General features: G+C 41.8%; 4 protein-coding genes and 1 long non-coding RNA gene across 6 annotated transcripts; 1 reads left to right on the top strand and 4 right to left on the bottom strand.

The window, feature by feature from the left end:
• Positions 1 to 939: 939 nt before the first annotated feature.
• Positions 940 to 38,157, bottom strand: LOC124264001. Of its 2 annotated transcripts, none has more exons than XM_046698723.1 (7): positions 37,231 to 38,157; positions 9,906 to 10,020; positions 9,262 to 9,370; positions 8,571 to 8,772; positions 6,856 to 6,944; positions 4,085 to 4,324; positions 940 to 2,859 (listed from the first exon to the last, which is right to left on the bottom strand). In XM_046698723.1, exons 1-7 carry the CDS (start codon positions 38,033 to 38,035, stop codon positions 970 to 972), a joined length of 3,450 nt encoding a protein of 1,149 aa, XP_046554679.1. In that variant the 5' UTR covers positions 38,036 to 38,157; the 3' UTR covers positions 940 to 969. The 2 variants fall into 2 exon arrangements, with proteins under 2 accessions (XP_046554679.1, XP_046554680.1); XM_046698724.1 differs by having other exon boundaries at positions 4,094 to 4,324.
• On the bottom strand, positions 21,137 to 27,276 carry LOC124264002 (signaling mucin MSB2-like). Its single transcript, XM_046698725.1, has 2 exons — positions 26,788 to 27,276; positions 21,137 to 24,129 (listed from the first exon to the last, which is right to left on the bottom strand). The coding sequence occupies exons 1-2, from the start codon at positions 27,250 to 27,252 to the stop codon at positions 21,988 to 21,990; spliced, it is 2,607 nt and encodes an 868-aa protein (XP_046554681.1). The 5' UTR covers positions 27,253 to 27,276; the 3' UTR covers positions 21,137 to 21,987.
• Positions 38,158 to 68,101: 29,944 nt separating the features above from the next.
• On the bottom strand, positions 68,102 to 68,709 carry LOC124264012. Its single transcript, XR_006895021.1, has 2 exons — positions 68,601 to 68,709; positions 68,102 to 68,566 (listed from the first exon to the last, which is right to left on the bottom strand). It is a non-coding gene; the product is annotated as an uncharacterized LOC124264012 (long non-coding RNA).
• A 17,706-nt stretch (positions 68,710 to 86,415) lies between these two features.
• LOC124264010 (cell wall protein DAN4-like) lies at positions 86,416 to 109,612 on the bottom strand. Its single transcript, XM_046698733.1, has 5 exons — positions 109,297 to 109,612; positions 96,144 to 96,387; positions 94,404 to 95,247; positions 87,909 to 88,048; positions 86,416 to 86,718 (listed from the first exon to the last, which is right to left on the bottom strand). Exons 2-5 carry the CDS (start codon positions 96,375 to 96,377, stop codon positions 86,575 to 86,577), a joined length of 1,362 nt encoding a protein of 453 aa, XP_046554689.1. The 5' UTR covers positions 96,378 to 96,387; positions 109,297 to 109,612; the 3' UTR covers positions 86,416 to 86,574.
• Positions 109,613 to 129,273: 19,661 nt separating this feature from the next.
• Positions 129,274 to 136,626, top strand: LOC124264000 (putative fungistatic metabolite). Its single transcript, XM_046698722.1, has 4 exons — positions 129,274 to 129,590; positions 130,293 to 130,371; positions 132,535 to 132,674; positions 135,650 to 136,626. Exons 1-4 carry the CDS (start codon positions 129,378 to 129,380, stop codon positions 135,791 to 135,793), a joined length of 576 nt encoding a protein of 191 aa, XP_046554678.1. The 5' UTR covers positions 129,274 to 129,377; the 3' UTR covers positions 135,794 to 136,626.
• The last annotated feature ends 421 nt before the right edge of the window (positions 136,627 to 137,047 follow it).

Genomic DNA, 137,047 nt, shown 5'->3' with positions numbered 1-137,047 from the left:
ATATCCTGGACTCTGACCAGTACAACGTTAGAATGTCCGGTAATTTCAAAAGCTGTCCCCTATCGTGTCCGGCAAATTTTAAAATCAATTTTCTAATTACCTCTGTCAATTTTATTTCTCCTCAAAATTGATTACGTGTATATAATGACATTGAGGTGTTGTCAAATAAAATAGCAGTTTTGGAAACCCCAGGCTAAAAATAGCGGCACTGACGACATTGCGATACCCTCTACATTTCTGATTGGTTGTTAGGGTGCAAGGTCTTGGCGCGACACGAGAAGCGGGATCAGTTGACCGGGTAAAATTTACAAATGACCAGTATTTGAAATGCTAGCCGGTCACAATATCCCCCAAAAATGCCAGCGGAAACACTGGTGTCAAACATGTTGTAACACTGTCTGACACAATGCTATACTTTCCAACACAAAGCAACAATGTATAAAACAAAATGCAACCCTGTCCAACATGATCAATCACTTTCTCCAACACAAGTGAACACTGTCCAACACAAGTGAACACTGTCCAACACAATGAATCACTGCCTCCAAACCAATGCATCAATTTGTCCAACACCATGTAACACTGTCTAAGAGAATGCATCATTGTTTCCAACACATCTATGTTTAAAGCACTCATTCATCACATATACAAACCTATTTCCTTGCATGCCAGAGTGTCCTAACATTTGGTTCCATCTGGAATTAAGATCTAGCTACAACAAAGAACAACTCTATACCTGGTAGCTAGAAGATTGTTACAAAAATGTCAATTTCGTTTAAGATAATTCATAGATCCTCCATGCCAAGATCCACGCAACTACCTCCTTCAATGTAAAGAACGTTCCTTGATCTCCACACTACACTTGTCACGTTACATTGACTGGGTTATCCAGCCGACTACCTGTCTTTTCCTCACTCTCCTTAATAAATACCGCTTTTTATTTCGAACCAGGATGTTTTCTTTCTTTTCTCAGTCTTCTTCCCCATCAGCGTTTTGTTCGCTTCCATCAAAGTTTAGCTTACTGGCATCCACGTTTAACCTTGGCCGCTCAGGTGGGTAACTATCAATTGGCTTGGAAAGGTGCTCAAGTATTTTGGAAACCGATGATTTGCGTGGTTCTGTAGAGGAACCTGTGGAATTGGGCGCGATGCTAAGAGGACGGGAACTAAACTGCGGCAATTTCGGGACCCGCTCTGGAGCAGTCGTTACAGTCTCACTGGAGTGTGTCGTCGGGGTGACGGTCACTGTAGCGTGAGCCAATGCCTTTGTTGCTGAATCTACATGCGGTGAATTGAGAACTCGTTGACGCAACTTTGCAGCTATGGCTGAATTAGCTATTGATTTCACTTGATTTGTGTCTGCAGCAGGAGCTCCAGGCTGTGATTTAGGATGACTTTCTGGTCTGGATTTTGGAATGGATGTTGACTTTGGCTTTGAATTGAGAAGTTTTTCCGTCACAGGATGATAAGGTTGTTCCTTAGTTGAAGAAATGGCATCAGATATAGAGGAGGTAACTTTTGTGTCTCCGTTGCCCGACTTCTTGGTTGTAGAGGTCGTTGCACTTCCATCGGTCTGACTTTTAGTTTTCTTAACTATTTTTTCAGATGTATTTTTTTCAGACACAGTCTGTGAGTCCGGCATGGGCAGTTCAGCAAGTCTCATCGCTGGGGAAGGCGGAAGTGTCTTCAGAACTGACTCTGGCTGGTTAAGTTTATGAACAGGTCCAGCACTAAATGGCCGAAACACAAGCCCGAACTCGGGGTGCTCCACGACCATCCCAGTGCTGATGATCCGTTCGGGTTGCTGTGGTAGCTTTTCAATAACTTGGGACACTTTTCCCACAATCTGTGTTGATGGCGCCACGTGATCTGATGTTGTCGATGGTGGGGATGGCGTGACATTCTGACGAGATATCTGATGTGAGGTCACAGCTGGCTGTGCTATTCTGGCTGAATGAGATGTCACATTTGAGTGAGATGTCACAATGCCAACTGCATGAGAAAAAACAGGAAGGTGAGAAGTCACCGTTGTGTGAGACGTTGCTGATGGGTGACACACTACAGGCAACGGAGAAGTGACCGACAAACGAGAAGCCACAGCTGGATGAGATACAACTGATGGATGGGACGTCACGGATGGATGAGACGTCACAGATGGATGAGACGTCACAGATGGATGAGACGTCACAGATGGATGAGACGTCACAGTCTGGTGAGAAGATGCAGGCGATTGACAAAACAAACTTCCTGGGCTTGATGTCACAGTCTGATCCACTGACGAAACTTTTGTCAAGGACACTGTTGAATTGGAGCGCGACACAATCACATCAGAACCAGCTTTTGAAACAGAACCACTTCCTCTTTTCTCCGGTCCTGATGAGGATATCATCTGCTGCTTTGCAGCTATTATTCTCTGCATCATATTTTGTACAAGTTGTGGAGGAAATTTGGAAATATCTACCATATTTAACTCACTGGATCTCAAACTGGGTGTTCTCTCAACAGGCTGAGCAGAATTATTGCTGTTCCCTTTCTCCTGTTCTTTCCTCTTCACATCATCAGCAGTCACAGAATTAACCTTGGGTGACCTTGACACTGTCCTTGACATTTCTGATGACCTCTTTTCCATCACCACTGACTTGTCCATGATGCTGTTGCTAACGGTTACGGGAGGCACAGTTTCCGAAGACTTCCCAGCACTCGTCTGTGTAAGGCTCACCTCGTTGTCAGCTACGGATGACGAAGATCGGGGAAATGTTTGGGCAGTTTGTGTGGTGCCCTTCTGTGTTGTTGCAGGATTACGAAGTGGAACTGAGTGTTTCCATACCCCTACACCTGGGTCTGGGACGTACACGCTGACCTGTAACAACACAATGCAATATTCATGAATCACAATGAATTTATACTGCAGAGGCCCAGATAAGCTGCGTATCCAGGTAAAATATGCATAGAAAATTTCCAATTACGCATTGAAAAATAATTGTTGCGTACCAATTAAGCATTTAAACTGTTAGATACGCAAAGAGTTAAAACAAATGCGTACAGAATATACTTATAAAAATCACTTGCGTAATGAAAAAGACATCGATTGCTATCAAGTTGTACTGTTAGTATAGGACTAGTGTTGTACTGTCAGTATAGGATGACTGATTTTTATGAAATCATTTCCCTTATATTTAAGTTGGTTTTGATTAGGTATGACATAAGGCAGAACATACCTGCTTAGTAAACTTACTCAATGACACAATACTTAGGTGTGTAAAATGACTGAAATACGCACATATTTGAAAACAGTGGGTAATGGAAAATGAAATACCCACTCATCATTCATAATACCCACTCCAATAAAATACAGTGGGTACAGTACCCACATTAGCTAAATCTTATCTGGAGCTCTGATACTTTTTCATCACAGCTTGTCACCTTAAAGGCACAATGTCACACATTTTCGACAATATTTTGGTCTATATTATATATACATGTATTAGGGCATATGCACTCACTTTTGCTTCCTATTGATGCAATAAAAGACTTATTACCCCTTACGACTTGTCTAAAATTGATAACTTCGAGGCAAACAGCTTCCAAACAGAGAACACTTGCCATATATGGAATGTAAACAATTGCTCCGTACATCGAAAACTGTCGCACACGGTGTTGTCGGTGTTTGCGGAACTGGTCTCAATCACAAGTTGTGCGTAGGATATTCGTCAAGAGCGCTCCAAGGGACATAACTCTAAGGGATTCGCTTAAAATAATGTTCGGCTGGTAGAGGGTGCGAGAGTCGATTTAATGCAACGTTGCATTAATTCATTCGAACTTTTAATTTAATTTTGTAATCTAAATACGTAAAATATTTTGAAAATAAATTATATGGTAGCTTCCCTGAAGGCTGATAGTTAGTATTATTGAGAGAAATTCATTATTTATTTTTAGAGAAGTGTGGTGTGATATAGTGTCTTGAACACTGGCTTATGATAGTCTTAGAGCTTAGATTGCTTTCAGCAACAGGGATCTGGTTTCTACCTGGTGAGGACATTCACAATGCAAAGCGAGCTTCAAATGGAGTGATGTTGCACACAAACCTGACATACCTCCGACGCTGGAGATGACGTTCCACTTCCTTCTTCATCATTCCACTCTGACGCCCGACTCAACATCTTCGTGATCTGATTGAAGTTGCGGGCTTGAGCTGCCATGATGGCCGTGCTGCCGGCGTAGTTCAACACATCAGGGTTACCTCCCCTCTTTAGGAGCAACTCCACCATGTCTATTTCATTATTCTCTGCCGCGTGGAACATGGGTGTACGTCCACTTTTGCCATCCTAGGATCAAGCAATAAGTCATATTAAACATATATTAGATTTGGGATTATGTTATTATAGTTAAACGCAATGTGCTGATGTCATTATAGTAAAACGCAACATGTGTTGATGACATTATAGTAAAAAACACCAAGTGGTGTTATGTCATCATAGTAAAAAGCAACATGTGATGATGTCATTATAGTAAAACACGTGTTGATGTCATTATAGTAAAACACAACGTGTTGTGATGTCATTATAGTAAAACGCAACATGTGATGATGTCATTATAGTAAAACGCAACATGTGATGATGTCATTATAATAAAACGCAACATGTGCTGATGTCATTATAGTAATAAATATGTGCTGATGTTTGTTATAGTAATAAAAAAAAGTAAAAAAAGAATTGGGATTCCATTTTCTCAGTAAAGTTTTCCCTGTTTGTTTGTTGTATAATGTCGCACTCAGCAATATTCCAGCTATATAGCGCCGGTCTGTAATAGTCAGTGAGCATCGATCTGCACAATTGGGAAACGATGATGTGTCAACCAAGTCAGCAAGCTTGATCCTGTGAGTCGCATCTTATGACTAGCATGGGTTGCTGAAGACCAATTCTAACGTGGATCTTCATGATGCTTGAATGAAGTAATATATCTCGTCAAACCCATGGCAACACGCTTATGACCTTTAATGTTTTGTTCATAACACACACGCACGCACGCACGCGACGCGCACGCGACGCACGCCACTCCACCCACGCGACGCACGCACGCACTCCACCCACCCACCCACCCACCCACACCCACACCCACACCCACACCCACACCCCCCACCCACACCCCCCTCACACCCACACCCCCACACACCCACACCCACACACACACACACACACACACACACACACACAACACACACACACACACACACACACACACACACACACACACCACGATCCGCCAATGAAATGTTTGGTTAAATGTTGTTTCTGTTATGGAATACTGATTTAAATAAACACACTAAAGAGCACTTCCCCAACTTGCTCAAAATACAAAAACTGTCTGAAAGTAAAATGGCTAACTACATACAATCACAGATTAAAGCTATTTGGGATTCAAGTTAATGGATGAGAAATAATTATTCTAGTCAATCAGGTTTACTAACATGCATATACAAAGGGAGAAAACTCTTTCACTGCTGCCGGGTGAAGGGTCCTGCTTTAAACTTAAAGAAGTGATACCTGGATTCAAGTTACCTACTATGGCATCGCTTAACACCAGAGACAGATATTGGGTTTAGACAAACGACAGATGTACAAGGGAGAGAACTCCTTCACTGCACCGACAGTGTACTAAGGGAGACAACCCCTCCTGCTCTGTCATGTTAGTTATTCACAGATAAGACATAGGTCAACTATACATGGTCTGAATGAAAACAAAACTTGGAGTTCATCTATGAATTACATATACAGTCTCTGTCAGTGAAAACTTGGGTAATAATCTTTCAGTATTATACGATTACCAGTCCATCCTTATCCAATCAATATCAAACCATATCCAGGATATATGTGGCACTGCTCCAAGGTCCACATCCAGCCCAAAGTCTGCAGCAACTTGCAGTACAAATTTCCACATTGGAATTATTTTACAATATTGTGCAATGTAAAGGCACTGATTTGATTATCTCCCTTGTTTCAAACAATTCGCTCGATTACGTTGGTTGGTTTGTTGTTTAACACCGCACTCAGCAATATTCCAGCTATATGGCGGCGGTCTGTAAATAATCGAGTCTGGACCAGACAATCTAGTCATCAACAGCATGAGCATCGATCATTTGGGATACGATGACATGTGTCAACCATGTCATCGAGTCTGACCACACGATTCCGTTAATCATCTCTTATGACAAGCATGGGTTACTGAAGATCAATTCTAACCCAAATCTCACACTGTTAGGTTTTATACTCCCTTTACCGATATTCCATCAATATCATGGAAGGGGACACCAGAAATGAGCTTCACACATTGTATCCATGTGGGGAATCGAACCCAGATCATAATGAATGGATGCTTCAGCCACTAAGATATCCCACCTCCCTTCAAAGCATGGGGAATAACATATGTGATTACTAACAGAAAACAAATGTATAAAGTCAGTTCTAAATGGAGATAATAACTAACAGGCAATGTTGTTGCATCAAGGCATCACATCACAAAGGGTGATTAAGGGAAGTCGCGGTTTGCTACGTTGCGACTTGCTCAGGGATCCAGATAATTTTTTCAACATGAGGAGTTCCTTATTTGTTCAATATAGGAGTACTGGAAAACCTTAAGTGTACATTTAGAGTACTAAAAGGATATTAATGGACTATCAGTAATCTTGTGTTTCGTTTCATGTGGTGCGTATCGGCTACTGTTTTCTAAATTATTTCCTACCGTATCGTGCATACTTTTTATCCGTACATACGCCGATACGGCCCTTATCTGGAGCCCTGTTGCTGTTGTAAGACTCGAGTTTAAAAAGCAAATAACAAATTGCTGGCAGTATATTTACCATCATATTGATGTCAGCGCCGTGGTCCAGGATAAATGTCAACAGGTTCTTGTTTTTAAGCTCCACTGCAGTGTGCAGGGGAGTTAACCCTGTAAAGAGAAGGCCAAAGCTGTCTTATCTAAAATATTGAACAAGGCAGGCCAATGAAAAGTAACACTCTTACTCACGAGAGTAAGAAGTCTAGTAATCATAGGGATGGAGTGCGGTGAAATTTATGTCATATTGGCAATTCAAAAGAAGAGGGTTGCTAAAAACGATCACAAGCATACAGTATACATGGGTTGGGGTGGTAGTGAAAATTGGGTGAGGTGAGGTGAAATTGGGTTTAACGTCGTGCTTGAGAATATTTCGCTCATATGACAACGTGCATGCGTGTGTATGTGTATGTGCAGCTGCTTGTACTAGCCCAGACTGAAGCTGGTTTTATAGTGCTAGCCCACTGAGATACCATGCCGCAGTGAAGCATGAATACCCCACTCAGACACATTATACTGACTCCGAGCCGACCAGTCCTTGTTGTACCCATTAATGCCGAGCTCAAGGCAGAGACCAACAAGTACCATATTTTAACGTTTTTTGGTATGACGCGGTCAGGGATCGAACCGGCGACCTTCCGCTCTCCGGGCGGACACTCTAACCACTACACCACGGAGACGGCCAGTGAAACTTGGGAATGTATTCTGCGTGGGTTGGTTGGAGTAAGGGTTGGTGTCATGAACAAGAGTTTGATAAAAATGGGTGTATGGGTAAGGGGAAGTCTGGACAATATGATACAGTCCAAGGTGCATGTTAACTGTCAGGATATAGAAGTTGAGTTGAATTGTTAGGAAAGCGTTATGGTACCTGTATGGTTAGTTGACAGATCTAAATTTCGAACAGTAATTAGGAATATGACATTTCAAATGCTTAGTTCCACACAGTCACATCTACAGGTAGCAGGGCTGCGCTCAATATAACCGGTTTACCGGTATTTACCGGTCCAGACATAAAAACGATACATATTGCGATACACTGATCGAAAACTGGTATTTTGACTTGTATTCGGAAAACGTCGTAACACTCGGAAATCTTCGGATATTTCCTTGTTTTATTTATTTTTGTGCCAAATATTATTCACATTTTTATTCTATCATGATTAAAATTTGTTATTAATGCTTAATCAAGCATAGTGATTTTGTTGTGTTTTTGCTCCATAAATCAAGCAGTAACTCGATTATATGTAGTTTTTTGTTTAAAAATACTTCATGCAATATATTGCAATACATGCTTTTGCATCGCAATATATCGCAATATGAATATTCTCTGCAATACCCACCCCTAACAGGTAGCATCATTTTTAACTGAATGCGTTCTCCATTTTACCATGACCAAACAGAATGTTCCATCTTCTTAAAAAATACATTAATTAAGGCAGCATGACCTGAGTTTGGAAATCAGACTGACAAGTATTGGGTAGCTGATATAAAAACACATCCCAAATCTGTTTCATCTTGTAAACAGTAAAACCCAGTGTCTTGGGTGTACAGTACAGCTGATGTGGTAGCAACATCTGTGATGTCATTTGATTTTGATGCCATGGTTACCGATCACATCACAATGGTTGCAAAGCAAACCAAGCAATATCTCCTGGGAAAGCCAGTTTAATGTTATCGATTGTTTCACACCAAGACAGCAATAAGCCAGTTATACCCCACGTGTGAATTATTGTAACCAACCTTCAAAGTTCCTGGTATTGAAGTCCGCCTTCTCCTTGGTACCACTGACCAGCAGTTGCAGACACTCGGGCAGCTGGTGTTTGACCGCCAGGTGTAAGGATGTGCAGCCGGTCTTGTCTACAAAGTTGACGTCTGCTCCTGCTTCCAGCAGAGCTCTGACTCCCCCCAGAAAGTTCAGCTTAACTGCCAGATGGAGAGGGGTCTGTGGGGAGAAGAGTGAGCGTTATCATCTGAGCTCACTTTTTGTAATCATGTTTAGCTGTTGGGTAGGTATTTACTCACATGTTATCAATTATCGATAGTTTTCTTCGGGTCCAGAGTTAATTTGCATCTGTTCTGATCATAATTTTATTCTGTGCATTTTATTTAGGTATGCTGTCGCTTCATCTTAGGCTGTAAACAAATTTATGTGACTTAGGGGAGGGATTAGCACTGCTTTGATCACTATTGCAGTAATGAGGAGTGAGTGAGTAAGTTGGGTTTTATACCGCTGTTAGCAATATTCCAGCAATATCACGCAGGGGACACCGAAATGAGCTTCACACAATGTGCCCACATGGGGAATCGAACCCGGTCTTCAGCTTCATGAGCCAACGCCTTTAACCACTAGGCTACCCCAATCACCTCCACCAAACTTAATGAACTTAACAAAAGCAGCTCTCACATCCATCAGTAACCAGCTATAGTCTACCTGTTTGTCTTTATTGAAGCGGTCCACACTCTTCCTGGCGATCTTCATGAGCTGGATAAACTTCTGCACCAGAGGGATGTGCTCATGCACCACAGCCAGATGCAGCGGACTGCAACGGAGAAGGATGTATTACAAGGTGCAATATGCAGGGATACTCTTGGGTCTATTTATTTGAAATTTATGTGAAATTTACGCTGGTCCTGTGGTCCCAGGCTTATAAAATTCATCAGGACCACTAAATGATAAAATTTGCTGTGGTCCTGGTGGCCAGTGAATTTTGTATTGGTAGTTAAGTAAATCTATGAATGTTATTTTGGACCAGTGAAGTACAGACAGGACCACTAATTATTGTGCACTCACTGGTCCTGTAGTCAAGTGGGAAATTTTGAAAGGTTTCTTTCCCTGATGTAACATGGGATCAGCTACACAAAGCTCATCCATTGGCCTGGCTTGGATCTAGCCCATTTTTCATATCTGGCTTTGATAAATAAAACCCCAATTTAAGTCAACAAGGTAAAACAACTTCTTTTCGTAAAAATCCTCAATATCTGCTTCTAGTGATTGTGAATAAGGAATTGAGTCATGAACTGATGATGTTCAATTCACCGAATACGTGAGCGATTCGTATAAGCCCTAGTACTCACACATCCCCATCCTCGTCAGCCGTCAATGCCGCCTGAATCTCCTGGAACAGCCGGAAGTGCTGACTTGGGTCAATCTGGACACTGGGGGTCTGTGAGGGTGTGCTTGGACCTTGCTCTGCAACACACAGTGGAAACATTTATCACTGAACAAACATCCAACAAATACACAAAGCACATCGTAATTACATCGGCAACTACCTGTTGTGTATAAAAAAGGATTAGAATTCTGGGGGTATCGTTTTAGAAACACCATAGCCGTCACTTTATTTCTTACTCTGTAGCACGCAGGGTAACTATTATACACTATCTACTAATGATCCTACGACAACTACACAAGGTAGTAGGTACTGAAGCTCACCTCCATTACATCGGCAACTACCTGTTGTGTATAAAATAAGATTAGAATTCTGGGGGTATTGTTTTAGAAACACCATAGCAGTCACTGTATTTCTTACTCTGTAGCACACAGGGTAACTATTATACACTATCTATGAATGATCCTACGACAACTACACAAGGTAGTAGGTACTGAAGCTCACCTCCATTAAATTCGCAACTACCTGTTGTGTATGAAATAAGATTAGAATTCTGGGAGCATTGTTTTAAAGACACCATACCAGTGTGCGAAATAACCCCTGGCCCGCTAGCCCATGGTTTGTAAAAATCCAGTCGGGCCAATAAACCTCCACAATCACTAGCCCGACTAGCTAGTGAATTTTAATGGGGTCATATCGTAAATATATCACTCTCTCAAACTTGTCAAGTTTGAATACACTTTTCAATCATGTCCTGATTTTTAGATAATGACCTGAAAAAAATGTTCATCATGTTAGCAGTTTAATGATGAAACCTGTGTCTATATTCAAATTTTGGGCCAGTGAAATAGCTTCTGGGCTAGTAACTTTCAGGCATAGCTAGCCCGTCTGGCTAGCAAAATTTGGAAACTATTTCGCACACTGCACCATACCCAGGATTGTATTTCTTACACACAGAGCAACTATTACAGACTATCACTGAACGAACCTACAACAAATACAGCAAGTACTGTAGCTCACCTTTACCACATTGGCAACTAAGTGCAAAATATTTATATATAAAATTATGGGAGCATTGTTTTAGAGACACTATAGTCGAAGATGTATTCTGAGATAAAAACTAATAATGGGTGAACAATAGATGTGTCATGACAGAAGCCCACTTTCAGTCAGATGGACTAAAAATCATAACCTGACCTTGCCAGTTTAGTGAGTTTGAGATTGAATTTAGTTTTACGCCACACTCAGCAATATTACAGCAATGTGGGGGTGGTCTGTAAATAATTGAGTCTGGACCAAACAATCCAGTGATCATCAGCATGAGCATCGATCTACGCAATTAGGATACAATTACATGTGTCAACCAAGTCAGCGAGCATGACCACCCGATCCCGTTAATCGCCTCTTACCACAAGCATGGGTTGCTCAATTCTAACCCGGATCTTCATGGATGATTAATCTAACCAAACCAACAGCTGGAGTGGAAGGTATTATTGGATGTTCACATGATTCTGTCTGGCCGTATCCAGGATGATGCGTACACGATTATCGTGTACACAATGGGTAACACCAGCATTTCCATTCGGTTCAGTACTGGCTCACAGAACCAGCAGCATAATAAAATGTGGCATTCAATAGCATTTAACTATCATGTGATTAACATCACCCAGTGGTTAAACTCAGAGAAATTATTGTGGACTCATTTCTCGCATCTGAGATAATATTTCTGGCACAAAGTAGAGTTCTTTACAACACAAACAAATAAAGTGTAAGTTAAAGTACACACATATCATTTCACAGTGTTGATACTTAAACTGGACAGAATGCAAACTGTCCAAATTGTGCACACAGATTTTTGAAATATATTTAGTAATATGCAGAGATGCCAACCCTAATTTAGCCCAGTTAGTATTTTGGCCAAAAACTGATGCAAAGATTAGTACTTATGGGCCAAATTTAGTATTAACTTTCCGAAAGGATTTTCATATTTAATTAATAAACATATAGATATTCTAAGAACTTGTTATTAACATTGTACTCACCTAAATCAGAAGTAAGTATCCACTTATAGCTTGATACTGAATAAAATGTGGTTGAAATTTATTGCGTATGGGACGTATGCTATTTTATAGTTAAATTCAATGTGTTGTTTTTTAAAATTCGTATATTTTCACTGCTATCATGAGTCGTTTGTGTTATTTTTCAAATATCGTGATGATAACATCGCATGGGTGGGCATCTCTGCATATGTATGGTTTCTCTATCATTAGAATGGGGCACTTGAATCTTGTAAGGTGATTGGACAGCAGGTTCTAGTGGTCCAACTTTTAAACATGGTTCAAAGTGAGTGAGTTTAGTTTAACGCGGCACTCAGGAATATTCCAGCTATATGGCAGCGGTCTGTAAATAATCGAGTCTGGACCAGACAATCCAGTGATCAACAGAATGAGCATCGATCTGCGCAATTGGGAACCGATGACATGTGTCAACCTAGTCAGCAAGCCTGACCACCCTGGTTCAAAGTGAAGCTATGGTCGAGACTGAGACCAGGGTACTATAAATTGAGTGGAGGTTATCAATAATATTTGATTGAGTTATGTTAGGCATGATTATTACGTTCACCTTTATGGAAGGCCACCTGATAACAAGAGTGAGCGAGTATGGTTTTATGGAAGGCCACCTGATAACAAGAGTGAGCGAGTATGGTTTTATGGAAGGCCACCTGATAACAAGAGTGAGCGAGTATGGTTTTATGGAAGGCCACCTGATAACAAGAGTGAGCGAGTATGGTTTTATGGAAGGCCACCTGATAACAAGAGTGAGCGAGTATGGTTTCATGGAAGGCCACCTGATAACAAGAGTGAGCGAGTATGGTTTCATGGAAGGCCACCTGATAACAAGAGTGAGCGAGTATGGTTTTATGGAAGGCCACCTGATAACAAGAGTGAGAGCGAGTATGGTTTTATGGAAGGCCACCTGATAAAAGAAGCGAGTATGGTTTCATGGAAGGCCACCTGATAAACAAGAGTGGCGAAGTATGGTTTATGGAAGGCCACCTGATAACAAGAGTGAGCTTTTTATGAGTATGGTTTTATGGAAGGCCACCTGATAACAAGAGTGAGCGAGTATGGTTTTATGGAAGGCCACCTGATAACAAGAGTGAGCGAGTATGGTTTTATGGAAGGCCACCTGATAACAAGAGTGAGCGAAAAGGTATGGTTTCATGGAAGGCCACCTGATAACAAGAAGCGAGTATGGTTTCATGGAAGGCCACCTGATAACAAGAGTGAGCGAAAGTATGGTTTCATGGAAGGCCACCTGATAACAAGAGTGAGCGTATGGTTTCATGGTTTCATGGTGATAACAAGAGTGAGCATGGAAGGCCACCTGATAACAAGAGGAGCAAGAGTGAGCGAAGTGGTTTCATGGAAGGCCACCTGATAACAAGAGTGAGCGAGTATGGTTTCATGGAAGGCCACCTGATAACAAGAGTGAGCGTATGGTTTTAAAGTATGGTTTCATGGAAGGCCACCTGATAACAAGAGTGGTTGGTTTCATGGAAGGCCACCTGGAAGGCCACCTGATAACAAGAGTTTCATGGAAGGCCACCTGATAACAAGAGTGGCGAGTATGGTTTTATGGAAGGCCACCTGATAACACCTGATAACAAGAGTGAGCGAGTATGTATGGAAGGCCACCTTAAACAAGAGTGGAATGGAAGCCACCTGATAACAAGAGTGAGCGAGTATGGTTTCATGGAAGGCCACCTGATAACAAGAGTGAGCTTAGTATGGTTTCATGGAAGGCCACCTGATAACAAGAGTGAGCGATGGAAGGCCACCTGATAACAAGAGTGAGCGTGAGCGAGTATGGTTTCATGGAAGGCCACCTGATAACAAGAGTGAGCGAAGTATGGTTTTATGGAAGGCCACCTGATAACAAGAGTGAGCGAGCATGGTTTCAGTATGGTTTCATGGAAGGCCACCTGATAACAAGAGTGAGCGAGGAAGGCCACCTGATAACAAGAGTGAGCCGCAGTATGGTTTCATGGAAGGCCACCTGATAACAAGAGTGAGCGAAAGTATGGTTTCATGGAAGGCCACCTGATAACAAGAGTGAGCGAGCAGAGCTTGGTTTCATGGAAGGCCACCTGATAACAAGAGTGAGCGAGTGAGCAGTATGGTTTCATGGAAGGCCACCTGATAACAAGAGTGAGCGAGTATGGTTTCATGGAAGGCCACCTGATAACAAGAGTGAGCGAGTATGGTTTCATGGAAGGCCACCTGATAACAAGAGTGAGCGAGTATGGTTTCATGGAAGGCCACCTGATAACAAGAGTGAGCGAGTATGGTTTCATGGAAGGGCACCTGATAACAAGAGTGAGCGAGTATGGTTTCATGGAAGGGCACCTGATAGCAAGAGTGAGCGAGTATGGTTTTACGCCGCTTTTAGCAATACCCCAGCAGGAGACCCTAGAAATAGGCTTCAAACATTGTACCCATGTGGGAGAATCAATCCCGGTTCTTTGGTGTGATGGTGAGCACTTTAACCACTAGGCTACCTTGTGGCCAAACCACGTACTTACAAACAGGGATATTATAGCACATATCACAGTGTACAGCACCAAACTAAGGCTGGTTGCTGATTGGTTTCTATTGTGTCACATTTAGAGACCCTGATGAATCCAGTCTTGTTACAGTTGTAGAGACTGACAGGTCTAAGTGTGTCTAGAGCCGATTCTAATCCCGTGAAACAACAAGCAGGTTTGCCTCCCTCCTACTTTACCAGGGTTTGTACAGATTATCATTCATTAAATGTAAGTCCGTTTTAAGGGCTTTTCAAAGCCCAATCACAGAGGTTTAGATGCGTAAATTACACAAATATATATGTGAAAACTAAATCCCTATTAAGTCTATTGCGTACAAGTACGCTATATTTTTTGTAAATACTCAATAAATGTGATCTCACATGTGTACACACAAAAATGTCAAATCTTTAGCTTGCGTACTGGTGCACAGATAAAATAACTGAAGTATATTGAGAGATTCTATTTCAGCACATAAACTTGACAACTTGCAGTCTTTCTTAACGTTTCTCAAATTACAGATCAAATATATATAACAAAGATGTTAACTAACACATAAACAGGGCTCCAGATAAGGGCTGTATTGGCGTATGTACGGATAAAAAATATGCACGATATGGTAGGAAATAATTTAGAAAACGTAGCAGATACGCACCACAGCAATGGTGTACGAATCATTTACAGACGTATTTATCTGAAAAAGTATTGTTTTATTGTTTATTGACCTGTTTACACAAGAGTAGTAATGTTGTGGTGCATATACCACACAAACACAAGGTTACTGATATGCCACTAAATTCCATTTTCCAGTACTCCTATATTGAAAAAATAAGGAGTACGTACTCCTGATGTTGAAAAATTATCTGGAGCCCTGCATAAACCTTATTATATTTTTACAATTAATGGAAAATGGCAAAATACCCAATTGAGTTTAAGTGAGGTGGGTACAATTTATGGGGTTACTCAAAGGAAAATTAGGATACCCAATTGAGATGAACACAAGCGAGTACATAACTCAATGACCAAATAAGTTATCTGTAGCTCTGCAATCAACAACTTTAAGGAACTATTGAAACACACATAACTAGCACTGGCTCTCACTATAGATCATAGAGATAATTATCAAGAATGATGACATTTCCAGCACACTTGACAACAACATTAGAACCTATGTCGAAACGTCGCCTATACAGACTACAGAAGTTGTATATATGATGAGTCATTCCACAATTTGTGCATATTTCATGTTGGCAAAAATTGTAAATTTTGTTTTATTGTTTTACTTTGAAATGTTGTTGATTACGTTCATAGTATTCTGAATATACAAAACATAAATCATGCAAGCTTAACGACGTTTCATTTTTCATTATATATCCCTTTAATTAGAAATTTTAAACCCTGTTTATGATAAGGAAAACTTATCAATGATGAAAAATCCATTTTTTTCCAGTTTCATTTTAGTTTCAGCAGTGTTTTTTCATCAATCAGTCATCATCTATCCATTCCTGATGTGTATAAAACTTTCATACATTGGCTAGCTGGTTTGTTGATTAACGCCGCACTCAGCAATATTCCAGCTATATGGCAATGGTCTGTAAATAATCGAGTCTGGACCTGGCAATCCAGTGATCAACAACATGAGCACCGTTTTACACAATTAAGATACGATGAAATGTGTCAACCACGTCAGCGAGCATACGTTACTGAAGACCAATTCTAACCCAGATTCATACAGTGGCACATTCTAGCACTTAGAGCATGAATGGTCGGTAGCACAGCACAAATATCTATTATGTTTTACAGACTAAAATACATTATGCAGCAAAGAGGTTCTGGGTGATCCTGGTACATTGGTGATTATGATTTATCTATTTATTATTCAATACCAGCTTTCCACACCTGTGAAAGACGTAACCGCCACCTGTAAAGTTTCACGACAAGGTACGGGATTGCATATATCACCATGGGGCAGATGTAGAGCGAGTGAGTTTAATTTTACGCAGCTCTTTGCAATATTCCAGCAACTTCGGGGGGTGGGGTGGGGTGGGGGTGAGGGTGTGGCACCAGAAATGGGCTTCACACTTTGTACCCATGTGGGGAATCGAACCGGCGTCTTTGGCATGACGAGCAAATGCTTTAACCACTAGGCTACCCCACCACCAATGTAATTTAGAATTTTTCCCTGATATTGTAATCGATAATACCGTGTTTTCTGAATCAAAGGCTTTTTCTGTGCATTTCTCTTTTTCAGTGTTCATTCGTTTCCTGTTTATTTATGACAAAGACAATTCATCACAGTGAATACTTACAAAGTAAGTATTTTATGTTACAAACATTGTTTTGTGGTGTGCTTTTCAGTATGTTCTATGAAGTTATTTTCAACTATGGCTTTGGAACACAGGGTTAATGACAACACAAAATAGACATATTGTACGCAGAGAGGAATAAATTGCCTCAGAGACATAAATAATATTCATTGTACCAAATTCTTACCAAGAAATAAATTTTACTGTACTCTACATAATTATCAACCTATACAGTGCAGAGTACATTTCATAACCTTACAGGACCCTCCTTTTTCATGAAACAACCTTGAAATTAGGTAATGGGGTTTTATGAGGGTTTCGTTGTTGAGGTTTCTGATGACAGGTTAAGTTTGAGAACATCTTCACTACAATTAACAGTAATTAACCTTTCATTGAGTGAGTTTTAGCAATATTCCAGCAATGTCACCAGAAATGGGCTTCACACATTGTACTCATGTGAGGAATCAAACCCAGGTCTTTGGTGTGACGAGCAAATGCTTTAACCAGAGTTTAATACAGAGTTTTAAACCATGTCACATCACACTGTGTCCATCAAACTGCCATCTTAATGATCTTGAAAAATGAGAAAAAAAAACACAAAAAGTTTTATTGCTAAGTTTAATAATGCTGATGAAGATCTCCGGCGTATTAGTTAGGAGTAGATGTAGCGAAGTCATGAGAAACAGAAAATAATCTTAGCAACAGGATTATTCTGGTAAACCAATGCAGACATTTATGAGATCACAAGTTTATATTAAATAATTAATATTGAATTGAAACCAGAAATTACATGAACCTACATTTTCAGGGAATAACATGAGTGTCCTGACTCAAAACAAACATACAAACATCTGTAATTGTACAAACAACCAAAGCGAAGCAGTTTTAAAAACTCAATCAAATAAACAATCAAATAAATACTGAACATCTGGCAATACAAAATAAATTAAAGACTCAATATATACAAGATGCAGTCAAAGCGGACTCAGGGCTGAATATCTGCCTGAGGATAGTTCTAGAATTTTTTTTTTTTTAAATTGGGGCGGTGGGGTAGCCTAGTGGTTAAAAGTGGCGTAAAACCATACTCACTCACTCAGTCTAGATAACTCTCGGAATTTGATACTCATGTCAGTTCTGCTCTTACCAGTAAGTGAATCTATATATACGGACTTAGCTGATTAGGAGAGGCAACTGGGGCCTGTATTTCAAATGTTAGGTCTACCTGAATAACAGGTTTTCACACAAATTACTAGTGCTGACATTGAAATCGATAGCTGGTGTTCAGTAACCGATCAATAATCGATTGTAATTGTGAAGTACACCACAAAACTCGTTCTGGTAATAACAGGACACAACCGTAACACTGTGCAAATGAAACAGACACTGTTGATGATGTTGATGATGATGATGATGATGATGATGATGATGATGATGATGATGATGATGATGATGATGATGATGATGATGATGATGATGATGATGATTCAGGACTACAATCCTTTGATTATTATTTGTCTTCAGCACAATTTAGTTGTTTCAAGCTAGCAAAGTAGCCTGAATTTCAAGGACAGTGATGATTGTGATGATGATGATGATGGTGTGATTAATCTACAATCTTTTGAAAATTACATGTCTTCGGCATAATTTAGATGTCTCAAGCTATCAAATTAAGCAGTGATGATGATGATGATGATGATGATGATGATGATGATTCAGTGTGTTAGGAATTCAATCTGAATATTTTCTTTCAAATAGATTCAATCATGCAGAGCTGAGACAGAAAAGTTCAAACAAACTAACATGCATGTAATTCAGGTGATAAACAAACAAATGGAAATTTCACCATAAATATAAATATATATTAAATATATAGATAATCAGGGAAAACAGACATTTATGAACATTCAAAAATAAATACATAAATAAATAAATAAATAAATAAATATATCTCAAAACTGTGTAGAATTTTTTTCAGAACAATACCTGGGGTAGGGGTTTCAAAAAAACTAAATAAATTAAAACCCCAGCCATTTAGATGAAACCATATGGTGAAGTATCATCACTCATATATACCACCTAACCATGTAGGAAGTACACGATTATATTCATGTCAGGAAGTAAACATACAAAGGATTTCCTCTCTTCATTATAAATCCAATATAGCAACATTTTCATCATATACTTGCCATATTATTCTCAACCATTACACAACACTGTATCAGGGGTGGAAATAACTTTAAAATTGCTAGTGTACTCCGGTACAGTGGCACATGTAAAATCACTTGCCCTAATAATTTTTCCACTAAACCGGCCGTTTTCTTGTTGATTTTTAAAATAAATAACATTATTAACATTGGAAAGTCAACTGGACACCGGTACAGCGTGATATACAAATTTGCTTGCCCGACAGAAAAAAACACTGGACTCGGACGTCGGGCAATGGGTTATTTCCACCCCTGTGTATCAGTCTGATGACAGGTTAATTTTGAGATCATCTTCAGTACAATTAACAGTAATTAACCTTTCATTGAGTGAGTTTTAGCAATATTCCAGCAATGTCACCAGAAATGGGCTTCACACATTGTACTCATGTGAGGAATCAAACCCAGGTCTTCGGCGTGACGAGCAAATGCTTTAACCAATAGGCTACCCCACAACTCAATTAACCTTTCAGACCACCAGACAAAAAGAAATTAAATGTACTTCTCTATTTCACTGTCATTTAAATATTATGTTATTGGTTATAGTGTGAGGAATTTCTTCCTAAATATTTCACTTTTATATTTTCAATTTAAAATGCAAGGTTAAAAACCAATGGAATTCTGAGTCTTTTAAATTTCTTTCTGTCAGTAATACAAAGGATTTAAGAAATTAACCCATCTGAGTCACAACTCACCAATAGGCCATAAATACCGAATTTAAGAGGGGCAGTCCGATAGCCTAGTGGTTAATGCGTTCGCTCGTCACGCTGAAGGCCCGGGTTCGCTTCCCTACATGGGTACAATTTTTTCTGAAGCCCATTTCTGGTGTCCCCTGCCATGATATTGCAGGAATATTGCTAAAAGCAGCGTAAAACCATACTCACTCTAATTTAACATTTCCAAATCTCCGTACAATTAGATTTTCAGGGAGACTAGTCACACTTTGTTTTTTTTATCTATTTTTAGTTAATGTGCCTAGATTTTATTTCCAAGTCCTGAATGTTCTACATTCTATGCAGTCACTATTCTGAGGAATTCAAATACACAATAAATATTATATAAGGATGTCTATCACATTTTCAGTCATTTTCAGGGATTTATCTCTGATTTTGAACTCAATATCTGAGATTGGTAAACTGGCAAGCACCATACACTTTGTTGTGTCCAACATGTCCAAAATCTGGACATTTTTAAATATTTATTTTTTAAATAAATTACATTATCTATGAACAGTATTCCAATTATATGTGGGATGAGATTCTGTAATTATGCAGGTCTCAGACTTTACCATTTGGATGATAAGTATGGGTTTGGGTAAGGCAGTGACAAATGCAGAAACGTAATTGAGTGGACCAGAAATTCAATCTGAAGTTTTTCTTTTCATCAGATTCACTTGACTATCAGAGGGTGACAGACTTTGACCAACCAATCGTGACACACTTTGACCATGATTTGGTGGCACAGTTTGACCAACCGATGGCGACTCACTTTGACCATGATTTGGTGGCACATTTTGACCAACCGATGGTGACTCGCTTTGACTACCATATCGCGACACAGTTTGACCAACCGATGGCGACTCCACTTTGACCAGCATATGGTGACACAGTTTGACCAACCGATGGCGACTCGCTTTGACCAACATATGGTGACACAGTTTGACCAATTGACTGCAACACACTTTGACCAACATATGGCAGCAGAGTTTGACCAATCGCTGGTGACACACTCTGAGCAAGTGATGGCAACACTGTTTGTCCGACAGATGGTGACACTCTCTGGGCAACAGATGACAGCGCATCAGTCAGAAGGTGACTAGTTATGGATCCACACTCAACTCCTGCACTCTGCAGTGGCCTCATGTCACATCTACCATGAACAACATCACTCAGCTCAATACCTTGTCTACATCCATCACTTCCATCAACAGGCAACACAAACGCTTCATAGCCCGATCTAAGTTGACGGTTTTGACCTTCGTCTATCACTCCCTCCATGGAAAATGATTCTTTTAAGCTAACAATCCCTTTGCTATGATCCCCAGGGAGTCCAAGGGTGTTATGATCCCCTGGGATACCGGTGTCTTATGATCCCCAGGGAATCCAGGTGTGCCATGATCAGCAGGGAGTCCAAGGGTGTTATGATCCCCATCGAGTCCAGGGATGTTATGATCCCCTGGGATACCCGGTGTCTTATGATCCCCAGGGAATCCAGGTGTGCCATGATCCCCAGGGAGTCCAAGGGTGTTATGATCCCCAGGGAGTCCAGGAGCATGTTCCAGTATCCACTGCAGTAGAAGATCCGGCTCATCCATGCTCTGGGTCAGCTCTGTGTAACTCATTTGGGTAAACACATCACTTTCTGGCCTGGTTCGCTGTTCTGCTAATGTCATCTCAGGAAGAATATGACTTTGAGGAGAGCAATAATTTTTAGGGACATCATGCTCTGCTGAGCTCTTCTTAGGAAGGACATTTGGTAATGCAGGATGGTCAACTGCAGAGATGCTTTGTGCAAGAACATCACTTTCTGCTGACCTGCTCTGACGTTGGTTATTTGGAGCTAAGTTCCTTGAAGTGAGGACATCACATTCTGCAGACCTGCCCTGGCTTTGGCAGCTTGGAACAAAGTTCCTTGAAGTGAGGACATCACATTCTGCATACCTGCCCTGGCTTTGGCAGCTTGGAACAAAGTTCCTTGAAGTGAGGACATCACATTCTGCAGACCTGCCCTGGCTTTGGCAGCTTGGAACAAAGTTCCTTGAAGTGAGAACATCACATTCTGCAGACCTGCCCTGGCTTTGGCAGCTTGGAACAAAGTTCCTTGAAGTGAGGACATCACATTCTGCAGACCTGCCCTGGCTTTGGCAGCTTGGAACTAAGTCCTTTAAAGTAATGAGATCCTGTTCTGAGGGGATTCTTCGACCTATCGCAGGTGTCTGCTGGCTGTTGGCATCATCTAAGGTTGAAATCCCTGAGACTCCAAGACCAAATTCTCTGGTCGGATGAAATGGGAAATACATTTCTTCAGTGCCAAACACAGGGAGTTTGTATGTCTCCTGAGATGATGCCTGGGAATGGCTATATGAAGGAAAATGTGCTTGTTTTGGACAAATATTTGCTTTAGGGGAAGTTTATGAGTGTTTAGAGTAGCTATAGAGTCTGATATTTGACCTTGTCTGTGGCAGTGTGACATTGGACTGGGCTGGGGTGAGTTTGAAATTTGCCCCTTTCTGGAGGATTTGAATATTTGACCTTGTCTAGGAGATTTTGACACCTGACCAGGTCTGGGATTGTTGGACATTTGACGCTGTCCGTAAAAGTGTAACAAGGATTGATCTGACATATGAGCAGGTCTCGATGCAAGTGACATCAAACCTGGTCTGGGTTGATTAAACATAGAAATATATGCATGATCGGAACTAACATTAGATGGCACAGTCAATGTGTGGAATGTCTGGACCTGATGGTGAGTGAATGGGGTGGCGAATGCAGAAGGGGATTCGAAGGGGGGCAGATAAGAACTGAGGGGAAAATTCCAGTGATCCATCCCATAAGATGGTGCTTGACCCTCATGGGTCTTTGGACTCTCAGACCTTGAGATGACATCTATCCCAGTCTGAGTCGGATATGAGCCCAAACTAGATTGGGAAGATGTTGAGGGTGGTGTGCTTGAGTTGTTGAACACAGCTGACTTACTGAGAGTCTGGCCTACGCTGGGGATAGTCTGACCATCTTCCTCTTGCAGTGAATAGACTTCGGGTCCTGGAGCTGATGTAAAGGCTTGAGGTATGGTGGCATTGGGTAGTCTGTGAGACATGGCTCTTGTGTGAGGCATTTGTGGTATAAGGACACCGGGTCCTGGAGCTGATGTAAAGGCTTGAGGCATGGTGGCATTGGGTAGTCTGTGAGACATGGCTCCTGTTTGAGGTATTTGTGGTATAAGGGCAGTTTGTGTTTGAGTTGGATCCACCCAACCCTGAGTCTCTGTAGAGGTTGCTCTCATAACAGGGCCGGTGGGAATCAATTCCTTAGATGCGTTTTTGTCTTGAGAAGGAAGAATCATTGTTGACATGCCCATCGTGTGCGGAGTGGGTGGATCGAGTCTCTGACATGAGGATGAGGACAAGGAGGAACTGTCAACCAGTTGCATCAACTCTCTGGATCTCATTTCACCTTGAAGAGGAAGTGCAGCTGTGGACATGTCGGTCATATCTGACTGGATACTGGCTACCCATCTCTGAGTCATTGATGAAGAAGCGGTCAATGTTGGACTGGAGGCTAATAATACCATGGATTCTGCCTCAGATGGAAATGTCAGAGTGGGTACGTGTGATCTGACATTAGCATCCCTTCCCAGACCTGGCACTGCTGTCATGAGAGGACTTGAAAATCCTACATTTGTGGATTCTACTGGATTACGAACTGTGGATTCACATGTCTCAAGTTGTCCAAAATGTGTTGAAAGTCCCTGGGATGTTTTCGTTCCTTGTGATCTACTCCGTGTCAGATTCGGATTGGCTGTAGTCTGAATCATTGAGGAGGGTATTGGTGAATTCTGGACAAGAAACCCATGTGTTTCTTGGTGATAAAAGGATGATGAGGAACCTGATGAATCAACGCTTGAGCAGGAAACCCGCTGATGCATCTGTGTGCCTCTTGTATCTCTGTAACTGGGACTGACTGAGAAAGATGGAGCTGACAAGCTTGGGTGTCCAAAGGAACTTGAAGTAGCTGACATTGAGTCCAGAGTCTGCAGATCCACTCTCTGTAAATCAGATGGTAAGTTCTGAGAATGGCCAGTGAAGGTTTCCAGAAATTCTGGCAAGACCTCAGATGTCCTTGGTGTGTACTGGTTCCAGCCTGAAATGACCTCGGGTGAAATCACCGGCAGAGTTTCATCAGTCTGAGATGAACTGAAACTTGACCATGACGCCTCAGTATCGGCGACAGTGGGCGCACATGCTCTCTTTGCTGCAGAGCAGTCTGAGGTAGAGGGATCCTGGAAAGTCCTCTTCTTCTGGGTGATGTTGCAGGTCAGGCATGTCTGGCAGAATCGGGTTATTATCTGCTTTGTCACCATACACCAACGGTCCTTCACCTGAAACAAAATACATTCAGATTGCATCATCGAACATATATCTTCTATGAGTGAGTGAGTGAGTGAGTGAGTGAGTGAGTGAGTGAGTGAGTGAGTGAGTGAGTGAGTGAGTGAGTGAGTGAGTGAGTGAGTGAGTGAGTGAGTGAGTGAGTGAGTGAGTGTAGTTTTATGCTGCACTCAGCAATATTCCAGCTATATGGCAGCAGTCTGTAAATAATTAAGTCTGGACCAGACAATCCAGTGATCATCAGCATGAGCATCGATCTGTGCAATTGGGAACCGATGACATGTGTCACTGTCAACCAAGTCAGCGGGCCTGACCACCCGATCCTGTTAGTCGCCTCTTAAGAAAAGCATTGGTTACTGAAGATTAATTCTAACCCGGGGTTATATCTTCTGTGACACATGTGAACCCTTTAACTACTACATCTCCCCTCAATGGAACCTATAGCATCAGAAATATCATAAACATCAGGGTGTATAATAAGTCCCCTTCTAAATGATATTTTTTCTTTTTCTTTTGTTGTTGTTGTTGTTTCATGCTGCACTGTTTACAAGTTTCCAGCTACATGACGGCGGTCTGTAAATAATTGAGTATGGACCAGACAATCCAGTGACTGACATCATGAGCATCATGCTATATTAATCATAAATGAATTACTATACATCATCAGGCTTGCAAATATATCTCTAACAACCTTATTGTAAATATGGATAAATTCAAAGTTGTAATTATTTTTTAAAATGTGTTCTAACATTATCCAGAAAAGAAAAATGAAACCTGAAGGGTGAGTGAGTGAGTTTAGTTTTACGCTGCACTCAGCAACATTCCAGCTATATGGCGGCGGTCTGTAAGAAACCTGAAGAAGCTGTTTCACTTTATACATACTTAACTGTGTGTTTTACAAGAATATTACCTTGGTCAAGCTAAAAAATTTGTAGGCATATTGAAATCTCTAATCAAATTCTTATTAGTCTTATCAAACTCTAGTTTTGTATTATATTACATGAAATATTTGCTAAAACATATTTTGAATTTATTTGCATGTAAATGTTCCTCTCTGTAACACCAAGCACAGAGGAACACAAGGGCAGATGACGAGTGAAGGCTCCCCTGTCCATCCAGTCATTAAAGGCACATAAAATACTGACTGACTGACTGAGTTTGGTTTTACGCCGCTTTTAGCAATATTCCAGCAACATCACAGCGGGGTACACCAGAAATGGGCTTCACACATTGTATATAAAATACTGGGTCAAGTTATAGGATATGTCATCAACAAGATACCCCCGAAATATTACAATATGTACCCTTACGGCAAGCATGGCAAAAACATGGGGCATCCAAAGTTAGATATTAATATAATAAGGGCATTTGTAATGCGCTGAATTCCACACCACAGAAGGGCACACTCAAAGCACTACAATCTGATTATCATTACCCTGTGTAACCCAAGCTGTCTGTGAGGTGCTAGAAGGTTAATAGTCACATGACTAATCCCACCGGGTACCCATTTTCTGCAGGGTGAACAGAGAGAAGTTTGAACAAACAGGACATGGGTGTATTTAGTCACAGCAATATGTATACTGCTTTAGCCAATTAAAGGCGTATAAAGGAAATACCAATCCCACACTTGCATAGTTTCCAGATTAACAAATCACTTCACAATATTGCAAACTACTAAACGGAATAATGTTATCTTTTAATTGTACATTTAAGGAAATTTAAACTAACTTGTTCTCTGTTTCCTTAAGTAGTTAGGATAGTACTTTATATGGATCAGGTACATCATTCGGTTTAAAAACACACTCTACATACTATGAGAATCATTTTTGTATATCCTTGAAAGATAAAAATGATAAAACACTGGCGGATCCAGAGGGGATTGCAGGGGTGCGCACCCCTCCTTTTGTCCTGAAAGTTTATTATATGACCATTGAAACTCTCATGAAAACACGTGAAAATGAACTGTGCACACCCCTGCTGTATCCGCCCCTGCTAAAATCATTCTTGTTAAAGTGCAATAATATATTTTAACTTTAAGCAGCTGTTTGAAATTAACACAGTTCAGCTGGCATATAAACATGATAAATAGTCCATGCCTTTAACAAAGTTTTAGAAAGAGGTTAAAGGCGTAATTTATGTTTATTTGGAATTAAACTATTTCAGTGGAGTGCATATTCTCATACAATTTTGGGTGTGGTCTCGTCCTGGATTCAAACCCACAAACCAGGTTATTATCTTTATAGCACAATTTTTAATATATTTATGAACATGAAATGCTCTTTCCACTAAAGTACTATTTGGGATGGAGTTGCATCAATAATTAAAACCTAAGCTAAAATTAATCATAATCTACCGGTAAATATGTTTGTGAAAAAATATATACTGCTTTCCTGAAAGTAGTTTTGGGGAGATCGTGCATCAGCCAGGATTCACAAACCCACACTCAATTAATTTTTTTTCTTTTCTTATTCTTGAAAAAATATACGACCGATGGATCCGTAAAACAAGAAATAAAATTGGTCTGGCCTAAAATGAAACGTTTCTTTACAGTTTAGTATCTTTTTAAGTAGAGCTACAGCCAGGATTCAAACCCACACTCAAGTAAACATCATTATTATTAATACAATGTACAAATATGTAATGTGACTTACCAGCCTCCATGTCCCCTCTTTACTATGCTTGGCCTCCTGGTGACATTTGAAAATCTCGTCAAAATAGTTTTCTTTGATGAGAACTGGCAGCTCCTTCGTCTCCTTCTTGGGCCTCTTCCTCCCATTATCGAGATCTTCTTCCTCTTGTTCACTTTCCGTTCTTCTTCTTTGTCTATTTCTTCGCTGGATCTCTTGCTTTCTTCGTTTTTCTATCAATTTGTCCGGATTCGACAAAAGAACTTTGACACCATCTAATCCAGACTTAACTGAAAATCCCTTAGCCCAGTCTTTAAAATGGGCATCACCTGTCGGACAGCGCTCATATTTTCGAGATTCAACAGCTTGAATAGTTTTATCGTACAATTCCTTGTCAATATACCTCTTTTCTTGATGGTTTTTGCCTGCTTTAGATTTATCAATTTCTAAGAGCTGATAAAATTTATCTCTTGGGTCAGGAGGTTCCATGGCTGTCGCAATGTATGCTTGACCATGGCTTTCTGTGTGAAGGATACACATGTTTTCTAGTTTCATTTGCAGTGGGGAATTGTTTCTAATTTAAAACTAGGAATCATAACAGCCAGAATTCATATTTGGGAATTCATTCGTCTATTTATATAAAAGGAGAGAGTCACCTGGTGATTCAGTATCACAGGCTTGTATTGCGTAATCAATAACGCTGACCTACATTCCCACTGCAATGAACGACTCGTACATTTCAGTGGAACCAGTCATCCGCATAGCCCACTCTTCTAAAGAGGACGCTGTTCTTACTTCCACTTTGTAACACGTGAATTTATTTCTGTAATTTGTTTACTAAATACCTCGTCAACCTACACGCTTAGAAAACACAGCTCAGTGTATCTCATGTCGGGATTCCCCTTGTGGGCTATGCAGCCAGCTTCCTGTTTCAAGTCAGTTGGGCCCAACCGACTGGTCAGCGCGGGTCTATAGATTAACACATCAAGGTGTCACGAGATGACTGTTTACAGCTGTTTTCATGTGTTACTATAGAAACTGAAACGCTATCATACACACTGATATATATTATTAAAAAGATGATTATTGAATATGCTTGTATGAAACACGATTTAATAAATTCAGGAAGTAATGGGACTGAAACTGCCCGTGACTTATCAAATATGACCTAAACATTCTTGAGAAGTGAGTTAGAATATTGTCAGAGAATGTGAGATCAGAACATGTATGGGACATCCATCAGCTGACCTTCCAAGATTTATTCACAAATATTAATACAGCTTTGACACGTCTCTTTATAGACAGTCATCACTCTATTTTGTGCTTTCAAACAGCAAAATTAGAAACTCATATTTGTTGGATTGTTTGGGATATAGGAGTGAATGAGTTTGTTTTACATCAGTTTTATCAGTATTCAAGCAATGGCAGAACTAGGCTTAACATACACTGTTCCCCAGAGGGGAATCAAACCTGGACCCTCAGTATAACAAGCAAATGCCTTCATCTTGGGAGATATATTGTACTTTTTTACAAAAAATATTCTGATCATCAACATGTAAAATATTAACCAGATTTATCTCATAAATTCTTCATAAGTATGGTTATATCAGCAAGGTTTTATGTACATTTCGAGTTGTTTACAAGACCGCCTGACAAAAAGAAATACTTAGAAAAAATATATAGACTTTTGACAATTTGAGGAAAGGGGAAGGGAGAGGCAATGCTTTGAAATGAGTAAAAGCATGAGACTTTATCACTGCTGTTCTTAAGAAATGGTGAATAAAAATTACTAATATCTGTACTGAAATCAAGAAAATATTCTTTATCTTTCGTTTGGCAACATTCCATTAAACTGTCAACTATGAGCATATTTTTCATTCACTTGTAGTTGAACATTCTGGAAGCTGAATTTTCATGTTGTTGTGTTTTTTTAAGAAATGGGGAATAAAATATATAAATATCTGTATTCAAATCAAGAAACAATTCATAATCTCTCACTATCAAGACATTCAATTAAGCTGTATTTGCATGAAACTCTGTATTCAATTCAAGAAACAGTTCTTATCTTTCGGTGTCTAAACATTCCATTCACCTGTGAACTATGCGCATATTTTTCATTCTTTTGTAGCTGAACATTATGGAAGCTGGGATGTCTTTATGTTCGTGAAAACTGGTGAATATATTTGCATGAAAATCTGTTTTCAAATCAAGAAACAATTCATACTTAAGCTGTTAACTTTGAGCTTATTTTTCATTCATTTGTAGCTGAACATTCTGGAAGATGAATTTTCATGTTATTTTCTAAGGAAATGGCAAATACATAAATATTAAAAATCCTGTAGTCTAATCAAGACACAATCCATTATTTTTCTGTATTGTGTGTCAATTGTTCAATTATGGTGTGAACTAGGAGGGTTTTTCATTTCACCCATGCAATTACAATAAAATATGTAAGGCTTACATGATAATCTGATAATCTTAAGATTCCAAGTTGCAGATTCTTACAGGTTTATGATGAGATATATATTATTGATTTTCTGGAAATCTTTCATGTTTAAATTCAATCAATGAAGTCATAAACATTCTCACGTCAACAGTGGCCATGAGGAAATTCATTCTGACTCATTAATATAAAACGTACATGCTTGTTCCTTGAGTGCTGAATGACTGTGTGAGAAAGCTGGGCAGATTAACAAGGGGCATACGTCGGATTGTACAGTCAATGGGTGAGTGAATTTAGTTTTACGCCGCACTCTGTAAATAATCGGTGATCAACAGCACGAGCATTGATCTACACAATTGGGATACGATGACATGTGTCAACCCAGTCAGCGAGCCTGACCACCCGATCCCATTAGTCACCCCTTACGACAAGAATGGGTCACTGAAGACCAATTGTAACCCGGATCTTCACGGGTCACAGTCAGTGAAACTCATATGAAACACAGGACTGGTGTTGGGAATCGGAAACGAAATCCACTATCGATTATCGGAGGACTTGTGGTGAACGATTATCGATTATAATCGACTGACTGACTGAGTTTGGTTTTACGCCGCTTTTAGCAATATTCCAGCAACATCACGGCGGGGGACACCAGAAATGGGCTTCACACATTGTGCCCATGTGGGGATTCGAACCCGGGTCTTCGGCGTGACGAGCCAACGCTTTAACCATTAGGCTACCCCACCGCCCCGATTATAATCGAAATATATATACATTTTTAATGTAATGACCAATTTTAGGGTTTTCCACAGGTTTTTCTCTACATGATGTTTTTTTATAATTAATACTATCATGCAATAAAATGCACGCATGCAAGAAAGACACTGGAATTGTAATTAAATAATAAAAGTGGTTAAAATTTTACAGTGTGCATAGCTTTATGCTGTTGAGCGCATGTTTGTTCGTGAATATTCATCAAATTTAATGGTTAGTTTACTTCATTCAAGTGTTTTATACTAAAACAACAAAATTCCGATTAATTGAAAACATGTAGTTTTACAATCGATAATTATTTTTAATCCTTCTTTCGATTGATTTTCAATTATTTTCGATCATCGGAACACCATTACACAGCCTGACCTAACCTCATCTCAATCAAACAGCAGATTTCTGTCAGTTTTCAATATTTAAACTTCTTTTAGAATGGTACATAGAAATATGTTTGCAAGATAAATTTATTGAAGCAATAGGTTTACATTGATACAAAATATATCAAAACAGATAAAAATCAGTAGTTCATTTGACTTGAGATTAATTTTCATTAAATGTTTAAAAAAATGCAGCTTTTTGTTTTATAGTGGGGTTCAAGGGATTTATTGTCCTGTCATTAAAACAATAGATTTCCTGTTTTTTTCGTTGCCTGGTTAGAGGGATTTTTTCATTGATACAAAACATATTAAAGTGATATAAACAGCTGTTCGTTGGAATTAGGCTTAGCTTGAGCTGTGTCATCTGACTTTCAATGACTTTATAAAACATATATCTTTAAATTTTTGCTTCATTGAGGGGATGAGGGAATTTATTGTCATGCCATTGAAACCATGGGATTCCTGTATTTGGTTTTTTTCTGGTTAGAGGGATTTTTTCTCCCCCAATGTGTTTTCCATCTAGCAGGATGTATGGTATTTTCTCAAGATCAAGTGAACCAATCAGAGCCGGACAATCTGACATGGGGGAGGATATTGGAGGATGTTACACAAATGACTGAAATAATTACCTGTGTTGAAAATTGTAATTTATGTGAATATGCTTCAAGGAAATTGTAAAGATGTGTGGAATTGTAGTGAAAAGGTGAGTGAAAGGGTGAGTGGTTGATCGAATGGTTGAGTGGTTGACCCACTGTGTGTGTCAGTGAAAGAGTGGTTGAGTGGTTGAGTGATTGATTGATTGATTGAGTGAGTGAGTGAGTGGTTGAGAGATTGAGTGGTTGACCCACTGTGTCAGTGAAAGAGTGGTTGAGTGGTTGAGTGTGTGTGTGTGAGTGTGTGAGTGAGTGAGTGAGTGAGTGAGTGAGTGAGTGGAGTGAGTGAGTGAGTGAGTGAGTGAGTGAGTGAGTGAGTGAGTGAGTGAGTGAGTGAGTGAGTGAGTGAGTGTGAGTGAGTGAGTGGGTGAGTGAATGAGCGAATGAGCGAGTGAGTGTATATTTCTTCAGTCAGAAATAATCTATAAACAATCTAGACCAGGAAATGAAACTGGAACTTTGATAACAATCTCCTAAATTAGAAAGTCCAAATCGCACAGTCTGACCACTCATTCTCTATTAAAGCAAAGTTTGAATAACTTTTTGTAGTGTACTATGGAGAACTCCTTCAGACATGTCACCGCCCCATTTCAACATGGATAACTGATTCATTGTCTTTTGTTTAACGCCATGCAAAGCGATATTCCAGCAGTATGACATGTATCTACGAATAATCAAGACCGAACCAGACAGCTGATCACGTAACAGATATCATGAACATCAAAATATGAGCATGACATACAGCAACCCACTTAGGAAGTATGAGTGAGTGAGTGAGTGAGTGATTAGTGATTGAGTGAGTTTAGTTTTATGCTGCACTCAGCAATATTCCAGCTATATGGCGGTGGTCTGTTAATAATCAAGTCCGGACCAGACAATCCAGTGATCGACAGCATGTACATCGATCTACGCAATTGGGAACCGATGACATGTGTCAACCCAGTCACTGAGCCTGACCACATGATCCCGTTAGTTGCCTCTTACGACAAGCATGGGTTACAGAAGATCAATATTCTAACCCGGATCTTCACGAGTCTTAGGAAGTGTGACCACCAAATAAAAACAGTCACCTCTCATAAAACACATAGATTCCTTGAGATTAATTTTAACCCAGATATTGAATAGAAAAAACCCATCCATTCAAACTCTGCAAATGTTGTTTCACAAATGCTAGATACGTGTAATATGAAACTGTAAATTCCACACCTTCCCTTTGATCGAGACTTAAAGATCTCTTTATATTTCTGAATCCCAAACTTAAGTTTGTAAACACCCGGAAACACTGTTTACTAGTGTACATTAAAATGTTCATATGTAACATTTTCCTTGCGCTTTTTGTCAAACTTAGTTGAGTGAAATATTTACTACTGGTTACATACAATAGAAATTGGCCCAAGAAATATTTTGCTAAAAATATATTATAAAGAGTATGCTAGCTCTTCTTGCTTTTAAAGGTGGCACCATTAAAAAAATTCTGAGCAGTTTGTGTACCATCCTTGAAGCATGATGCTCAATCAGCATTACAGGTCTTGTTAAATTTAGGTTGCAATATGAGTGCGTGAGTGAGTTTAGTTTTATGCCACACTTAGCAATATTCCAGCTATATGGCGGCGGTCTGTAAATAATAGAGTCTGGACCATACAATCCGGTGATCAACAGCATGAGCACCGATCTGCAGAATTAGGAACCGATGACATGTGTCAAGCATGCCTGACCACCCGATCCCGTTAGTCATCTCTTACGAGGTTTCAGTGTGATTGGAACAGTATTAGAATGAGTGAGTTTAGTTTTACACAGCTTTAAGCAATATTCCAGCAATATCACAGCGAAGGACACCAGAAATGGGCTTCACACATTGTACCCATGTGGGGAACCGAACCAGAGTCTTCGGCGTGATAAGCGAACGCTTTAACCACTTGGCCACCCCCCACTGCCCCAAATAGTGTTAGATGCAGCAATAAACCCAACTCACTCATTCACTCTTCACATTTTGAGTAACTGTTTGTTCATATGCAATTCAAAGAGGCATTTCATATTTTTCTGTCAGGTAATTCAATACATTATATCGTTCATGATTCCAATTTATTGCAGAGCTCCAGATAAGATTTAGCTCACGTGGGTACTGTACCCACTGTATTTTTGGGGAGTGGGTATTATGAATTTTGAGTGGGTATTTCATTTTCCGTTACCTACCGCTTTCAAATATGTGCGTATTTCACATATTTCACGTATTTCAGTCATTTTACTCACCTAAGTATATGTCATTGAGTAAGTTTACTAAGCAGGTATGTTCTGCCTTATGTCATACCTAATCAAACCAACTTAAATATAATGGAAATGATTTCATAAAAAATCAGTCATCCTATACTGACAGTACAACACTAGTCCTATACTAACAGTACAACTTGATAGCAATCGATGTCTTTTCCATTACGCAAGCGATTTTTATAAATATATTCCGTACGCATTTGTTTTAAACTTTTTGCGTATCTAACATTTTAAATGCGTAATTGGTACGCAACAATTATTTTTCAATGCGTAATTGGAATTTTTTTATGCGTATTTTACCAGGATACGCAGCTTATCTGGGCCTCTGTTATTGGGTATTTGAAATTAATGAATAGACATTTAAATAAAAATTATTCTGTGCAAGTTTCTCTTTCAGATGGTATTTGGCTGCATCTCTTCATCATGTTCATGTTACATAACCTCACAGTTAACAGGTAAGATTTCTGAATTACACAGAGCACGACAAGGCAATTTAAGCCTGGCTTAAAAGATCGATCATCAGAAATGTTATCAACTGGTAAATTTATTAATGCTTATTGATATAAAAATTGTGTCATCAATAATATACACTGTTGTGAGGACATATAGCAGGGGTTTACGCAACGCAAAAATGTGCGTCCAATGCACACAAATGTATAGAATGGACCCAGGAAAGTACATATACAATGTCCCCTGGGATGAAGTTCTTGTAATTAAAGTGATCATTGAACCTTGCGGTACAGTCTGCTAATCGTTTCATTACTTTACAGGAGCCTCGTATTTCACGTACTGACCCTTGAAATTATTAAAGGTCACATGCAACGTAAAACACAACTTTGCAGATTCTGATACCTTTCGGTATGGACAGACCGAAACAAATCGTCAAAAATGCAAATTCAACTTATAAAGTTGAAAAATAACGCGATGAAAAAAAACGCGGGAAATCGGAGTTCAAACGTTTCACTAATTTTCCCCAGACTTTTCTGGGGAAAACGGGTTTCAACAGCTGGGCTGCGCTCATAGCACGTGCGCAAGTAAATAGGTTCGCGCAGCTTGGAAGCGGTTGTCGGGTGAATACTTGGTGAAGGCTTTGGTGTGAGCTATTTTTCTAATGTTTTGTTGATATCTCACAGGCGAGAGCTTTTTATATGTTATGACAGTAAATTAACTGTTTATATAATTTCATTTGTCTATTTCACCACACGTTCTTCTTACCGAGACACTTTCTCAGTTCGATACTTAAAAGCAATGTCATTATTTAGCGTTGACAGAATTTCTACCTGTGATATAGATATGTCGTTGTCACAGACAAAACTCAATGTCTAGTTTTATTGACACCTGTGTGTCTGCCTGCCTGTCTGCTAATGACAATATTCAATACACAGCTGCTATCACTGACCACATGCAATTTGAACTTAACACCAATCAGGCTATACACCATAAACAAAATGCATTGATTTATGGCCCGAGTTCGGTCTCTGTCACATTATGTAATTACACAGACAGGCAGGTGTGATACTTGAACACATGACATGTTAAGATGTCTGTTGATTGCAAAATGTTATACACAAAAAATGAGCATGTATTTACAAAACCCAACATCTCTCTATATATATACACACAATTAGCCGTGAAGGCATCTGCAAATGAACCAGCCGTCACACTTGAGTGCACACCCACCCGCTCTGACTGGGTTCGGTATCCCGGCTGCTTCGTTTCTTGGGAAGTAAACCGGAGTACACAATTTTGCACTTTCGATTTGCGATTGTACGCTTATAATTTTGTTTATATATTTTTTCGTAACCAGCAATGTATATTATATGTCATGAATAAGTGATAATTGTGTTTTAATTATGTTTGATTTTTTGGTTGCATGTGACCTTTAAGTAGGGGTCCTGGTGCCCCTGATTTTGTTGGTCAAGGTAAAACCCTGATATAATTTTAATTTATTTACAAATGCACAAAGTTCTGTATTTATTCATGGGACGCTTCTAAATCATGTTTTTTTAGTTGAACATGCATAAATGTCTCACAACTCTCTATTGACTCTAAACATGTTGATTTCTTTGGGACTTTTTCAAATTTTTGCTTGTCTCTTCTCTGATATACATTGATAATCAATTGCTATTTAATAATTGATTATTGATCTCTATTGATAGCCAAATATTTGGCAATGCTGATGTACACTGATGATCAATTGATATTTAATAATTGATTATTGATCTCTATCGATAGCCAAATATTTGGTGATTGGTGCTTTATTCCCAGCAGTCAAGTGTATGATGCCAACATTCATTTGGTAAACAGAGATCACAAGGAAAGAAAATTACAAGTGTTGGCTATCACTCACAAAATGTAGATCGATAATCAGAGCTCAGTTATCAATCAATAATCGATTATAATCTTTAACCCCACCACATGTAGGAATAATGAGACACAATCAGAATACGAAGCAAATACCGAAACAGGCACCAATTAATACTACGATCAAGATGATTGACAATACTTCCTGTTGTGACACACATGCAAGATGCTTACATTGTTGTTTGTATCACTACTATCAGTTGTTTATGTCTGAATTCAACAAACATGACAATTAGAAACATACTTTCTAAAGTTAAAAATGAAATTTGACTTTATTATGAATATTGATTAAGCTCCAGAGTTCATTGATAATCACTGACGCAAGAGAGACTGATTGATGGACCGATTATTGGATCAATAGCTCCAGCACTAAAAAGTAAACAAGCTGAAACGACAACACTAGGTTAAAATAAACAAGGTAGAACAATATAATATGACTGCATTTTTTAAAATGTTCATCCATACTTGGAAGTAACCCAGAATTCTCGTAATATGTTTATGCATTAAATAGTCTGCACAAATAATCCTCTCTGAAATCCTAATTTATTTGGACTTTGTTTTGCTGAAAACTGCATTCAGGAAATACCAGATATAGTCACCACGGCTAACTTTAATGTTTTGAATATGAACCACAAAAAACCATGTTCAATGATTGATATAATGAGTAAGGACAAAGGTGTTAGGGTACGCTAAGATGGCTTCACACATTGTACCCATGTGAGGAGATGAACCTGGGGCTTCGGTGTGAGGAGCGAACGCTTTAACCACAAGGCTACCCCAACGCCCTGCTGTACCACGTCTTCCATGTAATATTCATGTTTGATGTGCAGGGGCTGTACTCTTGGTCACCATTCACAAAATCTGATCATCACTGTAAACTAAGTTAAGCAAAGGACAGATCGCACCTGACCATAGTTTCAGTCTTGTTATGGTATGTGACCTTGATATCTACTGAGTAGATATAGATTAATTTGTGGCCAAATCTCCAGGGGTCTTGTGCCTCATGCCAGCTAAATACTTCAGAGGGCATTGTGTGATTCTAATGCGTGAATGGATGCTCATGTTTTTAGTATCAGAAATGTAGGCTTATTTGCCAGCTAGAGTTATTCCAAACATTAAGATGACTGACTGACCGACTGAGTTTGGTTTCACGCCGCTTTAAGCAATATTCCAGCAACATCACGGCGGGGAACACCAGAAATGGGCTTCACACATTGTACCCATGTGGGGTTTCGAACCTGGGTCTTCGGCGTGACGAGCCAACGCTTTAACCACTAGGCTACCCCACCGCCCACATTAAGATGAATGTGATACACTGCTCCCTAGAATATAAAAAGTTCCAACAAATTGTGAAATAATAATTTTGTGCATCCAATAAATCCTTGAATAAGTATGGGTCAACTGAAAACTCAGAAGAAATATATTGTTGCCTTAAATATACATCATGTCTAATTGCTTAAAACTTTATCGAAAAGAAATTTGAAAATATTTGTTACTGGTAGATGTCAGGACATTGCAAAACATCTTTTGTACTTATTCAAGGATTTACGATTTAGAATTAAGGCATACAAAATAATTTGTTGATAGTAACCTTGAGTTGGAGCAACCTCCGTTTTACTCTCTTGGTCTTCGCTATCTTCACTGTGGTCATTGTTAATCAGCCTCCTCTTCTTGAAAGGCAATGACTTGTTGTCGTGTTTTGTCTTGTCCCCCCCACTGTTAGTATCGGGGTGAAATATCGGTATGCTCCCTAGTGTTGGCAGTGTGCCCAGTGATGGAATGTTCAAACTGGGTAGAGTCAAAGACAAAGTACTTGGTAAACTTGGAAAATTTGACACAGTGCTACTTGCATTTGTGACCTGAGGTTCTAGCACTGGCATTTCACCATATTCTGAACTTGAATTTTTCTGTTTCGTTCTGGTCTTCGTGGGCGTTTCTGGTTCAGACTGACCTGATTTAGATTTTCTCCTCGGTGACCGCTTAGGTGCTTGCTCCTGTGCACCACCTTTCGATTTCGACGCCGCTCGTGTTGGTTTATTTCGGGCGGAGTCAGTCACGTTGCTTTTTGTCGTGTCATGATTTGTCCTGACACGTGACCTAGATTTTTTCGCTTCTGAATTCGGGATTTTGTCCCCTTGGTTTGTTTTTCTGCCCCTACCTTTACCTCCACCTCGCGTCCCTCTGCTAGCAATCCTTTTTGAAGTCCGAGGAGAGGCGGGGGAATCCCCAGGGTTCACGCGCGCAACAGACGACAGGGTAGACATTGCCTCAGCGGCCGCCATTCTGTCCGCTAACTCCTTCGCATCGATGTCAACCTCCATGTTGGTGGAAATAACGCTTCTAAAACACTCTCGTTTGTGGAAACTTGTAGGAAATTCAACTAAAGTAGCTGTCATTGTTGAGGAGGGACACCCTCAAATCCAATTCCCTCTTGAATCGAACCATGGACGAAGTTTGTAATTTCAGCAAATGTAAATTCCCAAGGAAACATGGTTCAGGAAAGCACCGACCTGAGCAGGAGGGAAAGTCCCAGGAACACGTGACGCCGTGCAGCCAATCAAAACTACGTATTCCGAATAATTGGGGATTCCCCCGGTGCATTAGGGACTTACGTGGCAGATATAAATAGAAAATATTCATTTCAGCGAGACTGAGTCGCCATATTGCGCAAGGCACAATAGGTGTTTCACGGGTTTTTATCACGTGAGACGAATAAGTTCAGTTTATTTGAGGTCATTCTCACATATTCTTCCTTCAGTTTGTTAGCGTGCGTTCAATTCAAGGAGATATCTACTAAATTCGCCATTTTCCCTTCAAAGTTATCTCCCCTCGTCCTAAGCGACATGGATTGCGTGGAAAAACCAGTTTTGTATTTTCGGAGGTCGAAAACATGGCGGGTGTCAGTTGTGCAATATTGAGAACGATGTTCAAGCTAATCTTTCGTATTTGTCGATTCCATACATTTATGCAAATATGTATATTATATTATCTCATTGTCGTTGATATTTGAGTAAAATATAAATGATGATACATATTGATTACAAAAAGCAGTCCACGTATGCTGTGACCGCGAAACAGCTCGCCTGCCCCAATGCGTCATTTGAATTTGAATGGCTGTCGCAATAGCCAGTCGCTCGATTGTTGAATACATCCTGCTTTCCTGGAAAAAGCAACAGTGATCTATATGGCTATATCAAACCGAAACTACACCAGCTTCACGGTGCTGTTTGAATTTTTCTGATTATTTTTGACTGAATTTACATCTATATTTAACCAGAGACCATACAATAAACATATATTCTTATTGTATGGTCGTTTTTCATTTCACTTTGTTTATGACTGACTGACTGACTGAGTTTGGTTTTACGCCGCTTTTAGCAATATTCCAGCAACATCACGGCGGGCGACACCAGAAATGGGCTTCACACATTGTACCCATGTGGGGATTCAAACCCGGATCTTCGGCGTGACGAGCCAACGCTTTAACCACTAGGCTACCCCACCGCCCCCTTTGTTTATGAATTATGGAGAGAACGGTATTATGCTGATATTATAGATACTGCTCTCCTGGTGGTAGACAAACGCTTAGGCTCTGAATATATATATAATTTTGATAGTAACGACCAAACCATGCATTTAAATTCAAAAGGAGCCCCAGGGAGACCAGAGATTCTGAACCTGAGGAAATCTAGACTTGCTTCATTTAGGGCTTTAGCACTGCAGAAAGGGCTTGGCAGAAGGGAAAATAATGTGGTTAAGGGACTGTGAGACAGACTATCCTGATGGATTCAGTGTTTACTTTCTGGAAAGCCTGTTTAGTGTTATGGAAGTCGATAATGTTAGGTATATAGGGTTTCATGTCATAATACATAAGGAACTTTAAATTTAATGCCCTGACATCTTTACCTCCGGTGGGGTAGCCAAGTGGTTGTAGTGTTTGCTCCCCACATGTTCGATTCCGCACATGAGTACAACGTGTAGAGCCCATTTCTAGTTTTCCACGCCCTGATATTACTGGACACTATTGCTAAAAGCGGCGTAAAAAATGCTCACTCTCTCTCATTTTTCACTTTCCGACTATATTGTGAATGACGATCCCAAATACTCCGATCGATGAGGACGTCAACTGTAACAGCGAGGACACCATTTCACTGAGTGCTTCATAAGATGTTATTATGAATAGTGAGTGAATGAGTTTAGTTTTACGCCGCTTTTAACAATATTCCAGCAATATCACGACGGTACACCAGAAATGGGCTTCACACAATGTTCCTATGTAGGGAATCGAACGCTTTAACCACTAGACTTCCCCACAACCCCCCTATTGTGAATACCGACTTCTAGATTTTTGCAAACATTCTGTAATATGAATATGCAATGGTCTGCTCTTTGACGACAATTCAAAGTGTAGACAGAATAACCTCTGCTGCAAATACAGTTTCTGCAAAGATATTCTGAACTTCGTTAGAACCACACCTAATAATAGTAGTTAAAGGTTGGTTGGTCCGCTTCTCTCTTCGGGTTAATCAGTATATGAGGACAGTTAAGTTTGTTTGTTTGTTGTATAACGCCCCACTCAGCAATATTCCAGCTATAGGGCGGCGGTCTGTAAATAATCGAGTCTGGACCAAACAATCCAGTTATCAACAGCATGAGCATCGGTCTATACACAACCGGGATACGATGGCGTATGGCAAGTCAGCGACCTGACAACCCGATCCCGTTAGTCGCCTTTTAACGACAAGCATGGGTTACTGAAGACCAGTTCTAAGCCAGTTTGATAGTTAAGTGTTGGGTAGGGAAATAGTCTATGAATCATGTCAGGTAAGTGAGTATTGCTTAATGCCGCATCAGCAATTTTGCAACTAGTTGCTGCAAGACTGTTATGAATGAACCAGAACTTCAGGTGATATAAAGTATATTTTGTCTGATTGTGTGTCTCCATCGTAATCAACTTTGGCTTGAACATATTGCTCGCTTCATTAAACGTGAAATGTGCAGTGGTATAAAGATTGAAAATTTATTTGACGAAGGTAACAGTACCAGCCTGTCGTATTGCATTTGGCAAAGTTCATATACTGTTAATTGGAGAATATAGGTTTAGTCCGAACTGAAAGATTATGTCCTTCTTGTATTGTCCCTGGTATTAAGTCAGAATATCTTTTCTGTATGGAATGTCTATTTTACAATGGTGCTAATGATTGGACTAAACACTAAACAGAATGGCGACGTATCTCACCTACCGTCATCAGACGGTTGACATTGGGTTGTCATACACGTTATTGACGTGACGGGTCCTTGTCCATCACGGTGACATTCGTTGAGATTTTTATCTTTTCAGTACATGTTACGTCATGCATCCATACCTTTTGTGTCTTTTTTTAACTAGATTGTGTTTTTTTTAATAAAAATTGTATTTTTTCGTCAATTTATATTATATCTCTCAATAGCACAGATATTAAACCAGTAATGTTGTCATATATTAAACATGTTATCAACTGCTTGGCCACATGTGTGCTTCAAGCTCTGATAATACGATAACGTTGACTATGTACGGAAATAAACAAACTTTCACAATGTACAATGCGAGTGCGTTTTTGTGTGTGCGTCTTACCCGTATGTCAGTTAACATACTTTCTGTTACAATGAAGTGAAATTCAATCAAGCCAGGAACAAATATACTCCTTGTATATCCAGTATGTGTAATCTTATCGCTTGATAAGCGCTGACTTAATAGAACTAGGTTAACACAAGTCGCAAACAGGATGTAAGGGATATAGCCGCTTGGGATGCTGTCGTAATTCCTCTTGATAATACTACACTTAACATTTACTGCCATAACTGCATCAGTGGACTCATGGACTCCTCAGCACAACGTGGCTAAAAGACGCTCCTCGTAAGGAACATTTAATTAATGTTCACTGTTCTCAGAAGCATACTGACTGACTGACTGAGTTTGGTTTTACGCCGCTTTTAGCAATATTCCAGCAACATCACGGCGGGGGACACCAGAAATGGGCTTCACACGTTGTACCCATGTGGGGATTCGAACCCGGATCTTCGGCGTGACGAGCGAACGCTTAAACCACTAGACTACCCCACCGCCCCTCAGAAGCATACACACGCACACACATACACACATCGGGGCGGTGGGGTAGCCTTTGATATCTTAACTGCATTATCGCACTTGGGCATGAACTCCTCATGTCCTCATCGCTGTGACCAAAAGAATAAGATATGCAACGCAGCATATATATCTCAAAAGAATTAGATATGCAACGCAATCTTAACATGTTTGTTTGTTTGGGACGGTGGGGTAGCCTCGTGGTTAAAGCGCCCGCTCGTCACGCTGAAGACCCGGGTTCGATTCCCGACATTGGTACTATGCGCGAAGCCAATGTCTGGTGTCCCCCGCCGTGATGTTGCTGGAATATTGCTAAAAGGGGCGTAAAACACAACTCACTCACTCACTCTCTCATTCAACATGTTTGTTGTGTTTTAATTGCTTGTTTGTTGCGGATGTGTGACCAACCAAACCAACCAACACCCACCAAACATACCCTGGGACATATGACCCGTCCTAACTTGAACTAGTGAAATATATATTTGAGTAATGGGATATTACGTACAACGATCTAGTTTTATTAAACCCAACCATAACTTTTATACGTGTGATTTGCGTTTTGTTAATAACTACTGTGAAAACTGATCGGGCAGTAAATTTCGGATAATCAATCTCTAATTAAATTTTTTGTATTTATTTTAGCATGACATGAGTGTCGACACACGTGTAATGTGTTTATTAAGATCAGGAGAGTGAGTGAGTGAGTGTGGTTTTACGCCGATTTTGGCAATATTCAAGCCATATCAGAGCGGGTGACACCAGATATGGGCTTCACACATTGTACCCATGTATGGAATCGAACCCGGACCATCGGCATAAAAAAATGGCATCAAGGTATATGTTGTCATTGACGGGATTCTAGCACACATTATACATGTAGTTGTCGTCTCCGTTGTGAGTTGAGGCCCCGGCAGTTACAATATACATCTATACCTTAACGCCAGTTCTTTACAAGACCCTGTGAAAAACAGAAAACACAACAAACACTAGCCGAAGGAAAGCACTGTTGGTATAAAACTATTGCGGAATGTGTCACTTTGATGCATACCTTGATATTTATACTGACTGACTGAGTTTGGTTTTACGCAACTTTTAGCAATATTCCAGCAATATCACGGCGAGGGACACCAGAAGTGGGCTTCACACATTGTACCCATTTTGGGAATCGAACCCGGGTCTTCGGCGTGTGTCACACTAGAGGAGCATTGAGGAAGTATATACTATAGTCCGTTTGGCTCAAAAGCGAACCGATGAATTGCAATCTAAATCGAAAACTAATAAACATATACTGAACCACAAAAGAAATGTCTCACTGATAGATTTGTCTTTGCAAGCTGACAGTGGTTCAATAAATACCTTAAAATGGATCACAAAAACGATCAGGACCAACTCTGTGAGTTTTTAAAATAATCCTTTTGTCCGAAAAATCAGAAGAAGTGGAATAAACTTTGAATGGATGAATAATCATAATGAAATGGAACGAGGACCACGGACAACCAGAACACCTGAATCCTTGGGATGGCAACCAATCCCATGGAAAATCACATGGACGACACATGGATCATGGATCACAATATCACATGGACGGCCATGGGTGGACTTGCCAAATGGACATGGACAAGGACACAGGACGGACACACACACACGATGTACCAGACGTGGACACACACAGGGTGGACACACACATGGAACAGGAATGGATGGACACAGTGGAAGGAACACACACATGGACAAGGATGGATGGACACATGGACACATGGACATTGGCATGGATGGATGACACAGCACATGGGCATGTATGACACATGGCATGAGCCATGGCATGTATGGAGTCCCATGCATGACCCACACACACACATGGACACATGGCATGGATGCATAAACATGGATGGACAGTGGACACACACACAGATGGATCAACAAGGAACGATGTTGAATAACTGCATAGTTAAGAATATGTTGTGGTTCTTGTATTCGAAATATTGACTAGTGCGAATTACGAACATTAATCAAGCTTGCGTTGTGTTTAGAATGAAGGAATGACGATACAGGAAATGTTTCTGTACTAGTTCGTAATGCGGATTTACTAAACAGTTATACAAATAGGACATGTGGATGTTTCAGCTGTCTGTCAGTAGCTTACTGTCTTATTGACTCAAATGAGGAGGTTACCTTATGCCTCACTCCGATCCTCTCCCAGATGCAAGACTCGATCAACAGATCAACAGAAGCTCACTTTGATGCTTATCTTCACCCCCTGAGACCCCGCCTTAGTCGATTCCTGATTTCCGCCTTGATCCAGCCCTGAACCCCCGCCCTGTACTTGCCCCTGCCCATACACGAAAACCCTCATCTTCCTCCTACCCTGACATGCATCCAGATTCCACCCTGGCTTCAATCCTGATCACTCCCTGGCCTATATCCCGCTATAATCCCACCTTTATCACACCCTGACTTCCACCTTTATCGCACCCCGATTACCACTCATATCCCACTTTTATCCCACCCTGACTGCCACCCCTATCCCACCTTTATTGCACCCCGATTACACTCATTTCCCAACTTTATCCCACCCTGACTACAACCCATATCCCACCCTAACTGTCATCCACGTGCCAGCTTTATCCCACCCATATCACTCCTTTATCTCACCCTGACTGCCATCCATGTCCCAGCTTTCTCCCAAACGCACTGCCACCATATGCCTCCTTTATCCCACCCATATCACTCCTTTATCCCGACCGGACTGCCCCCATATCCCTCCTTTATCCCACCCATCTCCCTCCTTTATCCCGACCGGACTGCCACCATATCCCTCCTTTAACCCACCCATCTCCCTCCTGTATCCCGACCGGACTGCCACCATATGCCTCCTTTATCCCACCCATATCACTCCTTTATCCCGACCGGACTGCCACCATATCACTCCTTTATCCCACCCATCTCCCTCCTTTATCCCGACCGGACTGCCACCATATCACTCCTTTATCCCGGACCGGACTGCCACCATATCACTCCTTTATCCCACCCATATCACTATCCCAACGGACTGCAGCCACCATATCACTCCTTTATCCCTCGACCGGACTGCCCCTATATATCACACCTTTATCCCGGACCGGACTGCCCCTTATCCCTCCTTTATCCCGACCGACTGCCACCATATCACCTCCTTTATCCCACCCATATCACCTTTGTCCCCGACCGGACTGCCACCATATCACCTTTATCCCACCGGATTCGCCACCATATCACTCCTTTATCCCGGACCGACTGCCCCATATCACTCCTTTATCCCGACCGGACTGCCACCATATCACTCCTTTATCCCGACCGACTGCCACCATATCACCTCTTTATCCCACCCATATCACCTCTTTATCTCGACGGACTGCCACCATATCACCTTTATCCCGACCGGATCGCCACCATATCCCTCCTTTATCCCACCCATCTCCCACCTTTATCCCACCGGACTGCCACCATATCACCTCCTTTATCCCGACCGGACTGCCACCATATCATCCCTTCTTCGACCGGACCACGCCATATCCATACTCCTTTATCCCGACCGGACTGCCACCATATCACTCCTTTATCCCACCCATATCACTCCTTTATCCCGACCGGACTGCCACCATATCACTCCTTTATCCCGACCGGACTGCCCCATATCACTCCTTTATCCCGACCGGACTGCCCCATATCACTCCTTTATCCCGACCGGATATCATATCTCCTTTATCCCGACTGGACTGCCACCATATCATCGCTTTATCCAACACCGACTTCGCCACCATATCACTGCCTTTATCCCACCGATCCACCATCACTTTATCCCGACCGGACTGCCACCATATCACTCCTTTATCCCGACCGGACTGCCACCATATCACTCCTTTATCCCGACCGGACTGCCACCATATCACTCCTTTATCCCACCCATATCACTCCTTTATCCCGACCGGACTGCCACCATATCACTCCTTTATCCCGACCGGACTGCCACCATATCCTCCTTTATCCCACCCATCTCCCACCTTTATCCCCACCGGACTGCCACCATATCACTTCTTTTATCCCACCGGACTGCCACCATATCACCACCTTTATCCCGGACCGGACTGCCACCATATCACTTTATCCCGACCGGATCGCCACCACCTATCCCTCCTTTATCCGCACCGGACTGGACTGCCACCATATCACTCCTTTATCCCGACCGGACTGCCACCATATCACTCCTTTATCCCACCGGACTGCCACCATATCACTCCTTTATCCCGACCGGACTGCCACCATATCACTCCTTTATCCCGACCGGACTGCCACCATATCCCTCCTTTATCCCACCCATCTCCCACCTTTATCCCGACCGGACTGCCCCCATATCCCTCCTTTATCCTACCCATATCCCTCCTTTATCCCAACCTGGCTACCACAATATCCCACCTTTATCCCATCGTAACTACCACCTATATCCCACCTTTATCACATCTGACTACCAAACATATCCCACCCTGACTACTACCCATATTCTTCCTTTATCCCACCCGCACTAACACCCATATCCCCCTTTATAACATCAGACTACCACCATTATCCACCCTGACTACAACCCATATTCTTCCTTTATCCCACCCCGACTACCACCCATATCCCACATTTATCCCAACCGGACTACCACCCATATCCCACCCTGACTACCACCCATATCCTACTCTTGTCACTACCACCCATCCTACACCCTGACTACCACCCATATCCCTCCTTTATCACCCTGACCCACTGACTACCACCCATATCCTAACTCCACCTACATCCCACCTTTATCACATCTGACTACCAACCATATCCCACGCTGACTACCACCCATATCCCACCTTTAACCCACCCACATCCCACCTTTATCACATCTGACTACCAACCATATCCCACGCTGACTACCACCCATATCCCACCTTTAACCCACCCACATTCCACCTTTATCACATCTGACTACCAACCATATCCCACGCTGACTACCATCCATATCCCACCTTGAACCCATCCACATTCCACCTTTATCACATCTGACTACCAACCATATCCCACCTTAATCCCACCCTGACTGCACCCACATCCCACCCTGACTACCACCCATATCCCATCCTTGTCACACCCTGATTACCACCCCTACCCCACCTTTATCCTGACCTTGAACTTCACACCTACCTACACCCGACCCTTTTTAATGTGAACCTGTTCCTCCCAACTGGTTCACAATGCTGCCCCAATATATACCACGCTAATCAGGTGACAGTATAGTACACTTTACCAACATTATACAAACACTGCCAGAAATAAATAATGACAACATGTCGTACGTAGAGCACCCGGGATGAGCGTGTACACCTAGACGTGGTCGGACCATACAGAACTGCCGGGATACACCAATGTAATAAATCATTGATATCGATCAGCTATATCTCGACTGTGTAGTACTAACAGACCGCGCGACCCGCAAACATCCAATGATAAACCAGTACGGATGACCCCGAATGGCCTCGCATTGACCTAGACTTGTCCTATAGTCGTGATGGAGTGTATAACTAAGGGAATTGGTTATTATATAGCAATTTTAATATCATACCCTGTATAAACCGGAATGCCTATATAAGCCAATCACATAAATTTCGTCTTACAGTCCGTCTGTGTATATCTTCATCTTAATTCTTATATTCACAAACGGTAAACTAGGGTTATAAAGAAATCAAAATGACCATTCATCTTAGTTCGTCATAACCGTGGTTCGTTGTACGTATTTCGACTAAAATACATATCTTGTGGCCTGAACCAAAACACAGTTCGATATATCCGTCAGTTCTTTAAAAGCATAGTTTACTGTATAGTCCGTGATTATTTCATTGACCTAAGTATATTAAGGTGTGATTACAAATATCTTGCTTAAAGATTCGTGTACACCTTAGATAACAGTGAGTGAGTGAGTTTAGTTTTACGCCGCATTCAGCAATATTCCAGCTACATGGCGGCGGTCTGTAAATAATCGAGTCTGGACCAGACAATCCAGTGATCAACAGCGTGAGGGTCGATCTGGGAACCGATGACATGTGTCCACCAAGTCAGCGAGCCTGACCACCCTATCCCGTTAGTCGCCCCTTACGACAAGCCTGGGTTACTGAAGATCAAATCTAACCCGGACCTTCACGGGTTCTTCAGATATCAGGTCTATCATACTGACAATAATATGATCTTATTATGTGACAGTGTTCGCTATCATACCTGATAAATGGTTGATAAGGGACATGATATGAAACTGTCATGTAATATATTCAATACATTTACACCTTGTTTGGAGTGAGTGAGTGAGTTTAGTTTTACGCCGCACTCAGCAATATTCCAGCTGTGTGGCGGCGGTCTATAAATAATCGAGTCTGGACCAGACAATCCAGTAATCAACAGCATGAGCATCGATCTGCGCAATTGGGAACCGATGACATGTGTCAACCAAGTCAGCGAGCCTGACCACCCGATCCCGTTAGTGCCTCTTGCGACAAGCATGGGTTACTGAAGATCAATAATCTAACCCGGACCTTCATGGGTCACACCTTGTTTGGAAGACATTGTCAAGGGAAAGACTGCCTAGCAGATGAGCAGACGACACACCAAGGGACGTAACTCTCCAGTTCAAACCACCCAGTTTGGGTGCAAATAGACCTTCATAGATCCAAGTCGCCCTGAAACCAATGCCATGCCATCCGGGTTGTGTGGATCGCTCATTCAAGCTGAATTGGCGAACCATTTTCCAAGGTTGGGAGAGGGTGGGGGTGTGGTGGGTTGGGGTGTGGGGGTGTGGTGGGTTGTGTGATACACGTCAGGATATTGCATGGTCTCCGTGTTGTCTGTATCGTGCATGCAACATGCCTCATATCATTGATAGGTTATAGAAATATAGGTTAGATGCTAGATCGGATGTTGAAATGATCAGTTAAAACGCCCAACGCAATTGGCCAGCATCATAGGCCCTGGGATTTTAAAAAAGATTATACCGATACTATTCCGCGATACCGTTTTGTGTTGAAACTTCGAAAGTGAGAGTTACACAAGCTTTCGTGAATGGTCCAAGGAAGAAGGAAGTACAGTGGTCTGTTGATGTCCGAGTGATATTCACTGACTCTTTCATCAAAAGGCATGGACTGTCCATAGGTTTTGAGGTTTTGCAGGCGCGTAGCAAACCCATTTTTTCGTGTAAGCCCGAAAGGTTGCAAAGCTTTATATTTAGATAGTATTGAGGGCTTGTCCAACCTTTTTAGCAATAACCATGTGTAAGCCCGGGCTACGCCCCTGTTTTGGCATTCGCCATGCAAAGTTGCCTCCCTTAGGTGTATGAGGATCCAAACGACATTTTGTCGAGTATCAGGTTTGATCAGTTATGATCCTTGGTTTGTCAGGACCAGTGCACGTGATTTATGCACCACGTTCCTCTCGCATTAAGCGGACACGAAACATAACACCGACGACTGGTGGGCGGCGGGGTAGCCTAGCTCACGCACTCACTCACTCATTCTACAACTGGGTAATCCGGGGAATGCCCTTGGAATCACTTCCATATTTTGAAACATGTTTCCCATTCTGCCATAACAATGGGAATTTGTACTAACGGAAGTGGTATGAAATTTCATCTGATAGGGAAAGTGGGGATTAAGAAACTGAGAAAATATGAACTTGAGCATTTACGTCTTATACATTACAGAAAGGGCAGGATAGAACGAAAATTTCAGGTTACACAAAACCAAATATTTTCCCATTAACTTCTATAGTAAGTTTTATTTTAAAAAACAACATTACTCAGCCGTTAACAGCTATGAGTGAGTGAGTGAGTTTGGTTTTACACCGCTTTTAGCAATATTCCAGCAATATCACGGCGGGGGGACACCAGAAATGGGCTTCACACATTGTACCCATGTAGGGAATCGCACCCGGGACTTCGGCGTGACGAGTGAACGCCTTAGGCACTAGGCTATCCCACCGCCCCGTTAACAGCTATGACACGTATGTATGAGCATAGCCTGGCCTCAAAGCAATAATAAAACCAAGAAGATGAAAATTTAATTTTCACAAAAGAAAAGACACACCAAAATTTAAAAAACAAACAAACCCATGTTAGAATACAACTTACGAAATACGGTACAGACTATGGCTATAACGAACTCGAGGGCCAATAGTTTTAGTTTGGTTTAACCGAATTTCGTTATGCGCATTTTGAGTAGCCGGGACAGAAACAATTCTCGATATCCGTCAGTTCGTTACAAACGAACGACCTTTGAGTGAGTGAGTGAGTGAGTGATTTATATTCCACCTCCAAGTAATATTCCAGCAATAGTACGGCGGGGACACCAGAAATGGGTTTCACACATTGTATCCATGTGGGAAATAGAACTCGGGTCTTCAGCGTGACGAGCGGGCGATTTAACCACAAGGCTAGCCCACTAGCCCAACGACCTTTGAATTTGGTACTGATACTATTGAAACAACTAATATTCGATAGAATAACAAAGAGAACTGTCAGGTTCCTGCAGAAGGAATTTATCAGCATCATATCAATTCAATATATACGGCAATTTTAATTCAATAACGGATATTTTTTTACAAATTCTGTCTTCTTTTCATGTATTGTTTTATTTACTCACTCTGTCCATTTGGTATTAGCGATCATTCTGAACGTGATAGACTTTCACAAGTTTCTAAGTCAATAATTATCTTAATTGCTCGAGTGAGTAAGTATTATTTTACGCCGCTTTTAGCAATGTTCCAGCAATATCACGGCGGGGGACACTAGAAATGGGCTTCACTTATTGTACCCATTATGGGAATCGAACCTGGGTCCTCGGCGAGACGAGCGAACGCTTTAACCACTAGACTACCCTACCGCCCCCTTAATTGCTCGAAGAAATTGAACCCTGTAAAAGACCGGTGGCCTCAAACTGTACGTCCGCTTATCTAGACTTGCCAAAAAAAAGAGGACAGATGTAATATGCACCCATGGATTTATCCGTCTAATCTCGGATAAAGGCAATTGAAATGTATAATAACTGGAAATGTATCAACTGCAACAGGGGCTGTTGGGCAGCCTAGTGGTTAAAGCGTTCATTGAAAGATCCGGGTTCGATTCCCCACTTGGGTACAATGTGTAAAGCCCATTTCTGGTATCCCCCGCCGTGACATTGCTGCTATGTTGTTAAAAGCGGCGTAAAACCACACTCACTCAAATGCAACAACAAAACGAAGATCTCAAGTAGATTCGATTCGATTCGAGTTCAGGGTCGTAGAATGTCGAGGCAGATTAGACGTAATAGCACCTGTTTTGGGGTTCTGTATACACAACCACTGCCACTACCGTGAAAATGCTGGAATGTTGATAAAAGCGGCGTAAAACCATACTCACTTACTCACTCACAAGCAGCCACATAGATACGTGGAAGTAAAATAACCTTGAACGCTGCGTGAAATGAAGTTTTACCTCAGTTCACCTTTCACAGTGACTACGTCTTGCAAATCTTGCAAATAAGGTGGTAGGGTAGCCGAGTAGTTAAAGCGTTCGCTCATCACGCCGAAGACCAGGGTTCGATTCCCAACATGGGTACACAGACTGTGAGTCTACCTCTTCTAATTCAACTGCAACAATCACTACTACTACTACTACTAGTACTACTCGTATAAATACTACTACTGCTGCTGCTACTACTACTACTACTACAGGTTCTACCACTATTACTGCTACTACTGCCAGCACTGCAACTACATCAACTACTGTTAGTGACACTTGTACCAAAACTAGTTCTATTACTAATGCAACTTTCTCTACTACAACCATTAGCATTACAACAGATAACTGCTGCTACTATATCTTCTGGTACTGCTGTTGCTTCTGCTACTACTACTTCTGCAAATACCACTTCTAATACTTCTACTTCTTTCGCTACTACTATTACTACCACTACATGTGCTACTACTGCAAATACCACTTCTAATACTTCTACCGCTACATCACTACTGTTACTGCCAAAACACTTGTACCTACTAGTTCTATTACTAATGCAACTTTCTCTACTACAACCATTAGCATTACTAACTGCTGCTACTATACTTCTGGTACTGCTGTTTGCTTCTGCTACTACTACTTCTGCTAATACCGATACCACTTCTAATGCTTCTACTTGTGCCACTACTACTACTACTACTACTGCTACTACTACCACTACTACATGTGCTACTACTGCAAATACCACTACTAATACCTCTACTTGTGCCACTATTACTACTGCTACTACTCCTACTACTACCACTACTACATGTCCTACTACTACCAGTACTGCTACTAATACTGCTGGTATAGTTTGCCTTACAGTCACCGAACCACATTAATGTCTCCACTGCTTAGCTCTCCCTACAATGCTAAAGCCAAAAAAAGAAGCAAGTCTAGATTTTCCAAGGTTCAATCTCCCATCTCACTGGGGCTCCTTTTCAGCTTAAATGGGTTAATTCGTTACTATCAAAATTTTATAAAATTTATATATTCAGGGACTAAGCGTTAGTCTACTGCTGCTACTACGACTACCACTACTACTACTGTTACCACTTTTTGTATAGCTGCTATTGCAACAACAACAACTACAACGACCACCGGCACATTTCTACGAGTGATACAGTTACTTGCTAGACACGTGTGAACTGAGTAACGTATCCTACAAAGGAAATTACTGCGTCGTTGATGCCGTTGCTTCGGCGTCGTTGCCTGCGTCGTTGATGTCCGCCGTGAACATGTCATCAGCTTTACAAGTATTTATAGCTTTACTTCCCCGTGAGCCGTAAGCTACCTTTGTCCGTGGACGTCAATGGATGCATTGAATGTGAATAGTTCCGTGACTCGTTCAGTGTCTAAACTCGCCTTGATATCTATTTACATCGTATTTATCACCGACATTCTTCAGCAGGCACTGTGTACACAGAACTCATTGTGATATATACATGCTAGGCGTAGTATCAGATAGGCTATCAGCCCTGAACGAGCATTTGCATGTGTTCGGTATGACGCCTCCTTTCATATAGGTCACGCTTGGAGAGACGGGTAGTTTGGTTGTCATCCGGGTTGATAAAGGCGGGTCTTATACTACTGAATGTAACTGTGTTTATGAACGAAATAAAGAGTACACGGTATGTGGATATTGAATTTTGAATCGGAAAGTCAGGCTGCTGGCGTGTGTTGTATTATCCTTTTAGACATGTCGTGAGTGAGTGAGTGTGTGAGTGTGGTTGAGTGAGAGAGTGGTTGGGTGAGAGAGTGGTTGGGTGAGTAAAGGGGTGAGTGAGTGAGTGAGTGAAGGAATGAGTGAGTGAGTGAGTGAGTGTGTGATTGAGTGAAAGAGTAAAGGAGTGAGTGGGACGCAATGACTTACATCTGACAGCTAACCTGTCGCTAACTGTCGTTATGCAGCTCCGACAGAAACGCCTCATCAATGGCTTTGACATTTGATAGCCCTCAAAGGCAGGTAAACTCGTTCACCGAGAGTGTCTGATGTACAATTGCTGTACTATATTTTCAGCTGCAACAAGTCCCAAACCAAATGCAAATTTGTCAGTGCCAGAACAATAGGAGTGATTAGTATTGTTATCTAATGCCCCTATTCCACACAGACCACGAATCCATTCGTGAGAATTCTTGGAATTGTGCAGATTTTCTGTTTAATTGTAATACAAACCAATAATAGCGATTTGAAACTATGATCGTTTGTTAAACAGCTTTTATCCTAAGATGAATAAAATTCTGAGATTTTAAAGTTCAATTGGCAAGGTAAAATTATGAGGATTCGCAATCTTAATTTCACTTTATATGATTTACTTTTTTGTTTAAAGTGAAATTCATCGGTACGTTTTCACTGCAAACAGACTGTAGCTGTACCCAGGGAAGTGCCTGTCGACCCTGGCTGGCTCCTGTGAGTGCCACACCGACCTGGACTGCCTCTGCTGGTGCAGTTTATGCGCTGGCGCTGGGGCTGATCTTCCTGCTTCAGATCTGCCTGCTTCTCAGCGTTGTACAGAAGGTCAAAGGAAGCTGCCTCCTTCTCCCTCTTCCCTGGTTATCTTCCCTTTCTGATGCGCTGGTGCTCATCTTCCTGCTTCAGATCTGCCTGCCTCTCAGCGTTGTACAGAAGGTCAAAGGAAGCTGCCTTCTTCTCCCTCTTCCCCTGGTTATCTTCCCTCTCCCCTTGCTCTTGCTTGCTGCTTTTCTTGGCATCTTGGATAGGTGGATACGTGGTACAATCGTCATCACCCACCGATCTGAAGTCACTGTTAAACTCCTTATATACCCAATTTGCCGGCAATCGTAGCTGATTCGTAGATAGTTCTTACTTTCTTCGTACCTGCTTTGGCGTGTATTTGTAAGATTCGTGACAGATTCGTGGTCAAGCCACGAATTGACGAATACACGAATGATTCAAGAATACCTACGAATCGATTACGATTCGGTTACGATGCATAAGAATGCACTACGAATTTGCTACGAATTAACTACAATTATTATTAATCGGTAGTTCGTGACCAAAATTTTGCCACGAATTCCCGATTGCTCAAGAATTGCAAGAACCGTCTACGACTATATATACGACTTAGTTGCGAACTTCACGAACTGATTACGATTCAACTACGAATTCTCAAATTTGTCAATTCGTGGCGATTCGTGGTCTGTGTGGAATATGGGCATAAAGCTTTCATTACAATGTATCACAAATATTTATAATAAACAGATTCTGTTAGCAAATATTGTTTTATTTTAGAAAAAGGGCTACACGTACATATATATCTATCTCATTTATGCACGTGTGTGTGTGTGTGTGTATGTGTGTGTGTGTGTGTGTGTGTGTACACACGCAAATACGTTTGAATGTTTATCAGGGAAAAAATAATTACCCATAAAAATCCAGTTCGATCGGCAATCTATTATTAATATAATAAATAAATGTATCTATAATCCGCCAACCTTTTAGGGATTTAGTTGGATACGAACAATGGCGACACAAACGTTGAACTAGGAAGGGGGACGGTGCATCCGTGTAAATTATTGGTTGTTTGTTGTTTAACATGACTGTTTGCGCGGGGTAAGGGAGGTAACTCGTGGGTGGGTGTATTTTTACGTCCGCTTCGGGATCTACGAAGGATTCAAGTGTTCCACTACCATTCGCAAGGGAAAGGGAGATAAGCAAAAGATCATGAGTCAGGATAAGGAAAAATGTTGTTGTTTTAAGGCGTCTGGGAACTGCCTGTCTGTGTAATGAGAGGACACCCTCAGCTTTGTGTGCTGACCATTAGGTGCCCGACTCTGAGGATGTGCACTCGAATCCCGGATGTGACTCAACCCAACATAAGTACTAGAAACTGTACTTTACTAAGAAAGTGTAATCCCAAATATAACATAGGTTACAAAAATACAGCTGATACATATAAAAAAATCGTTGAATCAATTTATCATTATTACTATCATTCCTTGCAATCCTAACAGAGCACACCAAAGTAACCACATAACACAGGTATACTGGCTGCTAATAAAATAAACAACCCATCTGAAAACAAGAGTTGAAAGGCTTTATAACGATATATTCCTGGGATAACAACATGTTGTACACAGTACAACCGCATTCATTCCACACATTATTATATTATTATAGGATATTTATATAGCGCACATATCCAGGCAACTAGTGCTTGCTCAAGGCGCTGGTATTTTTCCCCTCGATCATTGGATGTCAATCTCAACGGCTCATCGTATTATCCATCTCAACTCCCTGGGGAGTATACAACTCTTGCTGCCACAAGGCGCACCGAGTTATTGTGGCTTTCTCATCCTAACAAGGTACCAATTCACAGCTGGGTGGACTGGGACACATAGTCACAGTACTTTGTCCAAGTTTACTGCACGTTGCTGTACCCGCAACTAGGTGTTTGCACGTATTCATGTGGCCACATCAGCATCCCCATCCCTATACAATACATTTCTGCATTACTGGTTTAATAACAAGATAACAGTGATAACATAACATATTGCTGATACAGCAATATTCACTCATTCACTACAAGGATCACAGATAATCAGATCTGGTAATTTCCTATACACCTGTACCAGCTGCTTTTCATCTTAGAATTATTTCTATAATTCAGAGCTACAGATAACTTTTTGGGTCATTGAGTTATGTACTCGCTTGTGTTAATCGCAATTGGGTACCCTAATTTTCCTTTGAGTAGCAAAATAAATTGTACTCACCTCACTCAAACTCATTTGGGTATTTGGCCATTTTCTATTAATTTTAAAACTATAATAAAGTTTAAATGTTAATGTTTGTTGTTTATATTTGATCTGTAATATGAGAAACAATGAAAGACTTCAAGTGGTCAACAGGGCTGTAATTTTTCATATTTGATCTGTCGGTGGAATATGAATCAAACGATAAAACAGAATAAACAATAAAGCAATACTTTAAAAAATACATCTGTAAATGTTCTAAGACCGTCACCAGTTCGTATTTGTCCTAAAAATCATTTCCTACCGTATAATATTTTATATCCGTACATACGCCGATACGGCCCTCTGGAGCCCTGTGTCATTCATAAATAGAACCTCTCAATATACCTCATTCATTTTATCTATCCACCGTTACGCAAGCTAAGATTTGACATTTTTGTGTGTATGCATGTAAGATCACATTTATTGAGTATTTACAAAAATTCAAGCGTACTTGTACGCAACAGACTTAATAGGAATTGATTTTTCACATAAATATTTGCGTAATTTACGCAGATACGCAGCTTATCTGTACCTCTGTATAATGAAATGAACTGGTTTAACATGAAAATGAAATCTGAGGACTATTGCAATTATGTGAAAACTTAAGGTGTAACAGTCATCACAGTCTCTCCAGGCTTCTGTTCACGGAACCTGCGAACAAAGATGAGTGAGTGAGTGAGTTTAGTTTTACGCCGCTTTTAGCAATATTCCAGCAATATCACGACGGGTGACACCACAAATGGGCTTCACACATTGTACCAATGTGGGAAATCGAACCCGAGTCTTTGGCACGATGAGCGAACGCTTTAACCACTAGGCTACCTCAACGCCCCAAACCCAAGTGAAGCTGATGTTGTTAGACAATTGCTACTGGAAAAGAAGCTACCAATCAGTGTCATGATCTGTCAAGCGTGACTCTTAGAAATGTTTAAAATCAGTGACCCGTTTAACTTTTTTTCTTTTCTTTTTTTTAACATCGTGATTGAGAATATTTCGCTCATATGACGACATGCATACGTGTGTATGTGTATGTGCGGCTGCCTGTACTAGCCCAGATTTAAGCTGGTTTTATAGTGCTAGCCCACTGAGATACCATGCCGCAGTGAAGCATGAATACCCCACTCAGACACATTATACTGACTCCGAGCCGACCAGTCCTTGTTGTACCCATTAATGCCGAGCGCCAGGCAGGGACCAACAAGTACCATATTTTAACGTCTTTTGGTATGACGGGTCGGGGATCGAACCCGCGACCTTCCGCTCTCCGGGCGGACGCTCTAACCACTACACCACAGAGGCGGTCTACACGTTTAACTCCTATATAACATCCAGCTGATGATATTTCAATAGCTAAAAGATTTCCTACTCCATAGTTTCAAATTTAGTGGCACTCTGAAACAAGCATGAAACAATTCTTGACTCTTCTGAATGAGCAAGAGAGTGAGTTTTACACTGTTTCAGCAATATTCCAGCAATATCACAGCGGGGGACACCAGAAATTGGCTTCACACATTGTACCCATGTGGGGAATCAAACCCAGGTCTTTAGCATGACGAGCGAACACTTTAACCACTAGGCTACCCCACCACCCCTAGATACTATAAGGGCAATGACTTTCTTTATTAGCAACTGTGGTTTCTCGTAACATTGTGGGTACTTTTCAACTTAAAGTTAGTGCAATTTTTGGCACCTGCCTGTGCCAATGCTAGTGAATATGTTATAGGTGAGGTGAGGTGAGGTGGGGTGAAATTGGATTAACGTCGTGCTTGAGAATAATTCGCTCATATGACGACGTGCATGCGTGTGTATGTGTATGTGCGGCTGCTTTTACTAGCCCAGACTGAAGCTGGTTTTATAGTGCTAGCCCACTGAGATACCATGCTGCAGTGAAGCATGAATACCCCACTCAGACACATTATACTGACTCCGAGCCAACCAGTCCTTGTTGTACCGATTAATGCCGAGCGCCAGACAGGGACCAACAAGTACCATATTTTAACGTCTTTTGGTATGACGCGGTCAGGGATCGAACCCGCGACCTTCCGCTGTCCGGGCGGACGCTCTAACCACTACATCGCGGAGGCGGTCCGAATATGTTATAGACTTATTTTATGATAGAATATATATATTTAACCATGTGTAACATGTTTCATGAAAAGAATTGTTTCCTGAGGAATGTCACATTGTAATGAGTCATAAAGAGTCAGTTATATTCAGTTCATATGATTATTTACTTCTGAACATATGAGAGACTCTAAGAGGACACCTACGGTAATTCACATAGACTCTCTGCCAGTGTAAAGACCTGGGAAAAGAAAAGTCCACACTTTTATAGATCATATTTCTAATGCTTAACACTACATAAATCTTGGTTCTTACAATAGTTAGAGCCAATGAAAGTAACAAAGTGTAATTTTGTAAGTAAAATTGATATTTCATGCTTATCCTGACTCATGCTTATTATGTTTAGCTCCTGTTTCTATGCGAATGGTAGTGGAACACTTGAATCCCTTGTAGTTCCCTAAAGCTGACGTAAAAGTTCACTCACCCACGAGTTGCCTCCCTTGCATACCTTCCCGCCAATAACAGTCACTTGACTAACCATACTTGTCACTCTCTCCTGAATGCGCCCGACACTTGGCTGTACTGTGAGATCGGAAGTGCCATCCGTGGGGAGGTTGGGAGGGCTTGACATCATGAGTCATGATAATATCAATGTTACTAAAAATTACATATTTTCCTTATCCTGACTCCTGCTTATTATGCTTCCAGAATCCAAAGGATCAGTGGTGGGTCAGGCCACTTCGTGGATTCATCAGCTGTCCTTAAGATACGTCCTGTATCTCCCCATGGGAACTGTGTAACGGCACTCTGTCGATCCTGTTCTTCAACTTTCATCTGTCAACTCGAGGGCACCACATCTTGTCACTCTTCTTTAAGACTAGTGAATCTATCAGATTTATGTGGATTTTAGATATACTAGTATCTCTTCTTACTAGTTATCTACAGCAACTCATGGATTATGATATCTTCTTCATCATAAGAGTTGCGACCCTTTCCATGCACGAGTATTTTCCATACAAGTACAGGGTCTAAATCACTCATGCTAGCCTGTCCTAGACATATGCATGGACTCTCAACCAAAACTCTCCAGAGCGAAGAATATCAGCAAGTCACGTGATAAAAGCGTGAGATTTCAGCTCAGCGCCTTTGTGGAACCGTTAGTTGTTGGGCTACAACAAGTGGCCCAAATTGGTGAATGCCGGAGACGTCTTCAGTGGTGATGTCTCTGAGGTAGTGGCTAGCAAACACCGTATCTGACTTCCAAAAGCAGCCCTCCATTATCGCTGTAATCGAGCAGTTTCCATGCAAGGCAAGTGTAGTCGCCAAGGCTCTAACTTCGTGAGGGTTGGTACTCGTGGAAGTTCTAGTCCTGCTGCTTTGTAGGCCCTTAGCATAACGGCTCTCATCCAAAACGATATTGTCGTTCTTGAGACCTCTGTTGGTGTCTCTTTAGACAAGGGGATGAAAAGGCGCTAGAATTTTCTTCTCCTTGTTTTAGTCCTTTGCAGGATTATCTGTTATGCTCTGACTGGACACAAGGATAAGTATTGCGTATCCTCTGGTCCGAGGATCGTAGATAGCGCTGTGACATGGAACTGTCTGTCCAGTTGACTTGGTAACTGATTCTTTGCAATAAAGTCCCATCTAAGACCGAGATGTACTGCAGCACGGTGTCCCGTGTCGAATCGAGTTCGACCAAAGTCCAGCACATGTATTTCTGACATCCGAGCTGCCATGGCTAAGGCTAGTAGGAACAAAGTTTTCTGTGTGAGTAGCTCGAAGGTCGTTTGCTCTAGTGGCTCGTAGGCATCACTCGTGAGATGTTGTAGGACTACGTTGAGATCCCAAGAAGGTGCCCTAAATTTCTTTTGCTGATCTTCCAGCTTAAAGGAGCGCAGTAGAGCAAGGAGTTCTGGCACTTTCGTCAGCTTGATGCCTGTCTTCATCGTGATGACTGTACTGATCGCTGCCAGATATGTAGATAGAGTCGAACCTTTCCACCGTCTTGTCTGTCTAAGGTGACACAAGTATTCCGCCACTTGAGGATGAGTTGCTTTCATAGCTGAAAAGCCTTTCCGCCTTGCAAACTGTTTCAAATCTCTGCCACTTGTCGTCATACAAGTTGCGAGTTGATCTGCGTAGAGCTAAAGTTACTGCTTTTGCTGCTCTGGCGGAGTATCCTCTTTTCTTTAAGCAAGTCTTGATACGATCCATACGTGTAGCTGGAATATCAACGGATTCCTGTGATCTTGCTTGGTGTTGCGGATGGATGAGTAGGTTCATGGTTGGACTTCTGAGTTCTTGCATGAGATCGAGAAACCAGACTCTCGCTGTCCAATAGGGCGCGACCAAAATCAGTTGCAGAACTCTAGTCTGCTTGATTTTCCGTAACACTTGTGGTAGCAGAGCCGGAGGCAGGAACGCGTATGCGTTTAGTCCTTCCCATGACATGCTAAAAGCGTCTGTTGCCAATGCTTGCGGATCTGGTACTGGTGAGACGAATGTCTGTATCTGTTTGTTGAATCTTGTGGCAAACAGGTCTATGAGCGGAGATCCTACTGTCTTTGTGATGAGCCGAAATGCCTCTGAGTGTAGCATCCTTTCTGAAGGAGATGGTTATTGGCGGGAAGTTATACAAGGGAGGCAACTCGTTGGTGAGTGAACTTTTACGTCCGCTTTAGGGAACTACAAGGGATTCAAGTGTTCCACTACCATTTGCATAGAAGAAGGAGCTAAGCATAATAAGCATGAGTCAGGATAAGGAAAAATAACAGTGTTTGGAATTTTCTTCTTGTTGAACATTTTCAAGTCTTGATATCAATAGTTTGCAACAATATGGCAGAAAAGGTGTACACATGAAAGTTGATACCCATTAATGCCGAGCGCCAGGCAGGGACCAACAAGTACCATATTTTAATGTCTTTTGGTATGACGCGGTCGGGGATCGAACCCACGGAGACGGTCTCTACACAATTGGGATACAATGACATGCATGGACCAAGTCATTGAGTCTGACCACCAAATCCCGTTAGTCACCTCCTACGAAAAGCATGGGTTACCGAAGACCAATTCTAAACTGCATCTTTACGGGCCAGGAAATGTAACAATAACTTGTTGATGATACACAGCATCCATCTTTGGGTCATAAAAGATATTCAGGCTAGTTTGCATATTTATCGCATCGTGATTTATTCATGATACGAGTTTAGTCATATATCTCATACAAAATACCATTAATTATTCCCAAAGAATGGAGTCTACTGAACATATCAACAATTTATTCACTCGCTTGTTTTCACTGGGAACAAAAAAATTAATAAAAATTGTTATTACCCATAAGGTGAAACATAACCAGTGTCATATATGTCAGATGTGCACATGTGCACATATCACTTTTCCTAGCAACCATTGTTTCTGTATTTCGTCGTTTGTGACGTCATTAAACAATTGAACGTGACGTCAATGAACAGTGCCGTCACACTTGCTTATCGTGTTTTACTGCACAATGTCCATGAATAAAATGGATAATAAAGAAATTATTACCATCGAGCAGGTGTCATACGACTTATACAAAACTCGTGCCATATTATGTATTGTATACAAAAAGAAACAATTACATATATTGCTGGTAATTGTTAGCAAACTTACCTCTGGATTATGGTTGCCTTAATTCTGTGGTTTCCACAGACACACACAGAAAATGAAATGAAAATTTTAACCCCAAGTCATAGCCATCCCTAGTGGTATGCCTCCCTCCTAATCGATAGAGTTACCTCCCCTTGACATGACTTCACACCATTGCTGTTTGAAAAACTTCACAATTTTTCCAAAGAAAAAACTATCTTCTAGAGGATAAGGCGGGGAGGTTGGGCGGGACATATATCCCATAATCCAGAGGTAAGTTTTCTAACAATTACTAACAATATATGTAATTGTTCCTAATTATAGCATAAACATTCCCTCTGGATTATGGTTGCCTGAATCCCACATACGGAAGGAGTAAATATTCCTCAAATATACCACTAGTAAATATTCCTCAAACAGCTTAGACCTCTTAGGATAACTATGACTTAGTAATGTATAAAACACTGATAAAATCATAGGATGGTGTTATAATGTGAAGGAAGATAACTACTAAACTGCTAGGTGAGTAGACTCTTTCTCCCTGACAAGATAATATGTTCTACTATTTATACCTCCTAATCAAGTATTTCCGATACCCACCCTTCTGACGTCATTTCCGATATTCTTAAGTCATTTCCAGTTCTCTGTGGTCACTTCCGGTCCATTCTCAAAGTTCTTCGGGTTCTATGACAGCACGTCCATGACGACGTTAATATTTATTCCGTACGCTTGATCTGACGTCACCTCCGGTTAATGACGTCACTTCCGGTTAAATGACGTCACTTCTGGTTAGATTAACCAAAAAACCTAAAACGGCGGAGGAGAGGTGCTGAGCCACTACTAAAGGACCAAGGAAGAGGCTACGTCTCTTAAATAAAAATTGATAAAGGTATTCTGAGACTTCCATTGACAGCTCATGACTACTGTCTCAACTGATACCGAACCCCATGCAGCTATAGAAGATGCTAAGGGCCCTAATCTCATGAGGGGAAAATCTATTGTTAACTGATTCCTGATCTACCCTTGATAAGCGAAGGCAATAGTCTTCCTGAGCCAAAACTTGTTTTGTTTAGTGAGACCACCCCTACAGGGCCCCTCACAGGGCCCCCTACAGCCAAGAGCAGGTAACTCTGGCTGCTTACTTCGTACCTCACTTTTCATGCTAAACGTGTCAGACAGAATGAGGGGAGTTTCTTCAAAGAATTCATAACCTCTACAGGTTTGTAAAATTCTTTTTCAGAAGTCCTCCTTGGGGTACATATAAGCATAAGACAGACTCCCAATGATGGCGAGTCGGGACCGGTATTCTGTCTGGCTAACATACCCTGTAGATCAATCGAAGGCACAGCCGAAGCCGAGAGAGAGAGAGAGAAAACACACACTTACCGAGTCACGTGACCGCTGATGTCAATCAGGTGGGGGCGTGGCAAGGCGGGATAGGAGCCTAGCTTATATGCTACTGGCTAAATTATAATGACGGATGTAAGTCCCACCCCCCAACCATCAAAATGGGAAGGAATGTATGGGCAAGTCCTAAATATTCCATTTGTAATCCCAAACCAGCGAAGCATGGTGCAGGGAGGAAAAAATAGTGGATAGAGCGTATAACAACGCTAGATTCAATAAATCGGTAAAAACCACCACCAATATGAAGCCAACACCCATAAAAATTGTGGAATTTTTATAACCGACACCAGGAAGTAAAAACAGTCGTGACGTCGAAAGCTCATACGGCTAGAGAGTCACGACACTGCCCACTGGTGAGAACTGTCTGGCCAAACCGAGCACGTTCCCGTGAGTGTTTGTCCAGCTGATAATGACGGATGAACGTACTTGGTCGGCTCCAAATAGCCGCTGAGCAGATCTCCTCAATGGGCAGTGCCGCGGCATATGCCTTTGATGTAGCCACTGCCCTAACCGAATGAGCTTTTAACCCATCAGGAATAGTTAACCCTTTGTGAGTGTAACTCATACAAATGGCAGAGACAAGCCACCTAGATATGGTCTGCTTGTTCGCCGGAAGACCAGCCTTACCACCGCCATAACAGCAGAACAGCTGCTTATCTTTCCTGATAGCAGCCGTTCGTTTGATATAAGCCTTGAGAGTCTTACGGATATCTAAGACGTGAGCGCATCGAAGAGGGGTACCGGATGATGGAGGCTGAGTGAAAGCTGGCAGTTCAATAGGCGCCGTTATGTGAAAGGCGCCTGCGATCTTAGGACGGTAAGAATCTGGCAACCTAATACTGACTCTGTCTTTGTGAAAGACAGTCAGAGCAGGATCCGCTGACATCATGTGGATATCGCCTTCCCGCCGGCCAGAGGTTACCGCCACAAGAGAGGCAGCCTTCCAACTTAACAGCTGGAGTGAAAGAGACGACAAATCGTAAAAGGGAGGACCGGACATCCAATCAAGAACGATTGACAAGTCCCAAGGGGGACTAATCCGCCGGACAGTTGGACAGATTCTCTTGCCTGCTAAAAAGTGCTGCGGGAGAATACCTCGCAACAGAGAGCCAAAGGCGACAGAGGCCCATAACCGCCGACATCATGTGGCAAGCTGAAGACCTGATAGAGTCGCGTGCCAGATGTGACTGGACCTCCGTCAACTGTTTAGCCAAGGTGGAGGGAGATGCATCTTCCTCGACCATGCCCACATCCACTAATTGCCTCTGCAATACCGAGATATAGGCAGAATGGATGGTATCTTTGAGGCACTGGACTGCGTTGCGGGTACTGCTCTTCGAAGGAGCGGACTTGAGTGCCGTGGCGTTGGCAGTGAATGGCGGAAGCCGACGGCCTTGTTTGGCGGAAGCAAGCAAGCTACCAGATGAGCCCCCAGGGCGACCGACGCATAAACACAATCGTCTACCACTGGGGGGATTATATAGACCAGCCTCACCCATGAGGTACCGACGATCCAGTTCGGGCAAGTCGAATCTGGACCTGGTACCACAGAGGAGTGGGTTAACAACTTCAGTTAGGACTGAAGGCAAAATGCGTAGCTGTGAGTCTGCCACCTTAGTAGGAGCGAAAGCCTGGGCGAAACTCCGTAGGGTTGGGGGCGCCAGAGCTGACAACCACTTGAGGCAGGACGGAGGCAATACGCTCCTGAACCTGTCCCAGGGACGCACCGAGTGATATTGAATGTGTACCCGACCCTCCCTGACCCTCGTCCTCCTCCATAGCCTCCTCGAACCGATCCTCCTGGAGCGAAGTCTCTGTGTCCAGAGATAGCTCCGAGGGTTCGTCCGAGGGGTTTAGGGAGAGTGACAGAGGCTCGAGCAGAGCCGAGGTGCCACTTACGACCGACCCAAGACTCGCTGAGTCACGGTGGTGAGACGAGGAAGTGCCCGACATGGGATTCCCCAATGGCAAACCAAACGGCGCCGACACCGAATGGTGCGGTGGGACCAAACGGTGTGACCAAATGCGAGGGGGTAGCGGAAACTACTGGGACTGAACCCGTAGCACCAGCACCAACTACTGACTCAGACCCAGAGCCGAGGCTCAGACTGGCAGTAGGCACCGTAGCGGAGGGGTGGCCGGCAACTGAGACGACACTCAGTGCAGACGCACTCCCGACAGAAATCCCCACACCAGAGCCTAAGCTAAGGTTTGGGACACTGCCCACCACAGAAACGGAACACCCCCCCCCAGTACCTGGACGGACACCAATCTCCTGATGGAGACCGGACATTGCGTCAGATATGAGCGAGTGAACCGACACCATTTGCTGCTGTAAAAGATCAGAGATTAGTTCAAATGTTAATGGATTTGAAACAGGGACATTTGGAGGGGAAGGTGCCTGTGAAGTGGAAGGAATGGCTGGTGAAGGGACCAAAGATCCCGCACCCTTCGCCCGTTTAGGCGCTGTATCCCCTGATACAGACGCAGAAGAAGAAGAGCTCTGCTTCTTCTTCTTAGCCTTTCTATCCTTATCCTTAGACGGAGGCTCCTGCGCCAAGCAACGCAAACATACAAGGTGGCGATCCTGAGGCGTTAATGAAGCACTACAGGTAACACACCACTTGGACTGCAAAAAAAACAGAACCGCGCTATGACTAATAGCAAGGACTGTTTAACATAGTAGAATATGCACAGAAAAATACAACACACGGGCGATATTTAACTGCCACAGCAAAGCTATTACAAGACTAGCATAAAGCAACAATAGCGAAGCCTAATTGTGCACATAACTAACAAAGAGTAACACTTGTAAGCGATACGAAACGAACTCGCTACAACATCACTCACGTTAACTTACCGAAAAACCGCTGAAAAGGAGGAATTTTAGGCAAGCATAACCTATGTAATCAAATGTGAAAAACCTTACAACCCGACTAAACCAAAACCAGACCCGTGTCTTCTACTGGACCATGCACAACCAGCTGTAGGGGGCCCTGTGAGGGGCCCTGTAGGGGCGGTCTCACTAAACAAAACGAGTTATTTGTTTGATACAATACTTTATTGAAATATTGTTACAACTGTCGTAGGTATTTTAAAATGGACATTTTAATGCTATATGTACCCCAAAGAGGACTTCTTCTGAAAAAGTATGAGGTTTTTCACACAACAATGGTGTGACGTCATGACAAGGGGAGGTAACTCTATCGGTTAGGAGGGAGGAATACCACTAGGGATAGCTATGACCTAGGGTTTTCTGTATGTCTGTGGAAACCACAGAATTAAGGCAACCATAATCCAGAGGGAATGTTTACGCTTTAATTTTTCACACTCGTTTCATCAAAGTTGTTCGACACACATACTCATGTAATAATCTCTATCTATTACATAATAAATTGAGTCTGAAACATACCAGCAATTTATTCATTGGCTTGTATTCACTTATAAAAATGCGGTCCACATTAATGACTGTGTATGATGATTTACTCTATGTTCCAAGACAATGCAGTCGTAAAAAATCTTCTATCTATGATATTTTGTACATTTGTATTTCATCTCATCCATGATGTTTATCAATCAATATTGAATAAAAAAAATTGACATTGGTTATCCTGGTGGCCTACCATTCATGTACTTGGAGAGGGAATGCATGGACATGTCTGCCCCTAGCTCCAGGGGCCTCTGGAAAGACAAGCATAAATTACAACTTCATAACAGTAAAGGAAAGTACTGTTCAGCTGCCTTGTTCGTTCATTCGTGAATGGGGTTGAATGCTACTTTAAACAGCATTGCAGCTGTATCAGCTTCAGTTGGGAGAAAGCTTGTAGTGATGCTGGTCTATGACATTCCCGACTTCGCTGAAATGCATAGGAGGTCATGTATTAGATAAACATACTGCCAGCATATTCCAATGTACATTTAGGTTACCTTAAGGTGAGGTGAGGTGAAATTGGGTTTAACGTCGTGCTTGAGAATATTTCGCTCATATGACGACGTGCATGCGTGTGTATGTGTATGTGCGGCTGCTTGTACTAGCCCAGACTGAAGCTGGTTTTATAGTGCTAGCCCACTGAGATACCATGCCGCAGTGAAGCATTAATACCCCACTCAGACACATTATACTGACTCCGAGGCGACCAGTCCTTGTTGTACCCATTAATGCCGAGCGTCAAGCAGGGACCAACAAGTACTATATTTTAAAGTCTTTTGGTATGACTCGGTCGGGGATTGAACCCGCGACCTTCCGCTCTCCAGGCGGACGCTCTAACCAAAATCTACGGGAATCTTAAAATGACGACTGATCGTAGCATAAAGCATCATACTTAACTGTCGCCGTAATGGGTTTCCAAAATCATGTTCCAAAAATAAATAATGAGCAAAAATAGCGATGTGTGTTGTGGCCGCCATTGAAATTGGTCACAAGTTCTATTTTGACCAATCGTAGTGACAGATGGTTTGATAAGAAACGGATTACCATGAATAATACAGCAGTAATTTATTATTTCATTAAGATTTTATTTATATTTATTCCTGCATTTCACGAAATGAAATCACATGAAGCTTCATATATGGTAGAAGTCTTGTCTTGGGGGTATGTGCTTTCTTTAACCACATTCGCAATGCCATCGTCAGATTGTCATAATTCGGAACATAAGACTGATGTGTTTTTCATCTCTTTATATAGTATACCATCACGATATCTCACTTCCTAAGGACTTAATACTTCCGTGGGTGAACGTTTTACTGGTTCATTCTCACTTATCCACCACCCTTTAGTTTTGACAAGGGATTAGATGGGATTAGTTGACACGGGTTAGTGATTACACTGCTCACTCTGAAATTTGGTCCTGGTGGGTGACACTAATTAGCTGATTTGCCCTGTTACAGTGAACAGTGTTCGTGAACTTTAATTAAATTGTGTCGATTATGCTATTTGTGTTTTTTTAATTCAGTGAACACTTTTCACTATTACACGATTATAAAATGGTACATGAGGTTCTTTAAGGTCAGTCACGATGGCTAACCAACAGGTTAATGTCCAGTTTATTCCTAATGGTAGAGGTGGTCAGTACTTAGTGTTCCAAAATTACAAGTTTGTAGTTAAAAGAAGACGAGGAACATCTGTCCATTGGAACTGCGCCCAGAAGAACTGCCATGCCACGGTTAACACCAAAGATAATATTCTCACGTCCTACAGAGACCAGCATAACCATGCATCTGTGGAGAATAGAATCGCTGTAGATTCTTTCTTGGCCAATCTTAAGGACCTTGTCCGAAAAGATTCCAAACCAATTCCATCTCTTTATCAGGAGGAGTTATCAGGTAAATATTAACATAAATACTTGGCAACTTTTTAATTACTATTAAATACTAAAATACTACAACAGTTTTCTTTGAATTTAACATTGTGTTTCTCTGTTCTAGGTCTGAGAGTGATGAATCCTGACATCATTGCAGAAGTGCCCATCTTTGACAGTGTACGTCCTGCTCTATACCGCTCCCGAGCCAAAGACATCCCCCCATCTGCCTGCTCTATACCGCTCCCGAGCCAAAGACATCCCCCATCTGCCAGCAACTAGATCAGCAATAGATCTTCCCGATGCATATACTAAGACGCATGCCAATGACAACTTCCTGCTGTTTTCTCACGGCGACCATGACAAGATCCTGACCTTCGCGACTGACGAGAACCTGCGACTTCTCTCCGAAGCAGATGTGTACTACTGTGACGGAACATTTGACAAGTGCCCTGGTGTGTTCACCCAGCTTTACACCATTCATGCATTTGTGCAAAATAAGATGTGCCCTTTGGTGTATGGTCTGCTCCCAGATAAAAAGCAGTCGACATATGAACGTTTCTTTGAAAATGTGAAGAATGTAGCGGCCTCTAAGAACATTGTATTGGATCCAGTGAGTGTGTTCACTGATTTTGAGTCAGCTGCTCAAAACGCCATCAAGATGACTTTTCAAAATGCCATATTAAAGGGTTGCTACTTTCACTTTAGCCAGAGTGTTTGGAGAAAAGTTCAGAAGCTTGGAATGGTAACTGAATATAAGGACAACCCGGACATAGGTCGTCTTGTAAGACGAGCGATTGCTTTGCCCCTGGTACCAGTGGACTGTGTGAGTGATGTGTGGTGGCAGGCCCTGGAAGATGCACCTCCTGGGGTGGAACAGTTTACAGACTATATGACATCGTACTGGGTGGAGGGTGACCATGGCAGGACCATGTGGAACCACTTCGCCACCGAAGGCCCCCGCACTACTAATCATGTTGAGGGCTGGCACAGGAAGCTTTCCTGTTTAGAAAACCATCCCAATATCTTCAAGATTATTGAATTCTTGAAAAAAAGAACAATCTTACGTAGAGGCATCATGTATGCAATTAAGAGGAGGTGCCAAACCTCCTCGCAAGAAAGTTAAATATGTCAATTTAACAAACAGATTATGTAACATCAAACAGCAATTCTTGGCTGGCCATATGGATGTATATGCATATTGGGATGCAGTATCCCATTTAACAGGCTATTGAGGATTGTCATAGATATTGAATGTATTGTTAATTTTGATATTGTATGTATTGTTGAAATAAAAAAAAATGTAGAAAGACTTACTTTTTTACTACTACATTCAAGGGGGGGGATCTTATTTCACAGGGAACAAAATTTCAGGGACATCTATTGTCTTGAGGATTATTCCGCTTCAGTGACTTGTCCACCTAGAACAATAGGTGGTGGATAAACGAGAAGACCCCGTTTTACTGTATATATCGCGCAGATTTCCTGTGAGTAAGCAATACACGCCGCCTGACAGGTTAAGCCACTCTGGTTGTTTTTATTGCTATTAGTGGCGGCCTAAGAGACAGCTGGCAGTTCCAGCAATTACTGATTGCGCGAATAATTGACCGCGTGATGTAGTCTAAACTGTCAATTCCACGAAATTTGCACCAAGCGGGGAAAAAAAGTACGTTTACAGTACCTGCATTTTAAGATATCTACTCTTGAGTATGTTTGCAAATATGTTATTTTTTCATTACTTTTATATTTTTTCAGTCATTGTAAAAAATAACATTACCGGGTATATATGTTATTATATATGTTTGAAAAGTAACTAATGAGTGAGTCTGCATATCAGTCAATCAAATGACATGTAAGTGTTATGACACTTGCATTTATGAACTTTGTAGAGTTGTTAAAACAGAACCATGTGGGTAGAAACATGAGTTATTTACCCCCATAAAGATCACCCATGCTGATGACATGGTCCCCAGCGGTGATGACTGACTGACTGAGTTTAGTTTTACGCCGCTTTTAGCAATATTCCAGCAATATCACGGCGGGGGACACCAGAAATGGGCTTAACACATTGTGTCCATGTGGGGGATCGAACCCGGGTCTTCGGCGTGACGAGCCAAAGCTTTAACCACTAGGCTACCCCACCGCCCCCCTGCGGTGAGGAGGCTGGTGATGGTGTTGGTGGCCGCCTGTCCAGACGAAAAGCAGAAACCTGCAGCAACAGAATATATATATAGTGACAGCTTAATGACCATTTGGCATATATCAAATAGATAATAATTAAAAGTGATAAAAAAATATATAAACAAGTAAAGAGTAGCTGACATGAATGAATTATGTTGAAGACTTGGGCCCAAATTAATTACATGTCTTTTAACATGTTTGGGGCATTGGGGTAGCCTAGTGGTTAAAGCGTTGGCTTGAACCCGGGTTCAATTCCCCACATGGGTACAATGTGTGAAGTCTATTTCTGGTGTCCCCTGCCACAATATCGCTGGAATATTAATAAAAACAGTATAAACTACACTCACTCACTTTAACATGTTTAACAAGAAGACAAAGTCATCAATATCCCCCGCAACGGCAAAATACTCTTTATGAATATGTCTACTAGTTATGATTATGTCAAATGTTTTGGAGTGTACACAGCAAAGTGGAAGGAGAGTATTAAAAGGTTTTTAAGATCTGCTCCAGAATGGAGCACTACCACCAAATTCAGTTGAAGCCATGGCAATGAAACAAGATGACATCCTCATAGTCACAGCCTAAGTCATGTTTCCATGGAAACCACAAAAAATAAAATTCATATCTAGGTCTAAACCTCAAAAGGCACATCTAGGGATCATGCTTGATATGTGTACCAAGTTTGATGAAGCTAGCATGTATAATTTAGGAGATCTGCTCCGGACAAGATGACATCCTCATAGTCACAGCCTAAGTCATGTTTCCATGGAAACTGCAAAAAATAAAATTCGCATCTGGGTCTAAGCCCCAAAAGGCACATCTAGGTATCATGGTTGACATCTGTACCAAGTTTGGTTAAGCTATCACGAATAGTTCAGGACATCTGCCTCGGACAAAGTGTGACGGACACGCGGACGGATGCACAGAACTCGTTTCTATATCCCCCGCAACTTCATTGTTGCGGGGTATAATAAACTAGTTTTGTTTGATGCAGGTTGATTTTCATGTTAACATGCAGATGGTGCAAGTTAAGGTGTTAGAACTTAGAGAAGCACGTGCACAAGTGCCGACAAAGTTATTAATTCATTAACCTGTGCTGTGCCGTCTCCATCCTTTCTTTCACACCGAGCTGTCCCTTTCTCTGCACTCCTCCCTCGAAACAAATAGTGAACTGTGTCAATATTTTAATGATAGTTTGTTAAACAACTTTTTTATTTTTATGACATAAATTCTGCAAATATACTCCCAGAGTTGGTCTGACGTTTTGATTATGATCAGTGTTTCACTGAGTATTTTATGTTTATTAGTTTTCGAGTTAGATTGCAATTCATCGGTAAGCTTTTGAGCCAAACGGACTAGATCAGGACCTGTAGATTGGACCAATGCAGCAGTATGGAACACGTAGGTCCCGCAAAGCAAAGAAATATAAATCACAATCGCACCAAGTCATATAATATATCCTCAAGTGATGTATATAAACATTATGTTATTTGGTTCACGTGTAACAGATGGTACTGTTATTTATCCATCGGCTCAACTCGAGAGATGATGAAACATTTGAACAAGCAAGCGGAGTTGACAGAAGTGCTTCTATTTAGTATCTCTATGAATTCTTACACTCACCGCGTGCTCGTTGGGTCCAAATTGCTTGAACGTGGTGGCATTGGATATCGGAGGAATTACAGCCATGGACTTCCATTGTTCCGGCTCCTGGCCGACGTGAATGGCGTCAGTTGCGAAGTGGGGGAAAGTTGACTTGCTGTCGTCGGCTGCCATGCTGGACAAGAAGAACGTCCTTGGGAGCACCTTTAGAATACAGCACCACCACTTCTCGTGAGGACGATCTCTGCCGTAGGTCACGTGTCATTAAGACAAGTAACCAGTTTGTGAGAACCCGTCAGACGCGAACCCGCGACCTTCCGATTGTTACCTCGACAGCTAACCGACTGAGCTACGTCCACACTGTTGCACAATGTGTAAATTTCACGCGTCATTCCTGTGACGTCACGGAAATGAACGGAGAGAGTCGAATAGGTCACGGACACTTACGAAGGTTACGGGTAGACTTGGTGTCTGATGATTTTAATCTACGGACAATTGCCGAATGGATCCGATGCCATTTGGCACACTCGTCCCATTCCGTAATCTGCAAGATAACGTGTGACGTGGAATGAGCCGATATGACTCAAACTGAAAAGGGTTGTTGACGTCAGGCGTCAGACGTAGATTTCACGGTGCATGCATGAATGACGCGCTTTTATATAAATCGGTGACTTTGTGACAGAAAAGTGATGTAGGGAACACTGTAAGGATAATGTGGATCGCACTAAGAAACGAGGGAGACATGAGCATGTGTAGTGACGGCACGAGGGTGAGTTAGCCTTCGAATCATTACTGAACAAAATTTATGTTGCCTGTGAAAGAGGCTTGAGTGCAAATTCCAGGCCAATTTCCATTAGCTCAAAATTTCTACGTTAAACTATTTCATAGTGTACTTTCGACGTTGTTGGTTTTTCGTTTTTGTGTGAAAGAAAAGAATTAAAATGCAAAAAGGAAAAACAACAAATGGTACTCACGTATTACACATGCGAACTGACATACATAAATATTTTTTTCATTCAGTAATTTGCACCATTACATAGAATGTTTTTTATTAGTATTTTATTTTTCGAAGCGGTGAGAATGTGTTACACTGGACACGTCAGCAATGTTTGTGGGGTTAGGGGTTAGGGTTAGGGTGAGGATTAAGAATGTGTTACACTGGACACGTCAGCAATGCGTGTGGGGTTGGGGTTAGGGTTAGGGTTAAGAATGTGTTACACTGGACACGTCAGCAATGTTTGTGGGGTTAGGGGTTAGGGTTAGGGTTAAGAATGTGTTACACTGGACACGTCAGCAATGTTTGTGGGGTTAGGGGTTAGGGTTAGGGTTAAGAATGTGTTACACTGGACACGTCAGCAATGTTTGTGGGGTTAGGGTTATAGGGCTTTGGGTTTAGGGGTTAGGGTTAGGTCTATATACAGTCAGACCTCGTTAATACGAACACTTTGGTTTTTTAAAAAAAACGTTCGGATAGTGAAACGTTCGTACTGCTGAAACCACAGTTTAAGCACCGAGTTACTTCCCCTTGATATCTTTCCTTACTGTCGAGACTCTGAGGTCATAGATGAAGCCTATGTTTATGAAGGAAATTATAACGTCCAGATAAACCACGAAAAAAGCAAAAACTATTGCGATTTTTTTACATTTGTGACATGTCATAACATGCCCGTGCCTTTTTCTTTTATATTTTCATTTTTACGTCATCAGAAAATTATTATAAAAAGATTCCTTAAATAATATGTATGGTCGCCTATTTCCTGATATCTGTGGCTTTCCGCTCGGTAACATGACATAACAACAGAAAATACCTCCGTTTTCGAAGCGTCGTATGAATAACATGGGTACATGTCCGGTGTAATACGTGAGTACCATTTGCTGTTTTTCCTTTTGCATTTTAATACTTTTTTCACACAAAAACGGAAACCAAAAACGTCGCAAGGACACTATGGAAATTGGCCTGGAATTTGTACTCAAGCCTCTTTCACACGTAATAATTCGAAGGCTAACTCACCCTCGTGCTGTCACTAGACATATGCTCATGTCTCCCTCGTTCCTTAGCGCGATCCACATTATTTTAACAGATATCCCTACATCACTTTTCTGTCACAAAATCACCTTATTTTTATAAAAGCGCGCCATTCATGCATGCACCGTGAAATCTACGTCTGACGCCCGACGTCAACAACCCTTTTCAGTTCGAGTCATATCGGCTCATTCCACGCCACATTCGGTCCATTCGGCAATTGTCCGTAGATTAAAATCATCAGACACCAAGTCTACCCATAACCTTCGTAATTGTCCGTGACCTATTCGACTCTTTCCGTTCATTTCCGTGACGTCACAGGAATGACGCGTGAAATTTGCACATTGTGTAACAGTGTGGACGTAGCTCAGTCGGTTAGCTGTCGAGGTAACAATCGGAAGGTCGCGGGTTCGCGTCCGACGGGTTCTCACAAACTGGTTACTTGTCTTAATGACACGTGACCCACGGCAGAGAAGTTGTGGTGCTGTATTCTAAAGGTGCTTACATAATTTGAATAATTACATTGACCAAACTTGCGAATAATCGAATATATATAATATAGACCGGTGTAACGCATTCTCGCTAAATTTAAAAAATACAAAATACAATAATACACAAAACATATCACCTCAGCACCCCGTAATACAAATAAATATGAGCGTATTAGTGACAAAAGAAAAATATTTCAAACTGGTGCTTGCAAAAAATTGCGCATCCGCCGGTATACAACTACTGGAAACTCTCAACATCTTTGGGCTTATTCAATGACATAGCTTGTAGAGATGAAACATCAGTGAGCGGAGCTTATACGCACTCGCAGAGCTAGACAACCGTGTTGCCATGCAGGCGTCATAGGGCATTGTTTCGAGAACGTGCTTTGGAACAAAATCACATATAATTACGTAAAAGGGTATTATGACGTATTTTTAAAGTTTGTGGTGCTGTATTCTAAAGGTAGGCCCGTCCTTGCCCTTTGTCGGGTTAAGGTCACACGGCAAATTATCGGAAAACTTTTAGTTAATGTTATATTTTGATTACTGTCGACTGTTTCCTTCACAATGCGGTATCAGATCAACTGCTTACGCACATGAACATTTTACTCAAATATGACAAGCCATAAAAAGTGTAAATAAAGAAATAGAACACTCCATCGCGTTTGGAGGTGTGTCCTACTGAATATTCATGAGATCCTTTCGCGCGCAACTTCCCGCTAATCAATGCTGTTCAGTGGTTACAGAGATAAACAAATAACACCGTGTATGTATATTTAACTTACTGATGATAGAAATACAAATATATTCGTACTATAAGCTTACCACAACCTTCGGTGACAACTATGCATATACTAGGACAATAGTGGAAAAGTAACTGGAAATGTCCAGTCAAAGGGATGCGGTTCACTCAATTTATTAAGTGAGTGAGTTTAGTTTTACGCTGCACTCAGCAATATTCCAGCTGTATGCCGGCGGTCTGTAAATAATCGAGTCTGGGTCGGACAATCCAGTGATCAACACCATCAGCATCGATCTACACAATTAGGATACGATGACATGTGTCAACCAAGTCAGCGAGCCTTACCACACGATCCCGTTAAGCGGCCTTCACACGGCAAACTAAAGTTTAACAACACATGTTGACAACACATGAGTTTGAGAGTGTGAACATTTCAACAACTCGCCACCAACACCTATTTCAGAGTTGTCAAACTGTTGTCGAGAAAAAGGACCGGTCTCTATTCTCACCAACTTTTCCATCAAACTTTCGGTGTTGTCAAACTCGAGTTTGACGTGTGAAGTGTTGTCAAACTCGTGTTGTTCAGAAACAACCAATCGCACTCAACGAAATTGTCACGTGACCGCACCGATAGAAACATGGCGTCTTGAAAATGACACGAAAGTTTGACAACATGTTCTTGACGTGTGAAAACGCGAGTTTGACAACTTTTAAAATTTCAGTAACATAGGCGGATCAAGACGGGGGGTGCAGGTGTGCGCACCCCCCTTTTGTCTTGAAAGTTTATTAAATGACCATTGAAACTCGGGTGAAAATGAAGTATGCACCCTCCCTTTTCCCAACAGTGTGCACCCCCCCTTTCTCAAAAAGCTGTATCTGCCCCTGAGCAATATGAATCGTCAAACTTTAGTTTGCCGTGTGAAGGCCGCTTAATGGAAAAGTTGGTGAGAATAGTGACCGATCCTATTTCTCGACAACAGTTTGACAATTCTGAAATTTGTGTTGGTGGCGAGTTGTTGGAATGTTCACAATCTCAAACTTTAGTTTGCCGTGTGAAGGCCGCTTAAGACAAGCCTGGGTTGCTGAAGACCAATTCTAACCCCGATCTTCACGGGGAGACCAGCATGGGTTAGTGAAGACCAAGTCTAACCCGGATCTTCACGGGGAGACCAGCATGGGTTAGTGAAGATCAAGTCTAACCCGGATCTTCACGGGGAGACCAGCATGGGTTGCTGAAGACCAATACTAACCCGGATCTTCACAGGTGACGAGGAAATGAACTGGAATAAGGTGGGTTGCATGCTTTAGCGCCGATGTTGTCTCCAGTAGGATCACATACCATGCAATATGTGTCATATTTATTTTTTAAACAACCCCCAGTCCAGATGGTTTATCGTGCACACAAGCAGTATGTTTGAAACGTTAGGTTAGAAAATATGAAATTATAGCACACATCTAATTTTCATCATATAAAAACATACTCAAACCGTTAAAAACTCTGTGGAAAGATTTGACGGACCTGTAGACACGTTCAGCTTAAAGATATAACTTCCTCCAAAGGAGTCTACAAATTCATTGCACGGCGGGGTGGTTGGGTGCCTAGTGGTGAAAGTGTTCGCTCGCCACACCGAAGACCCGGATTCGATTCGCCACATGGGTAGAATGTGTGAAGCCCATTTCTGGTGTCCCCCGCCGTGATATTGCTGGAATATTGCTAAAAGCGGCGTAAAACTAAACTCACTCTCTCATTGCACTGCAATTCTAGAATTGTCCCAAGATACACTCTTCAAAAAAAGAAACGCAAGATGAAATTCAAGAATGATACTTACAATTTTGTATACATATGTAAACCCAAACATTTTTTTAGGGTTGAACATTGTTTCTGGAATGTTTTAGAAGATCATGCTTGACCAAACGCTACCAAAAATGATTTTGAACGGTTTTATCAATCAGGATTGTCATGATGTGCGTGGATGTCATGCAGCACGAATATCAGGCACACGTTTCTCACGTGCAAAGCATGAGTACAGCATGTGACTATAAAAGACCCAAGTGAATCTCACAATTTCATCCACGATCTTTGCAAGTACTGTACACGAAAATGGGACGTCTCAACGCTGCCGATCGAAATCAGGCAATTGGACGATTGCAAGCTGGCGAATCAAAGAGTGGGGTGGCAAGGATCTTCAACGTTCATCCCAGCACAATAACTCGATTGTGGGATCGATATCGTCAAACAAATTCGACAAATGACCGTCCAAGATCAGGAAGATCTAGAGTCACCACACCTGCCGAAGATCGGTACATCCGGGTAACCCACCTACGTGACCGCCATCGTACCGACCGGGACACAGCACAAGACCAGTTTGGAGCCCGAAGAGTGTCCGATCAGACAATCAGGAACCGTCTCCGAGAAGTAGGGATACGTTCCAAACGTCCAAAAGTTGCCCCCTCCTTGACACGACTACATCGACGTCGACGAGTGAGATGGTGTAACACGGTGCTGCCATGGAACCTGGCAAACTGGAGGCGCATATGGTTTAGCGATGAATCCCGTTATCTCCTCAGGGGACGTGATGGTAGAGACCGTGTCTACAGACGACGTCATGAACGTTTTGCTCCTAACTGCATCAGACAGGTGGACAGATTCGATGGAGGGAGCGTTATGGTGTGGGGGGTATCTCATACACCCGCAGATCGGAACTTATGCTTGTCCAAGGCAATCTGACGGCCAATCGATACATCGACCAGATTCTCCGTCCGCACGTCCTTCACTTTGTTGACCGTCAACGGCAGCTCTTCCAACAGGACAACGCCAGGCCCCACATAACACGTGCCACCGTGGACTACCTGGCTAATAACAACATCAATACCTTCCCCTGGCCCTCAAGATCCCCGGATCTAAACCCAATCGAACACCTTTGGGATCAGATCGATGGACGGGTACGTCGACGTCGTATTCCACCACAGAATCTTCAACAGTTGTTCCACATGCTGCAGGAGGAATGGAGAATGATTCCACAACAAAACATCCAACGACTGATTCGATCTGTACCCAGGAGGTGTCGGGCAGTGGTAGCAGCTGGAGGTGGTCATACGAGGTACTGACTTCAACACCACCTAGTGGACAGCAGTAATTACTGTGATGACTGTTATTCTCGTGAAGTATGGACAAGATAGCAATGCATTGCTCCACAAAATTTCATTCATGTATCTTTGTTTTCCGCTGATCTACACGTCCTTGAATAACACCAATTTTTCATTGATATTTGGGTTTTGCGTTTCTTTTTTTGAAGAGTGTATTAACTGTAAGATAAGTTATCACATCGTGTCGAGGGACTGTTAAAACCCCGTATTTCCCTCGACACGATGTGATAACGCATTTATCTAGCCGAATGTTTTTACTAAATCAAAAGACAACAATACGCATCGAATCGACTTGTTTTCATTTATGTGAGATGCCATGTTGACAACAGCTGATCGATTGACCTCAATGCAGCGCACGTTACTAAAGGCTTGGCGATGCACGCTTTTCTCACTTCGCGTGGTCACCGAGGCGGGATACTATGACTTTTGTACTCCCTGGTGTACAGGGTTTTTTATCAGAGTCTCTCGAACCAATCAAAACTCGACATTCTTACACGAGGCTAGATAACAGCTTTTAACAATTAATAAATTAATCTTTCATAATCCGTATGTGTAGCCTCGATTATTGATCGATAAAACAAATGAATATGTTGAGTTGATTAATGCTGGATGTTACAGTAGTTACTGTGTGAAAGTCTGTGTCTGGTTAGATGAGTGAGTTGGGTTTTACCTCGCTTTTAGCAATATTCCAGCAATATCACGGCGGGGGACACCAGAAATGGGCTTCACACATGTTGAGAATCGAACCCGGGCCTTCGGTGTGACGAGCGAAGTCTAGTTAGATAGTTTGATAAAGCCACTATATGTAACCCTAAACACTAACTGTATAATATTTTCATCTTTATCCTGGTTATCTTAGGTAAGGTCAAAGTAGTAAAATTAACGTCAGGCATAAGGCTATCAAAGAAAGTCATGTAAATGGTTCATTGTACGAGGTGTTTTTCCTTTTGTCTAAACTGGCTGTTATACCCTTGGTGAACTTTTAAAATGGCGAGTGAGTGAGTTTAGTTTTACGCCGCTTTTAGCAATATTCCAGCAATATCACGGCGGGGGATACCAGAAACGGGCTTCACACACTGTACCCATGTGGGGAATCGAACCCGGGTCTTCGGCGTGACGAGCAAACGCTTTCACCACTAGGCTACCCCACCGCCCCACTTTTAAAATGAACACGCGGAAAAATATTCGAATGTTCAGAAAAACGCCAAACTGAAACTGTGCCCATGCAATTAACCGAAATGAAATGGTTAGTTAATTATGAATATCTATTGTTTTTAGACTCATAGCTATTTCATTCATTTTAAAATATTTAACACCTCTTTGGACATGTTAAAATAGATTTTACAGTGAAATAACTTTAGGAGCCAAACAGATCGTCACAGAAAATATATACTTAATGGGGAACATTGGAGACAATATGTAAACAAACATGTTTGTGGATTTGAATCTCGCCCCTATATCTATTACATGCAATCATGCAAAATAATTCTTTTAGCAATGTTCTTTGTAATGTCAAAATGATATATATACTAGGCACATAAAGAAACTGTGCATACAAAATTTAAAATCTAAATTTATCAAACCTGTGTAGACACATAAGGATTTAAACTCAGAGATTAGTGACATGTATCCAACATGCATGCACGTGCCACGTTCCGTGACGTCAGTGGGGTCGTCCTTGAGACGTGCAATACGTTGTTGCACGTGCATTCCGGGAAAGAGAAACAGAGCAAATGAATGCCACACAATACTGTCACTTTGGAAAGCTCAACCCCTGCCCTTGCGATCGTTCAAAAAATTAAACGGCTGTTGAAACGCATAGCATGCCAAGGCTCACGTCTGCACAACGTCATGAGGCCATTGGGATGGTCCGTGGGGGAATGTCTCAACGACAAGTGGCTGCACATTTCCACTGCCACCGGAACACCATTTCTGCACTGGTGAGACGCTACCAGAACACAAATGACGTCATCGATCGGCCACGTTCTGGACGTCCACGTGTAACAACGCCAAGACAGGACAGATGGATAAGGGTGACCCATCTTTTCGCCACAGGTTTCAGACTGCAGTGATGACTGCCCGAACCATCCCAGGACTTCGCCGAATTCACCCCAACACAGTTCGACAACGTTTACGTCATCACGGGATAAGACCACGACGTCCCGCCATACGGCCTATCCTGACACAACGTCATCGACAAGCTCGCCGAATGTGGTGCCGAAATCATGTCCGCAGACCCTTGTTTTAGTGGAGAAATGTTGTTTTTACAGATGAGTCCAGGTTTAACATTTCCCATAGTGATTGACGTCAACATGCCTATAGACGCGTGGAAGAACATTATGCACAGGCCTGTGTCTTGGAGAGGAATTGCTTTGGTGGTGGTTCCGTGATGATTTGGGGTGGAATAACAGCACGCCAAAGAACTCCTTTGGTGATTGTTCAGGGCAACTTAACTGGTGTGGGCTACAGGGATCAGATTCTTCGACCTGTGGTAATTCCTTTTTTGCAACGTCATGGCCCTGGGTTAACATTCCAACAGGACAATGCCCGCCCTCATACGGCAAAGGTTGCTATGGATTTCTTGCAACACCACAACGTTGACTTACTGCCTTGGCCTGCAAATTCACCGGATCTCTCCCCGATAGAGCATGTTTGGGACGAGATGGATCGACGTCTACGCCGTCTTCCTCATTCGCCAGATAACGTCCTTGACCTTGCAACAGAACCTGAGAGAATCTGGCCTTCCTTGCACGTTTGATAGGCTTTATGCGTCGTCGATGCACTGCTGTTCTCAATGCCGATGGTGGACATGCCCGTTATTGAGCTTGTGACATGGTCGTTTGAGCCCTGTCCCGCTTGTGGACTCGTGACGTCATTGTGATTGACTTTTCAATTGAAATTCTCCCGACTTCTTATGGTCTCATGATCCCTCCATAAAGTTTATATGTACCTTTGACATTGTTATCGTACTTATCAACTGGGATAATATTTTGACAATGCACAGTTTCTTTGTGTGGCTAGTATATAAAGTAATCCACAAAATATTGACACAACAGGACTTACTCTCCCAAATGTTTCAACTATATCCAGAATCATCAAGTTGAAGATGAACTTGTAGGAGGGAACTTCGTGTTGATCCGGGTTTCTGTACATATGTGTTATTATTATTATATATTTATATAACGCACATATCCACGCAACTAGACCATGCTCAAGGCGCTGGTATTTCTTCCCTCGATCATTGGATGTCAATCTCAACGGCACATCGTATTATCAATCTCAACTCCCCGGGGATCATACAACTCTTGCAGCCACAAGGCGCACCGAGTTATTGCGGCTTTCTCGTCTTTACGAGGTTCCCATTCACAGCTGGGTGGACTGGGACACATAGTCATAGTACTTTGTCCAAGTTTACTGCACGTTGCTGTACCCGCAACTAGGTGTTTGCACGTATTCATGTGGCCACCATCTGGTCATCTACCAAGGGATTCGTGGCTTCTTTTAAGTGCACAGAGTTGTGTACTGTACACTAGGGGTTGTGACAACACTGAAAGTGTCTGCACACAAAGTTGACTCCAAGGTTTTCACACCCGGTCAGAGGTGGGCTCGATCCTGACACCTTAAGCTTGCTGGATCACTAGCCTGGCGCCTTATCCAGCTCGCCCACCATGCCCCATGTGTACCAACGTACATGATAAATCTGGCCTCAATTTATATTTATTTTATTAACTGTATCATATTCTACCATTACCGATTTAAGTGCTGAGGAGATGATTTTTACTAAATTACCGGAATCCTGATGCACATTCTCACTGTCGAATTATCACGCATAACGTTCATCGATAGAGGGACGGGTCTTCTTGCAAGTTACGGAAAGGGACGACTGCGACGAATTCCAGGTGATTCATCTCAGAAACTGACAGCAACCACCATCAAGTACAGGGGTGGTGGGGTAGCCTAATGGTTTAAGCGTCCGGTCGTCACGTCGAAGACACGGGTTCGATTACCCACATGGGTACAATGTGAGAAGCCCATTTCTAGTGTCCCCCCGCCGTGTTCTAGTGTCCCCCGCCGTGACATCGCTGGAATATTGGTAAAAGCGACATAAAACCATACTCACTCACTCACTAACTCGCCAAGGACAGCAGCCAGTATGTTATCAACAATCCAGCAATATCATTGTGGTTGGGATGGAAGAGGCTTCACACAAGAGGTCCACATGGCACCCATGTGGTGTATCGAGCTCCGGTATTAGCATATTGAATCTAGTAAACTGACGCACAAAAGTAACTACACACTTTGTGCTTTGGGATTATTTTCCAAAACAAACAACGAAAATATTTTGAAAACTGTTTTGATTACGACTTTCGAGTCAAAAACATTGTGTACCTGTTGTCATCAGCTTAGTTCTAATGGGAGTGTACTTTTCTATTTATTTATTTATCTGTTATTTTCTATTGATCTTCTTTAGACATTAGTAGATAATATTGACTCAAATACCTAAGGCGCCACAATTTGCTGTTTAGAATTACGTCCCTTGTGTACGCCCAAACACATGACTCTGAGTTCGAATCCCGATTTGTCCCCGAATCTGTTTGCAGGTTTGTCGGCAAAATACCCGTACATCTTCAGCATCAAGCTGACTGGAGTACAGTTAGGACCGATGTTAAACATAACCCACTCAAAGATTCATAATTCACACGACACAAAATTACTTGTAAATGCAATCACTGTGATTGTGCAGGAATTTCACAGCCGCTTCAGCAAATTATTTCAGATTCTTGTTCTTCCCATGCCACCGTGTTCTATTTCTTATAAAGATATGTGACACACATTGGAGTTTATGGGGTAATTGTACAGGAAAATCATGCGTCTCAAATTGTGATGTCTGTGACAACTTAGTTTTGGTTTGTGTGGTTGTTAGTTGTTAAGTTATATTTGTAACAAAAACCCTAAATTCATAAAGTGTGTCAGAAAATTTACCACCATGACGAAGGAGAGGCGCTGAATATTCTTCGGGTTTCTGAGGGTGAAAATGAACTATTAGGGGAGGTAACCGCAAAACAAGGGGAGGTAACTGCAACAATTGTGAAACGTTCAACCAGTGAACAGATATTGCATGTGAACGCGTATTTACTTTTCTTCTAAATGTACATGACTTCTTTGACTGGCATTCTACAAGTTGGGTAGATGAAGAATGAGGACTATTTTTTATGGATATACAACTTCTTTATTCTGTATAGGCGACGTTTCGACATAGATTCTAATGTCGTTGTCACCGCTTGCTTGACAACGACATTAGAATATGTGTCGAGAAGCCGCCTATACAGAGTAAAGAAGTTCTATATCCGTAAAAATATTCCTCATTCTTTAAATGTACATGTGTTAACATAATATAATAAATAACTTTATTCATTCTAGGTGTAACTGTTACCCGAAGACCCGGGTTCGATTCCCCATATGGGTACAATGTGTGAAGCTCATTTCTGGTGTCCCCCGCCGTGATATCGCTAGAATATTGATTAAAGCGGCGTAAGACCTAACTAACTCACTCGCTCAATTTAATCTGGTACAACAAGGAAAGGTATTTGGACAGAGACTGACAACTACAAAGGGCGGTGCGGTGGATTAGCCTTGTGGTTAAGGCGTTCGCTCGTCACCCCGAACACCCGTGAAGATCCGGGGTAGAATAGGTCTTCAGCAACCCATGCTTGTCACAGAAGGCGACTGTGCTTGTCGTAAGAGGCGACTAACGGGATCGGGTGGTCAGGCTCGCTGACTTGGTTGACACATTTCATCGGTTCCCAATTGCGCAGATCGATGTTCATGATGTTGATCACTGGATTGTCTGGTCCAGACTCGATTATTTACAGACTGACGCCATATAGGTGGAATATTGCTGAGTGCGGCGTAAAACTAAACTCACTCACTCGCTGACTCGTCACGCCGAACAACCCGGTTCTATTCCGCACATGGGAACAATGTGTGCAACCCATTTCTTCTGTTCCTCGGTGTGATAATACTGGGTTATTGCTCAAAGCGGCATAAAACCACACTGACTTACTACAAAGGGAGAACGTAACTGCCGGTTACCGGAAGGTGCGGTTTGTATGTCGAGTGGCTGCGACTTGAGCCTGAATGTCAGTGCCCCTCATGGGTAAAATGTGTGAAGCCCATTTCTCGTGTACCCCGCCGTGATATTGCTGGAATAGTGCAAAATGCGGCTTAAAACTATACTCGTTCACTGTCGTCATTCTAGTTAGAATTCATCTTCAATAACCCATGCTTGTCGTAGGAGGCGACTAACGGGATCGGGTGGTCAGGCTCGCTGACTTGGTTGACACATGTCATCGTTTCGTGCGGAAAAGTACTTTACTAAGAAAGTGTTATCCCAAATATAAAATATGTTGCATTTGACCACTTTCTAAGTGGCATTGTGTAATCATAGCTTTCGGCCACGGGAGCCGTGCCAATTTACACTCATCAGAGGGGTACACAAAGTCCGCAGTCTAGACAACCATTTTGTGGAAGCCGCGGTGGGTTAGGCAGCTGACTTTGTGGGCTGGCGAGTTGGTGCCTGACTCTGAGGGTGTGGGTTCGAATCCCGGATGGGACACAACCCAAAAAAGCACTAGAACCTGTACTTTACTAAGAAAGTGTAATCCCAAATATAACATATGTTGCATTTGACTACTCTCTAAATAGCATGAAATCAAAATGAAAACAGTTTAAACTAAAGATAACAATATCGACACACTTAAGGATATTATTATGTTGAAATAATTGCTTGAGAATATCGTTCACAGGAAACAGTTTCAGGATGTACCACAGGAGACAATGTACAATGGTTGAATATAACTTGTCCTTAAATGGAACAATGTCAGGGTGTAGCACACGGCACAGTGGGTGAGTGTATCTTGTCTTCACACGGGGAACAATGTTAGGGTGTAGCACACGGCACAGTGGGTGAGTGTATCTTGTCTTCACACGGAACAATGTCAGGGTGTAACACACGGCACAGTGGGTGAGTGTATCTTGTCTTCACACGGATCAATGTCAGGGTTTAACACACGGCACAGTGAGTGAGCGTATCTTATCTTCATGGGGAACAATGTCAGGGTGTAACACACGGCACAGTGGGTGAGTGTATCTTGTCTTCACACGAAACAATGTCAGGGTGTAACAGAAGGCACAGTGAGTGAGCGTATCTTGTCTTCATGGGGAAAAATGTCAGGGTGTAACGCACGGCACAGTGGGTGAGCGTATCTTGTCTTCACACGGAACAATGTCAGAGTGTAACACACGGCACAGTGGGTAAGCGTATCTTGTCTTCACACGGAACAATGTTAGGGTGTAACACACGGCACAGTGGGTGAGCGTATCTTGTCTTCACACGGAACAATGTCAGGGTGTAACACACGGCACAGTGGGTGAGCGTATTTTGTCTTCATGGGGAACAATGTCAGGGTGTAACACACGGCACAGTGGGTGAGTGTATCTTGTCTTCACACGAAACAATATCAGGGTGTAACAGAAGGCACAGTGAGTGAGCGTATCTTGTCTTCATGGGGAAAAATGTCAGGGTGTAACACACGGCACAGTGGGTGAGTGTATCTTGTCTTCACACGGGGAACAATGTCAGGGTGTAGCACACGGCACAGTGGGTGAGCGTATCTTGTCTTCACACGGAACAATGTCAGGGTGTAACACACAGCACAGTGGGTGAGCGTATCTTGTCTTCACACGGAACAATGTCAGAGTGTAACAGAGTACAATGGAGTCCATGGTGGGAGAACAACGTTTTTCCAAGATTAGATATTATTGTTTTCGTATGTGGATCACACCATGGCTACCATAAAACACTCCTTTATTTGTAAGGCACCTAGATAGGTCCGTCAAACAACCTGATATATGGCCATCTTCCACGGTCCTCCACACGTCTTGGTGTTGTCCCCCTTGCAGCGTTGGTTGCACTTGTCGTCGGACACCTTCTCGTAGCCACCCTTGATCTCGTTGCCGCAGAAACATTCCCTTCCAGCCTTCAAAACAAACCATGTCACTGACATATTCTCGCACATGTTTCGTCACATTGGAGTTTTTCCTGTTTTCTAATGCATACTGGTATTTCTTCTTTTCATTACTTTGTGGTACTTTCTGTTTTCTGGTGTCTACTAAACCGACTGACACCCTTACTTCTACATAACCCTCACTAACTTTGTGACATACAAATTAGGGACTCCTTTTATGATGCACAGTCCGGTAGAGTGCAGGAAATACTGGGTGGTTGAGTACGGAGCGTTAACCTTACTTGTATAAAGATTTGATTATATTCTTTCGCAGACATGGATTGAAGTATATATGACTGTTAAGTTTTAAAAATCGAAAACAGCTAGAAACACTTGTTTCAAACAAACATTTTGATGTATAAATGGGGTAAATAAATAGGGTTAAAAACTTCGTTACATAAGACACTAATTAAATAAGTATAATCACCTCCCACCTATATCAATAACGGATCATGTACCAAAATATCATTAGTTACACGGCTACTTGCCAGGTCGTACGGGCTGATACCGATTCAAACGAGTCGCACCATCCCATACTAGGTGAGGTGAAATTGTGTTTTACGTCTAACCACTACACAACGGAGGCGGTCCCATCCCATACTAACGGGCAAATGGCCGTGTAACGAAATTCAATTATTACCTTCTAGATATTTAGGTACCAAAAATGTGATAATACAGTTATTTTTCAAACGTTTCTTTTCGGGGTATGGGACACTAAACGTTACGCCATATGTGTAGCGGCAGACGAACATTGATGATTGATATTTGAAGGGACAATAACTATTGTACGCTTAAAAATATGGTTCAAGGGACGTTAATTCAAATGATACCGCCGTTTATGACATATCTAAAAGACCGGTATATTTCCACTTCATCAAAATAGCAAATTCGAACAAACAAATGTCCCTTAAAGAACGTTTGCTGATAATAATAGCTGAATTCCCCAATTGTGTTGGCTTTGAATGTCAAAGTTCGCAAACGGTCAAGGTCCTCCATACTGGAACAGAGTAGGATGGATTCATAAACTTTAGAGTACGACTTCATGTGCACTGGCTAATAACCAATAAAAAGTCCTCTAACATATCTAAAGGGTAATATAACATATTATTATATTGCTCAACACTAGTAGATCTCAGTTCTGAAATACAGCCCTTAATACCCACCTCAAGTCCATAGAAGGAGTATTCCCTCTGGGTGCAGTGATTTCGACACATGTCAATCGTCATAGCGGTGTTGTCATTAATGTATTCAGGGCGAAGGACACGACCCTTTTTATCGTCGTAGCAGCCCATGTACACAGGACCTACATGGCAAACATAATACATTCCATGTACACTCAATAGCCCCTATATACAGGAACTTGAAGATAAACATTAGACATTACTCGTTAACATAGCTGCCAATATATTCAGGACATACAAGACAAACATTAGACATTACTGGTTTATACAGCAGCCCCCTATATACAGGACCTACAAGACAAACATTATACATTACTGGTTTATACAGCAGCCCCCTATATACAGGACCTACAAGACAAACATTAGACATTACTGGTTTATACAGCATCTCTATATACAGGACCTACAAGACAAACATTAGACATTACTGGTTTATACAGCAGCCCCCTATATACAGGACCTACAAGACAAACATTAGACATTACTGGTTTATACAGCAGCCCTCTATATACAGGACCTACAAGACAAATATTAGACATTACTGGTTTATACAGCATCTCTATATACAGGACCTACAAGACAAACATTAGACATTACTGGTTTATACAGCAGTATACAGGACCTACAAGACAAACATTAGACATTACTGGTTTATACAGCATCTCTATATACAGGACCTACAAGACAAACATTAGACATTACTGGTTTATACAGCATCTCTATATACAGGACCTACAAGACAAACATTAGACATTACTGGTTTATACAGCATCTCTATATACAGGACCTACAAGACAACCATTAGACATTACTGGTTTATACAGCAGCCCCTATATACAGGACCTACAAGACAAACATTAAACATTACTGGTTTATACAGCAGCCCCTATATACAGGACCTACAAGACAAACATTAGACATTACTGGTTTATACAGCATCTCTATATACAGGACCTACAAGACAAACATTAGACATTACTGGTTTATACAGCATCTCTATATACAGGACCTACAAGACAAACATTAGACATTACTGGTTTATACAGCATCTCTATATACAGGACCTACAAGACAAACATTAGACATTACTGGTTTATACAGCATCCCTATATACAGGACCTACAAGACAAACATTAGACATTACTGGTTTATACAGCAGCCCCTATATACAGGACCTACAAGACAAACATTAGACATTACTGGTTTATACAGCAGCCCTATATACAGCAGCCCCCTATATACAGGACCTATAAGACAAACATTAGACATTACATTACTGGTTCATATAGCAGCAGCCCCCATATACAGGACCTACAAGACAAACATTAGACATTACTGGTTTATACAGCAGCCCCTATATACAGGACCTACAAGACAAACATTAGACATTACTGGTTTATACAGCAGCCCCTATATACAGGACCTACAAGACAAACATTAGACATTACTGGTTCATACAGCAGCCCCTATATACAGGACCTACAAGACAAACATTAGACATTACTGGTTCATACAGCAGCCCCTATATACAGGACCTACAAGACAAACATTAGACATTACTGGTTTATACAGCAGCCCTATATACAGGACCTACAAGACAAACATTAGACATTACTGGTTTATACAGCAGCCCCTATATACAGGACCTACAAGACAAACATTAGACATTACTGGTTTATACAGCAGCCCCTATATACAGGACCTACAAGACAAACATTAGACATTACTGGTTTATACAGCAGCCCCCTATATACAGGACCTACAAGACAAACATTAGACATTACTGGTTTATACAGCATCTCTATATACAGGACCTACAAGACAAACATTAGACATTACTGGTTTATACAGCAGCCCCTATATACAGGACCTACAAGACAAACATTAGACATTACTGGTTCATACAGCAGCCCCCTATATACAGGACCTACAAGACAAACATTAGACATTACTGGTTTATACAGCAGCCCTATATACAGGACCTACAAGACAAACATTAGACATTACTGGTTTATACAACAGCCCCCTATATACCGGACCTACAAGACAAACATTAGACATTACAGGTTCATACAGCAGCCCCCTATATACAGGACCTACAAGACAAACATTAGACATTACTGGTTTATACAGCAGCCCTATATACAGGACCTACAAGACAAACATTAGACATTACTGGTTTATACAGCAGCCCCTATATACAGGACCTACAAGACAAACATTAGACATTACTGGTTTATACAGCAGCCCCTATATACAGGACCTACAAGACAAACATTAGACATTACTGGTTTATACAGCAGCCCCTATATACAGGACCTACAAGACAAACATTAGACATTACTGGTTCATACAGCAGCCCCTATATACAGGACCTACAAGACAAACATTAGACATTACTGGTTTATACAGCAGCCCCTATATACAGGACCTACAAGACAAACATTAGACATTACTGGTTTATACAGCAGCCCTATATACAGGACCTACAAGAGACAAACATTAGACATTACTGGTTTATACAGCAGCCCCTATATATACAGGACCTACAAGACAAACATTAGACATTACTGGTTCATACAGCAGCCCCTATATACAGGACCTACAAGACAAACATTAGACATTACTGGTTCATACAGCAGCCCCTATATACAGGACCTACAAGACAAACATTAGACATTACTGGTTTATACAGCAGCCCCCCTATATACAGGACCTACAAGACAAACATTAGACATTACTGGTTTATACAGCATCCCTATATATACAGGACCTACAAGACAAACATTAGACATTACTGGTTTATACAGCAGCCCCCTATATACAGGACCTACAAGACAAACATTAGACATTACTGGTTCATACAGCAGCCCCTATATACAGGACCTACAAGACAAACATTAGACATTACTGGTTCATACAGCAGCTCCTATATACAGGACCTACAAGACAAACATTAGACATTACTGGTTCATACAGCAGCCCCTATATACAGGACCTACAAGACAAACATTAGACATTACTGGTTCATACAGCAGCCCCTATATACAGGACCTACAAGACAAACATTAGACATTACTGGTTTATACATCATCTCTATATACAGGACCTACAAGACAAACATTAAACATTACTGGTTTATACACCAGCCCCCTATATACCGGACCTACAAGACAAACATTAGACATTACAGGTTTATACAGCAGCCCCCTATATACAGGACCTACAAGACAAACATTAGACATTACTGGTTCATACAGCAGCCCCTATATACAGGACCTACAAGACAAACATTAGACATTACAGGTTCATACAGCAGCCCCTATATACAGGACCTACAAGACAAACATTAGACATTACTGGTTTATACAGCAGCCCCCTATATACAGGACCTACAAGACAAACATTAGACATTACTAGTTTATACAGCATCTTTATATACAGGACCTACTTGACAAACATTAGACATTACTGGTTTACATAGCAGCCCCCTATATACAGGACCTACAAGAGAAACATTAGACATTACTGGTTCATACAACTGTCCCTATATACAGGACCTACAAGACAAACATTAGACATTACTGGTTCATACAGCAGACCCTATATATACTGGGCCTACTTGGCAAACATTAGACACTACAGTTTCTAAATAGGAGATCTACAAGGGAATACATTCCAGGTATAATCCCGGCCTTCATGTACACAGGAGAGAGGTAAACATTAAACGCATACAGAAGTTCCCTAATACACGACACACTGTACTAAACTACAGGCAACAGAAAGTTATCAATTTTATCAAAGTTATCAAGACGTTGCTATTTAATGACACAAACACAGTCACCCGATATCACCTTATTAACATAACTGTTTTATATTACAATACTTTGTCAAAACATAACACCGCTCGTAAATAACCAATATTACCACTAGTGCACGAACAAAGGTATCAAGGCCACTCATTATCATCGTTACATTGTTTCGACTCAATACCCTGTCAGTTATCGACTTATCGACAATATACTCCATTATCACTCATATCAACTGTTTAAGCATCAGATTAAGAGTTGCTTTACAACGCTAAAATCATGTTGGCTGGTTGGTTGTATAACGCCGCACTCAGCAATATTCCAGCTATATGGCGGCGGCCTGTAAATAATCGTGTCTGGACTGGACAATCCAGTGATCAACAGCATGAGCATCGATCTACGCACTTGGGATACGATGACATGTGTCAACCAAGTCAGGGAGCCTGACCACCCGATCCCGTTAGTCGCCCTATGACAAGCATGGGTTACTGAAGATCTGAAGATCAGTTCTATCCCGGATCTTCACGGGTATGGAATCCTGTAACGTATTGCAGATAAAGGACAATAACTGAATAGAATCAATGATTCGGACCAAAAATCAATGATGGTCAAATGTTGCAAGTCTGTCAGTTACCCTCTGTACACTGACTTCTTGATTAGTTAGACACTGAAAATGTGTTGTTCAGTGAATAGGTTATGTTACAACCACATTCAAAAATCTACACACTTCGGAATTTTTTTAGAAAAAACAGAAACGCAAAATGAATCTTTAAAATAATGATCGAAGGTTTGTACGCATATGTCAAATTTGATGGTTGAATATTGTTGTTTGTATGGTTCACAAGAACATGCCATAAACGATTTTGAATGGTTTTATCGATCATGATTGTCATGATGAGCTTGACTGTCATGGTACCCAAACCAGCAATTATTTCTTTTCACGTGCAAAACATGAGTACAACCTATGACTTTCAAAGACCCAAGTGCACCTCGCAAGTTCAACCAAGATCTTTGCAAATATTGGATGAGAAAATTGAACGTCTCAACGCTGCCGACCGAGATATGATCATTGGATGATTGCAGCTGGCGAATCAAAGGATGTCATGGCGAGGGCCTTCAACGTTCATCCCAGCACAATAACTCGTTTGTGGGATCGTTTGTGCACTCCAATTCGACAAATAACCGCCGAAGATCTGGAAAACCGCGAGTCACCACACCAGCCCAAGATTGCTACATCCGGGTCACCACTTGACAGTCATCGTTCTGCCCGGGACACAACATAAGAACGGTTTGGAGCCTGGGGAGTGTCCGACCATACAATCAGGAACCGTCTCCGAGAGGCAGGTATGCGTGCCAGACGTCCAAAAGGTCCCCCGTCTCTGACACAACTACAACAATGTCTGCGAGTCAGGTTGTGTAACACGGTGCAGTCATGGAATCTTGGAAACTGGAGGCGTATATGGTTCAGTGATGCATCGGGTTACCTCCTCAAGCGACGAGCCGGAAGACGATGGGTCTACGTTTTGCACCCAACTACGTCAGGCAAGTGGACAGATTTGGTGTGTGTGTGTGTGTGTTGGTGCGTGTGTGTGTTGTGTGTGTGTGTGTGTTGGGTGCGTGTGTGTGTGTGTGTTGTGTGTGTGTGTGTGTGTGTGTGTGTGTGTGTGTGTGTGTGTGTGTGTGTGTGTGTGTGTGTGTGTGTGTGTGTGTGTGACTATCATGGTGTGGACAGCCATCTCATACACCCGCAGATTGGATTTGCTGCTCGTCCAAGGCAATCTTACGGCCGCTCAATATATCGACCAGATTCTCTGTCCTCGCGTGCATCGCCTTGTCGACCACCAGAAGGAGCTGTACCAACAGGACAACGCCAGACCTCACACAACACGTGCTACAGTGGACTGCCTGGCCAATAACAACATCAATGTCCTCCCCTGGCTCTCCAAATCCCCGGATCTGAAACCAGTTGAACATCTGGGGGATCAGTTCTCGAAAAGTTTGTAGCCCTAAGGATTCTTAACTGTGATCGTAGCCAATGTGTTAAGAATGGGCTTAAGAAGTTCGTAGGGCTACGAACGTTTCGAGAATAAGGGCCCAGATCGATAAACGTGTACGTCGACGTCGTAATCCGCCATTGACCCTTCAAAGGTTGTTCAACATGCTGCAGGAGGAATGGAGAAGGATTCCACAACGAAACATCCAGCAACAGACTCGATCTGTGCCAAGGAGGTGTGCAGTTCTAGCAGTAAGAGGTGGTCATACAAGGCAGTAACGTCAACGCCACCTCGTGCACAGCAGACTATAATGACTGTCATTCTGGTGAAATGTGCACGAAATACCAATGAATGTATTGCTCTACAAAATTTCAGAGCTGTACCGTTGGTTTTCGTTGATTTAAATGTAATTAAATAAGACCAAATATTTCAATGATATTTTTTTAAAGAGTGTATTTTACCTAAGCCCAACCAACAAACCGTCCTGTCTAGGAACAAGTAATAGTTGTCGTCGGGGACATCAAGTCAGTTATCAGTAATTTGAAAAGAAACACCGAGCATTCTAAACCCACACCACTCTCAGATATACAGTTATGAAAATTATGTCGACTTGATGGAGACGTTCAATCGAATTTGCAAAAATCAAAGCAAAGGAAAACAAAATGCTTTTTTACCTGGTGTTGTCGATGTTGTGGGTGTGGTGGTACTGGTTGTTGTTGCTGTTGTTGTAGTTGTGGCAGAAGTTGTGGCAGTAGTCGTTGGGGTTGTGGCAGTCGACGGGGTTGTGATGAAACTAGCAGTTGTAGTTGTTGTGAGAGTTGTAGCTGAAGTTAATGCTGTAGTTGAGGTTAGGGGAGTCACAGCAGACAAATACATTGTGGTTGACGTAGACGTAGTAGCAGTTGTAGTGGGAGATGCAGTCGTTGTTGTCAATGTTGCCGTGGGACGTGGGGTAGGTGTGGTGGTTGTAGATGACGAAATGGAAGTAGAGGTTATGCTTGGAGATGTGTGGGAGCTTGTTGTCACATCAGGTACAGAAGTTGTAGTTGTCGTGTATGTAGTAGCAGTTGTAGTGGGTGATGCAGTCGTTGTTGTCAATGTTGCCGTGGGACTTGGGGTAGGTGTGGTTGTTGTAGATGACGAAATGGAAGTAGAGCTTACGCTTTGAGATGTGTGGGAGCTTGTTGTCACATCAGGTACAGAAGTTGTAGTTGTCGTGTATGTAGTAGCAGTTGTAGTGGGAGATGCAGTCGTTGTTGTCAATGTTGCCGTGGGACGTGGGATAGGTGTGGTGGTTGTAGATGACGAAATGGAAGTAGAGGCTACGCTTGGAGATGTGTGGGAGCTTGTTATCACATCAGGTACAGAAGTTGTAGTTGTCGTGTATAAAGCAGCATTTGTAGGAGAAGATGAAGTCGGTACCGTCGTCTGAAGACAGATGTGGGAGGTTGCAGCTTGAACAGGAACACATGTCTCCGTCTGGGCGCAACTGTGCTGTCCACATTGTCCATTGTGAGGCTAGAAAATAGAATGTTGTCAATGTCAATACTGGATGCACTATGCTTCAATGACTCCTACATGTTACTGGTTGTGGACTGGGCAGCATAATTATATACTGCTCACTGAAATGGCTTGATCAGTGAAATTGTGAGTCATTGAACAGCAAACGGCCGCTTTACTATTTTTGCAACAGAACGGCATTGAACGCAGTACCCCAGAACACACGTTGCTCGAATTGTACGGCAATATATAAATCAAAACAATATTGATGTGTTTTCCTGGACGGCAAAATCCCCTGATTGAACACGTCATTTACTTTACACGCCCGGAATGAAATGGGGCGAAGTTTACGACGTCATCCGCATCCTCCTACAACTTCGCAGGGGCGGTGGGGGTAGCCTAGTGGTTAAAGCGTTGGCTCGTCACGCCGAAGACCCGGGTTCGAATCCCCACATGGGTACAATGTGTGAAGCCCATTTCTGGTGTCCCCCGCCGTGATGTTGCTGGAATATTGCTAAAAGCGGCGTAAAACCAAACTCAGTCAGTCAGTCAGTCAGTCTACAGGAATTCCGTCAAATTCTTGGTCGGATATAGCAATAACTTTCCCGGAAGTTTCATCGACATTTGGTGGCGTCAAGGAGGCGATGGTGCCAGGCTTGCATCAAAGTAAAAGATAGACACACTCGCTACTGACAGTGTGAACCCCGTCTTGTGTAGTGGCGTCATTTACAGATGCCAGGTACGCTTTTCTTATGGTCCGTTGATCGTTACCATACTTTGGAACATGAGTTTATTATGTAATCACATTTCATTTAGGCAGCAAATGTTTAATATTTATTATGTTTGTTGCTTGTGTGTCACACTAAATTTTACATTTGAGTATATTTCGCATATCCTATAAATAGCCTATTTACCTTAACACTTGTGAAGTTGGTGTCGGTAGATGCAGGTTGTGTCGAAAGTTCACAAGTTCTGTTAGCAGCAATCCAACGATACGCCTGGCACCGTGTGGTGTAGACACACAGCCGGTCACAGACTATCTTCGACGACACAACCTTCACGAGGAACACATCTGACCCCGACGTCACCTCGAGGTGGCAGCACACGACGTACAACACCGACAGCCACAGCGACAGCATGTACTTCATGTCTGGACGTCTGAAGCAAAACAGGGACATGTAACACACATGTTATATTTGAGATTACACTTTCTTAGTAAAGTACAGATTCTAGTACTTTTGTTGGGTTGAGTCCCATCCGGGATTCCAACCAACACCCTCGGAGTCAGGCGCCTAATCGCCAGCACACAAAGTCAGCCGCCGAAGCCGCTCAGCCACCGCGGCTGCCAAGGGTTAGCGGGTAAGGCGGCTGACTTTGTGTGCTGGCGATTAGGTGCCTGACGATGAGGGTGTGGGTTGGAATCCCGGATGGGGCTCACCCCTACAAAAGTACTAGAATCTTTGCTTTACTAAGAACGTGTAATCTCAAATATAACATGTGCTACATTTGACCACTCTCTAAATGGCATTGTGTAATCATAACACAGAGACAGTTCATAGACAAAGACAAATTTCTTGCGTCAACTTTATAAGCGTCAACTTACTTGTATGAGTAATGATCGATATCAGATTTAGTGCGCTGATGCATGGCAAGCCGTTATCACATCTATTATGAAATACTGATATCTTATATTGTTTTAAAGATATCTTGAATGAAAATAGTGATATATTCAATTGAATTGAAGATATCTTGAATTGAATTGAAGACATATCGAATAGAGATAATTACAGATATCTGCAATAAAAGTCATGACATCGCGAAATGAATTAAATATATGATGAAGCATTAACATGATATCTTGAAAAGAATTGCTGATATCTAGAATTGAATTAGAGATATCTTGAAATGAATTAAAGATATGTCAAACAGAGATAATGTATTGAGAAATTATTGATATCTTAAATTGTTTTAAGGATATCTTCATGTCAACAAAACTTCTAGTACATTTATATATTTTACTGAATGACATCTTCACATTGTTCCTTTTTTCCCGACAAGCAATTTATGAACTAATTACCACGTGTATAACACAGTTATTCACATGACGTGACACATCTTCATATATGTAACAGCTCTGTCATAGTGACGTACATTTCAACAAAATAAAGCGAGTTCCAGAGCATACGATGCCCTTTCGGCATACTCGATGAAGGTGAGAAGATATATGAGCAGTGATTATTGAGTAATGTTTTGTTGTTCTTATTCTTTGTACCATGGCTTTGCGGCGATCTTTTTTATGTTGCCTATGTTGTAACCTGCTAGTTACTACATGGTTTCGCCCTACTGATTCTCACTGGATAATGCTTGCTCTGCCCCCTTTCGTGTGCCGAAACTATGAGCTCATCGTAAAAAGGTTTCGCCAGAAGGAAGTTGAGATACATTGTAGAACATAAAATCAAGTACAATGTTGACAAATTTATTTAGGAAAAAATGAACATCATTGTAAAACATTTGTATTAAAGGATTTTTAAAAAGGTTAAACACTATGCACTTTTATTACATAATGACTTTCAAACATGAATATATACCACATCTACACCACCCATTTACGAAAAATAGTCGTAAAAATTATAAATATGCACCAAAACTAAAACCACTTTAGCCCCGCCCACTTGTATGCATATTTTTATTTTTAGCGGTCTGCCGTCTGTGGCTGTGACGTCATACCCGAGAGTCCTCTCAGTGTGTTGACATTTCAGTAGTGTATACGCCATCGAGTTTAAAGTGACACAAAGCACAATATTTTGAATGAAACGTTGTTGTGATTGTGTATTGGAAACTGACAACTGCACTTCGAGTTCTGATGATTATCCAACTGCGTAAACAACACGGATGTACATTTCCTGAGAAATTCTATTTGACATGAGGAATGGCATAGATTGTATACTGTCGTGCGGATTTTGTGAACCTCTTCACGCACGGTCATCTGTGTTCGTTACACTTTTCAAAGAAGCGCTATGAAAGAGACCTAACCTCTGGCGAAATATGGATACGAATAGGCAAAGCTTAAACCTTACAAGGATGCTATATATCGGGCATTCCTTTCGACATTCCAAACAAACACAGAGGCCGAAATGTCAACTTAGGACTGAGACCGAGAGAGTTGCATTCCGGACGCGACGTTGGTTGCAGGTGAGTTTTAAGATGTAGTTGTTTTGGAGCAACATAAACACTCCAGTACTAGCTAGCTATATAAAGAAATAGTTGATGGAAAAGTACGTCATAAATTGCGCTCATTTCCTATTTTCGACCAGAGATATATTTTCACAGCAATGAAAACAACCTAAATACCCTAGAAATGACCAAAGCTGGAGATCCCAACTGGGCAATCAGCTACCCCTAAGCCTAAACCAAGAGGCCAAGCCAGTGAACAAGAAACCAACACATGGTAAATATAATTCAGACAATCAATAATCTTTTGTTGAACTGGTGCATACCAGTTTGAAAAAACCCCACACTGTTCCTATTACTGCATGTTTTTCCTAAACTAATGAGTCAACACTAAGTCTTGTTTCCAAAGACACTGGTTTTTAATCATTATATCTATTTTCCCTCTCAGCATTTGTTAAGACAAAAGTACTTACTTTCTTAGTGCAGATTTCAGAGAAAATTATTATTATGGTTGCCAAAACAAAATATACTGAAAGTGTGTTACAAAATGTCTCTAATTCAAAGTAAAATTTATTCACAGAGTTTGTGGAATTCCTACTCAGGGCCATTCTCGAGAGAAGAAACATGTTTCCTTCCTACAGCCTTGCAGGACACAACAGCCTAAATTTCCTGGATATTCTGTCAGACGCTTTCCTTTATAACTAGTAAACAGGAACAGGTGAATTCACTGACATTAAGATATAAAATGAAAGCATGTATATGTGTCTAGGACGTGAACTCAAACCAGTTGTGCCTGATGTCTTAAGGTCTATTGCATTCGTCTCTTTGAATCCTGGTACTTGTTCAGATGGTAAATGTAGTAGTATAGGGAATGCCAATACGGGCGAGCATGCCCTCGTACCAGCGGTGGGAAGTGTCTTCAGGTTCTCTGTCACCGGAAGGAGTTCCTCACCCACGCCGTTGGAGCGTCTGAGCACGCATTTCGCGCTGCTCCAGCAGTGAGCGGGACTGCCGCACTTTCAGGGAAAACCCACCTCCGTGAGGTCGCACACGCTAGTGAAAAATTAGACGCCCTCGCTATGCACCCTTTGGAGGCGCAGTTGGGGTACACCGGCTCATTGGGAGTGTGCAAGAACTTCTCAAGGACAATGATGCACAGCTGCTCCTGGTCCACCAGGTAGAGCATGTCGAGGAGCAAGCGATCTTTCACCAACCCGTTTAAGCAAAAAAGGTAGATCAACCGCATTTGCTCGGGAAACTCCGACATCCGGATGACTTGCGATTTGTTATACTCTCGAAGGACGAGACTCTGCTCGTGGGTGATAAACAAGTGAGGATTGTGCCTCGTGGTCTTCTTGGTGAACACCGCCACCTTCTTCTTCTTCCGCGGAGATGCGTTCTCTTCCCATCGCTGTTCTTATTCATTGGCTCGCGATAGTTTTTTTCTATTTTATTTTTTTCTCGAATTGGAAACTCACCTATTGAATATTGCTTCAGAGATGGTTGACGAAAGGGTATAAAACGAAGGAAGATGGGATCATGCAGATGGATCCTGCTGGGGAAGCACGAATCCTGCCCCAATGCCACCGCACAGAAATACTGCTACCAACACGCATAAAGGGAAAGGCGGGGCTTCGTCAATCTCATGTGTAAGGTGTGCGGGCATCCTGTTAGAAATTTGACCGACCTAAAAGTATAGCAGAAGGTTGCTGTTGATCAATAGGATTGGAAACCATGTCAAACCCTCGTCAAAACCCTTCCCAACGGTTATCGGGAATACGTCACGCCTTTGTTCAGGAGCGCGCAGGAAATTCCCACACCAGACGTCAGACGAGCCATCGACATTGCTTTCGCCAAGATGAAGGAAAGCCTCGAGAAGTTCACGAGAAAGGGATCGGGTGGGTCGTCGAATTGGTGGACGTCGTTTACCTTGACATCGCCAAGTACATGCCCTTCAAGGGAGGCGATGCCATCAAACACGTGGAAATACTGGTTCACTTCATGAGGAGGAAGGCTATCGTCAATCCCAAAACCAACGGTCGTGTTGTCGACAACTACTGCGACGTTGTGGCCGTCGTCACTTACTGGTTGAAGTTCGAAAGGCGCAATCGGGTGAACGTCAACGTGTTCTGCCACGAAGGCAAACGAGTCGTCGTTCACCGGTTGAGTAATGCCTCCCACGACGTCACCCACAATCTTTTCCTCGTTGAAACGAAAAGGGGAACACTCTCTGCGCCTCTGTCAAAAACCTTCCCAGGCTACTGTACGACCAATCCAAACACAAAGAGAAAAAACATTTCTGCCTCCGCTGCCTCCGTGGATTTTCGCGAGCCGATCTGAAGACGCTGAAGTTCGTCAAACACCTCAACCAAATGATGGCTCCCTACGTCGTCTACGCGGATTTCGAATCCATCGTCGAAAAGATGGATACCGCCTATGGGCTACACCCATAAAACGCAAAACACACGGCTTGTGGTGTCGCCTTCATCGTCGTCCGATACGACAGCGTGCCCTTCTCCCCGCTCATTCTCTGCCGAGGCAAACGGCGTTCAAGTCTTCCTCCGAACGGTTAAACGCTGCGAACTAGAGATCCGGAAAAGCCTCGCCGATCCCGCGTCCATCGTGATGACGCCCGACGATCTCAACGATTTCGCTCGCGCCTTAGTCTGCCACGTGTACGACGAATGCCTCGAGAGAGCGGACGCCGTGAGGGATCACTGTCACGTCACGAGCACCTACCGCGGAGCGGTGCATCGAACCTGCAACATCAAACTGAAAATCAATCCCAAAACCATCCAAATCCCTGTCGCCATCCACAACCTTAGAGGGTACGACTCCCACCTCATCATGCAAGGCATCGCCCAAACCAAGGAGAATCATTCGTGGGACTGCGCTCTTAAAAACCACCAAAGTTGAACTCGACCTCTTCACTGACTATGACATGCGCTCCTTCGTCGAGAAAGGCATGCGAGGCGGCATATCCATGGTCTCCAAACGCTACTTGAAAGCCCTCCCCTCCAACTACCTGCCATACCTTGACGCCAACAACCTCTACGGATGGGCCATGAGTCAGTATCTACCCACCAAAGACTTCGCCTGGGCCGATCCCAATGATTTCACCCCGGAATCCCTTGCGTCCGTTCCCGAATACGCTCGCGAAGGATACCTCCTGGAAGTCAATCTCGAGTACCCACCCCATCTCCACGATGACCACAACGACTACCTGCTCGCGCCCGAACGATTGGCCATCGATTTCCAGTGGCTGTCGCCCTACCAACGCCAACTCCTCGACTCCACCTACCCCACCAATCTCCGAAAACCAGATACGTTCTCCACTACCGCAATCTTCAGCTCTTCACCAAGCTAGGCATGAAGCTCACCAAAATCCATCGCGTGCTCAAATTCCATCAAACCCCTTGGATGGAACCGTACATCCGCATGAACATCGAACTCTGGAAAAAAGCCAAATCTGACTTCGAGAAAAACTTCTACAAGCTCATGAACAACAATGATGGAAAACAGAGGAAGGCACGAATACGTCAAAATCGTGATGGTCAACGAAGAGGAAAAACTCCGCAAACTCATCGCGAGTCCCACCTAGAAACACTCGCGTATCTTCGACCACGATCTCACGGCCGTCCAAGTCGGTAAAACGTGCATCCTTCTCGACAGGCTGATCGTCAACAGAATGGGCATCCTCGAACTATCCAAACACTTGATGTACGACTTCTACTATGACCACCTCAAAACTCTCTACGGAAATGACTGCTCGCTGCTCTTCACCGATACCGACTCCCTGCTTCTCGATGTTCGAACCAACGACATGTACGCCAACATACAACGTCACCTCCACCTCTACGACACCAGCGATCATCCGCCAAATCACTTCCTCCATCACACAACCAACAAGAAAGTGCTCGACAAAATGAAAGACGAATGCGCGGGCACCCCCATCGCCGAGTATGTCGGTTTGAGACCCAAAATGTACTCCATACGGAAAGCTGACCGACAAGACATACAAAAAGGAGTGGAAAAACAAGTCAAACAAGACATCAAACACTAACACTTCAAACAACCCCTCTTCGACAAACGAATCTCCAAACACAAGATGAAAATGTTGCGGAGTCAAGGCCACGACATCTTCTCCATCACCATCAACAAAACCTCGCTCTTGCCACTCAATACCAAATGATGGATAACTCCAGACGGCATGCGAACGCTCGCCTACGGCCACAAAAACATCACATAAAACCGCCAAAACCAAACCCCAAAACGAGCAATCCCCACCAAATCTCAAGCAAAAACAAGCAAACTCGAGCAAAACACTATCCAAAACCATAAAATCTTATTGGAAAAAATAACTGCTCACCAAACTGCCCACCCCTCCGGCAAACCCACCATTTTACCTCACCAAACCCACAGACCCAGAATTTATCTGTTTAAGTAGTATAAGGAATGGCGGTACGGGATCAGGGCCGTACCAAGGGCTAATAATTGGATTTTTAAATTGAGCCCTTGGGAAGGGCCTGGTCCCGTACAGCCATTCCCTATACTGCTAATGTTGCAGTCATCACTGTGTCACATGGTGTTATCAATCTTGTTTTCTTAGGCTTTTACAAGTCCATCCAGTTAATTTACTCGCAAGTCTTTGCCTTCATGATCTTGGTGTACACACTGTATTCATTAATTTGTCATAAACAGTTTGTATGCAAATAAATTATTTGCTTTAAGTTTTGTGTGCTGGTTTCTTGATTTGATCGATGGTCTTTCTTTGGGACTGATCATACTTTACACATTACTACTAGAACACAATGAAGAATTTTCTTTTTCACTAGCTGACAGTTAATATAAAGAGATAGATAAGGATTCGTCAGGTATTATTGCATCTATATTTATTTATTATATCTCTTATCAGCTATGCAGATTTATATGACTAAGTATTACGACAAATAGCCGATGCTTTACACATGTATGGAAATTGAAAATGTAATAAAACTGATGTTTGATGCACCATATCAGAGACGATACACCGACTTCTCCAAAATCATACACTTACGAATTTAGGGCACTTCTGTACTGTATACAGTAGTGAGATCGAACTTACCTCGACTTCCGTAACGGTACGTATTTCATAGAAAAGATTATCACCATACTTAAACCTTTATGGACAAATTTAGCAGAAGACGCATTTTATGAAATAAAGCTGAAAGTTACTTAATAACCTTCATAAAATCATGAACCTCGAACGTAACTATTTCATGGTTTACCATCCCATACTGATGTATACTGGAAGACAGGCTCAACACATTGATCAAACATTTTCGTTATCATGACTGCAAATTTTACTGTGACCGCGGAAAAATTAATGCAGTATCTAATCAGTTTTCCATGAACATGTGATAGGCAAGTGGCTTGCATACCAGTCTGCAGTAGGTTTATTTAAAACAGAGTCGGGATCGTCCCACGGCTGTATGTTGTCAACTGGTGGAATCATCGTCAATATCCCTCTCGGTCTTGCCGCTAGAAATACTTTCAAAATGAAAATGTTGCATGTATGTGATATTATCTGTATCTAGTATGCCATCCAATCAAGGTTTGACTTCGTGGATAGATTTATTTGCTAAACTAGAAGCAGACCTCAGTAAGCGAACAGGCTCTGTACCACTGTACTTTCCGTGTGTTGATGTAGCGACTCTCGGGTATGACGTCACGTGACCACATGACCAGCTACCTCATTATCTTGCGTAATTGCGAAATGCTTGTGAGGGAGGTGCGTTTTAGATTCCTAATACAAGCTGTATAATGAAATATTTCGGTTTTTAACTGTAGTTTGTGGATATTATATATACCCAGGGGTTCATTAAGAGCGAAACCTTTTTCAAAATCCTTTAAACTACAAAAAGAGCAAAGAAATTATAATTTAGATTGTTTTCAATCTTGAATTGAAATTTAAAGAAACAGTTCCGATACACAAGTTCGTCTGATTGTTTTCAATCTGGAATTAAAAGTTAAAGATGCAGTTTTGATACACAATAGATGGTGTGGACACCGCCGTCTCCGTGACTTGTGACGCTGTGTTTACAGTGGCAGAGGGCTTCGTTTTCATTCGTTTAGGTGCAAGAGGTGGATCCAGTTTGTTTTTGATGGCTGACAACATAGACTGTGACATTCGCTTGTATTTTCTCACTGCCTCAGCGCTTCTGTGCCCGGTTATTCTCATTATTTCATGCTCTTCTACTCCCTCTTCGTACAAACGTGTAGCACACGTGCCCTTCCTGGAGTGGTTTGTGAAGTAGCCAGGAATACCATCAGAAGTGCACATATTCTTCACTAAAGGGCTCAGTTTGATGACACCAATCACCTGGCTGGAAAATCGAATGTTGTCATTTCCTTTAGCCGAAAGGGGTCTCCTGTGAAACGTCCCACTGTTGGCTAGATACAGATCATACAGGTGTGGTAAGTCTGCAGTGGAGGGATGACGCAATACTTTTGCCTCGACTGCCCGGTGTGCCAAACCTCCAGTGTAATTTTTGGCTGTAGTTCAACGGAATTCGATATATGGTCCCATCTGATCTTCCCAACCAAAATTTGATTAGCTTGTAGGCTTCTATGTTCATCACAGGCTCGGAGTCCGAAATGTTTAAAGTTGTAGAAGAAAACTGTGTTCAGGAGACTTTGGCTCGTTTTATCCCCAAGCAATTCTTTTCCCATAAAGGTTTCTCAGTTTCTCGACGATGTTTCATATTTCCCGCATGCGAAGTAGCAAACCGGCACATAAGAGATAGAGGGTTTTGGGTGGATATTCTGAACCATCTACCTTTCGCGCTTCCAACACAAACCTGAACAGATAGTTGTTTACATCGGCGGCTGTAGAGTGTTTGATGTCTGGTACACAAATATCTTGTCGTGATCCTCGCCATTGGTCGAAAACACGCATCGCTCACTTCGTATTATTTCGAGTGTTCTTACTTTCAGCATCAGCTATGCATTGCAAAATATCGTCTTCTAATACGATTTCCGCTAATCGTTCAGTTCGAGCGGGTGGGTCAACAGGATTAGTAATGTCATCAGGCTTATTTCTTCAGAAAACGGGTCGAATTGAAGATCAAATAATCCAACATCCAGCTCAATTTGGTCGCTTGCACTCACTTTGTAAATGTTCAAAGACTGGGATAAAGTTAGGTCCTCAAACTTTAAATTCAACTCCATCGCCTCACCAACTTGGGAAGGTGAAATATCGTGCCCTACGCCTGTCAATTAAAAGCCAGGACAAACCGTGTTGTAACTAGACAAATCTCTCCTGTGCCAATGGGGTAACTTTAACTTACATGACGTTTCAGAGCTACGTTGCTTCTTTATTAGGTGAATGTTGAGTTAATATACTACCGAGCAACAGAAAGTTATCACCGACTTCACTTGACTAAAAATAGAATCAAAGACGTATGTGAGATGTATGATAATTATTTTACAATATAAAATAATTTTTGACTCTTCTTGGCTGTTTCGAATAAAGGGCACCGCAAAAGCTCTCAACACTTCATCCCTGTATAGCTGGGCGTTCAGATTTTCTCTGATGATAACCAGTCTTGTTGTTCTTTGGCCACAAATTCCACCCAATACCATGACACCTCCTCCATCGAATGTATGAACTGCATGAACGCAGGTTAGCGACAGTAACTAGAACTCTGAAACGACTGGAGGTGGATCTGCCGGATGTAGCGGTCTTCGGCCGGTGTCGTGATTCTTGGTCTTCCCGATCTTGGGCGGTCTTGGGTCTGGCCTGCTCGCTGGTAGCGGTTTAACCATTTGCTGATGGTCTCGTTGCTGCAGTGGAAGCTTCCTGCAGCCTGACGTTGTGAAGCCCCCATATCGCCCTGTCTCGTTGGGCTTGCGTAAGTCTTGGTATATTCATGGTATTTTTTGGCATGCTTGCTTGGTCCAAGCATGAGCGCTGTGTATATGTGGCTGAGATATTGCCGATGTGACGTTAAATATTAACTCACTCAGTCACTCTGTGTTTATGACACATTTGCATCTGCATTGCGTCTATTGTAACGCAAACTTTACCTTTTTCACGTTTTGAAAAATGTACAATTCGTATGACGTTTTCGGACAGATGCGTTGTTATCGAGACCATGCTGCGTTATGGGGAATGGTTTCTACTCGGGTTCAAACCTGTACCAGCATTTTGGTTTTTTAGACAATTGCTTTAAAAGAGGTAACTTTCTTTTGCCCGGTAGTTTATGTGTATGCACTGACAGACGTTGTCAAATGCCTGAGGGAATTAGAAAGTGATACACACGAAGAAAATAATGTCATCAGTTACATCCTCTCTATTATAAGGAACAGGCGAGAAGGAGAAGCATTAAGAGGATGACATCCATTAAATTCTCTGCTGTACAGTTTTTCAGCGCAAAACGGTTCCATAACGTTTTTTCACGCATCACGTCACATTGAGCTATCATCCCTCATTAAGCTTACCTGCCACGGTCAACTGGGTAATAAACTGTAACGCCAACAGCAAGGCGAATAAACAGATGTATATCCTTTTACGTAGACACCAGTCTAAACGGGATATTTGAACGTCATAAAACACAACAAGCATCCCTTTGAGAAAATCAGTCTGTTAAATCCATCAATTGGTTATAAGCGTGTTTATTAGCTTGTTGTTTCATGACGCACTCAGCAATATTCCAGCTAAATGACGGCGGTGTGAAAATAATGGGGTCTGGACCAGACAATCCAGTGATCAACAGCATGAGCATCGATCTACGCAATTGGGGTACGATGACATGGGTCAACCAAGTCAGCGAGCCTGACCACCCGATCTTCACTTGTACTGTCGGAAATAGAAAAAAACTGTATTTTCTCATTTATCTCTACAATTTATGTAGTTGATTTGTGAAAGTGTGAAATATCTGTTAAACTTAGTTCGGCCTAACTACAGTCTCGGTGGTAGAGAAATAGAAAACAGAGAAAAAGGACTGAGGGGAAATTAGTGCAGAAATTAGCAATGCGGTTTTTTTCTAAGTCCAAAAATACTTATTTGGATCAGACCATGGCTTTATGCAAATTAGTGTGCGACGATATTGTATTACAAAGGACACTTTTTAAATGCCCAATTTGAAATTAGACGTAGATTCATTATAAACGATAGCTGACGTAAAAAATAATAACTTTTATGCCGAAACTATTAAGGATGTAGCTACAATGCAGTCTCACTGTCACTATAAAGAGAAAGAGATAGGAGGGGCCGTCTCAAAAGCAAACCATGGGGTCGGGCTTGGGGATAGAGATATCAGCTAAGATAAGATGAGACATAGTCAACACACATGAAAAAGCACACAATATCTTTGAGATGACCCCTTGTGCCTGTAGGCAGCACGTGCATTTCATGCCAGGTGAGTCGACGGTCCGACGTCATACCTGGCTGAGCGACCTAATTGCTATCTATAGTCTGATCTATTGTTTTCAGCAGCTATTCGTATTTTTTCTAAGTTTTGCCCGATTTTACGAATAAACATGCTTTTCTGGATATCGTATTACGCATCCCACTGAACGCCCAGCTATAGTTTGGCATGAAATGCATGTGGACCCGGCTTTTTGTAAATATCTCTTCATCCAATGACCCAATCGATCTCAAACTGTGCAAGTGGATGTTTTGTCAGACAACCTAATCACATTGTAAATCACCGATTTTATGCATTTGTATTAAAGAAACTGTCTATGTAACTGTCAACAAAATAAACAGCAGAACGCAGAAGGCTTGCAGAGGGAGGGAGCCAATGACCTGTAACAGCGGTAGTGCTGGACCCGTTTTTTTTGTAAATATCTCTTCATCCAATAACCCAATCGATCTCAAACTGTGCAAGTGGATGTTTTGTCAGACAACCTAATCACATTGTAAATCACCGATTTTATGCATTTGTATTAAAGAATCTGTCTATGTAACTGTCAACAAAATAAACAGCAGAACGCAGAAGGCTTGCAGAGGGAGGGAGCCAATGACCTGTAACAGCGGCAGTGTTGGGTCATAAAGGTCAACGTTCGTCAATGTAGGTCAGCTATGCTGATGACCCTGATGTCAAAAGAATCTAACTTTGGATGCCTACCTTTTTGTACAAGGTTTTGTTAATTGGTTGTTGGTTTATTTTTCACAATTTTTAGCACGATGTTCTTTTTCATGCCAAGAGCAAAAGTTGTACGTTTCATGTAATCCGACACCTTATAAATCGGTTTGCTAAGTTTGCTCTCTTTTTGAAAAAAATTCAACACATTGCTAATTAAACGTTTAGCATCATCTGAATAAGCTTTCATGATGACAGCTAGAAGTAGTCAATGTGAATGATCCAAACGGTCTATCACTGTGCAGTGCACAGGTAACTATCATAAACTGCACGTGCATTTACCTTTAAGACCACATGCATTTCATGCCAAACTATAGGCCGAAGTGGGTTATTTCGACATATGCTATTTGCAATTGTGTAAATTTTTGTGATACAGAGTAACAGCCTAAAAACAGTTTTTTTCTATTTCCAACAGTACTTTAGTCATAATTGTAACAATATATCCATTGAAAATATTAACCATGGCTCGTAAACAACTATGATTAAAGCCAGTTTATGATGTGAGAATGACTCTTTCGAAGAGTACCTCCTTTGATAGCAATATTTTAACTCTCCTCTCAATAATCGAGTTTTAGCTAAGTAGACAAGTGGTTTCCAGTTCGAAGCCATGTCGATCAAGGCTGCTGGTTTTCAGTATCAGAGAACCACATTATTATGATAGCCACTCGATCCCAATGTTTGTTATCATAAAACAAAAGACCTATTATAAAACAGGAAACCACTATAAACAGAACCGTGAAGAAAAACAATGTGATAGAGGATTACTTACTTTGAAAACTGTGTCTTCTCACACAGAGAGTCGTACACAGACGGGACTGGACGCACCGCACACGCTAGCAATGATTAACCAGATCCAAACAGCCGTTATTATATTACCCCCTACATTTGTAATGATATGAGGGATAGATTAACAGTGAATGATTCATAACCAAGTGGCAGTTCTGCCCTGCTCTTTGGTGTTGTTTTACCGACGAACCAAATCATACCACTTTACACAATAATTCGTTTTAAACCCCTTTCATGATTAATTAATTGCTTCGATATTTTATACTTTGGCATAAAGAAGGTGATACATTTTCTGTATTGCGAATCCTTTGTAGATCACCTTAACGAAGCGTATGCAAATAAAAATGTAATTCCTGTAAAGATTAATGAAATGAACTCTCGAGGAATTGAAACCCGAGAGCCTAATGACTAGACTGAAATCCCATGCGAGTTGCGAATTATTTAAGAGTTGGGAGTATAATATACTTTATGTAAAACTCTTTTTTTTACTATGGAACGGGTATTTCATTCTACGATGTAATAGAATTCCTACTGTGTCCACGTATCAATACCTTTTCACAGGATTGTAACTGAAACCAACTTGTTTGTCTTGCATGGCTTAATGTTCAACAATATTGCAAGTTGCGGGCATTTGAATGAAATTTTAGTTATGTTCATAGATCAACTCTTGTGAAGGAAATGAAGTTCTGATGGTAAAATAACAGTTATTACATTGCAATTTCCTCTGAACATGTTAGCTGACATCAATACATAATATTTCTGTCAGTAATGGTCCTGTAAATTTTAGTTACTGTTTACAGGGGTTTCATGGATATACAGCAAATATAGTTTGTAATAAATACTGTTCAAGTAGAGTGAGTGAGTGAGTGAGTTAGTTTTACGCCGCACTCAGCAATATTCCAGCTATATGGCGGCGGTCTGTAAATAATCGAGTCTGGACTAGACAATCCAGTGATCAACAGCATGAGCATCGATCTGCGCAATTGGGAACCAATGACATGTGTCAACCAAGTCAGCGAGCCTGACCACCCGATCCCGTTAGTCGCCTTTTACGACAAGCATAGTCGCCTTTTATGACAAGAATGGGTTGCTGAAGACGTATTCTACCCCGGATCTTCACGGGTCTGTTCAAGTAGAAGATCATGAAATACAAACGGTAATGACAAGGATTCCAACAAAAGAATGTGTTGATGTGAAACATGATGTGAAAAGAGAAGCGAGAAAACCCTATCCACATCCATAAGCATATGCTATAAGCAGAGTCGATTGCACAAAGCCGACTCTATCGTGTGCATGTGTTAATGAATCACTATTAAAATAGTGTTGATACCAGGTGTACGCGAAAGGTTTATTTCTGCAAGGTCTTCACACCTATACACATCGTATATTTTGCATATGCCGCACAAGGAATTATTTATCTCTGTGCAGCAGCATTTCTGTCAATTTTATTGATTCTGTTTATCATGTCATTGTAGTTTAGTTCATGTTCTTCATTGTTTGTGTATGAACTAGCTATTGGGCGCCAAAATCGCGCGGGGCGGTTTTGGTAGCATAGTGGTTAAAGCGTTCGCTCGTCACGCCGAAGACCCGGGTTCGATTCCTCACATGGGTACAATGTGTGAAGCCCATTTCTGGTGTCCACCGCTGCGATATTGCTAGAATATTGCTAAAAGCTGAGTAAACCCATGCTCACTCACTCACTCGTCCATGAAATGTAAAAACACGTCACCATTTTATTCTTGAAACCAAGAAATCCAGAAATGCTCCACTCTGTGGCCAGTTTCTGACAAAGGATTTGACAAAATTCAACATCTAGTTATCAGGAATAGATCTGAAAAAAAGAAAGATTTTGTTTGCTCGACAAATTTAAGTTTAAACAACCTCGCCCGTGAATATTTACTTTTGCTCAAAATTTATGTTTTGGAAGTTGTAAATGAATGAAAGCATGTTTATAAGTGTCATGACACATAATCCAACTTATTTTAACTTAATTCTGTTAATTTTGAGCGTTATCAACATATTTCGCTCAATATTACATTTGAACATTGAATACAACCGTGGCAACTGCACAAACACAAACACACATATGGGACCTTCCAACAAATACACAAATTTCAAAAATCAATTCATTTCTCTGACATAAAATAAAGTTTATGACTAATTATTATATATGACTTCACACAAACTAAATGAAGCATCCATTGTCATATGTAAATAATATGTGAATTCTTGTACACTGGTTATGTGTTGTAAATGGATGGATTCTCGGAGACCACGTCAACAGGTTCTTGCTGAAATCAAAGTTTGGTGAAGATAGAGAACATAGCAGTTTTTTCTGTTGGTTCTGTTCCTGGTAGTTACAGAAGTCTGTTGAACACCAAAGTGGTGCCGTCCTTCCCGGTGTGTGATCATCTGTGCCTCTACACCACTAGGTGTGGTTCTTTCATCTGGGAGGCGGACTTGAGAATATGCCGGTTACGTAAACGAAAGTCAAGGGACAAAACAGCCAGTAGCTTGAAACAGGTACAAGGCAATGATAACTAATCATGTCCAGGCGTTTTGGGGTGGGACATATTCATTGTATATCTGGGTACGAATAGAGAAATGGGTGGCCCAGTCGAGTTTAAACCACTAGGTCTGTTTTGAACCTACTTGGATTTCTGCTACACCCCCCAACCACTTCAATGATCCATGAATGTAAGTTTCACCAGTATTACGCCCGTTGGAATCTGCTTTCTCCGATAACCGAGGCTGATCCACCAGCAGCACACTTTCTTAAATATGCTTGTGTTTAGGACATAAAGTATTATCTTACCTCACACATAAATGTCGCTTTCTGATTGGCTGAGCGTTCTTCTGTTATTTTCAATGTACCCCGCTTACAAGCGAGTAACATTTCAATGTACCCCGCTGTCAGTGGCAACTCAATTGGTACTTCTCGAATAACATTGAATCACGTATGGTTTACGGAAATTACCGATGTTTTGCGAATGCAAATCGATGGAAGGGAGATAACTCTAAATCTGTTTTTCTTGTCAGCAAAATCTAGCGATGGTTACAAAAAGATTTGTACCCGTGCTTCAAACAATTCAAAATTAACATTAAGGTGTTCGGACCAGTGAACAACATTTAATGTATGGTAAGTTTCTTGTTTGTTTAGTATACTTCGTACAAAAAGTTAAGTGTCTCCAAAATCAATTGTGATTAATTGTTTGAATGGAAAGTAATGTTAAAATATATTTAAGTGATACACTTCAATCCGCAATGGACCTGCAGTCTGTGAACGTCGCCTTGGGTAACGAGGTCCAACAAGTTCAGAAATCATCGTTTGTGGGTCATTTTCTCATTGTCTGTAATTCAAACAAACATTTTTCATTGAAATTGTGAAATGGGAAGACGCGGACTCTCTACTGACGAAAGGTGGAGGATACTTTGAATAAAAAATGGAGGGATGTCATGTTGGGCTACTGAAAGACAGGTACGGTATTACCTTAGCGTTATCCGGAGATTGGGACAAGAACGTGCCCACACTAATACCGACCAATGTCCGGAACACCTAAGGCAGCATCTGTTCGTTAAGATCTCGATCTGTTTAAATATGAAGGACCCGACCCCTTCATCAGTGCACCTGTACTGAGGAATCAACTTAATACCGACTGGCGACTCCCCGCCCAGAGGAACAGTCTCAAGACTGCGATATATTGAGCTCGTAGACCTCTTAAACGTCCCCAGAGGACTGACAAACATATCCCTAAACGATTGACACACAGATACTTTGAGAACTAAGAGCAGGCTCCATTAGTCTGATGTGTGTAAACGATATTTCTGGCGCTCGAATTCGTGTTTGTAGACAGGATATGAGCTGCAAACACGTTCGAGCAACCCTTCAAGGTGGTTGGCAGCCAGTAATGATGTGGCGGGGGATGTGCTTCGTATAATGCAAATTGGATATGGTGACTGAACGGGAAGAATATTGCACTGAAATCCTTTAACACATCGTAGTGCCACATTTCGACAACCATCCCTTACAAAGTCACGGAGCAAGGGATGAAGTCGAGCTTCTTGTGCAGGAGGGCATATCAACTCCATGTCGTAATAATCCCCTGCGTTACTTTCAAAGATGCCTACCAGTTCAAACTGTATCGGTCTGCATTACATGAGGAATGGGAGTTGGTGCCACAATGAACAGTTAAGAGTTGAATACATAGCGTGAAGCGTAGGGTAATAGGCTTAGTAATGATCAATGCAAGCGGACCCTACACGCGTTATAAAAAAGACTGATTGGTTGTTCTCGGACATCTCGATACTGCCAGGTACTTTTATGGAATGCTCATAGTCTTTTATTTAACCTTGTTTTGTACTGACGATTAACGTTTTTCAGCCTTTTTATGCACAGTAGCATACGTGATGTCATCAAAAACTTTTTGTTCTGTTGTTTTCCATGAAGCTTTCAACGTTTTCACAATATGTCTTTTCAAATGTGAATAACGTTTCAAACTATTATGCTGAGTATATTAATCAAGCTACATGCTGCTTCATTACATTGTATTCACTTGGTATGGTCGGCGCAAAGATGTAAATTTACATGCAATGGAACATACCGAATGTCACAATGTGTTTTGGAGCTCTGAATTAGGTATGAATGACTGAATGCAGAAATTCTCTACACTTCCACCAAAGACTTTACATAAAATACCTTCACGGCAGTTTCACGGTCACTTGAACGGAATTTCTTCATGTGACAAACATTTTCCATTGTCAGAAGCTACCCGAGGGGATCTGTGGGCGTCACACGTGTGGGGAATATGACACCTGTGTTCCCGTGGAGGCAGGGAGGGCGTATATCTGTCTTCAAATGGTGGCCTTCCCAACTACTGCAACTACCCCCACAGCGACATCCACAACTACCACCACAACGTCGACAACTACCACCACAACGTCGACAACTACCTCCACAGCTCCTGCGACTACTACCACCACAACGTCGACAACGACCTCCACAACGTCGACAACTACCTCCACAGCTCCTGCGACTACTACCGCCAAAACACTTAGCTCTACAACTACCATCAAAGTGCCCGTAACTTCTACCACCATTACGACTGCAATTACTCCCACCACAACGGCTGCAACTACTTCCACCACAACGGCTGATACTAATACCACACGTACAACACCAACGACTACTACAACCACAACGCTTGCTCAGTCAAACACTACAATGCCGACCACAACGCCTACTACAACTACCACCACAACCCTGCGAGTACTACACCCATCAGGCCTACCACAACTACCACCAGAACGCCTACCTCTACCACCACTACGGCTGAAACTACTTCCATCACAACCCTTGCGACTTCTTTAACAACAACCCTTGCTTCTATTATCACTACAATGTTCACCATAAATACCTTAAGGCCTGCTGCTACTACTACTACCACAACGCCTACCACAACCCCCACACTGACTGAAACTACTAGCCATCACCGCTCCTGCAGCTGCTAACGCAACGCCGTCTACCACGTCAACAACAATCACTACCCCAAAAACTACAGGTAAAATACAAATAAGCAAATATATCCACACAAATTAGTTACGACGAAAAATCAAACAAACATGTCAAACGTGAATTCCACAACAATCACCAACTGACCACTACAACATTACAACCAGGCAGGTACAACAGTCTTTAAAATAATCCTTATCACCACCTGACCACTACACATTTCAACCAGGCAGGTACAACAGACTTTAAAATAATCCTTATCACCACCTGACCACTACAACATTACAAGCAGGCAGGTACAACAGACTTTAAAATAATCCTTATCACCACCTGACCACTGCAATATTACAACCTGGCAGGTACAACAGTCTTTAAAATAATCGTTATCACCACCTGACCACGACAGGATTAAGTCACACCATCTACACGAGATTCTGTAATCATCAACATTACCACTACAACATTACAACCAGGCAGGTACAACAGTCTTTAAAATAATCGTTATCACCACCTGACCACTACACATTTCAACCAGGCAGGTACAACAGACTTTAAAATAATCCTTATCACCACCTGACCACTGCAACATTACAACCTGGCAGGTACAACAGTCTTTAAAATAATCCTTATCACAACCTGACCACTACACATTTCAACCAGGCAGGTACAACCGTCTTTAAAATAATCCTTATCACCACCTGACCACTACAACATTACAACCAGGCAGGTACAACAGGCTTTAAAATAATCCTTATCGCCACCTGACCACTACAACATTACAAGCAGGCAAGTACAACAGACTTTAAAATAATCCTTATCACAACCTGACCACTACACATTTCAACCAGGCAGGTACAACCGTCTTTAAAATAATCCTTATCACCACCTGACCAATACAACATTACAACCAGGCAGGTACAACAGACTTTAAAATAATCCTTATCACCACTGAGATATTACAACAAGGCAGGTACAACAGTCCTTAAAATAATCCTTATCACCACTTGACCACTACAACATTACAACCAGGCAGGTACAACAGTATTTAAAATAATCGTTATCACCACCTGACCACGACAGGATTAAGTCACACCATCTACACGAGATTCTGTAATCATCAACATTACCACTACAACATTTCAACCAGGCAGGTACAACCGTCTTTAAAATAATCCTTATCACTACCTGACCACTACAACATTACAACCTGGCAGGTACAACAGGCTTTAAAATAATCCTTATCGCCACCTGACCACTACAACATTACAAGCAGGCAAGTACAACAGACTTTAAAATAATCCTTATCACAACCTGACCACTACACATATCAACCAGGCAGGTACAACCGTCTTTAAAATAATCCTTATCGCCACCTCACCACTACAACATTACAAGCAGGCAAGTACAACAGACTTTAAAATAATCCTTATCACCACCTGACCACTACAACATTATTTCCTGCCAGATACAACAGAGTCTTTAAAATAATCGTTATCACCACCTGACCACTACAATATTACAACCAGGCAGGTACAATCGTCTTTAAATAGTCGTTATCACCACTTGACCACTACAACGCTACAACCATCACCACTTGACCACTACAACGCTACAACCAGGCAGGTACATCAGGCTTTAAAATAGTCCTTATCACCACCTCACCACTACAACATTACAACCAGGCAGGTACAACAGTCTTTAAAATATTCGTTATCACCACCTGACCACTACAATATTACAACCAGGCAGGTACAACAGACTTTAACATAATCGTTATCACCAACTGACCACTACAACATTACCACCAGGCAGGTACAACAGACTTTAAAATAATCGTTATAACCACCTGACCACTACAACATTACAACCAGGCAGGTACAACAGTCTTTAAAATAATCCTTATCACCACCTGACCAATACAACATTACAACCAGGCAGGTACAACAGACTTTAAAATAATCGTTACCACCACCTGACCACTACAATATTACAACCAGGCAGGTACAACAGACTTTAAAATAATCCTTATCACCACCTGACCACTACAACATTACAACCTGGCAGGTACAACAGACTTTAAAATAATCCTTATCACCACCTGATACTACAATATTACCACCAGCCAGGTACAACAGACTTTAAAATAATCGTTATCACCACTACAATATTACAACAAGGCAGGTACAACAGTCTTTAAAATAATCCTTATCAGCACTTGACCACTACAACATTACAACCAGGCAGGTACAACAGTATTTAAAATAATCGTTATCACCACCTGACCACGACAGGATTAAGTCACACCATCTACACGAGATTCTGTAATCATCAACATTACCACTACAACATTACAACCAGGCAGGTACAACAGTCTTTGAAATAATCGTTATCACCACCTGACCACTACAACATTACAACCAGGCAGGTACAACAGGCTTTAAAATAATCCTTATCGCCACCTGACCACTACAACATTACAAGCAGGCAAGTACAACAGACTTTAAAATAATCCTTATCGCCACCTGACCACTACACATTTCAACCAGGCAGGTACAACCGTCTTTAAAATAATCCTTATCGCCAGCTGACCACTACAACATTACAAGCAGGCAAGTACAACAGACTTTAAAATAATCCTTATCACCACCTGACCACTACAACATTACAAGCAGGCAGGTACAACAGACTTTAAAATAATCCTTATCACCACCTGACCACTACAACATTATTTCCTGCCAGATACAACAGAGTCTTTAAAATAATCGTTATCACCACCTGACCACTACAATATTACAACCAGGCAGGTACAATCGTCTTTAAAATAGTCGTTATCACCACTTGACCACTACAACGCTACAACCAGGCAGGTACATCAGGCTTTAAAATAGTCCTTATCACCACCTCACCACTACAACATTACAACCAGGCAGGTACAACAGTCTTTAAAATATTCGTTATCACCACCTGACCACTACAATATTACAACCAGGCAGGTACAACAGACTTTAACATAATCGTTATCACCAACTGACCACTACAACATTACCACCAGGCAGGTACAACAGACTTTAAAATAATCATTATCACCACCTGACCACTACAACATTACAACCAGGCAGGTACAACAGTCTTTAAAATAATCCTTATCACCACCTGACCACTACAACATTACAACCAGGCAGGTACAACAGACTTTAAAATAATCCTTATCACCACCTGATACTACAATATTACCACCAGCCAGGTACAACAGACTTTAAAATAATCGTTATCACCACTACAATATTACAACAAGGCAGGTACAACAGCCTTTAAAATAATCCTTATCACCACCTGACCACTACAACATTACAACAAGGCAGGTACAACAGCCTTTAAAATAATCCTTATCACCACCTGACCACGACAGGATTAAGTCACACCATCAACACGAGATTCTGTAATCATCAACATTACCACTACAACATTACAACCAGGCAGGTACAACAGTCTTTGAAATAATCGTTATCACCACCTGACCACGACAGGATTAAGTCACACCATCTACACGAGATTCTGTAATCATCAACATTACCACTACAACATTACAACCAGGGAAGTACATCAGACTTTAAAATAATCGTTATCACCACCTGACCACTACAAGATTACAACCAGGCAGGTACAACAGACTTTAAAATAATCGTTATCACCACCTGACCACTACAACATTACAACCAGGCAGGTAAAACCGTCTTTAAAATAATCGTTATCACCACCTGACCAATACAACATTACAACCAGGGAAGTACATCAGACTTTAAAATAATCGTTATCACTACCTGACCACTACAACATTACAACCAGGCAGGTAAAACAGTCTTTAAAATAATCGTTATCACTACCTGACCACTACAACATTACAACCAGGCAGGTAAAACAGTCTTTAAAATAATCGTTATCACCACCTGACCACTACAACATTACAACCAGGGAAGTACATCAGACTTTAAAATAATCGTTATCACCACCTGAGCACTACAACATTACAACCAGGGAAGTACATCAGACTTTAAAATAATCGTTATCACCACCTGACCACTACAACATTACAACCAGGCAGGTACAACATGTTAGTATAACATGAAACCTATAAGAACAAATTTCGTAACATCACACTGCTCGTAATCGCTTCGTCAACAATTAAACACAACGGAACTAACATAGTAAAGCAACCATTATTTTCTGTGTTCATAATTTTATATAATCTGTGAAGATCTGGATTATAATTAGTCTTCAGTAACCCAAGCGTGTCGTAAGTGACGACTAGCGGGATCGGGTGGTCAGGCTCGCTGACATGTCATCGTGTCCCAATGGCGTCGATTGAGGTTCATGATGTTGATCACTGGATGTGGTTGATGATTTACAGACCGCCTGCATATAGCTGCATTATTATAATTTTACAGGTATTTTCTAATAATATTTTCTAAAAAATCATAAAGGTCAGTATAAGAATAACTGTCTCTCCTTTCAGTTTCCATCAGTGACCCACCGTTACGAAGGCTGCTTTCGCGCCAAGAGGGACCGACTACTGCCATACGCCAAGAGAGTTGACAATGAAATGACACTAGGACTCTGTATGCAGCACTGTCGACATACCGAAAGTTTATCCTACTTTGGTGTGGAGGTCAGTAGTTTATTTTGTTATCACAACTAAACAATCATATATATGTTTAATGCGCTGGGCAGAGAGCCAAAGTCTTCTCTCCTGTTGTTTCCAATTGAGAACGATGAAATGTCAAATAGCTGAAAATCGGGAAAAGTCTATGAAATAACAATACGGTGCGTGACAACGAATACCCTGTACCCAACAATACCTGATGTAGTGTATACCTGATACGTGTACTAACAACATGTCGTTGTTGTCAGACAGCTTCACAGCTGATGTGAAATATCTGAATTTGAAGATGAATGGTTTCTTGCAATGTTAAGGACCGTAGGGGTGGGTGGTGGGTGGGGGGGGTGGGTGAGGGGTGAGGGATGAGGGTGATGATTATTCTTATGGAGAAACAGGTACAATGTGAATTTATGCACAATGTAAATGACACCACCCTGCTAGTCATGTACAAAATCAATGACCCCATCACTCTTCCCATAATTTTTAGGCATATTTTTTTAAATATTGGCATGTACAAAATTGCTTAACCCCCAACGCCAACCCCCCACTCCTAGTTCATGTGTACAGAATTGATGACCCCTTACCTCCCCAGACCAAAATGGGTGAGCCACCCCCTTCCCCCCTTAAAATCATAATCATCACCCCTAGCGATACATTATGAACGGTCCCTTAAACCAGGGATAAAAAGAACACATTATGCCTTCAATAAATACTTAAACAAGCTCCTAAGATGTAGTGGCGTTTAATGGACTATTTCACATTTTGGGTTATTTTGCAATTCATTGTTATCATTGGAGACACGTAGATTGTATATGGTATGAAATGTTGTCCCATTGACAAGAGGTTAAACTTGCCATCCATATTCAATCAGGTCTCAAACAGATCTGAGGAATACTACAAAACATGGCGACTTCCCTCCTCGTGTACGTTGTGTTATTACACAGGAATATGTATTTTCTTGTTTATGTAGTAATATCATGATCTTTCCCTGTGTTTTATCCAATATGTTTACGCAACATGACTCAACCGAGTGTTTTTGTGGTGACGTCATCAAAAACGGGTACCAGAAGAAAGATGATGACAACTGCCGTAAACGTTGTGCTGGTGATGTCAGCCCAATTTGTGGTGGAGGATGGAAAAAAGCAGTATACAGCACTAGCAGCTGACTCTGTCCATTACCTCTTCGGGATAATTCAGATTTCTACAGTGTGTGTTCTTTCTTATTTGCTATTTAACCCAACGTCTTCTCGAAATGTAGCGTGCGAAAATAGACCGATATAGCTGTAATTTGTTTTATTCAAGATAAGATAGTTGATGTTAAAACAAACCAACAGTGATTTAATTAATACGACACACATTTCCCTTTCCAGAACAAAGATATCATTTTCACTAGTTAGGGACAACAGTGAAAACATTATGATTTCTTTGTTATTGTTTTACGCCGTATTCAGCAATATTCTGTGTGTCTCAGTAACCATCAGTTGCCTCTGATGATTAGAATGTGTTGCATGGATCCAACGTTTACCAATTTATGATTGTTTATGGATTTATATTCTAACGGTACAGGTAAACCACATTTTCATGCATTTTTCAATGGATTAACTTTGTAACATTCACACGATATAGCGATAACACGACACGATGGGACGATAACACGACACGATATGGTGATAACGCAACACGATATGGCGATAACACGACACGATATGGCGATAACGCAACACGATATTGCGATGACACGACACGATATTGCGATAACACGACACGATATAGCGATAACACGACACGATAGGACGATAACACGACACGATATGGTGATAACGCAACACGATATGGTGATAACGCAACACGATATGGCGATAACACGACACGATATAGCGATAACACGACACGATATGGCGATAACACGACACGATATGGCGATAACACGACACGATATGGCGATAACACAACACGATATTGCGATGACACGACACGATATAGCGATGACAGGACACGATAGGACGATAACACGACACGATATGGTGATAACGAAACACGATATGGCGATAACACGACACGATATGGCGATAACACGACACGATAGGACGATAACACGACACGATATGGTGATAAGGCAACACGATATGGTGATAACGCAACACGATTTTGCGATAACACGACACGATATGGCGATAACACGATACGATATGGCGACAACACGACACGATATGGCGATAACACGACACGAAATGGCGATATGATGTAAGCCGATTTGGCGATATTGCAATACAGTAATGCGATATGGCTATACGGCGTATTGCGATTGAGTTGTTGCCATTTCGTGTTGCGTTATCGACATATCGTGTCTTGTTTTCGCCATGTCGTGTCGTGATATCGCTATTTCGTTTCTGTCTGTATCGCAATATCGCTATATCGTGTCGCCATATCGCAATATCGTGTCGTACTATCGCTTTGTCGTGATGTCGCCTAGATTTTTTCAGGGCGATAAGGCGATGGCCCGAATGAGCCACCATAGTGACTTAATCGTACTGGAGAATGCACATGTATAGCTAGATGATTTTTCCTATGTCTATAATATTGTGTGGAGGTAGAGGTATAGGCCTTTAATTATGCAAACAAAGGCATTGATATATCCTTTTCGCGTTTTCGAAGACTCATTTGATGACTAGGGTCTACGAAGAGGAATGTTTTGGGTTTTCAACAAGTGAATATTGCGTGAAGATATTTTTCACTTCAAAGAAAGCTCAGTATTTTTTCGATGATGCAATTAAAACACAGGTATTATAAGGCTAGTGGTCCTTTGTATAAATTATGGAGCATGATAAAAGCTTTAAAGCTTCATGTAATACCACGCCGACCAGGCGCGAAGCAAGCCATTTTTTGATAAGTCCGATAGGCCGGAAAGTTTTATATTTAGATAGTATGGCGGGCCTGCCTAACCCTTTTACCAACAACTACGTGTAAACCCGGGCTTTTGTTTATAAAGTTAGCTACGCCCCTACCGATGGTTATGTTGTCCCCTGAGGGACAGATGCTGAGTACTTAAAGACCAAACAACTGACAAAACTGTCTGCTGCCACGTACGTACTGACAAATGTACAAGCCTGATAAATCATGAGCACCTATGTTTTGTCTGTTTAGTGTTTACATCCTGTTGCTTGATTTTAAGTATTTCCCACCTTCTCTCACCAGAAAAGTAGCGACAGTGGTGATTGGTATGTGGTCATTTCCTTGAACCTAAAGTGAGTGAGTGAGTTTAGTTTTACGCCGCTTTTAGCAATATTTCAGCAACATCACTGTACCCGTGTGGGGAATTGAACGTGACAAGCGAACGCTTTTATAGTTTGGCATGAAATGCATGTGGACCCGGTTTTTTGTAAATATCTCTTCATCCAATGATCCAATCGATCTCAAACTGTGCAAGTGGATGTTTTGTCAGACAACCTAATCACATTGTAAATCACCGATTTTATGCATTTGTATTAAGGAATCTGTCTATGTAACTGTCAACAAAATAAACAGCAGAACGCAGACTGCTTGCAGAGGGAGGGAGCCAATTACCTGTAACAGCGGCAGTGTTTGGTCATAAGGTAAATGCATGTGCAGTTTATGATAGTTACCTGTGCACTGCACAGTGATAGACCGTTTGGATCATTCACATTGACTACTTCTATGAAAGCTTATTCAGAAGATGCTAAACGTTTAATTAGAAATGTGTTGCATTTTTTTTAAAAAGAGCGCAAACGTAGCAAACCGATTTATAAGGTGTCGGATTACATGAAACGTACAACTTTTGCTCTTGGCATGAAAAAGAACATCGTGCTAAAAATTGTGAAAAATAAACCAACAACCAATAAACAAAACCTTGTACAAAAAGGTAGGCATCCAAAGTTAGATTCTTTTGACATCAGGGTCATCAGCGATGTCATTCGCCGGCTATTTGCTAGAAATGAACACCTTTCCACAAGAAAGTTAAAACACATCCTTGCAGAGGATCACGACATTAATGTTTCTAGGTTTATGAAAAGCAAGCCTCTGATAGAGTTACGACAGTTCGTAACGTTACGAACACTTTGTGGATCGGGACCCAGGCTTGTTAGTCTAATATGCACAACTATGTATGTCTTGATATCTACAGCCAGAATATGAATAGACTATCTACGTATATCTACCCGAGTTGAAGGGTACCTACCTACCTACCTGCCTACCACCTACGTACCCTTCTACCCACCCACCGACCTACCCACCTTCTGCCTACCCACCGCCCCACCTACCCTCCTACCCACCCACCGACCAACCTACCTACCCACCTACCTGCCTGCCTACCCACCGACCCACCTACCTATCTATCCACCTACCCGCCAACCCACCGACCTATCCACCTACCCATCCACCTATCTATCAACCTACCCACCGACCCACCGACCGACCTACCTATCTATCCACCTACCCGCCTACCCACCTACCTATCTATCCACCTACCCACCGACCCACCTACCTGCCTTCCTACCCAGCGACCCACCTACCTATCTATCCACCTACCCGCCTACCCACCGACCTATCCACCTACCCACCCACCTATCCACCAACCCAGCGACCCTACTCCCTACGGAAACGTCGCTCTACAAATTGATGAGACAATAATGAAGCATGCGACTTAACGGTGGAAGGATCTGCACAGAAACGTCGCTCTATGTAATAATCATAAGTTAAGCTTATGCAATAATCAAGAAGTTCCATAAATCCGTATGCTTCATTATACAACTTACATAAGCAAGATAAAGAAGTATTTTGGACGTCGCACAACACTACTCCCGCCATGCGACGGTGTCGCAGGGATATGTTTTAACGAGGAAACTATTACACAGTTTATAACAAGTTTTATGGATAACAACTTCTTTATTTTCGTGAGTGCGACGTTTCGATACAGATTCTTGTACCGTTGTCAAGCAAGAGTGATACATGAAGTGTAGGAGCTGCATATATATACTGTATATAACAATGAAACAACATAATAGACAAAGGAAACAACATAATTGCCATGATTGGCTAAGCAGTAAGCTGATGAAGCCAGTAATTACATAAAGGATAGTGAGTGGAAGCCAGAGATGTAGTTACAATGAGATGTTTATACAATGGATGCGATGTTTATACAATAGACTGGGCTTGGTGGAGGAGTGGATCATAAGCAGATGGAATGAAGTATCCTTGGTCACGGTTGATGGTAGGCTTGTGGCGTTTGATGTGAATGGCTTCTGTGAGCTTGCGTTTAGTGAAGTCCGTTTGGTTGTTGGCGAGAATGGTGATGTCGGACCACTCTATTTGATGATTGGGGTTGGCTTTGATGTGGTCAGAGATAGCCGGAATTAGCAACAGAGGTGCTCTCCCCATTAGGTACTCTCCCCATTAGGTAAATCTGCCAACTCCTTCATCAATGATTCAACTGACTTCTGCTCCAAGATCCGTGACATCACCAACCCAGGTCCAATCATCAGCTACGACGTTGTGGACCTATTCACCAATGTACCACGGGATGAAGCCCTTCAAGCACTACGTCACAGAATTGACAACCTCCAACAACCCCTCAACACCAGTCTCTCTACCGACTCTATCATCAGCCTCACCTCCGCCTGCATCAACTCCACCTACTTCACCTGGGGCGATGCCATCTATGAGCAAATCCACGGACTTCCCATGGGCTCCCCACTATCCCCCATCCTAACAGAAATTTACATGGCCGACCTGGAAGAGAAGGCCCTAGAAACTGCACCCTTCAAACCGTCCTGCTGGTACCGCAAAGTGGATGACACCTTCGTCGTCCTCCAACCTCAGCAAGATCCAAAGCAGCTCCTCGCCCATCTCAACAGCCAACATCCCCGCATCAAATTCACCATTGAAACAGAGCAGAACAACCAACTACCTTTCCTTGATGTCCTTGTGTCCCGCACCTCCTGCAACCAACTCCAGACCTCCGTGTACAGAAAACCAACTCATACGGATCAATACATCCACTACAACTCCAACCACCCACCTAAAGTCAAGACCGGCGTCATCTCTACATTGACCAGAAGAGCCAAAAACATCTGCTCAACAAACCTACAGGAAGAAATTGAACACCTGAGGAAAGTCTTTGTGGAACGCAACCACTACCCACCTGAAATAGTCAACAGAACCATCGAAGCAACGCTTTCACCTCCTGCCAAAAGGTCTAAACCAGAATCAGCCCCCATCAAGATATCCATTCCCTACATTGGTAAACCATCACACCAAATCAGCCGACTCCTGAAACAACAGGCAGGAATAGACACTACCTTCTCAGCGTCCTCCAGCCTCAACAACCTCCTCCATGCCAACGGAAGAAAACAACCCACCGTCAACAACAACAACCCGAAATGTGTTATTTACAAAATAGACTGTGATTGTGGACAATGCTACATAGGTGAAACATCCCGACCCATCAACACCCGAGTCAAAGAACATCGCACCTCTGTTGCTAATTCCGACACCAAATCAGCTATCTCTGACCACATCAAAGCCAACCCTAATCATCAAATAGAGTGGTCCGACATCACCATTCTCGCCAACAACCAAACGGACTTCACTAAACGCAAGCTCACAGAAGCCATTCACATCAAACGCCACAAGCCTACCATCAACCGTGACCAAGGATACTTCATTCCATCTGCTTATGATCCACTCTCCACCAAGCCCAGTCTATTGTATAAACATCGCATCCATTGTATAAACATCTCATTGTAACTACATCTCTGGCTTCCACTCACTATCCTTTATGTAATTTACTGGCTTCATCAGCTTACTGCTTAGCCAATCATGGCAATTATGTTGTTTCCTTTGTCTATTATGTTGTTTCATTGTTATATACAGTATATATATGCAGCTCCTACACTTCATGTATCACTCTTTGCTTGACAACGGTACAAGAATCTGTATCGAAACGTCGCACTCACGAAAATAAAGAAGTTGTTATCCATAAAACTTGTTATATATTGTACGCCCACTCAACTTCTAAAATGCCACTCAATCTCTTTTCACTCCTTGAAGTGTCATGAATGTACGGCCAAGTGATGAATATTTTACCAATATCATTTAGTAATTATTTTTCAAGTCAGTAAAAACTGTAATGGATGAATCTTATAAATCCAAAAAATAAAGATATTGTGAAATCAATATAATTGTTTATCTGACAAATTCATTCGGTGTCAAATAGAAACTGAATATTTTACTAGCACCACGTGCATCTAGATGCAATTGTCATTGTACTGTAGGTCTCTGGGCAACACTACTGAATAAAATATATCTACCAGCCGACACTTACACCACACTGTTTATAGGAATTATTCATATGTAATACTGCGCAATATCGCCATTATCTAAACGTCTTCATAGGCGTATATTCGAGACAAAATGTTTTCAACAACAGGAAGCGACGTCTAATTAATAGATGAACATAATTTCTTGGATAATCATTAATCAGATGATCCTTTCAATTAGTTCAATTCACAAGTGACTACAGAACATACATAATTCTTTTCAATGACTTCTAGAACGGAAAACGTGTATTATATTTCGTGCGTGCATTATGGAACGCTGCAACGACTGAGTAGAGAAATACTGTCATTCCATTGTAGTTCTAATATGGCACCATCAGTGGATAACAGTAGCATTCAGAAATAAGATACAAGTTCCAAACATGCTGGTGCTGGTGTATCATGACAAGAGATGTTGCTGTGTTGTGACTAATAGCATCACGCTGTATCTGTTTGTTTGTTTGTTGTTTTACGCCGCACTGAGCAATATTCTAGCTATATGGCATCGGTCTCTAAATAACTGAATCTGGTACAGAATTCAGCAGCATGCGCATAGATTGACGCAATGGGGATACAATTGCATTTGTCAACAACGTCAGCGAGCCTGACAACCCGATCCCCTTAGTCGCCTCTTACGATAAGCATGGGTTGCTGAAGATCGACTCTTATCCTGATCTTTACGGTCCACGCTGTGTTGAAGTAGTTATAAATATACAACCGGATGACGTCACAAAAGACCGCTTCGAGGTTTATATGTTTAATGCATATGTGTTTAAAAGAAACAGATGGATTCGGCACACTTATGAGGCTTTCACCAATATAAATTTCATTTACATCTGATTTGTGAATAATGGCAGTGCAGAATATATTTACAAAGCTGAAGGAATATATACACTTAACACATATAACACACATATAAACTTATAAAAGGTACTTTGATAATCATTTTATTACTTCCATTTCAACAACATTTGATCTCTGCCCACAGAGCTCCAGTTACATCAAAATATGAACGCTAAAATGTTCACTGTAATGTATTCGTCGACGAAAACAGACACAACATAATCAAAATTAATGTATGACTAAAATGGATGTGCTGGACTGACAACAAAAAAGCATTTACTGAAGTCTTCAATGACTTGAGGGACGATTCAACTTGAGATGTACTCGCAAAGACAGGCGTAGACGTCAGGGTCTAATCCAATGATTCTCTCCCATTAGTAACACGTGCCATTAGTTACACAGTTTGAAACTGCCAATTGTCAAATTAGAACAATACCCACGCCCTTAAAAGACTCTTCCATAATGATGAGCTGAAGGGAGGATACCATTCCAATCAGAAGGGGAATAATCCGGGGTGGGGGTGGGGGACACGCTGAGTCCTTTGCTTTTGCTAAGCGTTCTGCTCAATAAAGAGGAGGGTTACCACCCCAGACCTCCATCGCACAGATCCCCAATCGTTTATATATAAAAATCAATTCGTATTTTAAAAAGTGGGAGAGAACGCTTTCCTGGTGAACGTCTTCCAATTCATGGTAAGGGAGTCCTGGGTATTTTACTGGTCTTATCTACAATTCTGTTTAGTTTATTCTTACTTTGAATGGAGTTTTTAACCATTATTGAATAGAGATGGTTAAAAGGCTTTGGATAAAACAGATGCAATAGAAATGTCAAAGCTTTGTTTTAACCTGAAATTTACCATACAGTAAAGTCTTTGGTGGCATTTTGCAAAATATGAGTTCAGTGTTAGCAGACAAATTTGAGTCAATCACACTTGCGGGATATGTACTGGGAGACTATTTCCAAAAAGGCACTATCAGTGACATTGAGATCAAGGGTCTCCTCTTTGTTCTAAAGAACAAATTCTGGACAATATAGTACATGGCACCAGGTGCTAAACGCCATATACAAGGTGTATGCTCAAAGTACGATCATTATGAAATTTGTCCATTTCATTCCCCCGGATACCCATTGACTGATATGTGAACGGAAGCAATTTGAACAAACGTGAGACCACATGTGTTACATGTTCTCTAAAACATAGAAAGGTTTAGCTGTTCAGAATGCTAATACTTCATACAGGCACAACATATTGTTTGGCACGATTAGTTCTAAATACTGGTATTCGATAAAGGCGGTTGGATCTTAAAAGGGCAGTTAAGAACATTGGAAGAGTCTGATTGTAATATCAAACCGTGGGAGATGAACTCTGTCCTGGTAACTTTCTTCCAGTGGTAATGAGAGAACAGCGGCTATTTTGCAGCCCTGATTTACAATTCTGTTAGGTTTATTCTTACTTTAGATGGACAGATAAATGAATTCTTAATTGCTTAATTGAAATTGGCCATTCAACAACGAGCCGTGTGTTTGTAGTCTGTGAATAATTTATTCATTGTTATTAATGTCAGTGTATCGCATAAGGGTGCAGCAATATTGATTACAACCATTAAAATCAGATCAATATTACCGATGATTATGAACGACATCATTGTTACTTTTCCGTTGTTAGCAATTGCCAACAACGTCATTGTCTTAAACTTTAATTATCACAGAGAAACGGGAACACGATGGATGTGATTGTAACTGCTGTTACCGTCTACAACGTTCTGACTCTGGGTTACTGTCAGGGACAATTGTTGAGTCAAGCTACTCTTACAAAGAATACCCCGACGTCGCGAACTTTCGTCTGTACGTGTTCCGACGCCGCCAGCTGCACTGCAGACAAGTGGAAGGACCTCCTAGCAGAGTGTCGGCAGATGATGGAGAAAATCAAACATGAGGTACTGTAAATGTAGAGTGGGTGTGGTTTTACGCCGCTTCTAGCAATATACCAGCAACATCCCGGCGGGGAACACCACAAATGCGCTTCACACATTGTCGCCATGTTGGTAATCGAACCAGGGCCTTCGGCGTTATGATCGAAAGCTTTAAGTTGTGTTTCACGTGCATTGGTGGATAAGCAACGTGATTGTTATTATAATGCGTGTTTATTCCGATGTATGGTTAAACTAATTCATGTGAATACATGTCAGGACTTTACAACAATTAGCCCCAGCGGTAAGAATCTTCAACAGAACATAAGCAGAAAGTCGCTGTAGCTTATCTGGATAAGGTAGTTCAATAGACAGCCAGGTATATATGGCGGCGGGAGATACCAGAAATGGGATTCACACATTGTACCCGGGTCCTCAACGTGACGAGCGAACGCTTTAACCACAGGGCTACCCCACCATCCTCAAAAGCGAAAATAAACTAGAGTAAGTTAGTTATCGCCATCGTTTGTGAAGGTATTACTGATCACGCCTGGCAACTATATTTTTGGCCATTAACTTGCTCACGTTTAGGTAGAAGAAACGCTTCTTGGAAGGGAGACTTTAGAACTACATTTTACAAACCAAGACGACTTTTAGTAATCATGTTGATAAGAAAATTCCACTCATATCTTTAAATATAGTTTTTAGAAATCGTGTAACATTTTGCAGACCACGTCAGCAAAAGCACAAGAGACAACCACTTTGGCAGCGGTGACAACCACTTCGACCCAAAGACTTACCACCACAGGTAATGGTTATATTGTTAAATACCTTGCCCTTCTTCCATGTAGACTATACTCATCACATTAGCTACAGCCGCACCAAATACAACCATGCGTGCCTCAAAAACTGAATGGCAATACAACATATACTAAACCAAAAAAGAAAAAAACTTCACACTTGGAGAAATTAATTATATTGAAAAAGGGAAGTTAATATAGACAAATGTGACAATGGCCAGGTCTGACCTGACGCATCTACCGATTTCAACTGCGGTGAACCATGCGGGTGTATGCATGACGGGCTGCTGTATGAACCAGTAATGTCTGATGTTTGTCTTGTAGGTCATGTATATAGGGGCTGCTGTAGCCACTAGTAATGTTTGATGTTTGATTTGTAGGTCCTGTATATAGGGCTGCTATGTGAACCAGTAAGGTCTGATGTTTGTCTTGTAGGTCCTGTATATAGGGTCTCCTGTAGCCACCCATAATGTCTGATGTTTGTCTTGTACGTCCTGTATATAGGGTCTGCTGTATGAACCAGTAATGTCTGATGTTTGTCTTGTAGGTCCTGTATATAGGGGCTGCTGTCGCCACCAGTAATGTCTGATGTTTGTCTTGTAGGTCCTCTATAAAGGGGCTGCTGTAGCCACCAGTAATGTCTGATGTTTGTCTTGTAGGTCCTGTATAAAGGGGCTGCTGTCGCCACCACTAATGTCTGATGTTTGTCTTGTAGCTCCTGTACATAGGGACTGTTGTATGAACCAGTAATGTCTAATGATTGTATTGTAGGTCCTGTATGTAATGTCTGCTGTATGAACCACTAATGTCCAATGTTTGTCTTGTAGGTCCTGTATATAATGGCTGCTGTATGAACCAGTAATGTGTAATGTTTGTCTTGTAGGTCCTGTACATAGGGGCTGCTGTATGAACCAGTAATGTCTAATGTTTGCCTTGTAGGTCCTGTATATAGGGGTTGCTGTGTGAACCTGTAATGTCTAATGGTTGTCTTGTAGGTCCTGTACATAGGGGCTGCTGTATGAACCAGTAATGTCTAATGTTTGCCTTGTAGGTCCTGTATATAGGGGTTGCTGTGTGAACCTGCAATGTCTAATGGTTGTCTTATAGGTCCTGTATATAGGGGCTGCTGTATGAACCAGTAATGTCTAATGGTTGTCTTGTAGGTCCTGTATATAGGGGCTGCTGTATGAACCAGTAATGTCTAATGTTTGTCTTGTAGGTCCTGTATATAGGGGCTGCTGTGTGAACCAGTAATGGGTAATGTTTGTCTTGTAGGTCCTGTATATAGGGCTGCTGTGTGAACCAGTAATGGGTAATGTTTGTCTTGTAGGTCCTGTATATAGGGGCTGCTGTGTGAACCAGTAATGGGTAATGTTTGTCTTGTAGGTCCTGTATATAGGGGCTGCTGTATGAACCAGTTATGTCTAATGTTTGTCTTGTAGGTCCTGTATATAGGGGCTGCTGTATGAACCTGTAATGTCTAATGTTTGCCTTGTAGGTCCTGTAAATAGGGGCTGCTGTGTGAACCAGTAATGTCTAATGTTTGTCTTGTAGGTCCTGTATATAGGGGCTGCTGTATGAACCATTAATGTCTAATGTTTGTCTTGTAGGTCCTGTATATAGGGGCTCCTTTATGAACCAGTAATATCTAATGGTTGTCTTGTAGGTTCTGTAAATAGGGGCTGCTGTATGGACCAGTAATGTCTAATGTTTGTCTTGTAGGTCCTGTAAATAGGGGCTGCTGTGGCCACCACTAATGTCTGATATTTGTCTTGTAGGTCCTGTATATAGGGGCTCCTTTATGAACCTGTAATATCTAATGGTTGTCTTGTAGGTTCTGTATATAATGGCTGCTGTATGAACCTGTAATGTCTAATGTTTGTCTTGTAGGTCCTGTATATAGGGGGTGCTGTATGAACCAGTAATGTCTAATGTTTGTCTTATAGGTCCTGTATATAGGGGCTGCTGTATGAACCAGTAATGTCTAATGTTTGTCTTATAGGTCCTGTGTACAGGGACTGCTGTATGAACCAGGAATTGTCTAATGTTTGTCTTGTAGGTACTGTATATAGGGGCTGCTGTATGAACCTGTTATGTCTAATGTTTGTCTTGTAGGTCCGGTATATAGGGACTGCTGTATGAACCAGTAATGTCTACTGTTTGTCTTGTAGGTCCTGCATATAGGGGCTGCTATCAGGATAAAACCCCTCGTCTCCTTCTCAATGAACACATTAAGGACACCACAGCTATGACGATTGACATGTGTCGAAATCACTGCACCCTGAAGGGATACTCCTTCTATGGACTTGAGGTGGGTATTAAGGGCTGTATTTCAGATCTGAGATCTACTAGTGTTGAGAAATATGATAATACGTTATATTACCCTTTAGTTATGTTAGAGGACTTTTTATTGGTTATTAGCCAGTGCACATGAAGTCGTACTCTAAAGTTTATGAATCCGTCCTACGCTGTTCCAGTATGGAGGACCTTGACCGTTTGCGAACTTTGACATTCAAAGCCAACACAATTGGGGAATTCAGCTATTATTATCAGCAAACGTTCTTTAAGGGACATTTGTAAGAATTTGCAATTTTGATGAAGTGGAAATATACCGGTCTTTAAGATATGTCATAAACGGCGGTATCATTTGAATTAACGTCCCTTGAACCATATTTTTAAGCGTACAATAGTTATTGTCCCTTCAAATATCAATCGTCAATGTTCCTCTGCCGCTACACATCTGACGTAACGTTTTGTGTCCCATACCGCGGCATAAACTAGCGAAAAGAAACGTTTGAGGAATAATTGTGTTATCACGTTGTTTGTACCTAAAAATCTAAAAGGTAATAAATTGAATTTCGTTACTCGGCCATTTGCCTGTTAGTATGTGATGATACGACCTGTTTCAATCGGTATCAGCTCGTACGACCTGGCAAGTACCCGTGTAACTAACAATGATATTTTGGTACATCCGTTATTGATATAGGTAGGAGGTGAATATACTTACTTAATAAGTGCCTTATATAACATTTGAACCCTATTTACTTACCCACTTTTTACATCAGTTTCTGTTCTAGCTTCTTTCACTCTTATGAATTCATTTCCAAATACCCCTGCAAACAATACGTGTGTTTGAAACAAGTATTCCTAGCTGATCTAGTTTTTAAAACTTTACAGTCTTACATATACTCAGCAGCAAAAGAACCGTGAGTACGAATTCAAAATCAGGATAGGCACTGTAATCAAATCATTACAGAAATGGAGATAATAAGCGGATCAAAACCATTTTTTGTGTACAATATCTTGACACATCAATAAATAACAATTTAAGAAATTACGTGGACGTTGCAGTCCATTCAGACTCTTAACATCAGTATCGAATGTGACCACACGAGTGGCAATAACTGCAGCACAGCGTCTATGCATGGAGTGCACCAATCGATTGATGAAGGCCATTGGCACCTGGAACCACACTCTGGGAAAGGCCTGGCGCAATAAATCAGCTGTGTTCGGCCTTGGTATGACATTATTCAGTCATCCCAAAGATGTTCAATTGGGTTTAAATCAGGACTAAGGGCTGGCCACTGCATACTGTTGACACCGTTTTGCTGTATGAAGTCCCGTGTAGCTCTGGCAGTATGGGCCCGGGTGTTATCATGCTGGGAAATGTTGTTCCGGTGACGTGCGAAATGTGGTATGACGTGGGGTCTGAGAGCTTGGTCGATGTAGCGCACCGCTGTATTGCCGCCTCCTCTCCCTGGACCAAGGTTCTGGAACACCACAGGACCCACTCTCTGGTTCAAGCCTATTCCACCCCATACCATGATGCTTGCACCTCCCCATGAGTCTCTTTCCATAACACATTGGTCTGAGTAACGCTGGCCACGTCGTTGCCATATTCCTGTTCTGCCATTTGCAGTTGATACGTAGTACCGACTCTCATCTGTGAACAGAACAGTTCTCCATTGCCTGTATCGCCAGTTTTGGTGTTGTATGGTAAACTGTAGACGTTCACGCCGATGACGAGGGGTGAGGATAAGTCAGCGGTAAGGTCTCCCAGGAGGTTCCCGCTGTTAAGACGTCGGCGTACTGTATCAGTACTGATTGGTCTTTCGTGTGTTCCCACTGTCTGCGTGCTGTTTCGGATGCCTGCATGAAGGGATTCTGTACATGCTGTAATAAGATATCCAGAAAAGCATGTTTATCCGTAAAATCGGGCAAAACTTAGAAAAAATACGAATAACTGCTGAAAACAATAGATCAGACAAAAGATGGCAATTTGGTTGCTGAGCCAGGTATGACAACGGACCGTCGACTCACATGGCATGAAATGTACGTGCTGCCCACAGGCACAAGGGGTCATCTCAAATATATTTTATGTTTTTTCATGTGTACTGAATATATCTCTGTTTGATTATCTTATTTTAGCTAATGTTTTAGTTCCCCAGCCCGACCCCAACCACCGTCTGCGACACCCGTCTTGGTTTTGCTTTTGAGACGACCCCTCCTACCTGTTTCTTTTTATAGTGATAGTAAGACGCCATGGTAGCTAAATCCTTAATAGTTTCAGTATTAAAGTTATTATTTTTCACGTCTGCGATATTGTAATACAATATTATCGCACACCAATTTGCACAAAGCCATGGTCTGTTTTGAATAAGTCGCTTTGGACTTAGAAAAAACCCGCATTGCTCATTTCTGCACTAATCTCTCCTCAGTCCTCCCCTCCTCCTTTGGTACATCCGTTATTGATATATGTGGGAGGCGACTATAGCATACTTACTTAGTTAGTACCATACATAGCAGACTTTTGAACCCTATTTCCTTCTTTATGTATAATTATACTTTTCACATCAGTTTCTCCTCCCGTTTGTTATACTCTTATAAAGTCTCTTAAATACCCTGCAAACAACAGTCTGTGTGTTTCAGACAAGTGCTCGTAGTTGTTTTCCATGATGAGAAGTTTACAATGTCGTATTCTTCAATCCATGTCTGCGAAAGAATACAATAAATATTTATTCAAGTAAGGTTAACGCTCAGTATTTCCTAAACTCTACCGGGCTGTGCATCATAAAAGGAGTCACTCATTTGTATGTCACAAAGTGACAGTGAAGGTTATGTAGAAGTAAGGGTGTCAGTCGGTTTACTAGACACCAGACACCAGACACCAGAAAATACCACAAAGTAATGAAAAGAAGAAATACCAGTATCTATTAGAAAACAGGAAAAACTCCAATGTGACGAAAGACGTGCGAGAATATGTCAGTGACATGGTTTGTTTTGAAGGCTGGATGGGATTGTTTCTGCGGCAACGAGATCAAGAGTGGCTCCGAGAAGGTGTCCGACAACGAGTGCAACGAGCCATGCGCAGGGGACAACACCAAGACGTGTGGAGGATGGTGGAGGGTGGCCATATATCTGGTTGTTTGACGGTCCTGTCTGGGTGCCTTACAAATAAAGGAGTGTTTTATGGTAGCCATGGTGTGATCCACATACGAAAACAATAATATCTACTCTTGGAAAAACGTTGTTCTCCCTCCATGGACTCCATTGTACCCTGTTACACCCTCACATTGTTCCGTGTGAAGACAAGATATAGTCACCCGCTGTGCCGTGTGTTACACCCTGATATTGTTCCCCTTGCAGACAAGATACGCTCACTCATTCTGCCTTCTGTTACACCCTGACATTGTTTCGTGTGAAGACAAGATACACTCACCCACTGTGCCGTGTGTTACACCCTGACATTGTTTCGTGTGAAGACAAGATACACTCACCAACTGTGCCGTTTGTTACACCCTGACATTGTTCCTCGTGTAAAGACAAGATACACTCACCCACTGTAGCGTGTGTTACACCCTGACATTGTTCCGTGTGAAGACAAGATACACTCACCCACTGTAGCGTGTGTTACACCCTGACATTGTTCCGTGTGAAGACAAGATACACTCACTCACCGTGCCGTGTGCTACACTCTGACATTGTTCCCCGTGTGAAGACAAGATACACTCACCCACTGTGCCGTGTGTTACACCCTGACATTGTTCCATTTAAGGACAAGTTCAGGTACATCGTGAAACTGTTTCCTGTGAACGATATTCTCAAGCACTGCTTTCAACATAATAACAGTTCCTTATACCATTAAGTGTGTCGATATTGTTATCTTTAGTCGGGAGTTTAAACTGTTTTCATTTTGATTACATGCCATTTAGAGAGCGGTCAAATGCAACATATGTTATATTTGGGATTACACTTTCTTAGTATGTTCTTTTTAAGCCGTGAATCTCTGAACCGAAATGCCACCAACCCACTTTAATTTCCACGTAGTCGACTGCATCAGTCTCCGATAAGTGTAATCGGTATTATTTAAAGCCGAAATGGCGGTATGCCGGTCAACATTTATTTCGCCGTTCCCATGAACCGAGCCAGATATGCTCGTCCGCCGACGACCGATCCGTCGCCCACCATCGCCACGGTCGGCGATTTAGCCCGATGTTCCGGGCTTTGTTCTGGCCATTTCCACCGCCAAAATCCACCGCACTCCGTTCAAACAACCTTCCGCCGGATCCACGCGATATGAGCATGATGTTCCGCTTCAACCATTCAGCGATATCGCCAGCGTACGGTCGGAAACAGTTCGCACCATCGAACCCGGTCTGGAAGCAATACAAACTTTAACGCCCA

Source organism: Haliotis rubra, unplaced genomic scaffold, assembly GCF_003918875.1.
Source record: "Haliotis rubra isolate DU_JTF1 unplaced genomic scaffold, ASM391887v1 Scf900, whole genome shotgun sequence".
NCBI lineage: Eukaryota > Metazoa > Mollusca > Gastropoda > Lepetellida > Haliotidae > Haliotis > Haliotis rubra.
This window is presented reverse-complemented; position numbering and strand designations above follow the sequence as displayed.

Excerpts from the sequence above, each read along its gene's own strand:
- LOC124264010 (XM_046698733.1), bottom strand. The coding sequence starts at position 96,377 with ATGAAGTACATGCTGTCGCTGTGGCTGTCGGTGTTGTACGTCGTGTGC. Across the intron at positions 88,049-94,403 it reads CACAACATCGACAACACCAG|GTCCTGTGTACATGGGCTGC; the intron begins GTAAAAAAGCAT and ends TTTGCCATGTAG. Across the intron at positions 86,719-87,908 it reads ACTCCTTCTATGGACTTGAG|GCTGGAAGGGAATGTTTCTG; the intron begins GTGGGTATTAAG and ends TTTGTTTTGAAG.
- LOC124264000 (XM_046698722.1), top strand. The coding sequence starts at position 129,378 with ATGGATGTGATTGTAACTGCTGTTACCGTCTACAACGTTCTGACTCTG. Across the intron at positions 129,591-130,292 it reads TGGAGAAAATCAAACATGAG|ACCACGTCAGCAAAAGCACA; the intron begins GTACTGTAAATG and ends AACATTTTGCAG. Across the intron at positions 130,372-132,534 it reads CCAAAGACTTACCACCACAG|GTCCTGCATATAGGGGCTGC; the intron begins GTAATGGTTATA and ends TTTGTCTTGTAG.
- LOC124264001 (XM_046698723.1), bottom strand. The coding sequence starts at position 38,035 with ATGACAGCTACTTTAGTTGAATTTCCTACAAGTTTCCACAAACGAGAG. Across the intron at positions 4,325-6,855 it reads GCGCTGACATCAATATGATG|GATGGCAAAAGTGGACGTAC; the intron begins GTAAATATACTG and ends GCTTGATCCTAG. Across the intron at positions 2,860-4,084 it reads CAGCGTCGGAGGTATGTCAG|GTCAGCGTGTACGTCCCAGA; the intron begins GTTTGTGTGCAA and ends GTGTTGTTACAG.
- LOC124264002 (XM_046698725.1), bottom strand. The coding sequence starts at position 27,252 with ATGGAACCTCCTGACCCAAGAGATAAATTTTATCAGCTCTTAGAAATT. Across the intron at positions 24,130-26,787 it reads AAGAGGGGACATGGAGGCTG|GTGAAGGACCGTTGGTGTAT; the intron begins GTAAGTCACATT and ends ATTTTGTTTCAG.